This window comes from Vidua macroura, chromosome 6 (genome assembly GCF_024509145.1).
Source record: "Vidua macroura isolate BioBank_ID:100142 chromosome 6, ASM2450914v1, whole genome shotgun sequence".
Lineage (NCBI taxonomy): Eukaryota > Metazoa > Chordata > Aves > Passeriformes > Viduidae > Vidua > Vidua macroura.
The window spans coordinates 49,936,076-50,042,187 of NC_071576.1; the positions used below are offsets into that span (position 1 = coordinate 49,936,076).

A 106,112-nucleotide genomic window follows, 5' to 3' on the forward strand; every position below is an offset into this window, starting at 1 on the left:
GTTAGAATATTTCAAATGTTGAATTCTTACAACTAATTCAGAAATAAAATTGCATTTGCCAAATGGAAGAAGTCTAGTTTCCTATTTGTCTCTGGGTTTGTATATCACAGTAATAGTTAATCTGCTAAAGTACACAGATTTCTGAATTTTTCTTCAATAACAGACCCACTTGCAAGAGATTACCACCCTTGTGGAACTCGTAATTAACTTTACACAGGAGGGAATTTTCCGTTGGCTGAGCTGCAGTAATCTTTTACAGAGGTTTTGGGGGCAAACCTGATCATTTGATACCTGGTAAGCTACCACAGTTGCTACAGTGTATTTTTTTGCTAGGTCTTAGCGTGCATCTACCCCAGCCTGTAGACTTCCTAACCACAAACTAATCTAAATGCTGAATGCATCAAGATCAGCACCAGGAGGAAATTGCAACAGGATGTACTTCTCCTGCTGCTTTTGTTCCCAGTTGCCTACATACTGCAGCCATCTGGACTGTATGACAATGCATCAAAGAGATGAGTGGTGCTATCCAGTGTTCTCCCAAGGGCTGCTCGGATGTTTTGTACCAGCAAATAGACAGCCACAGTAATGCACCAGTAAAGAACTTCAGTGCTTGATTGTGCTAAACACTGTCTCAGCACACTAAGAAACATTACACAACAAAACTTAGAGGTTAGATATTAGAACTATTTATCCTGGTGTTATTTTTTCAGAGACAGAAGGAGCACAGAAGACTGAGCTGGGAAATCTGTGGGAGTACCAGCATTTGAGTTGTAGCCTTGCTTCTTAGACACAGGATTATCTTTCTTCTCCCCATCTATCCTGTTAACTTGATTTGCTTGGATACAGCTTAAAATGCCTGAGAGGCAGTTGAGGAAATAGTTCCTGCTCAGTACTCCAGGTATATTAAGAAAGTGCTGCTTTGAGAGTTTAACCTGTATTGCTTTAGGCAATGTAAATAGGTAGTGTCAGGAGAAAGGAGGCTGTCACTTCTGAAATCTTAAAATTATCTTAAACCATTAGCCAGGTAGTTTTTTACTGTATTTCTGACTTTCAGTGCCCTAGAACTGCATCCCACCTTGGATTTGCCAGCTAGCTCAAGGGGTTGGAAAATGCTACAAGAAAATACATTTTTCAGGAAACTTCTCTTTCAGTTACTTTGATGTGTGTGAGCAGTGTCCCAGGTGTAAGTAATTTAAACAGGAGTACCCATTTTGAGTTGCTACTGCATTGTACTTTGGTGGCTGTCAGTTATTACACGTGCTTGTGCCTCATCCCTGTTCAACAAGGCCAGCTTTGAAAAGATAACAGTAAGAGTAAATGGGACTTTCTCTTGCTCAGCCAATGCTGTTTCCTTTGGGAGTATGGAAACTGTGACCTCATGCACAAAGCATGAAGAAGTCCAAGTACTTCACTGACAGTATCACAAATGCTTCAAACCACTTTTAAGAGAAGATTTTTTTTTGTTTTTCTTTTGCTGTAATCTCAGAGGGAATATGTGTAGTTTCTCAGAGCTGTTTGTTTGGTTAGGACCACCAAACCCCACTATCTCTCTCTATGGGATAATAACCCAGAGGAAGACTTTCTCAGAACTGTTAACAACCATTCTTATTCTCTCAGGAATTTCTTGGCCATGTTGTCTTTAGTAAACCCTCCACAGCTGCTGAACTGGAGCATGAATTACATTAGAGACTTGTGACTTTCACATTGCTCTGTGAGCCTGTGCGTGCCTCTGTGCAGGCAGAAAATGTGAGACCCTATGGATCAGAACCATGGTATGCATTACAGGATAGGAAATACCATGGTTTATTACTCATATGGATATTAGCATAGGGAGGTCTTTGATTTATTTATTAGTGCCATTCTGCTAATTCATAATTTAGCTATTTATCATGTGGCCGGGGCATCTTTTAGAAATTGTGCATACATTTCAGAGAAGCTAGGGTTTTTTTAAAAATGCTCTATTCACAAACAAATGTACAACATAAGGAGGGGTGTATGCATGAATATACACTAGTAAGGTTTTTTAAACTTAACTTGAGGAGCACACATATACAAATAATCTTGGCACTTTACAAAAATGAGACATAACCTCTGAATGTATATAATTTGTTATAATCCCTCTCACCATAAAAAAAAAAAGTGAAAAATTATGGCTTTTTGTCAAAGGGTGCCTATCTGGTTGTAAGCAGCTTGATATGCAATAGTTGATAAATGTCCTCCTGTTTGCTTCAGCTGTATGTTGACCCTGATAAAGCATGGACAGATTTTGGGTAGCTGTTGTGGAATTCTTAGCCATCTTTCACCACAGAAATATCCTCCTGGGATCTCTGTTGATATGAACAGACACCTTTACACCATCTAAGGACCAGGTCTAGTGTAGAAAAGCCAGTGTTTTAAATGTAAGTACGTGACCCTTAGAATTATAAATCAGATGAGTCTCTTGTAATCAAATGATGATAAGCTACTAAGTGCTTGATCCTCATACTGAGTTTGAACTTCAGTGTTCTTGTGCTGTCTGCCAGTTTTGTCATTGTCCTTGATCTCAGGAGGTTTCTGCTTTTCTGACTGATGGAAATTTCTGGAACAGATTTCAAAATTATTTTTCTGCAGGCTTGAGATCTGAGGTGGCTCCAGGTGGGCCATTCACAGGTCATGCAAACTTTTTTTAAGGACACTGACTAGAATGCTTGCTTTCCTTCTTCCTAGGGAAGGCATCTAAAGGTTTGCCTCTGCTGGAATACTGGAGGCCTCTGCTAGAATACTTCTTCCTCTATCACTAGACCCAGATTTGATGTGTTGTTGAAGGACACAGATAACAGCACAACACTTTGGTGAGGCTCAGGGTCTACTTATATATACAACAAGGTAACTTGGGCTACTTTTGATCTCTACTGAAATCATCTAGGATGAAAGAGGATGTAGAGACACATAGGAAAAGCAATCTATAAAATTTCTGTTCTCTAGAAGGGAAGTTTTTGAAATGTGAAGCTTCAGAGGATCACAGCTTATAGTTCTCCAAACTGTGATGATGGATGCAAACCATAATATCAATGATTACTGTAAAAGCCACTGGAAGGAAGTTTTAAGAAATTAATTTTGAATAAGTTGCAGACTAGCAGCTCTTGGATATATAAGTCTGAATGGCTGTTGTTGAACTCAGAATGTTTGTCTACATGTATCGCAGCCTGGAGTTCTGGGGGTCTGTCTGGCCCCCGGGGCAGCAGCTGCCGTAGGTGTCCCGGATAGCGCTGTGCTGATGAGGTGCAGCCTGTCTGGGCCCCCCGGCTAGCTCCAAGCCGCTGGCAACTTTAGCAAGCACTTGTGGAGTGATTTCAGCTCTAGTAATTTCAGCTTTTAGTAATTTCAGCTCTGTGCTCACAAAGTGCCTTGGCAGACGCAGGGATGGAGAGAGGTGAAGGCTGTGTGGAGTTCTGCGGAGATGTCTTTATTGGCAGCTTCTGCAAAGGGTTCCAGTGACAGCTCTTCCACTGAACAGGGCCAAGGTATGGGTTTAAGTAGGCTGTTGAGGGATCGGGAATTGTCCAATGGCTGGGGTCAAGAAGAATACGACCTATAGCCTTACAGAGAGATAACAGGGGTCTGAGTGCGGAAGAGGGGCAGCTCTGGTCCACTCATCATGACTCTGCATTTCTTATCTTAGGCTAGTGACCGCCATGGAGGCCTTGCAGGGCCTCTGACTGCTACATACATGGAAAACATGGAGTCTGATGTCCTGCAGAGAGCTGCTTCATGATTCACAAAACCTGCAGCATGATTAGCAATGGGTATCCCTTGCACACCCGAACTTGATAGATGTTTGCCACTTAGAAAGCAATCATAGACTGAAACAAGTAAAGTGTTTAAGTACATGCTTAAATTTAAGCATATGAGCCAATCCCATTGGCATAGGTTGAGTTCAATAATCCTACTCAGGCTGGATTTTGCTGGATAGAGGCCTGAAGTCAAAATCTGAAGGCAATTGATGCCTTCGTCCTGGACATGCTTAATATGGAAACTTGTTAATGCTCAAGTTCTAGTATTCATACTGAATTTTAGTTCCTCCTCATTTTCTGAAATAATCTTCAAAGGTTATTCCTCCCACCAGCTCCCACTGCCCATTTTCTTGACCTGTCCTCATCTTCTCTTTTCTCACCATTTCTCTTCCAAACATCAGTAAAACTCATTAGTCTTCAATGGCTGTAACAGAGTTTGTTTATATGGTGCTTAGAGTAAAGTTTGGGAGAAGAAGACTGAGATTCTCCCAACATAAACTGAGCAAGATAAAAATCAGACAGCCTTTTTGAGGACAAGGACTTTTCTAAACAGTAAGGAAGTGAGAGGGAAAGTTGCTAATTGTTATTCTTTATGCAAAGCCAAACAGACACACATAAAAGCAAGAGAGTTTCAAACTACTTTTTCTGAAATTTTGTTCTCTTTCCTCTGCCTTTCCCCTAAGCAGTTCTGGGTGCTTTAGCACTGAGACCCCATGTTCATGTTGACAACAGCCTGAGGCTTTTGAGGATTAATGCGACTTAACACAGAGAGCAATGAACACTAGATATAAAACATTTTTAGAAATACTCAAGAGAAAATTAAGCTTTGACAAAAATCTTGTAATAAGTATTTCCCTGGCGGGGTGAAATAACTTTTCAGGGTTATCTTTTGAAACTAAATAGATTATAAGTTTGCAAATATCAGTATTTTTGTTATTCTTTCTCCCCCCCAGTATAAAATGTGGAATTTTCAGAGTGGAGACACCCATTAACAGAATTTAATTAGCAGCAATTCCAACCTTAAGGAAGGACAGAGGGAAAGAAAGAGAAATGCATGTTCCCATTTTGATTATTCACAAAGAATTGTAGTGAAGCAGATCTCTGATCTCTGTTATTAACCTGCTAGGACAGAAGAAATTGCATAGTCTTCCTCAGTGGAAATCAGGCAGCTCCATCTAAATGCAGAAGAGTGACATGCATAGCAAGAATTCAGACTGAGAGGACACATAAGTCTTTTCTCCAACTAATGTATAAATTTCTCATCAGTCATTTCAGAATTTACAGGTGGGTGCAATATAATTTATAATGTTGTTTTTCTTCTTGGAGAATTTGATTGCAACAAATTTCTGTTAACACTCATAGGGCTGATTGAAACAGAGGTGGTTTTTCGTGGTTGCATCATTCACAGGGGAAAGTGAATTGAGTGTATTAAGTTGCCATTAGGTTGTAATGTACTGCTGCAGGAAAGCTGTGTTTGTTTGCTGTCAGCTGTGACAATACTCACATTTATTTGCCTCTAGCCAGACAAATAGATGCAGAGATGGTTTTTTTCTATTATGCTATTGAAGTACATCAGGAATAGTATAACTTCTCAAGGATAAAGTTACCTGGTATTGCCTTTTCTAATGGTGTCTTTAAACCCATGTGTACATGTTTAAACAGATGTTTAAAATACCATAGTAAATAGATAGGGAAAAGTGGCTAGATTTATAAATGACACAAAGGGACAAAATATTTTGTTCCTTCTTTGCACTAGGACAATGCAAGTGCCTTTTATACAAGAGACATCACCATTTTCCTATGAAGTAGATAACACCTGAGTATGAAATCTCAACTATTCTTTCTTTAATAATGATGTGGTCTCTTAACCACAGGACAATGATCACTATAGTCAGCTGTGATCCCAACTATGGAAGAGAGAGGAGCTTTTATCTACTTGTAGGATGATCCTTTCCTTATCTTACAATATCTTGAGCCTTTATTGCCCATACTACAAGCAAATGGGTAAATGGTAAGTGCTTTTTTTATCATGTGGTGAAAAGAACAGTCAATTCAGAACTTAAGTTCACTTTGTTAAAGAAGCCATGGTCAGTTCCAGGACTGGGAATATATAACAAGCAATCTTACTTTTTCTGCCCAATTACTGCAAGCATGTCCTGAAGATTTGTCCCTGGCACACATGAGAGAATGATCCCTCATCAGTGCTCTTCAGCTAGTTGTGGTTGTTCTTGTCTCCACTGCATTGCTGTTATGCTGCAGATGAAAAACAGACAGCTGAGAGTTGCATGTGAGAAACCTCCATGGCTGAGCCTCAGCACTTGACATCGCCCTTCACATTTGGGCTGCCAAAATGCAGACGTGCATAACGTTTCCACTGGCTCATATTGCTGCCTTATCACAGGAGACAAATATAGCCTGGGGAAAGCATGCTGGGAAAGACTACCTACAGCCATGAGAGAAAGAGAGAATTGGGAATAATTCCATATGGCAGGGAAGATCAGAGTGTGGGAATTATGCCCTACATAGATGGTTCTGACACATCCCCTTGTAGTGTAAACAATGTCTCTACCCAAAGAGACTTTGCAAAGTCTCTACTCTAGGCATTTCTATCTACTATGTTTTACAAACTGGTCTCATAGGCTATTTATTTGAAAAACTATAGAACCTGACAGTGTTCATTCGTCTTACCGGTCAATTCTCATTATATCCTCAGTGGGATTTCAGCTCTATCAATCACAGTTGTGTTCACAGTTTTTGCACACTACAAATTGACTGCTGCATTCACTAGTCAGCATTGTTTTCATACCTAATGCTACAGATTCAGACAGTGCAACATATGCTGTTATGAAAAGAAAACATTCAGCTCTGAGAAAATTTTTTTTTTTTTTCAGAAAATCTACAACAAAAGAATATGGCTTCTCTTTTAGGAAGAGATTTACTATATAAAACATTATCTTCAGCCTTGTGGTATCACCAGTCAGGAAAAATTAATACATGTGCTGAGGGGAAAACTACTTCTGAAAGAAACAGGAATTATTCTCTTTATAACCATTATCAGGAATGCAAGGAACTTTTCCAATTTTTTTTTTTTTTGTTACCACAATAGTGTAGATTTTTTTTAATTATATGATTTTTTATAATAGGCACATCATATTCCTACCAATAGCTCATACTTTCTTCAGAGCAGTTCTTATAGAGATATCTGCAGCTGCTTTACATCTGCAGCTGCTTTACATCCCATTGATGTGGGTACCTAGAATTTTTTGCTACCACTTGTATCATGATAATGCATGTAAGTGCCACTCAGCATCAGATTCCTGATATGTCTTAAACATTGTTCCACCTCTAAATATTCTTGTTTTCAGAGAAAGAATAATCCTACATACGAATAAAAGCAGAATCACAGAATTGCTACTTTGGAAAAGATCTCTTAGGTCATCAAGTCCAACCCTTAACTGCCAAGTCCACCACTAAACCATGTCCCTAAGTGCCACATCTAAATGGTTTTTAAATAACTCCAGGGATGCAGACTCAACCACTTCCCTGGACAGCCTGCTCCAGGGCCTGAAAACCCTGTCAGCGAAGAAATGTTTCCTAATATCCTATCTAAACTGTCCCTGACACAACTTTCGGCCATTTTCTGTCATCCTATTACTTGTTACTGGAAGAATATCAACCCTCACCTGGCTGCAGCTCTCCTTCAGGCAGTTGCAGAGAGTGATGAGGTCTTCCCTGAGCCTCCTCTTCTCCAGGCCGAACACCCCCAGCTCCCTCAGCTGCTCCTCACAGGACTTGTGCCCCAGACCCTCCAGCAGCTCCCATTTCCCTTCTCTGGACTCGCTCCAGCCCCTCAATGCCTTTCTTGCAGTGAGGGGCCCAAACCTGGACACGGGAAAGGGATGGAGGAGTGGAAGCGGGGATAGGAGGACAATCACGTGCACTATTTTGATGTGAAAAGGCAGGAAAAGTTGGCAAAGAAAGGCTCAAAATGGCGGATCCCCTCATGGGGCCAGCACCATTTTGACACATACCAGTAGATGGAGAGAAAAGGTAAAGAGGAACAGGAAGGAAGTTTAGGTTAGAGCCCAGGATGGGTTATATGGGCCCATCTTGAGAAGGGGACAGAGGAGAGCAGGATATGGCAGAAGGCCGGTGTCACTCCTGCGCCTTTTAGCAGGTTCCAACTCCTGGTCTCTCCCGAGGGGACAAGGGTCTGGGTACATGAGGAGAGGGATGCAACAATTGGGGTTGGAACTGGGGTGTAGAACTATTAATAACTCCTGAACTTTCCCCCAAGCCTGCAATCCTATCATAAATTGAACAAAAAATAGGGTAAAACTTCCCAACTTTAAAATTCCCCTCTGACTGTAAGATATACAATTTCCTCCTCACCATATCCCAAAAACTAAGTGAAAGAACAGAATCCCGTGTCACATCATTAAAATATTTGAAGACCCAATGCATAAAAGACCTTAAACTCCCCTTCAAAAATTTACCATTCTTATCTGTTAGGGTATTTTTAACTTGGGTCTAAACCTCCTGCTGTGCGAGGGAAAGATTGGAACCCATCTCACACACTCTGCCCCCTGCGAGATTAAAAGAAGAAAAGGAAAAGTGACTGCAACCAAAACAACACTAACAATATCAGTGGGTCAAAGTAAAAAATCTCATAGAGACTCTGCAGAAGCGACTGGTCCTCTGCTTCCTCAGCAACTTACAGGATTGTCAGTCGCCCCCTCTGAAAAGTCTACAGAAAAATGGGAATCTTCTCTGGGGATCTGGAGCACCAAATGTGGTTTGAAAATCCAAGGGCCATGGTCTCTCGGAGACGCTTTTCAGGGACACTGAAGAACGGGTTCCTGTTCTGGGCAGATGGTAGGTTGCTGCAACCTTCCTGAAGTGTCCCCACGAGGAGAGCGCTCCACTGAGCACACAGCATATACCACACTCACACGCAGCAGCTGGTTATCTAAGATGGCAGAGGCAGGAAAGGTCTCTGTAGGTTTCCAGTGGTAGTTCATTTAACATCAAAAGTGTCCAGGGACAAAGACAGGGAGCGGTAGAGGGTCCAGGATTATATACTGGTACAAAGAGGCAGAGCCAACAGCAACAACCAATCACCTGAAGGTGTGAGTGGGAAAAGGATTACAGTGACCAATAGGGAAACACAAGGGTAAACAGAGAGGGGTACAGACCAATGAGACTACAAAGAAACTGCTAGAACCTTGACCATACATGGTTAACAGGCAGTTGAACAGCCAATGGGCCAACAGGGGGAGTGGCACTGGGGTTGACTGACAGCATGTCACAGGAGTCCATGGGAGAAGTTCCAGGGCATAGCCCCAGGAAGTTCCCTAGCTGGCCCACAAGCCTCCACAGATCAACGCTCCCATCTAACCTGGTCTGTCTGCAACATGACTGAGGGTGCCTTGATCCCCTCATCCAGGAAATTGATAAAGATTTTGAACAGGACTGGGCCCAACACCAAGCCCTGGGGAACATGACTGGCACTGGCTGCCAGCTGGATGGAATCCACTCACCCTCAGTCTCTGGGCTCAGCCATCCAGACAGTGTTTTACCCAGTGAAGAGTACACCTGCTCTCTCCATGGGAAGTCAGTTTCTCCAGGAAAATACTGCAGGATATGGTGTCAAAATCTTTCCTAAAGTCCACATAGGAAACATCAACAGCTTTTCCCTCATCTACTAAGCAGGTCATTTTGTCATAAAAGGAGATCAGGTTAGTCAAGTGGGACTCACCTTTCTTGAACCCTGTCTGATCCCCTGGTTGTCCCATTTGTGCCATATGATGACACAAAGCTCTCGTTTCTATTATTTGCTCTTTAAAAAGGCTACTTGCTAATGCACACATTAAAACTACAGAATATCCACTACTCTTACTCACCCATTACTTCAGCCACTTAAGGAATTCAAGTTGTAAGAGTGGAGTATGTTCAAAATACCAGGGCACGATCAGTCCATGAGGTGACTCCTCTGTGAGTCACAGTGTGAAAGACCTGTGGCATTTGCATGAACAGCTGAGACACTCGATGACCCTGAATCCTAATGACAACCTATTTGCTGTCCAGAGGCTGGAAGCCTGGCCTGTCTCAGCAAAGCCTTTTTCCTGTGTGCTAACATGACTGCCATAGTCTTATTTTCTGTTATTTGCTTATGCTCCTTTAGAGAAGGAGTTTAGAATTTTCCCTCTTTTCTTTGGCTAAAAACACTTATTAAATGTGATCCAAACTTGCAAATAGTTTTAGCCCCCTTGACTCTGCATTATTTTGACCAGCTTAAGGGGGTTTTTGAAGGTTTGGTATTCAGTCTTATTTATTATTGTTACAAAATTTTAACTTTCCTATACAAATATATAGACTATATTATAAAAATATTTTCTCTTGCTATAGGGAGTGAAAAATAATGCCAAACTTCAATACTGGAAGGAGCTGTACAACTATCTCTTACTTTTTGCCTTTCTACAAAAGCTACTCGATTCCTCCTAAATACTGACAGTATAAAGAGTATTTACCCAGAGCACAGGATCTCTGGCTGGTTTGAGGTCTGAGGCTGTGGGCATCTGCCCTAAGTGAGGATATTCAGGGATTACTGCTGCCAGGTAAAAGTATCATAGACAATTTAATTTCCTGCAGAGCTTCACACCTAAAAATCCAGGTTCAGCACTTTGCTCTACAAAAACCAACACTATACTACTCCAGGAGATAATGAGCTTCAGGTTAAAATCATCATGAAAATAGGAAGAAGATAGAAAAAAATATTACTGGCTGTAAGTTCAATTACTAAACTATTAAATTAATTTTCTGTATGTTTTTTATGGGTATTGATTGTTTTAACTCCCTTGAGCCTCTGAAAATCCCAAATGTAGTCTGCACATGGGCTGAACTCAAGAGAAATGTCTCCTGAAATAGGCCTTTTAAAATTAATTAGGTATGTGATAAATTGCAACAGGGAATTAGCAGTATTTGCTCTACAGGAGCAAACCTTTTGTGCATACTCACGTTTTGGGTATTTTTATGAATCTGTAATATGATTTTTTGGTCATTATTTTAAGAGATAGAATAAATGCCACATCACAACCTATTAAAAATAAATAGAAGAAAATTCTGAAGTGCAAAACTTCATTAAACTACATTTAACTATTTTTGTTAATTTTCTGCATAATTTTGTCAAATAGTGGTACAAGATAAACACATTCCAAAACCAAGTCTGAACTTACAGCTTTTTTCTCTCTAATTGATGTGTCAATTTTAACCACTGGAGAAATTGAAGGTAGCCTGGAACAATCCCTGGTAGTCAATAAACAAATCAACTAAAACTCTGTATGCCTGAGCAGAAAACTGTTTTATATTCTGAGAAGGAAAGATGATATCTTTGGTTTAACTTCAATAATCTTCAAAAAACAATTCAAATTTTAGTTTTCTTAGTCTAATTTGTGGTTTTTGAAAGGGTTCCAAGAAAGGCTTTTAGCCCTGTTATCTTTTGGAAATTAATGCTTGATATTTGTTATGGATATTTGTTAGTGTGTGTAATTTTTTTAGTATAAACAGACAGAATGATATTTTATATACAAAAGCCCATATACAAGGCAAGCATCATAACAGCACTGAATTGAACCAGTAACTAAAATAATATTTGCTGAAGAATACCACACTGGAGCCAGCACGTGTTGTGCGAGTTGTTTATTGGCAGGGGTTGGTTCACAGCACTCAGTTTATTCCCCTGAGGAAAACACAACACTTGTACTAGAAGTACTACACAGGGAGTACTCAACCCATTAACCATTTAGATACTGGAGATGAAACTAAGGTGTGAGTTGATCAGTGAGATAATGCAGAGATTCTAAAAGTTCATCTCTGCACAAGGATAGTCAGGAGTGAATAGAAAGTTGGTTTAGCATTGTCGTTGCTCTTGTGGAGAATCCTGGAGATTCAGGAGGGCAGGGGAACAGCAGGAATATTCTTAGGTCAGGCTGGTAAGGGAAATACCCTGCAGCCCTTCAGGTGATTCGCCCTGAGTTGTGCAAAGTAGCCCAAAATGCATCAGTGTTTATTTAACACTGCAAAGGAGAGTGAATGAACAGAAAAGTGAGATTTTTTGCCAGGTTTCAGGTGCCAAGTCAGCAGTGCTCTGGCTCTATTGCACCAAGAAGCTACTGTTAAACTGAGGAGCTAGTTCAAGGCAAGATTAATTGGCTGAATGTTATATTGGATGTTGGAGAATGTGCCTCATAAAATGACTTAATGATAGAGGTCACTGATGTGGCTGAAACCACAAGATGTCTGAACACACTTAAAGATAAGCTGTTCTAATCTAAAACACTTGTCTGAGTGTTTGCCTGAAGATGATTGCCCAACCAAGAGTTTGTATTTTGTTCCACTCAAAGATAGATCTGCTTACTCATAAGTTCTTTCTTCATTTTTAATGAGGGACAGTAATTAAAAATTAATAAGGGTTATTTAGAGAAAAACAGCTATTTCTGTGAATCTCTGCACTACTATTAAACTGAAAGAGGGAAGGTTTAGTTTAGCTATCAAGAAGAAATTCTTCACTCTGAAGATGGTGTGGCACTGTCACAGGTTGCCCAGAGAAGCTGTGGATGCCCCATCTCTGGCAGTGTTCAAGGCCAGACCAGCTGTGGATGGACCTTTGGACAACCTGATCTGGTGAAAGGTGTCCTGCTCATAGCAAGGGAGTTTGAACTGGATGATCTTTAAGGTCCCTTCCATCCCCAACATTCTAGGATTCTATGATTATGCTTATTGTATGAATTTTAATAGCAGCACCTTAGACTATTTTTCAAAGATTTTTGTTGTTGTTGTGGGGTTTTTTGTTTGTTTTTTTTTTGTTGTTTTTTTTTTGTTTGTTTGTTTTTTTTGTTTGTTTGTTTTTTGTTAAATTATGTCTTCTATGAAATAACAGAATGGAGTTCTTTGTTCCACAAGACTAAAATAACACTTTCCTCTGGAGGTGATTTTCTCCCATTTTTTCCTTCAGCCTTTCCCAACGTGCTTCAGAAACAGATTGGTGGCTGCCTCCCACACATGTATATTGCTTTTCCTCTCTTATTCCAAGAGCAGAATTAAATAGGAAGCAGAAGTCATAGTTTAGTGCATATTGTTTAGCTAATTCTAAATCACAATGAGAATTTGGTTTGTTAGCATTTTTCCCTAACATTTCCTATTTATAATTGGTCTCATTAATGCCTTTAAAATACACAGGAAAGTGAAATTTTCCTGCATGATGCCTACATTTATATACCTAGCTATCACAACTTTGAACATGGGCTGTGGCTCTTCAGAACTTTCAAAATTTTGGGGGTTTTTCTATCTATGTTTCTAGATGCAAACAAAAGCACAAAGCTGCAGATCTACAGAATCAAACCATGATTTTTAGGAAGAGAGCTCTTCATTGATGAAAAAGAGAGGTCAGTGTGAAGCAGCTGAATAAGAGGAGCGATACAAATGACAAAGGTAGGAAAAAAAAAATGAATGCTCCTGCATGAATGAATATATGTTAAAAACAACTGAATTCTGAAGTGTCAGTGCTTTATTATAAAACCAAAACCTGTCTGCATCCTGTAGACAAAGACAAATTCCAAGGCAAGCATAAAAGGTGTTTTTTCCTTGAGTTAAAAATATTGCCCTTGTCTCTCTGGAAATCAATTTTACATAATCAAAATGCTTTCAAAATATTTCCAGTCACCTGCTGGATGTGCTAGCAGTTGCCAGCATGTAACTTGACGTCTCATTTCTAATAGATACACTGAAATAATGAAGTAGGAAACTGACTTCTTGTTAAATAGAAATAGTGAGGAGTAAGAGAAATAAGATATAAAGGGACTTTAGTAGAAAATCAGGTTGCATTTGAAACATGCAGATAAACATGGCTGTCTACCCATTGGTTTCATATTTTCTTTGCCTTTTCTGTACTTTGAAAAGGAATTTCCTTTCACAAAACTTCATGAAATTACAGTTTTGAGAGAGAAACTATTCCTCTGTGACCTGCTCCAAAGCCCATAGGATCAACAGAGATAGTCTGGGTAAGGAAGTTCAGTCTTTGACACCACAATCACATCTAAGCCTTTCCTAAGAAAAGGATCAAACTATGTCTTAGCATTATTTTGTGAAGGCACAAAATGGCTGTTTCATCATTTGTGAGCAAAAAAAAAAAAATGTTATTTAATGCTTTAGTAAGAAAGACCACTATTTGTTCAGATTACTGACTTGATTTCATTGTAACAGTAGGTACAAAACTGGAACGTTGTTATTGGAAGTGTGAGTTATTTAAAGAGTTTGGGTGTCTGTGTGCGTCCCTGTTTATTTCTATGAATGCTCACCTTGCCAGTTTCAGTTTACCAACTGTTTTGATTTCTGTCAGTCTGGTTTATTTTTTTTTATTATTTCATTAAGTCATTAATTCCCCATTTAATCCACCGTCTTTACGTTCAGGGTGCCGACACATTTCTGACTCAACTTTAGCTCTGTGACTGGTGCAGATCTGCTGTAGGACCTGAACTGAGAACATTAATCTTAAGCCACCACATTAACTATGCAATCCGGTCTGTGTCTGAAAATCATTGGAAAGATAAATTTCAAATTCAAAACCATAGAATTTCCTGATGTTTTGTTGTTTGAGGTACACATTATTTTAAATGTTGTGATTGGCACCTTGTAGTAAAGGAAGATGGTCTAGAGGTTCAGAAAACATGCAGAGGTTGGGCATGTGAACTCAGTTATTGGATTTCTTCAGAGATGTTGGCAAACTTTAATTTCTGTGTTAAATTCTCTGGCCACAGTTATTTCTTCCTCAAATCTTAACCAGGATTTCAGCCTCCAGAGTGTAAACTGCCAAGAGTTCATTGTTGCTCTTTGTCCATGGGTAACACAGAGATCTTGCATCACTTGGGGACTCAGGAAATGCTAAAATATAAATTACTTTTAAATTATCTGCATGTAAACTGCTCATACTGTTTATTAAATAATGATTAGGGTAACAGAACTGAGCTTGACCAGAAGCTAAAATGAATACTGGATTCTATCCAAAACTTAAAATAATTGTAGTCTTTCCCGTGTGGGTGTAACTTTCACATTTGAGAATACATATACACAGGATTTGGCTTGGGGTTTGTCTTTTAATTTTTATTCTTAACCACACTGCTGTAGCTCCAAACGACTATACATAGGAAATAAAGTTCCATGCAGAGAATTGCTTTTTCTTCCCTCCTGTCCAACAGCAAGATCAATAAAAGCAGTGTGACAAAATTAATTTTCAGGTCTATTAGTGAAGTTGTCTGTCCAAGAAATTGCATGTTATGTTGAAGGAAGAAGGAAATGTTTCATTTATCGGTTCATTTCCCTTAGAGGCATTCAGCCAACATGGAGCTTTTGCATTTTGAAGAGTGAAGCCTGGATATATGGACTCTTTTTGTTGAGTATTTCATGGCTACACACCAGAGATATTTGAATCTTGGACATAGATTCAGCCTGTGCTAGAAAGTGTGTGCCAGGTGCAGATTTCTGATGCACATCACATTTTACTTTCCAGTGCTATCCCCCAGCAGAGAGGTATTTGATTGGAGTTTTTGTTTGGCATTGGCTCAGCTGAGCCTCACTTCTACTCAAGAAAAAAAGGAATTGGAAATTTTGATTTGTAGATTATTTTGGTGTACATAAAAATGCTTAGGGAGTGATTTGGAGCCCACTCAAATTAGTGATCTGATTCTCAGAGACTGAGGCAGTCTTGGTGGAGGGGGAAAACAGTTAGGGTTTAACTCATTTTAGGGGTAAAAAAAGGTAAGGCACAAACACAACAGCTGTTCAGGATATAATGTTGAAATCTCCTTTGGGAGGAGGGTATGGCTGAATACATGACTTATTCTAATAATATCTTTATCACAGTTGAGAAACAGCGAAAGCTGACAAGTTTGAAAGAATAGACTTTCCGTAATCTGTAATTCCTCTGTCATCACTAATTTAATGTTGGATATTTAATGTTCTGTCATATTAGCGATGCATAAAACGCTCAATACCGAGTCCCGAGAGCCCTGGAACACGGGGCTGGTGCCCTGGGGTACCGAGGGCTGTCACGGCACGCTCGCATCGGTCCCAGCCGCGTCAGGGAAGGGACGTCTCGTCCCCGTCCCCGCCGACCGCTCCCCCAGCGCCTCGCTCGGGGCTCTTCGGGGGCGGTGCCGGGGCGGGGCAGTGCCGGGGCGGGCACAACGCGGGGCCGGGGCCGCCGCCGCTCCCGGCAGGTGCAGGCAGAGCCGCGGCCGCGCCAGCCCCGCCTGATGTGCGCGGAGGCGGCGCCCGGCTGCGCACAGGGTCCCGCCATGGCCCTGGCGTTCTGCGGCGACGAGGGCAATTCCACCGCCTACAACGTGGACCACGGCGTGCTCAACAACGGCTGCTTCGTGGATGCGCTCAACGTGGTGCCGCACGTCTTCTTGCTCTTCATCACCTTCCCCATTCTCTTCATCGGTGGGTGCTTGCGGCTCTCCCTTCCCCTGTCCGCCTGTGCCTCTCCTATTTCCCCCGCTTTTCCTTCTGCCTCTCTACCCGCGGTGTTGCTTTGCCGTATCCCCCCGGCCAGCTTTGTCTCGCCGTGGGTTTCCCTCCCCCGCGCGTGTGCCGCGTTTCCCCCCGCCTGCCTGGCCTCCCCTTGCCGTGTCCCCCGGCCTGGCCCTGCCCCCGTGCTGCATGGGAGGCTGAGCTGCTGTTGGGATGCGGTGCGAGCTGCTCCGGCGGCCGCCTCTCCCCGGGCAGCGGGGCCCATCTCCGTCTGTCAGGGCAACCCGCGGGGCTCCCCGCAGGTGAAACCCCTTGCGCAGGCAGGGCAGGAACGGGTGATGCTGGAAGAGACCGCAGGATTTGCCCTGCCTATGTAGGGCAAGGAGCAGAAATAAATGTGCAATTAAATCCCAGGAATCCTGACAAGTAAGTGTTGCGTTATGAAATATCACTCCCAGCGATTACTACAGGATCACAGCTGCCTGGCAGCTCCCCCTCATTACAGGTCCTGCCCCGCGGCGGTGGCTTCTGCGGTACCTGAGGTGGATGCGATTTGAGGTCACAAGCCGGGCGAGGCCGGTAGGTGGCCCGGTGGTTCAAGACACGGGGCTGTCACTGCTCCGGATACCCTCGTCCAAAGCCTGGACCAGCCTGCGGAGAGCCACGGCGCGGGTTGGAGTAACACACTCGCTCCTGGGGATGGGAAAAGGTCCGGTGGGGAAATAGCAGCCAGCACAACTGTGAAAACGGGGTCAGCTGCTTAGAGTTCTCTGCGTTTATCTGGAATCTCTCAGTACTGCTAATTTTTAGCGACATAAAGCTTCACCCCTTTTTTTTAACTGTTTAAAAGAATTGAAGGGAAAAGAAGTAGTGCATTTATTATACTGCTTGTGTATATTTGTCAAAACGTTACTTTGTTGTTCATTTAAGCTGTGAATATATTTGAAAAATGTTTAGTTCATGTAATTACTTGTTGGTAAGTTGCTAGAAGTATAGGAATTTAAGGCTGCGTCCTGTCTGAATTATTGATTTTATTCCATATGAAGTGAGATAGTGAGAGCACGGTTGTGATAATATTCAAATGCATGTGTGTTTAACAGCAGAGCTGTGTCAATGTTGGTATGCCAAGTTGTTACATATGTGGTTTGGGTGTTTTGTAAGCAGGATCTTTGTGTGTCACTCTTGTCTATGATTCTCTTTTCTCTTTTAGGATGGGGGAGTCAGAGTTCCAAAGTACATATACACCACAGCACATGGCTTCATTTTCCTGGCCACAATTTACGCTGGATACTGACTTTTATCCTCTTGTTTGTGCTGGTGTGTGAAATTGCAGAGGGTATAGTGTCTGATGGGTAAGTGTTTGTCTGCCTTCTCCTGTTAGCACTGAGCAGTTTAAAGGTTTCAGGGTAGATATTTCCCCCCTAAGTTCTCATCTAAACCATATTCCTTGTGGTTATGTACATATAATCTGTTTTCTTAGTGATTAACCTACCAACCTTGTATCAGAAATTCCACAGACCTTGCCAAGTGATGTACACATGCACAACCAACCTTAATCATTTTTAGTTCAGCTTAATGACACTATCTTTCCAAAGAGTAATCATAGATAAATCCTAATGATTCAAGCAGATGGTGACATTTTCATTATATGTTTTATGTCCGTGGACCCAATCCCACAGTTGTTACTTAGGAGGAACTCCCATGTGCACAGTAGGCTACACTATTCACCCCCAAACTGAGTTCTTTTCATCTAAATAAGAGGAATGAATCTGCTAGGCCTTAAGTCACACCTCACAGAGTTTCTTCTGATGATTGTGCACTATATCTCCTATGTTACCTGCAGCAGAGCAGCTCATATTATGTGAGCATGAACCATCATCTGTTATTCAGCTTAGGATGTCACTAAACAGAAATCTGTGGAAAAAAAATATTCCAAGTGAAACAAGTGATACAGGAGAGTGATTTATTTTGAAAAAAGCTAATTATATAACAATGAATATTATCTCTTCCTATGGAGAGGCATGCTTTTTCATAACGATTATGAATTTGAACCCAAGGATTATGAAATGGAAGCTCCAAATTAAATAGAAAAAAAACTTCCCTGATTAGCTATCTATATAACAAGTATCCACCAACCAGTGTGAAATGCACTGCAGCCTTCTGGTGTAGAAAATGATAACATCATTATTATTTTAACTTATATAAATAGGATGTTTCTCAGTGCCACTTTTTTTTTAAGGAATTTTTCTCTTGCTTATTCAGAGTTATCAGGGTGTGGGATGCTCAGAGCAAAATCTCCTGCTTTGAGTTTTTTTCCTTTATTTTTCTCACTAGCAATGCCTCTCATTATATTTATTTGCTATTTAAGTTGACTCAGAACACTGCTGTTAAGTAATAGGTGTCACCTGATGAGAATCAAAGCTCTGAGCTCTGCTGTGGGAGTGCCAACCCACAGTCGTGCTTCCCAAGCACTCAGTAGGCTGGCGAGGGCTCCAGTGAATAGAAGAGAGTTTTGAGACTCATCAGCTTTCTAAGAACCAAAATGGATCAATGCTGGTGAGTCCTTTTGGCAGCAAGTGGGTGCTAAAGGCTTTGGCATCTCAGCAGTGGAAGTGGCCTATTGGAGGTACAGTTATATAGGGGAATTCCAGCAACTGTGAAATAAATAGATTTTAAAAGCCTCCCACTGCTGCAGTGTTACCTACTGAAGCTTAGGCTGTCTGAAGAAATCTGTTCTTGTTGGTGTTTTTTGTCCTTGCTGAGAATTCAGCTCTGGTGTACAAAACCTCCTGGCATGACTAGGAATTTCAGAGGATCCTTTCTCATTTTGCTATATTGACATCCAGCTATTGTCAGCAAGAGGAATTCAGTGTTTGTGACAGGCTGTGAGCATGGCTCCAGCCAGCTCTACAGAGTTCACCACAATCTTCATTGAGGGAAGGCTCTCCTTTCTAGAGCAGAAATGCAGGAAATGGTTGTCCTGAGCACCTATGGTTCTGCTAGACATTTGGAATGCTCTGCTCTCAGAAATGTGATGTCCTGTGATGATATTTCATCTCCCTCCCAGCACAGCTCTTCTTGTCTCTCCAAACTCCACAAAAGTAGTGTTTGATGAAGCAATAAGAAATCCATTCAGAGGACACAGTGTGAATTTCCCTAAATGTTTGTGTCCTGAAGTCATATTGGTACCTCCTTCTGGTGAAGCTGGCTGGGAGACAGAGAAATTGTAGCCCTTGATAGCATAGGGCATTAAATTCTTTTTTTGAAAGAAAGAAAAGGGGGAGAGGGCAGGAAGAGAAAATGAGTAGGAGGAAAGAGGGGGGGAAAAACATATTTTTGTTAAACACTGCACAAACCAACAACATTGCCCAATAATTCTAGTATTCCCAAAGGGCTGTATTTGGCAGGCCCCCTTCTGCTGCTACCTGAAGCAAAGCATTAGCACAGTTTTGCTTTATAGGACAAAACATAAGAGTGTATGATTCTGTTATAGGGGTTTTTTTTGTTGGCTTGCAGTCACTGAAGACAGACCTCACTGTAAGTAAATCCTGTGCTGTGGTGCTGTTCCTTCTTTAAACTGAAAAAAATGAAACACTTCTACAAAAATGCTTCTGTAGAAAATCTTGAATTGTGCTGTCAGTTGGTCTTATCTACATATTTTGATGGACAGCTCCCAAACTAGTTTAGCTTAAATTAACTTTTCTCATTTTGGAGATGAGCTGCTTGTCCTAATTTAAACAATGTTCCAATTGATTTCAGTAGGAAATAGGAGTACACACCTTTCATTTTCAGCACAGAGGAGGAATTTGAAATCCAACTGTGTGATTTAGAAGCAAAAATTCAATTAAAACTTGGAGGGGTTTGCGCCCATAACTCATTCTAGAAAATCTTACATCAGAACAAGGTACGGTTCATGAATTAAAAGGGAAATATTTAAATAGCTGAGAGGTTTGCCTTTAACAGATTTTTTTGTTGTTGTTTTGAAGGGTTTCTGAATCCCGCCACTTACACCTGTACATGCCGGCTGGAATGGCATTCCTGGCAGCCATCACATCAGTTGTCTATTACCACAATATTGAAACATCTAATTTCCCCAAGCTGTTAATAGGTATGTCGCAAAATATATGCACCTGGAAGTGTGCTGTGGTGCTGTGTGTCTACTTCCTTGGTGGCAGGTCACTGCAGTGTTCTATGACCAAAGCTACCCCTCTATGTGTGCTCAAACATTTCATTCCTTTTAATGCTTTTAACTTCTAATAATAGTCTGTGTAATGTTCTCAGGGATTCAATGAACCAAACTAGGAAGAACTGCTTTTGTGGGAAAAGTAGCATGGGAAATTGTTAACTCTAAATCCAAACCCCCTTGTCAGCCTGTTGTGTAGAAGCGTGATGTAAGAGTGAAGAAATCTTCGTGTGCGTGGTCTGTTGAAATATGCAAGGAGCTAAGGAATGACATCCCTGACTTTCAGTCATGAATATATTACTCTGACTGCTTGCTCTTGCTTCATGTTCCTAAAATTCACTTTGAAAACGGCTTTTGAATGGAAAATACTATGAATGAAAAGAACTACCTAGTCTACTATGTGTTTTGCAAGATTGTGAACAAACTGTAGCTACAGAAGATCCACTGCTGCTGGTGGTCATGCAGTTGTTCATGTGTTCTCATCTGTTTAAGTAGACTGCAGTCTGGGGATGTCTACATGCTTAGTCACATCCTGTTAACTGTTATTTCTTTGGTTCTGGCTCATCAAATTTTGTATCAATAGATCCTTCTAAATTTGTCTTGTGCCATTGTATCTCTGTGTATCAAAGTCTGGTTCTAGTTTTTGTCAGGTGGGGAAAAATCAGTAATAACTAGATTTGAGAAAGCTTTTAAATATTGAAGATTATTTTGATCTACATGTTGGGGTAAGTGAGAGTCCTGTTCTGCAGAAATAGGCTGTAACTCCTGGAAAAGAAAATTCCTCTCCAAAGACTTAGATTTCTGTCCAGGTTGCTAAGCCTTGTGTCTTCTCATTTGGGACTGCTCTTCTTCCTGTACCTTTCTTTTAAGTAGGATCTTTTTTATCCTTTAAGAAAGGTGAGGTCATTTAGTTGCTTTTTAAATAAGTCAACAGAGTATTTTTAATGCTTTCTCACAGGAAGGCATTATGCCTCAGGAAGCATTGCTAGTCTATTACATTTGCCTATAAAGCAAGCAGTGATTTTTGTGGTTTTGTTTTTTAGGTTGTTTTCTTGTTTGGGCTTTTTGTTGTTATTTCAGATGTATAATGCAATGTTAAATAATTTAGTGTCACAGCCACATTCCTGCTGTAAAGTCTTTGAGAAAGTTAGCAAAGTTACAGCTGGTAGTTGATTACCCAATTTTGCATAATTCCTTCTCAGTAGAGATTTCTTTTTTATGATAATACTTTTCAGTGTTTAGAGTGCTGATGCTGGATAAACTCTGGACAATATTTGAATACTAAAAAGTTGTAACAGCGAATACCAGCACTTACTTAAGTATTATAGATGAATTTTAATTTTGCAAGAATTTCCAAGGACTAGACTCCCTCAGAAAACCTGGTCTTAATAGCTCTTAGGCAAAAAAGGAAATCAGATGATCACAGTCTTTGCCACTTAGTTTGTCTGATTTGAATTTTACTCCAAAATCTTCGCAAGCTGATGGTCTTTGATTTTTATTTTATTTTTTTCTTTTGTTTTTCTTTTATTTGTCCTAAGACAGACATTTCTGGAAGTCTCTATCCTTTGTTCTTAACTGCACAAACTGTGAGGATTGTAAATTATCTTTCAATCTTAATTGCAGCTACTCTGTATTGACATCTGGGACTAGGCAAGGAGCACTTTATGCAAATTAACCCAGTATGGATAGTTAAATTGTACATTTACTCATCTGCCAACCCACTAGAGTGCAGTGTGGCCATGAAGCAGCTTTGCTTTAGAGCCTCATTTTATGAGGTAAATGAGAACCAGGAGGGAAAGCTAAAGTTGGTGATAAGCTTTTTGCTGGGTGTATAGGAAACTGGGCTTAGGTAGAAGAGATCTAATGTTGTGCACACACGGAGCAAAGTAGAAGAGCTGATGTGACATCTTGCTGCTTCTGAGCATCAGTGAATTTCCAGCAAACTGCAGGGCATCATCTGCCTCAGCTGCAGGATGAATGCTCACAGCTGCAAGGAGTTGGTAGCTGTTTAAAAGAAAGACTAACAGAGCCTTATCCAAAAACTATTAAATCCAGCAGGGGAACTCACAGTGCAGTGGACCCTTAAAGGTCTGTTCATTAATTCTGAACAGGATAAAATTTTCCAGTCCCATGAAATTTTGAGATCTGTTCTTTTTTAAAGATCCTTTTCACTCTGTACCTTAAAGAAACCAAATTGATTTGTAGCTGTTCATAAACAAGTAAGAGGCAGATACCATGACAGACATGAGGATTAGCATGTCTCCTTGGGTATGCAAAAGGAGGACTCAAAGTTCCTCTACTGATTCTGCTCCTGCCTTTCAGCTTTAGCCCAGGCACCTGGCTATTTTGAAGAAGTCATTCTTAATATTTCTTATCAATAAAAGTTGACAAGGTTCAGAATATTTATTCACTGCAGCTAATGATTGAGTTCATGAATGTGGTTGAGTGACCCAACTATTGGAACACCTTGATCTGGTCTGAATGTGGTTTTTTTTTCTGTATGATTTTTGGTCTATAATTATATTTCAACAAATGTAGCTGTTAGCATGTAGTGCTGTTTACCAGGGCACTCTCGTAACAATGCTAATTTTGATGCTCTTTGTACCACATGGTTGCATACATTTGTACAGTTAAGCATGACTCATTTTAAATAATTTTCATACTGGATTGGAAAATCTGCTTTTTCGATGTTTAAAATACACAACTGAATGGTAGCATCTGATTCCACTATTTTTTAAGTTAGTTTCTTTGTTTTAAAGATAAATAAACCTCAAAAATTGTTAGCAGGAGAAAACGATGAAATAACAACAGGACTTTGAGGTTTTAATGTGAAATGGGTGGTAGCATGGGAACACACAAATTTTTTTTACTTTAGAAAATTGTCCTTTTTTTTAAACCAATATTAATTATATGACTTCCTTACTGTTGCAGTATATGCCACAGCACGTCACATTTGAGAGGGCCACGATACACAGTGTCACCATACAATTTCAGAAAGCTTCAACCCATACAGAGTAACACCAGACCACTTCAGAAGGCTTCAAGTGTCTTTCTTGTTCTTTAGCCCAACCTTTTATACCCCTCATGTTCATGCATTGCACCTGTGTGCCCTCTCTAGCTTTTTGTGATTGGTCAGTGCTCCTGGCCACTCCATGTCCCATAACCTTCACTATTATTCACCTGTCTTGTACAGCTGTAGCCCACTGGGGATGAGGCAGGGCCGCAGTCCCACTCCCAATTAACACAAACTGTGTACCTACACCTTACCACTACAAGACAGGGATCTATTTTTCTGATTCAGAATTTTTGTCCTTTTGCATTGTAGTTGTTTCCCTTGGAACTGGTTTATCCTCTAAGATGGAACATCTTGCATAAAAATATTGCTTATTGCTTAGTACAAAAAAAAATTTCTCCAAACAGGCACAGGTTAATTAATAAATCCTATCCAGTTAAATGTGTGGCTTTTCCAATTGGGCTTAATTCAGTGAAGGTGTAGAAGAGTTTGAGTTATTGAGTTACATTGCCTCATTTTTCACAGATGTGGTCCAGGTGAGAATCTACACCCCGGTGGTATGGGTTGAGGGATCTTACATGGCCCAAGAAAAAGCAAGGTCATTTAGGCATGTAGAACAGGTCTAAAGCAATCCAGTAAATGTAAGTGTGCCTCTGTGGTCTGATCACTTCACAGTTCAGACCAGTGGAAATTCTCAGAGATAATTTCTAAAAACTCTCAGCCAAAATGTACTCACCAGCCAGATGATAAAAACATCATCTATAAAGAACAGAGCCACAATTGTATTTTCTAAGGAGCCTTGAGTGGCCTGTGAGTGTTCTCCAGATCAGATTACATACACTTGTATTCAAAAGCAAAAAGCTAAGTAAATTGTTATGTTTGGCACTTTGTAATACTTCTTAGGTAAAAGATAAATTAACGTTATAACAATAATAATAAAAGGTCATACAGACCCTTATTTAAACCCTAAATAGGAGAATGGCTCTGCTAGTTCTTATTTATAAATCCAAGACACGCATAAACACCTGTTGGCTTAGTTGTTTTTCGGAAGTCCTCCACTGGTTGATATTTTCAGTGTGCAATGTTTAAGTCCCTTTTATTCCAAGAGGGATGTGTTCTCAGCCTGTTGTTGGAAGAATGAAATAAAACAAGGTTTAACAGATAAAGGTGGTTAAGAGTAGAACAGCATGGAATGTAATTCTTGGATGAAGTGAGACTTTATAGTCAGAAGTACTGCAAATAGGAAGGAATAGTGCCTCGAAGGAAGCAGTCTGGAACAGGATGATAAGCAATCTAAGTTGGGAAGATGGTAGGAAGCCTCACATAAAAAAGCTAAGAAAAGAGAGAAAGTTTCTCTTTATAAGAGAAATTTGGTAAGTATATCTTTAAAACCCTCTCTGCAACTGCATCGGCCACTGAAGTACAGTGTGCAAATACCTGACCAGTCAGTGTTTTGCTCTTATGAACTGGCCTCTTAATTTTAGAGGAAGAGAGGTTCCCTTGGCAAATGTCCTAATGCAGTGTTCCTGTACTGTTCGTTCACTGTCATCATTAAAAGGAGAGGTTTTTAACTTGATTTCTGTAGAAGCAGGACTGGCAGTCCCAAACCTCACATGGATTCACTGCATTGAATTTAGCTTTGCTTGGAAAGGGTAGCCCCAGAGTACATCTCCAGAGAGCTTTCTGGTGCCTCAGCATAGCTGAAACACTACCAATTCTTTGAAATTTATGCAACTTCCTGTTTTTAAGTTTCCTGTATTTAAGCTAGACTTAGAGTTGCTAATGCCTTGGTTGAAGTCTTTCTCCGGTAAGACACTTGGAAAGCACATCCAGGCATTTCTTGGCAGTTAGAGCTCATTCCATCTGTTGCACCATGGCAGATACAGCAGCAATGAAAGATGTATTTAAAATATAACCCTGGGAGGCATTTCCTTAAGAATAGGGAACAGGAGCTGACTTATGGTGTGATGAATGGTATGGGCAGTGCTTCCAAGTCACCAGAGCTTATTCCAAGGATTATTTAGCTGTAGCTGATGGTAGCATGAGCACCTTGAGACAAGAGGTTTTATAGAATACTAAAAAGTGAAAGTTGTATTCCATGAATGCCAGAATATGCTTCCTTGATGTGACTGTTTTATCTACATCGTGAATTATGTATATGGAATTTGTGTTGAACGATAGTGTGACAGCAGTTTGGACAAAGTATTTTAATATCTGTTCCTGACACATCCCAGAGATTCACAGGGAATTTTCCTTCAAGCCACATTCATAGCAGTCTTTTAGCATTAACCAAATCTGAAGAACATTATTCACAGCCACCTTCACTTTTGGAGCAACAACCTCCCTTGAGCTGATCATGTGGACATGGGTTTACAGCAGATAAAATTTTCTTCAGCAGACTTCACTTTGTGAAACTTTTGAAATATCACTAAATCTAATAGAAAAGGCATTTTGAATTAACATTATCTTAATATGTTAATGTTTTTGGAATTAAATTAGGCTTCTGTTTGACATGAGAAAGGCCACTTTCTGGTTTAATAAATTTTGTTGAATTCTTCCTTAATTATATTTTATAATACCATTGTATATTTTTGCAACTATAGAGCTGGTTAATTTGTTTGGTTTATTTTTTTTTTTCTCTACAGCATTGCTGTTCTACTGGACTTTAGCTTTCATAACTAAAACCATCAAATTTGTGAAGTTCTGTGATAATGGGGTTGGATTTTCTCAGCTTCGATTTTGCCTCACAGGACTCTTGGTTGTTCTTTACGGAATGCTACTAGCTGTAGAAATCAATGTCATCAGGGTGAGGGTATGTAACTATGCTAGAAGTCTCCTTCTACTAGTTTTTATTGGTTGTTTTTTTGGGTTATTGGTATTTTTTTTAATTCCCTTTTCTAGGTACTTGGTGTAAAATGCAGTACTAAAAGAGGAAGAAAAATCCAGTTAGAAATAGAAATCTATTTGACAATCAAGGGTTAATACTACTTTACTAGGCCAGATGAATCTGTAATTTCAAAAAATGCCAGACTGTTGTTGACAATTTAAGATCAATTTCATCTGTTCGAGTTTGCTGTAAATTTTTAAATTATTCTGTTTCAGTCATGAGAGCCAAGTATTTCTGATGCAAAAGACTGGTAGAAAGGAATTGTCTGCTCTATCAGAGAATATCCTAGACACAGAAAGAGCATCTCTCATTTTCCAGGAGACAATCACAATAAGTGATTTATTTGGGCTACCAGGGTTCCTCCCAGCTACAATTTTTTCCTCTGCAGTGTCTGCACTCATAATCTAAACTGAGACTTTGGAGACTGCTGGATACATAAATTCCAAAGTTCCCTTCAGCTGGCACTCACCAACTGTGCACACAAATTAAATTTAGGAGAGAAAGAAATATTCCCATGTAATTTTTTTTTCTGCAGCACCAGTAGTTCCATGTTCTGAGCTAACAAATGTGAAGCAGTGTGGTGTGGGAGATGAATCCCAGTGATAACCTCAGGGCTGTGTCTTAGCTCCTGTGCCCCATGTTGTGCTGCCTAGAACTCAAAACAATGCTGGGACTGTCCTGTTTAAATAATTGAGGAGGTCAGTCTCTTCTGACGTGTCGCAAGTAAAAGGACAAGAGGAGATGGTTTTAAGTTGCACCATGGAAGTTCAGATTAGTTATTAGAAAAGCTTTTTTTTACTGAAACAGGGGGTAGGCACTGGAATAAGTTGCCCAGGGACATGGTGGAATCACCACATCTGGAAGTATTCCAGAAGTATCTGGAAGTATTCCAGAGGTGTCTGGAGATATGGTGTAGGGGTGATTAGGGTGGTTCTGGTTTGGTGGTTGTACTGGATGATCTTGAAGGTCTCCCAGCCATGATGATTCTGATTCTGTAAGGTGGTTTGGGTTTTTTTATCCTGCAAATATGCAAATTTTTGCACGATAAGCAGAGTCATAGTGAATGATAAGAATTACCTATCTCTAGACTGGATGTCTCTGATTATCCTCAGTACCTGAAGAAACTAGATTGCTGTATTGGTTGTACTTGAATGTCTTTTAAGAAACCAAGACTGATTCATTGATTATCTGCAATGTCCTTATCTAATCTTTGTGCAGTTGTATTTTCTACACATTCACTGTGATTCTGCTGGCATTTTTCTGGATTTCAGAGGTATGTTTTCTTCAAAACCCCTAAAGAAGTTAAACCTCCTGAGGATCTCCAGGATCTTGGTGTTAGATTCTTGCAGCCCTTTGTGAATCTGTTATCCAAAGGAACATACTGGTGGATGAACACATTCATCAAGACTGCCCATAAAAAACCAATAGACTTGAAAACCATAGGCAAGCTTCCCATTGCTATGAGAGCTCTGACCAATTACATTCGCCTTAATGAGGCCTTTGAAGCACAGAAGGTATGCAAAGCATGGAATTATGTCTGTCTGCTTACTCAGAGCTTGTGTTTTTCATTAGTTTTTATCATATAAGCATGACACAAAGAGATATAAACAGATATGATGCAAATGAAGTATTCCTTGGCATAGCAGTCGATATACCAAGAGGCCACATCCTCAGCTGTACTTTGTACAAATAATGAACTTTCTCTAATCAAATGTGTATGTCAAGCACATTACTGGTTAAATGTGTGTGAAATGTGTACAGCCTCTATTTTGATGTGGAAAGTAATCGTGGACTGTGTTCACTGAACACCATTATTCCTCCTAAGACCCTGGAACCACTCAATTACACCATCTGTATTAATTAGGCCTTGCAGGGCTATTTTTTTTTTCTATGTTATTGCAGTTACAGTTTGTCCATAGGAGAGTTCAAGGCTGAAACTATCTCAGCTCAAATTAATTTTCACTCCTCAGTGGGAGCTGAGTGTGTTTTGGGGATTCTAAGAGAACTTGTTTGCATCCTGACAAAGAAGTGTATGCTTCCAGTCTCTGTGTTCACCAGAGAAACCTGTCACCCTGTTTTTTTTTCCTTTCTCAGCAGGCCACAAACAACACACTTACTTGATCCCTATTAAAGGTAGAAAAGAAATCATGGTTCTTTTTGTGGAGAGAAGTGCAAATTATTGCTTTGTTCTGACTCTACAAAAAGAAACAATAGTTGTAGTTCCTCTGCTTTCTACCTGAGAGTTTACAAATGGTTGTCAATGAATTAAAGCAGTGATAAAAATACCAATGACTTATCAGACCTGTGGTTAATGTATAACATAATTCTTACTAATTTTAATTGAATTCTGACCAGAACAAAAGATCATCGTCTCCCCAAGGATCCAGATCCATTTGGTGTGCTCTCTGCTGTGCTTTTGGAAGACCCTTACTTCTCAGCAGCACATTCCGTATTCTGGCTGACTTACTTGGATTCGCTGGGCCACTCTGTATCTCTGGGATTGTTCACAACGTTGGGAAAGGAAATAACACCATCCGCCCACAGGTACTGTCAAAATGTCATCAAAAGAGAGGAGTCAAAAAAGGGATGCTGTGACTCTGTATTGTTTGTCCTCAGTGAGGAAAGTGACTCTGCGCTGTGTTTGTGAGTGTTGGCAGTGCCAGTGTGAATGTACTGCCTGATACCCACTCTTGTACTGTGATGGATGCGTCCAGTGCAGGGCAGCAAAGGTGGTTAAGGGACTGGAGCATCTCTTGCAAGGAGAGGCTGAGGGAGCTGGACCTGTTCAGCCCCGAGAAGTGACTGGGAGGGGACATCATCAATTTATACAAATATCCAAAGGGAGGGTCTCAAGAGGACGGAGCCAGGCTCTGCTTGGTGCTGCCAAGCAATAGGACAAGAGGCAATGGGCAGAAAATGATGCACAGGAAGTTCCACCTGAACATGAGGAAAAACTTCTTTACAGTGTGGGTGACTGAGCACTGGAACAGGTTGCCCAGAGAGGTTGTGGAGTCTCCCATGCTGGAGGTACTCAAGAGCAGCTGGGATGCAATCCTGTGCCATGTGCTCTGAGATGATTCTACTTGAGCAGGGAGGTTGGACTAGATGACCTCCAGTGGTTCCTTCCAACCTGATCCATTCTGTGATTCTTTTGGGGGCAAAATATGTGAGCCACGCATCTAGTCAGCCTTGCATTCTGGAAAATAACCTCATTCAAGAGAACAGTGAAGCATGTCCAGAATCCCATCAATATCATAAGGAATTTAGGTACAGTCTTGAGTAGAGATTGATTCAAGTATGTGACCGAGTGCTTTCCAGAAAGGAAAAGTGTGTTTTTAATAGGCTTGGCTTTTCATTTCTAAAAATAAGGGATATCTAAGAGGATTAAAGCAGAGTTTTGTCATCATCATAAAATGCCAATTTAACTGTGACCAAGCATTCCCTCTAGTACCTTTGGGGATGTTAGTTTGAAAGATCAACTATTTTTAAAGGATGCTATTTAAATGAATGCTCTCCGAAAGGAAGCAGACATATTTCTCGATTAACTAAAAATAAAAATGTAACTCAGGAAAGCATCTTTTCATTACAAGCTGGATTTCTACGAGATAGATCAGTTTATTTCTGCAGCTCACTTAGTGTCTGATATAAGACTGTTTCTAAAGTCTGTTGACACTCATGGAAATATACCCATTCATTTAAGTACACTTTGGATTAGGTCCACTGTAAATATTGAAGTCCATCAGCTGCAGTGCAGAAAATTTAACAAAGGCCTCAGGCTAAAATTAACTGTTTGTCCATTTTGCAACCCTTATACTAATATTTGGAAACTTTATTGTAGCAAGTAGGTTCAATGGAAACCAGTTAAAGCAGGAAATGAGAAAATTAAGACTATAGTACTATGTTGCAGCAAAGTACTGTGAAAGCTCTTGAGCTCTGCTTTTCTGTTTGGGATGCTGTTTCAGCTGAAATTGTGATTTGATATAATTTACAGATTATCCTATTTAATTTTCCTATAAAAGTGTCAGCTAATGCTTCTCTGTGGAAAAGCAAAAGTTCAGGTCTGGTCCTGATAGACCCTAAGCAGAGCTTCATCCAGCCTGGTATCCTCACTCACTAGCTAAGCAGTAACCTCACTGTTGTCATTGACACCAATTTGGGATCGCCTAAGAGCAATAATCACTGATGGTCATAGTCCACAAGTGACACTTAAGAGTCACTTATTTTAACTTTGCTTATGTTTTCCTTATGTTTTGACATTGGTTTTTTTTCTGGCAAGAATCTAACTACATTTAAGTTTGAAAATTGTTTTTGCTGGGTGAGGTGAAATATCTTTCTAATGAAGAGTTTCTATTCAAATTATCAGGAAGCAGACTGGGGTGTTCAGGAGGGCTCCCATGTATGTTCACATACCTAGCCAACTTGGTCTAATTTAGAAAGAAATACACCAGCTCTACTGCTAGGAATGTTATATCCCTGCTTGTAATGAGTCAAAAAAAGAAAACCTTGCCTTATAGTTTGCCCCTGTGAGCTTCACAGGTGTGAGAAAAAAGCTTTTTAAAGTGCTGTCATATGAAGGTAAAGATAAGTGGGGGGGAAACAGTGCTTGATGTGCTGCTGAGTTTGAGGGCACTGGAAAGAGCTGCCACACAGTGAGACAGAATCAGATAAGCAATATAAGTTGTGAGTACAATGGAGGGTGTCTTACCCATGTCTTACCCAGCTACATCTTAAATATTTAGATTGAGATGTTATAATGAGTCAGCTGTATCTTTCAAAGAGAAATTCACTTTGTGAAACTGAAGGCAAAGAGATAGAATAATTGTTCTGCTCTTCAGGTCCTTTGTGGCAGATATAACCCACCATGGAGCTGTAACTCAGATCACATGGCTGTCACAGGCAGTATTAATTGCTCAAGTAGTTAGAGCACAACAGTGTCTTAAATTCTGTCATGCTCTTCATGTTTATTTGTAACTCCAGTATCAATATTTATGGCCACCCCAGAACATTCCTATGTCATGGATTTCTCTGAGCGTTAATCATTTCACACTGAAGAAGAGACTGACAGAATGATAACCTTTATCATTTGCTGGTAGCATCTTCCATGTTGCACCGTTAGGATTAGCAGTTCCAGTATTAGGAGTGGCTGCTGACATTCAGAGATGCAGCAAACTCATTATTTAAAAAGTTCTTGAAGTCATAGGACCCAGTGTAGCAAAAAGCCCAGTATTGACATTAAAACTGTGTGAGTCTAGAGTCTTTATGAATTTAAATAGCAGCTTTTTTGCACAGCCTTTTACTGGTTTAGAGCAACTTTTAAGAATTGGCGTTACCCTGAAGTTTTCAGGAAGGTGGGACACTGAATATTCCCAAAGCCATTTCTGAAAATGAAACACCTAATTATTTCTGTCAACTTCTTGAACAAGATTAGTTGCCTTATATGTGAAAAGTTCAGGAAGTGTTCAGGTATTTGTTTCCTGCAGGCTGACAAGTGTGTGTAGAACCTATTGTAGCTTAAACACAGGTATGCTCAGTAAGCCATAATGGCCTGATAATGCATCTGAGGCTTGGCAAACATCTTGCTATCAGCAAGTGTGTGATCTTTATGTATGTATGTTTGTCCTCTTTTTCTCTCAAGGGTGTATTAGAAGAAAGGATGAGAATATTCATCTCCCTTTCTCTCTTTGTCTATTATATAATATTTTGATGGGAGTCAGTGCTGCACCAGAATCTCATTGCTAGAAAAGCATGATTTGTCAAACATAGTTGTGAGAAAAAAAAGTATTCTTTTACATACAGTAAAAAGTGGTAGCTGCAGAGATTAGCAGTACTGGCCAGATGTGTATGGAGGACAGCACTGAAAAACTGAACTTGTAAGACTAAATAATCTGGAAGAGAAACTAATTTTTAGTGTACTATAGACTATTTGTAGTATAAAATGCTTCTGTAGCCTATTTGAATTGCTACGGGATAAGTAATAAATTAGGGCTTTAAAATCCCCTTAGGGTGCAAATAGGTAAAATAGCAGTTAAATGTCTCTATATGTGAACTATAATTGCTGGCATGTACTGTAATTGTTCAGTTTTGCCCTTAATACAGATTTTAAAATTTTCTTCCCTATTATATTCCTTTTCACCTCTGCTCCTCTTTTCTTCTTTTCTTCTTTTCTTCTTTGCTTTATATCTCTGGCACTGATTGGATACTTCTTTTTTTTTCTGGGCTGATTTTCTTGTCTCAATGATTTGAATTGGCCCAGGAAGAAATCCAGTCAACTCCCCAGCTAGTGCACAGTGAGCAACAGAAGCGTGCAGGTTGGAGCAACCAGGGTGTAAATAAGAGTAAGGAGAAGTTTGTTCCTTTTCCAGCTGGCTCAGGCAAAAGAACAGCTTAAAAACCTAAATTTTGCCTCTGTATGAACTTGCCATATGGGTTTTTTATGAAGTTAATTGCAAGGTGCAGATCAGATCTAATAAAATGTACAGACACTGAGAGTTGTGAAATACAGCTGATTAACTATTATAGCAGTTGTGAAAACTTCAACAGCAAAGAAAATATGTAGGCAAGAAAAAATGTGCTGAGCAAGGGATAGAGCGGGAGTGTAAATGGCAAGAAGCCCTCTGAAAGGGAATAGAGGGAGTCATCTTCCTAATTTTGCCTTTAATGGAAGCCCAATTCAGCAATCAAAGTTTTGAAGGAGCCAAGAGGAGAAAGAGGATTATGGAGACACTTTAGTTACAGAAGGCTTCCCATGGTGAGCCAGCCTCTCAACTTGTTGTGGCACCAAAGTGTCAGCTTGTTAAATATAATCTGAAATGCACTATTTTCCCATTGAGCTGTAGACATGCTTCAAAATGCACTTTGGTGATCTCATGAGCTTGTTAAAAGGTAATGACCATATATGAAAGTGAACAAGATGCTGCATGCCAAAATAATTTGCATGGTTCAAAGAGTTTTGGGTATTTTACAAGTTCTAAAGGTCATTTTTAGTGTTCAGTAACCTGAGGTGTTAAAATAAAGAGTAATTTTTCCCAAAGGATATTAACTGTCCCTTTCTGATGATGGCAGTGCACATTTTTTAATAAATGACCATATGGAGTTACTCAGTGTTCTGGAGTTTTGGAAGGATATCAGATAAGCATCATTTTGCATTTAAATGAAGCTTACTGAGTTGGCATGTTTGAGACTGCTTCTTTGAAGTGATAAACTGTGAGGTTTCAGACAAGGTTGGGAGCACTTTCAAAGTAATAAACTGGGATTATCTCTGCTTCTTAATTATGCAAATTACCATTGCACCTGATTTCTAACTTTCTTTCTTTTTACAGACTAAAATTCTTGGTGTTTTCTTTATTTCATCACAAGAGTTCCTGTCCAATGCTTATGTTTTGGCTGTACTCTTATTTTTTGCCCTTCTATTGCAAAGGACATTTCTGCAAGCATCATACTATGTCGCTATTGAAACAGGAATCAACTTGAGAGGGGCAATACAGGTACCAAATAAATTACTAATTAACATTTTCACACCCTCATCAACATGTAGTTGTAAATATAAATTATATAGTTGTTAAATTCTGAAATGCTTCTCTCCTGAAATGTACTGAATGTACCATTGCTGTTAGAAATTGTGTTAACCCTAAGTTCTGTTTCCTTTGCGTCTTATTTTGATGGTTTTATATAAATGTTTATTTTCAATATCCAATGCTGTATTTCTTCTTACCTTCAAGCAAAAATTTGCTGACAGTAAAACTGAGTGTAACTTTTGAAGTAGTTTAGATGTGAACTGCACCTCTCCCATCTCAAAATCACATCTCATGTGATTTTGGTAGCATCACATCCCATGCAAAAAAAAAAAAATCTTTAAAATGTATTGCAAATATATTTTGGACAGAAGGATAGGTTGTATTCCCAATGCATGAGTAGTGTTTTATTCAAAATCTGCCAGGCACAGTGGAGTCTGTAAGCACTGAACATAAGTCAGATTGCAAAAATGGGGTCTGTATAGCTACAACTGCAGCTCAAACTTTGATGTAGCATACAAAGCTCTGTGCCTGGAAATGAGAGAATTTGGTGTAAGATTACAGTGTGGGATTGCCAAAGGCACTGACTGAAACCTACCCTATGACAGCATGAAATCCAGGCTTAGTGTAACTTATAAGTTACACTATTTATCCCCTGAGTTGCATGGATCCTGTGGGGAGTTTCTGTGATTGATGGATGCTTTCAATACCAGCCTAATTGTTTAATTCTGTTTTGATCTTACACTTGGAAGCACTTGTCAGCAGACAGACTTCTGGTTTCCATCCATTGGTTTTACCTGACTAGAGTGAAGTAGAAAAATTCCAGAGGAATAAAAATTTGACCCAAAAGTACAGAAAAAAAAAATTCATGACTTGTATCAAGTGGAAGAGCTGCATATGAGTGAAAAATACAAGGACCAAAGCAAATGCAATAGGGGAATAGTTGGAAAAGAGTGCTAAATAAATTTTGTTTCAGAAAAGCTTTGTATTCACTGTTCTGGATAATAGAGGTCCAGATAATGCCAGTTGGACTATTCAAATTCGAACATTTTTAGTCAGCACTCTAAGCAGCAGATCAGTGTTAATGGCGGTCTCCCTGCCAGTATACTTATGTGGGTATTCTCAGCTCAGTCAGAGAGAAAGAGAAAGGTTTTCTAACCAGGCAAGAGCCTGGGAAACAGTTGGGAAAGAATGTAAATAATTCTCTAATCTATCTTGTTATTCACATTGTTTATAGATATGTTCTGCTACTGTGCGTCATTCACTGCACACCAATGGTGTGACATGTTTTTACTCTAAGACCAATGAAATTAGTCTTCTCGATGTTCTCTATATATAGAGTGGTACATTTGAAATAAAGAGAGAGCTCATTTTCTTTGCCTTCTGATCTGGAGTTCTCTGTTCCCGTCCTGCTCAACAGCATCATTCTTATACTTTTTTTCCTATGTTTTTTTCTTTAAATATTTTCTCTCCTCCTATCCTATGTAAATCTGCCACTGTTCAGTGTGTCCTATTTGATTTTTACCAAACTAGCTGGTAAAAGTATGCTTTCATTATTTTCTAGTATGTTGTTTTTATACCTGGTGCCTGATTCTGCACTGAGGCAGGTGCTTAATTCAGTACAGAATTGTACCTGAGACATTCACTGTCTGTGAATTAAACTGTGTAATGGAACTGAGTTCTCTAAGCAAAATGCAGCAATGTTCTCAGCCAGGAACATTGTGCTGAGGTTGAATGGGACCTGAGTCAATTGCCTGAAAAAATTAACAAGGATTATAATACATTAAGGATTATATATTGAATCTAATAATATCTTGGTGTTAGTTACAGGAAGGGCACTCTGGAGATGCTGGAGGTATAAATCATAGTTGCTAATGTGGTTCTTGGACATTTTTGGACAGTAAAGGTTTCATTCTCTTATTGATGTACAAGGATGAAAAAAGGTACTTAGACAACCACAATGCAGGTAACAGTGCTGCGCTTTGTGTCAGTGAGGAATAGTAGCTTTAAATTAAGAAATAATGTGAAAGGCCAAACTTTATTCTTGTCACTCAAGTTATTGGAAATATTGTTTGCCCTCAACATGCTGGGCCTGGGTTTTAGATGGAGCCTGAAGTCTCATTTTATTTCTGTATGCTAGTACCTTTTGATCTCTCTTCCAGACAAAAATATACAATAAAATTATGCAGCTTTCAACTTCTAACATGTCTATGGGGGAGATGACAGCAGGCCAGATCTGTAACCTGGTTGCCATAGACACAAATCAGCTGATGTGGTTCTTCTTCCTCTGCCCTAACCTTTGGGCTATGCCAGTACAGGTAAGGTGATTAAATGTGCTTTTGTTCTTCATGCACATCAGTCTGTAGGGGTTCATTGCATGTGAGCTTTATGAAAGTAGGAATATTAAAGAAGTTAAAGAATAACTTGAAATAAAATTTCAAGCTATTAACATCTAGAAATATTGTCTGTAATAGATTACACATCTGTGACTGGACTTTAGGTATTTATGATTGTATTAGGATCTTGGCTGCTGCCAAAAATGCTCTGCATTTTTATCAATTTATAGGGTGCATCAGGTTGCTGTGCATTCATTTATTACATCAGGGAAGTTAACTGGAAGATATTGCAATCATTTGTTTTGTGAATCCCAGCAGAAGCAAGAAAAGTAGCATAAATATGATTACATAGAGATGATCCTCTGGACATCCCTTAAAACTGCTGCTGCTTTTTGGATGACAAACTCCACAGTTTGTCATTGTTTTGGAGGCTATTCTTTTTTGTTATAACATAGTTGTTATAAAAAATGGTTTTGCTGCTTTATCCTCTGGTGTCTTTGGCCTCCTGTAACTAAACAACAGTCTGATCCCTTCAGTCTCCTTTCCAACTTGGATCACCTTATACTTCTATTTAAGAATTTCCTGAAAAAGCTGTCAGTAAAGCATGAAGTTTCATCTGATACTCAGTACCCTGCAAGTCTTCCTGCAGGGTACTGAGCTACTTCCAGCTTCCAGCTACTTGGTGCACTTTTGTTGGGTGTGCTTCAGTGCTAGCACAAACAGAAGAGGCAGTAGAGTTTAAATTCTCTTATTGGTGAATTTGGTATTTTCTAGGCGTATAATTTTGTTTCAAAAACATGATGAAAACTTCATTGTGTTCATGTCACAAAGGCACAGAGAGAAAAATAGAGCACCACACAGAGGCTGATTTTGCTGGTGTGTAAGTCAGAAACCTGCAAGTAATCTCTCCAGCAGCTTTGCATTTTGGGTTGCTTGCCCTTACCCAAAAATTAAATAGTTTTCATGAGACTGTATATAGACACCAACTGTATATAGACTGTATATAGACTATATACAGACACCAACTGGCAGATCATGTTTCCAGGCAGTTTATAATGTGTTTTTAGGGATGTTGCTTAGGAGTTTGTGTCCATCAGCATCTTATACTAGTGATTTTCTCCTTTAAGATGGTAAGCATATAAGAAAATGACATTGAAAAGCTGGGAATGGGAAGAAAAGCCAGCCATTCAGTTAACTAAACTGTATGAATGTCTTTCAAAGAGAGAGGTGTTAGACTACTGGCCATCAGGACTTTTTCTGACAATAAAGATATTTACTAAAATTTAGTGGATTTTGTAATTGTTCCTGTTGAATAGAGGAGATTTTTGTCAAGCTGCTACAGATCATGTGATAAACCAAATTAACTTCCTAACCTGAGGAAAAAAAAAATGCCTGATTTAGCTATTTGCCCTGAATTTTTTCCCCTCACTGAGGAAGATACTTGGGGAGGGGGCAATGTAGGTAATTTTTTATTGTCAGTTATAGTGAGTCTTTGAATTTCATCTTGTATCCTCTTGTGTAGTCTGAGTCTTGGAGTATTCATTCTCTGAAAAAGCAGTAAGTGTCCTCTTGAAATACTCTGAATCTTCACACTCTGGCTACATGTTTGAAACCTGCTGTGTTACCACAGATAGTATCTCTGGTAGTGGGGGTAGATTGCTTCTGAGACTGCAGTAGGATGTGGAGGAAGAAATAAACTGCCTGAATCTCTGATAAAACTCTTGCTGGCTCCATGAGACTTTTGCAAAGCCTCAAATCAGGATAGTGAGCATATTAAGGTGTAAACAATCAGCAGTTTACTGATGACTTCTTTTAACTGTGCTTTCTACACGTGTGAGATGTAGAAAACCATGCCTGTTAAGATACTGAGATTTAAGGTGATTGTGGCCATGTTTAGGTCACAGTGTGGTTGCATACACGCAATATAAATGCATTTTTCTCTTCCAGTGCAGTTACTCCTGCCCAAGAGGTATGGACTAGTTTTTCTGATCTACTGTGGAGGAACTTATATGGCAGTTTAAAACATTTTGCTTTCTAGAATTACGGGAGGGTGATGCATATAGCAGTTATCATCTGGAATTTTTCAGAAAGCAACTTGACTTATTTTTTGGCATGGTTTCCCTGAAATTATGGGTGGGGCTAGAAAAATTTGAACCAGATTATTTTAAAGTGGGGAGTAAAAAAATGATCAAGGAATATATCCTAATATTGATGTCTAAATTACAAAAGAGATTATAATGAAAATTAATTGACGGGAAATATCATATTAGATAAGGTTACATATTGGCAGTTTGTTGGTAATAATTTAGATGTCAGGATATTTTCATTCCTTTTATGGGAAGCACAGTAAGAAGTCAGTGATTGTAGACTGCTAAAATGATATTGCTGAAAAACTATGGAGAGACAAGAAGAGTCCACCCCCTTAAAGATAATGTCTATGTTATCAATTATTATAGACAAACTATGTACAAGCTATCAATTTCATGTACACTTATTTTCTAAGACCTGTCTGGCAGCACAGCGTAGAGAGTGCTTTAGTGCAACTGAGAATTAATCCAATTCCATTGCATATTCTGTAACAACATTTTGCTCTATTGGGCCAGAAGTCACAGACTTGTAAAGCCTTCCTAACAGTCTGCAGAAAATAAAATTATATTTGCATTAGAATTCCCAGTGTGGTGCGCCTTTCCAGATGAGAATGATCAGTGCTGGAGTGTGCTCCTGTTTTGTGGGTTGTGCACTCCTTGCCAAAATCAGTGAGTCACGTTGGCCACAAAGACTTCTTCAGAAGGTTTTTCCATAGTATTCACTCAGTACCTTGTTTTATGAGGCAGTGAAAACAATTACTGGCTGCTTGAAAGGTGGCTAATACTACATTGCACAAACTCCAAACAAAATTATTATTTAAAACAGGTTTTTTTTTTAATTGTTTTGTAGCTCTTAGTCTAGCAATCAACATTTCAGCATCTGCTGTAGATTTTATAATAGCCATTCATGACAAGTTAGGTTCTCTATACAGTCCAGATAATTTGAGCCCCATCCTTGCTCTGGCTGGAGTCAATGGGAGCTTTATCATTGCCTTAAGTTAGTGTTTGAATGTTATTGAAATCCATGAGAAGAGGCCCAAGGATTCCAGTCAGTTGAAAGATGCCCTCAGTAGGTTTGGCTCAAAACCCTGGGAACAAAATGAGGTCTTATAAAGGCCTTCTCCCCATGCCTCCATTTGATAAACACCCTTGTTTGATTTCATTGTGATTATTAAAAAATCCTGTATTCTCGTAACTCTGGCTCCTTGGTAGGGACAGCTTATGCTTGTAATGAAAGGACATTTGTCTCTTTCAAAACTGCCCACAAAGCAATTTCTGGCTGAAAATATTTGCCATCCTCAATAAATAATCAAGACAAAATAACCAAAGCTATTGGCGAGCTTTTTGCTCATGATATTTATCTCTGGCAGAGAAGAGCTTTGGGATTTTGATGAAAGAGAAGCAGTGTTTCATTACACAGACTTTTTTTTAAATATGATTTTTGCCTTCTTAGGAATATTGATGAGAGCCCTCCCATCTGCCAGATACTGTCCCCCAGAGCTTAGATGTTATCTGTCTACTCTTTATTCTTGACTCTGTACTTTGTGATGTCACATAGAATTATGTTCAATAAGATTTCAGCTCTTTTCAGATACAATTCTTCTTTTTTTTTCATACATGCTGAAGGTGAAACAAACTTTAAGAGATTTAGAGATTTTAGAGGAGCTAAGATTTTTAGTTAGAGATAAGCCTTACTAGAGTTAATTAAAATAAATGAGTAGGGCTTGATGAAGTTAAGAGTTAGTAGTTAACTAATAATTGATTGCTTATCAACACAATGTTTAGTTCGCTGGGTTTATAATGAAGAATCTAGAAACTGACAAATAGCTTTTAGGAGCATAAGAAAATTGTGGGCCTCCTCTGTTCTGAAACCAACTGAAGACAAGGAATGGGAGTTCTACCAAGGTCCATTTGTCATGTTTGCATTGAAAAGGTAGAAAGGTCAGAATGAGGAAGACCTCATTTACTTCCTCATTTTGGGACCCCTCCCCATGAAAGGGACCACCGACCCATTTCAAGGAACAAACTACACATGCTTAATAGCTTTTGAAATTATTAGCATACAAAGCGAGGAATGGGATGTACCAAAATGATGAATATGTATTTGTATTTTGGGTATTCAATTCTTGTGTGGATAAAAGTACTCTGTAATCATTTGAAAGGTTTTGTGTGTATTTGGGAGCTATCCCACACGCTGCCCGGTGTCGCAATAAACATACACTTTCTAACTTTAAACTGTTAGAGAGTTTTTGTCTGTCACAGTTGGATATTGGTACTAGATCAATATCCATATTTCTTTAATAAATCACAGGTATTTCAAAAGTTTGTCTGTATTATCACATTATAAAGAAGATGAAAATGGGATAATTTTTAACCTATTGGAAACACGGGATTTTTATTGCAAAGACTGACCCTCTCAGTAGCTAGGATGAGGGTTGGAAAAGCAGCTGTGAGCTAGTAACTCTCTCAGGATCCAGCTGGGATAGCTTTTCTTGCCTATGGGAGAAGCTGATGCTCTCTTTTTAGAACCAGGTGGTCCCATAATGTCCTTGACAATCAACCAGTAGGTTGGGAAAGCAAGAAAACAGGGAGTCAGTGTTCTGCAGTGGCTTCTCACTGTTTAATGCCTTCCTGTATTTTGAGTGCCCACAGCATCTGCCCATGATGAAGCAGTTGGGAGTGGAAAATCTTGATCTGTAAAGACCAAGACCATTTTGTGTTATGGAAGAGAGCTCTGACAGGGGTATCTGGCAGAGGCTTTGTGTGTTCTGTTTGGTTTCAAACACTCATTAATTTCCTGACTTCAGGTGGAAGCAGATTGCTCACTTACTCATCACTGAAAGACTTTTTTTAATTTGCAATTTAACCTTGCCTCTTATTAGATTTGTGGTTCATATACAGTGGGGTTTTGCTTTCATGTCACTGCGTATTTTCTTATTCAATACTGTGACTCATTTTGAGAGTCAGGTCTTAGTTTAATTCAGCTGTAGAGAGGCATCAGAGGGTTCCTAAGAAGAAGAAAAGTCTTTTTTCTCTCTGTGCTTTAAATTGATGGAAATGTGGAAACTACAAATTACCTTTTTTCCTGTAAACAGCTGATTCCTATAAATGTGTGGAAATATGCATATAACCATTGAGCTTTGAAATGATGGAAGACTGTTTCTGTGAAGGTTATGAGAGTGTACAAACATGTCAAAAGTAGTAGATTACACATTAAGGAAATTTCCAATTATTGGGGTTTTTTTAATTAAGGGAAATGATGTATGAAATTAGCTTTTTATCCCTGTGTCTTGTGATAATTAACTTTGGTAGCTTGTATATATTGTTTGTGCTTATTGAACTGCTTACAGTAAGCCCTCTCCATCCAGACTGTGGCTTTCTTCTAGACTCTTACTTATGCAAGGTTTTTTTGGGGTTTTTTTTGGGGTTTTTTTGGGGGTTTTTTTGGGGTTTGTTTGTTTGTTTGTTTGGTTTTTTTTTGGTTTTTTTTTTGGTTTTTTTTTTTTTTTTTTTATTTTGGTTTTTTTTTTTAACACTGTTTCTGTAACCTTTTTCAAAAGTAATAGTCTGTCTGGCACTGTAGATCCTTTAAACAGGTCCTTGCCAGTTTATGTCAGAGATTATCTGAGGTGAATGTTCTCAGTGGCATACTATGTTATTTGAAAGTGTATTTAAATTAAATTTTATTTAATGGTGTTTTTCTAAAATTTATTTACTTTTAAATAAAGTTCTTTTAAATAGTTTTGAGAGTTAAATTACAGAAGATACACAAACCTGTAAAACTTTCTTTTACTGTGCATAATAGGGAGCAATACAGAAACAGAAATACAGAGAATGCCCAGGCTGGGGAGAGGAGCACTGGGTGGGTGTCTGGGTCCCTGAGAGAAGCCCTGACTGATCACATTGGCTATGCCAGCAGTGCTGAACTTGTGACATTTGGGGTGGTTCTAACTGCAGCTGCTGTTGGTTGAACATTGTCCCTTACCCTGAAATTGGTCTTTGTGGTGCATACCTCAAGTGAAGCCAAAATCTTTCCCTCACCTTCTTTTATCCCAACAGATAATTGTAGGAGTTCTTCTGCTCTACTACCTTCTTGGAATCAGTGCCTTAATTGGAGCAGCAGTAATCATAGTCCTTGCACCTGTTCAGTATTTCGTAGCCACAAAACTCTCACAGGCCCAGCGAAGTACATTGGTGAGTGTCTTCAAAATAACTTGTGATCTAAATATCATTTCTGGTAGTTATGCATTGGTCTGTGCTTGGAATTACAAACCTAAGCATAGATGTCGATCCAGAATTGCTTGTCAAATGTTTCATAGTGTTCAAGAATGTCACATTCAAGAATGTGAGATTGTAAGTGTCAGCAGTAAATACATATTTTTTTTGGTTTATATTTTTCAGCAAGTATGGTTCCCTAAGAGCAAAAATAACTTTAAAACCTTCTAACTTACTAATACAGATGATCACTAGTCATTGACTGAAATAGCTCTTGGCAGTGCACAGAGCTGTGAGTTGTGCAGGGCAAGCTGTCCAAAGGGAAAGAAAGTAGGAATCCAAACTCAGACCCCAGATGTGGAAATCTGTCAAACAGATTTATTTAAACAAACTCCATGCAGTCCTAACTCCCATGGTGTGTGCCTCAACTGGGGAGCTTAGAGCTAAGTCACAAGCTATTCCTTGATCCCTCATTTGGCTTGTCTATAATTTGAATCACCTGCATCACTGCTGACAATGTTACCTTGCTTCATTGGCATTCCCATGCCCAGCTGCTCTGAACCTTATTCCCCCTTCCAGTAACTGTTGCACTGCCAAGGAAGCTGCAGGAACTTGTAATGGAGCCAGAGCTAGCTGAAATCTCTTCCACCACAGATCATGGGTAGTGAGGAGAGTTATTTGTGCATCTTTCTGTGTGTAGAAGAATTCCTTCCCATCAACAGTATGCACCCTTCCAGAAATGTGAACAGCATTCATTCTTGCAGCATCCAATCATACAGTCAGTGTCACCTAGAAATTCCTGCAGATGGGAGCAGTGCTGTTTGTGATGGAAATGTCTGCACAGTGCAAGGGGGCTGCTGATAATTTTTGTGTCATCCTTATGCTTAGGGAAGCAGTGTTTTTATTGTACTCTTCAGGTAAATGTGTGTGTAAATGTTGCAGGAGTACTCCAACGAGAGACTGAAGAAGACAAATGAGATGCTGCGGGGCATTAAGCTCCTGAAACTCTATGCTTGGGAGCACATATTTCACAGCAGTGTGGAGGAAACCAGACAGAAAGAAATGACTAGCCTCAAGTCTTTTGCCCTTTACACCTCCATATCCAGTAAGTCTGTTCCTTCACCTTAATCTACTGCTCAGCTAAGTGCTACTGAATTATTAGTTACTAATGAGTTTACCATTTCTCTGTCAAGATTATTTCAGTTGCTCTGGGCTCTGATCTGTACTTCTTACTTTCCATCTAGTCAGACTCTGCATTTAATTTGGTAGAACTTTGCTTGTATGGGAAATATGCCTAAAAGAAAAAATGAGTGCTTCAAAGAATTGACTTTTTCTGGACAAAAGCTTTCAAGGGACAAATGTTTCACAGACTATATTTAGTCAGCAATATTCTCTTCTAGAACACTGCATTCAAGAGGAAGCTGATATTGAAATTTATTTTTTGAGGTTTTTTTTCTGCATTTTGCACAATTCAGAGCATACAAATAATATGTAACAAGCATTGTCTTTGCACTGAAACCCCAACAGGCAATATTTACATGATCTTACTGAAAACTTGGATTTCTTGTTAAAATAAGTGATTCTTAAAGCCATTTCTATATCCTGGAAAGAAAAGCATGAACATTCAGGCAATTTTGTCATTCTGATCAGATTCTTTCATCTCCTGTTATTTTTTAAGCTACTTTAAGACTTTATTGTGTTTTTAAAAAGACCTACAGCAAATTGAACTCTGTGTTTGAGGAGATTATATGCAGTATCTATATAATTCCTATGGTAATATTTTAGAAATAATTAGTAAAGTCGCACTGAAGAATATATAATCTGTGAGATATTAATGAAATGGAAAATTTTAGCAAGATGTTTTTCAGCACTGCTAGGTACCTGTACAAATATCTCTTGGGATAATAAGGAGGCCTAGTTCTTATGATCACGTAAGAAAGATCATGATCCCACTGAATTTAACTGACATTAAATTGAGGTATTCCTTGTCTTCTGAGACCAGAATTTCTCTCTGGCAATCCTAAGCACTGTGGGCTTGGAGAAGAGTTTCTACTTTGACATAAAACAGAATTTAGCTGCAGGCTGTGAGAGCAGAAACTCTGTCTAACACCCAGATCAACATAGATGGGTTCCCTTTGTCTGCAGTGCTTCATGTGGCATTAAAATCTATTTATAGTCAGGGCCAAGGGTTCAGCCATAGGGCTGTGAAGGCTTATTGAATTTTAAATCCTCACAGAGTCATTTGCAACAGCTAGGAAAAGCTGTATTCATCCCAGGGGTACTGATTGTTCTGTGAAGCAATGATATAAGAATCTGTATTATTAGAAAAACTTTTTATTTACTGATGCTTCTTGAAACATTCCAAGTTTGCAATTGCATTCTTATTTTGTGTTATGTGTGATATTTAGGAAGACACAGGAGATAACTTCTCAGCTTGGGGTAAAGCAGTGTAGCTTTATTTGATGGTGCTTATAATTTTGGCTTATAAAGGTTCTTATTGTTTCAGCCTAGGAGTTCCTTACACCTTCAGACTTTAGCAGAAATTACACCTGTCTTTGCAAACTTGCACTTTTGCGACTAAAAAGGGAATATAAATACAGGAGAATTTGCTCTTTTAACTTAAGTATAATTAGAATTATACTTAATGTTTTGGGCATAATCAGCCCAAAACACGTTGGCTAATATTGTAGTGAACACATGATTTAATTTCTTTAGGAAAAAAAAATTAAAAGGCATTAGAGGACCACAATTTTCTGTATTTGTGATCTAGAGGAAGGCAGACAGGTGCTAGAACACTAAGAAAGCAAAAAAGATATTTTTATATATAGTTCTTTTAACAGGGTGTTGAATAGACTCTGGAATTCTTTTCTATGTATGCATGACTATTAACAGAAATTAAGAATGTGGTTGGAGCTATTTTATTCATAAGGAATAGATTTGCATTGGATTACAGAAAATATACCTACAAGTTCCAGGGCAGTGTTGGCTAGACTACAAGTAAATTCTATTTCAAGACCACATGGAAATTGGATCTGGTGTGCCTCACACCTGTGCCAGGATCCTGGCTATATGTATATGGAATTGTTCATGTGTACTAAAAGAGCTACTATAGAAATTACCTCTTTCTGTATTTTAATGAAAGGCCCCCGCCAGAATCAAAGTTGGGTGACATCTTTACAGGATTTAATATACATTAAAATTCAGGAAAGACAGAGAAACAAAGGAGTGGTTTCCTATTTCTATGATTTTTTTGCCTAATCTTCAGAAGCAAAATAACTCCAGGCTTTCTCACAGGAAAATAACAGTGGTTACTGTTACTAAAATATCCAGACCAACTGAACATTTTTCTCAGCTCTTAGTCTACCTTTTTCCAGTAACAAAGTCCTTTTGACTAAAACGAATTAAATGTAATGTCTTAGCTGCAAAATAGAGTTATTTTAGAAAACATTTGATTCTGGACTCTCTCATAGTTGGGGAAAAAAAATTAAAAAAAAAAAAGAAAGCAACCCCCAAATTCCAATGGCTCATGTTTGTTTGGTTGAAAGAAGTTTGAAGTCCTTGTATGTACTGGTGATCTAGTATAACAGCAAAATTCAGCTCAACTTCTTGGGAGCCACCAATAGTTTAGATGACTTAACTGCAGCAAGCTTTGCCAACCCTACAGGATATTTATTCCATCCAGCTTCCTATTTGACAGTTATGATTTTGTACTGTGGACAGGAGTAGAGCAGGATCCATCTCTGAGAAGTTGATCAGCTTTGCTAGATTCTCTCACCAGATTCGTCCCTAAAAGCAAACTTGTGTACTGCAGCAGTCTCAAAAGTACATTGCAAAGGCAAGGATTTAATGGCATTCAGAAGGACAGAGCTGCAGGCAGCAAGCTTCCCTTCTTTACAATTTCTGTGCTTGTAACTACCTTGGGTTGATACAGACTGTGAGAACTGATCAGGAAGTTGAACCATTAAAGAGACATGAGAAGCTGCTTTGTGTTCCATCACAGAAAGAATATTTTTCTCAAAAAATACTTTGGGTTTTTTTTTTCCAGGGGTGAGGCGTAAACTATGCATTTCTAGAGTTTAATACATGTTAGTCTTTCAAAGCTGAAGCTTTTATTTTGTAATTACACACTCTTAACATACTTATATTTTTAAATTCTCCTCTCTGACAAGGAATTAGAGCTATGTGCAATAACTCAGCTATTTTATATAAGCATGAGGATTAGAGGATTCATTAAAGCTCATCTAAACATTGGTAAGAGAAATATCTGACACTGTATAGAGTCCTTCAGGGGTTTATGCCGAGAAAAGGGTGACCAAACAGTCAACCAGAGGAGTCAATGACACTTCACTTCAGATTAAGTAACTGGGGAGAGCTTTTACTGTTTCAACATGGCTATATCTAAGAGAAGAAAAGGACAGGCACATTTTAAACACAAAAGAAGTGTCTAGCCTTTTTCTGTTACACCTGTACTGATGCCTGAGTTCTGTTTTAGCTCTAGAGTCTATATTCTTTCTCTGTGTAGTTTACCTACATGAAATAAAGTTGAGTGAAGGTCAAAATGAAAAGGTGATGATTAAATAATATGCTCAGGTTGTGATAGAGGGGACAGAAATGCAAGGTAAGAACATAGAAAACACCATTGTAAAGCAGTGCTAGTAGCATTTTAGCATTTAGCATGTCTGAATGGAAATTGTTTCTAAATGTTCCTATGTGTTTTCCTTCACAGTCTTTATGAATGCAGCAATACCAATTGCAGCTGTGCTTATAGTAAGTATGAACTTCCTAAACAGTGTTAATTATGAGTGCATTTTCAAGTATAAGTGATGTGGAATTGAGGAAGGAGGAGAACAGGATGCAAACCTGCTACACATTTGCAGTTCCTCTGGGAGAGAATGGAAAATGCCCACTTGCCTTCTGGCACAAGAAGCAGCCCAGAGTGTGCAGCACTCCCCCAAACTGTTAAGAGAGTATGAATTCAGATTCTGTAAATGAAATCCTTGTGAAATATGAAGTCTGTTTCCTTCTTTATGGCAAAGCACTGACGGTGATGTTTGTCTCTTTGTAGACATTTGTTGTCCATGCTCATCTGACAAGAAAGGCTGACTTCTCCCCGTCAGTGGCATTTGCCTCCCTCTCCCTGTTTCATATCCTTGTGTCTCCATTGTTCCTGCTCTCAAGTGTGGTTAGATCCACTGTCAAAGCATTAGTAAGGTGAGAACTGTAAAATTAATATCTACCACCTACCCAGTTTCTGAGAATGTGTCTGTTGCTCATTTTACAACTTCAAGTTTAGAAATAGCATGGTGATTATTTATCTGTTCATGTAAGCTGTTTCCCAACTTTTTTTCCCCTCAATCAAGCATGTAGAAGGGTGAAAGGTAATCACAGAAGGACATGTGTTTCAGATGTATCTCTTGGTTTTGCCTGTTGGAGCAGAGTTAGACAGAAACAAGCAACCAAAAAACCTTAAACATCACTTCTAAGAGTCACAGTAAGTTAATGACTAAATGTTTAATCCAGCCTTGATGAATTTTTACTTTCTGATGAACATGTTAGTTTGAGTGTTCAAAAGCTAACCAAATAACAACCAGTAGAATTGCTGTTTCACTGGGAATTTTAGTATCAACAGATTAGTGTAAAAACCTCCTAATGCTTTTTCTTATGCAGTGTGATAGGGGAAGTAGAGTTTGGGCTTCCTGCTTTATTAGGACAACTTTGACCTCCAATGAAGCTGTCTGATGAGCTTATTTAAGCTATGGGACAGATACTGGCCACCAACCCTTGCGTAATTGCCTTTGTGTTGCTTTGGAGATGGAAGGGAGACTGCAGTACAAGGCTGAGATTGCCTTCAGTGTTTGAAAATTCCCTGACAGTGCAAAGTCACAGCTGTGTCCTCTCTCCTAAGGAGTGCGAAATCTGAGAGCATCAGCAGCTGGCAGGAAATGTTTTGCAGCCACTGTGGTAGTCCCTAGAGCCGCGGCAAATTGTCATGCAAAGATTACAGCCAGCAAAGTGCCTGGGAGCCCACACTGACACTGCCTATTACCAGCAGGCATTTATTTTTGGCTTGTCTAAGGATTTCTTTGCAAATGAATTGTGCCTGTTAATGCTACAGGAACAATTTGAGAGTGATTAGTATCAACCAAGTATTAATTGTTGCTAGCTGGGAGTTCTTCATGGGTTATTCTGGAGACATCTTTTTGTTGGCAGGCTGTTGCCCTGCCGTTTGTGGTGCAGACAAGAATCAAACTCTGTAACAAAGCTGACATCATCCTTGCCTTCCTGGCTGGCTGTATCACCCAGGTAGTGTTCCAGAGCGTGTTGCTCCATAGTGCTGGTGATGCTGCTCTCTCTAGAATACCTCACCCTTCAGAGGAATATTTTGGAAGCATGTGCCAGATATTTTCAAGCCATACAAAGATGTGCTTGCTGAAGCAGTTTAGTAAATGTTAAAAAGCAGACAGTTGAGTTTGCACCAATTGAGCACAGCTATTGTTTTCTTGCTGCAACTGTGTCCTACTGTTACACCTTCCTGCTTACAAGTAGCTGGTCAGGTAAAGGTGACCGAACTTGGCAAATTTGTATTCCAGCTTTTTTAGGCTATGATAGTATGACTGGTTTTAACATGTGTATAAAGACAGCTTCTCCTGGAGTGACAGAATGGGACTAAGTGGTGCAGAAGATGATCCAGCAGTGAAACCAGCATGTAAAGGATAGTAAGAGGGTGTTACTGGCTTTGCTTCCCAGGCACTCCACAAACCCTGCTCTGTTAGTATTGGCTACAGTCTTTGATGACTGATGCTATCAAGGACAATAATATTGATCAATAACCTTGTCAGTATCTTTGTTACACGTTGCCCAATTGCAAAGCATCCCCATGGATGGGCATTGACACACTCAGAACCACTGTGTGACTGAGAGATTTATAGCTTCTGTTTCATGTAGGACCCCTGAAAATATTCCAAGTTATGGGCTTGGGTGTCTGCTTCTGAGAGGAGCAACTGTTTAAAGTCTTTAGGAAGGCGACAAATCTGATACCTCTTTGTACAGTGGTGCCTTGGAGTTTTTTTAGTATGTGGAGTGTTTCTGTCACTGAAAATTAAAACTGAGGAGTCAATGGATGCATTTCTTCAATATGAGTCTTCAGGGACAAAGGGTGCAGTGTACCATTTTCAATCAGCAAAGGTTAAGCAGTAAGAGGGGTATTATGTCTCTTACAGGGTTTAATATCAAACCATCCTTCCAGTCAGCTGTGCAAATAACTGTATTTTAATCAATATGTCCTTTCTGTGGTTTAAAAATAAGTTCCCCTCTGGAGATATTGGAATACTTGAATTGTGCTGTCAGCAAGAGCTCTGCAGAGAACGTCCTTTTTCTATTCTTTAAGAGTGTAGAACAGTCTGACATCCTAAAGTAAGAGCCTCTAACACAAGATTTTCCCACAGCTGTACTGTGTTTCTTCAGTAATTGTCTCAGGAGCAATAATTCCAGAACTGCGGAGTATTGGGAAAGGTTTGCAGAGAGTACAGACACCTGGATACACAACTAGAGAATGAAGTAAAATTGTTGGGCAGCTTAATAGAGACATACTCTTGTTTGGATATGCATGGTCTGAGAATGTTTGCTGTCTTCTCTTCCTACCCCTCTAGACCCTGGAGCAGATACATGGGAGACTTCTCTGTCTGCTCCTTCTTCACAGCAATTCCTCAAATATCAGTGTAATTTTCATGCAGATAATATAGGTGCAGCTGCATATCAAATCTGTATAGGCAGCATCTAAACCATCATTTGGTCCATTTAGAGACATTTGAAATGTTCTTTTAAGTGTCTGGTTTGCTGAACCAAAAGAGTAAGATTCCTAGCCCTGTTTTCCAGAGCTTTGTGCAAATAAATATTAATATCTCTAGCAATGGAGCTTCTAATCACTTCCTTTGAGATAAAAGACCTTCCCATTAAGAGATCAAAAATTGATCCTGAATTAATTATTATTCCTCTTATCGCATCCCAAATATTTTCCCCCTTTTTGTTGTTTAGATTGTAGTACCTGCTCTAGCTAAATTCCCTCCACTGAATCCATTAAGAGATCCACTGATCTCAGTCCCCAGCTGCCATTAGCAATCAGGCAGGTTGACAGAAAACCTCTAGAACCAGTTCTCTCCTAGGGAGGTCCCAGGGTGACTTTGATCTCTGCTTGCAGGACAAGTGTTAGCTGTGCAGGGAGTCTGCCTCAGGCAATGCTGTATTGTCTGGATCCAACAATGTTTTGACATCAGTGGGGGATCTCACTAGGTTCTTAGAAGAAACTAAGTCTCCTTCTAAAGAAGAAATCCCTGGTAGTGAAATGCAAAATAAATCTTGGCAGGTGAATTCTTATTTTATAAGACTGAAATCCTAACAAATCACCACATACCACAATGCTTTAGTTTTTCCTTTTTCTCCCCAGTTAGCCTAAGGCTAAATGTTGAAATCAATTTTTTCAGCTCTTGTCCATAAATTTATTTTTAGGCCTCCTGGCACTTTATAATTTTGAAGACTTATTTCCAGCTAATTGAGCTTCTTTGATGTTGAGTTCATGATTCAATCCAATTCTTTCACAAATTTCATTTGCTGTTCCTGTGAGTAGATTAGACATACATTTTATAAAGTCAGGTACAGAGATAAAATTGATGCCCTGATCTGTTAAATGTCTTAATAAAGGCAAATTATCTCTTAGCTAATTAAATCTTAAAACAGCTAGTGAAAATTTTATGCCTTCTTCTTTGTTGCTGGTTGTCAGGATTCCTTTTATGTCTCATCTGTTGAATACTATTCTGTTAAGGTATATTCCTTTATCTAGTTACCATATGCACATCATATTCCACCAACGCTGGTTGAATTTGGTTCATGGTATACAGCTTTTATAAGACTGTTCAATAGGACTGACTGGGCCAAACTTGATCGGCATAAATGACCATGATTCTACTTGGCTTCAAAACAAGCCACTGTTGTAGCCCTTCTGTGTCCCACCAAATGCCTGAAAAAACCTTTGTGTGAGATCTCTCTGGTGGTGTCAGAAGAGAACACGACTTGAGGAACATCTGCACAAACTGTTAAAATATCACTGTTAATAGGCAACAGGACAGATTTTGAAAGCTTCCTTGAGTAACTTCTCATTGCATGTTTTCATACACCTGTAACAAAATAAGAACAAATAAACTGTGCAGCAGACAGCAGCTGAAGTACAAGAAGGGATACTCTGTAGTAAACATTGCAGTGAACAAAAGTTTTACTTCCAAGGTTGAGGTGTCATTGTGGGGTTTTTTCCCCTTTCAGTGTGCAGAAATTGAGTGAATTCTTGTCAAGTGAAGAAATTGGAGAAGAGCATGATAAATCTTCGGAGCTAAGAAGTGCAGATAATCACAGCAAGTACCAAGCAGTGGTGAGTAAAGCTGTCTCATTGCCAGTGAAGTGGCTGCAGTCGTTTGTACCCAGAATAAATTTTTCATTTTTCCATTTCCTATTGATTATTTCTTGCAATTGCAAAACCTCTCTTCTAATAACCTGAACTGTATCATTCATACTATGGTTGCTAGGGGTTGGGACATTTTGCTGATGCTGCCACCAATTAGTGCTTATTTCTGTCTCTCTGATTTTGCACAGCCACTCAAGGTTGTGAATCGCAAGAGGCCTGCCAGGGAGGACTGGAACAATTACAGCTCTCACATGAGAAGACCCATTAACATCACAGAAGCTGATGATTTTTGTGTAAAGGTGATATGAAGGTCACTCTAATAACACTTATATTAGCTCACTAATAGTCACTTTTGTACTCTGATGGCAGTTTCAAGTTCAAGACCCAGCATTTGGTGTGAACTGTCAGACACTTGTGCACTTGTCAGAGATTAACCTCCACCTTTCTTGTATCTGTCTTCCTTTTTAAGAATTAACTACTAATCTCTAGCTTATAATTAATTGCAGTTATTCCTCTAGATTTCACCCAGCCATTTGCTATTTCAAATGTTTAAGTCATTAGCCCTGTTCTCAGGTCCAAAATTTTTAACTCAGAACAGCCAAGGTTGAAAGGAACCTCAAAAGATCATCTGACCCAACCTTTTATGTATGCCAGACTCTTTCTTCCAGTTCCAGAGTCTATGTAGAATAATAGGATGAAGAAAATAAAAAATAATTTGTTCTAGACATTCCCAAAATAATGTCATCATGGATATTGCCTTCCTATTTTGGAATTCCTAGTAGCCTTTCCCCAGATGAAATTAAAAACTACTCCCAAAGACCTAACTTGTCTAAAGAAAAAAATTATAATTACCCATACCACTTTGAAGACTGATGCTCTTGATTTGTTGTGGAAATGGCCAGAAGCAATAAAAATCTTGATGGTTGTTATAGTGATGAAGCTGTTTATTTAGGGAGTCTGCTAATACATTTGCATTTCCAGCAAAAGAGGATGAATAATTCAGTTTCATGGGACTAAGTAGGACAACTGGCAATGCTTTCAGGGATTTTTTTATACATGCTGAATTGGTGCAGGATCCTTCTTGAACAAACTTCCAGGAAAATAAGAGGAATATTTGAAAGAGGGTTTTGGGGGCAATGTTGGGTCAAAAGACTGCCTGGAGTGACAACAGTGTCACAAAGGAGAGGCCAGTGCAATAACCTGTGTAAGGTTTGAATGGAAAGCCAGGCCCAGGGATAATTTTTGGCTCCATCTGCCGACACCACTGTCACCAATGGCCTCTGGGTCAGGGAATTTGTGCAGGCACTGCCTGTCTGCAGCTCATTGCCCAGGAAGGGACGTTAGTTTAGAGAGGATCCTCTGGCTGCCTTTGGTAATCCAGAGGGAGGAACACCACGCTTGCTTTTGCTCAAGATGGGAGTATCAACTTTTCTCAAGGATGTGATAAAAGTGTCCCTTTCCACTCTTCTTAGATGAAAAATTGTTGTACCTTGCATAGCTGAAAGGCTTTGTGGCTCTGAAGAAGTGAGAGAAGAGGGTCCTGTATAAATGTAGGCATTTTAAAATTGTCTCCCATTCCTTGTTTCTCGTAGTATCCATGGAAATCTCCATTTAAAGTCTGAACAGGCTTTTTTTCCTGGTTTTAGTCTTTTTCAATGAAAGTATTTTTGTGTCTAGTAAAACCTAGATTATCTGAAAATCATGTCAGAAATACAAAGGAAAATGCTGTAATGGGCAGCAATATCCAATTTCATGGAAGGTTCTGCAGGTCTGCTTGGAATTTGGTGGTGTAATTGCTGTGTAACTGCACTGTGTCTCGAGTGACATTCAGGGCTCTGCAGGGTGCAAACTGGGCATGGATGTAATTTGATTGTGTTGTAATCATTTCACTTACTATATGTACCACCTTACAGACAACAGAACAAGAGACACTATAAATGGCAACCTTTTTCCCTCCCGTGAATTCTCAATAATTTTCTAATAGTCTAAGAGTGCTTGTTTGAGTTCAGAGGTTTCTCCCAACAAAGTACAGTCCTTTACAAAGTCAGTCACTTGAAGATCCATTTCCTGCATTGGGCAAAGGCTAACTCTATTCCTGCTCAGTGTAATGAAAAAAATGTCTCTGATGTTGGGGGAAAAAGGTGAGCTCTAAATATGTATTTCTATTTATCTTTTCTCTCCATATTGTTATAGATCACAAATGGATTTTTCACTTGGACACCTGAAGGTCCTCCAGCATTGTCCAATATTGATATCCGAATCCCTCAAGGTACAAAATTACATCAGATACACAGAAGAAGATATTTTTCTATCCTTATTTGGTAAATCATAATCTTATGTATACCTTCTACCCTCACAGGCCAGCTAACAATGATTGTAGGACAGGTGGGCTGTGGTAAGTCATCTCTCTTGCTGGCCATACTTGGTGAGATGCAGAAGATCTCTGGGAACATATCCTGGACCAGGTAGGGGCATTTACTTTAAAATTCTAATTTAATTTAAAAATTCAGCTTGACTAGAGTGGTAATGCAGAAAAAGGCCAAAATCTCTCTTCGGATCTTGTGGAGTTGAGGATTTTCTAGATACATAGTCAAGATAAAAACTTTACCCTAAGAACAGAAAGAATCCCCAGCCAGGATGAAACAATCTGCCTATTCCATTCATAGGAATGGACAACCCTTATTGGGCATTCTGCACTCCAGCAACATAACCTGAGTGAAACTGTATCTAATTTGGAATTAGAATCAATGAGCCTGACGTGTTGTGCAGCTACAGAATGGTGTTTGCACTTTCAGGCCTGAGCTGGTGTCTTTGCAGGGAGCTCTGAAGAGGTACTGGCTCTCTAGGAGCAGCGCCTGGCTCAGATGTGTGCTCCATCCCAGCACCAGGCTAATGCCTGAGAATTTGAAGAGTGTCTTTCAAGTGGCAGTGACCTCAGAGTTGTCCCCAGTGCATCCTGCCTGATCCGACAGGAGTGAGTCAGCCATGTCCTTTCCTCCTTTCCTGGGAATACAGCACCTGGACTCTGATAGCCACTTAGAGATTCCACTCATGTCTAACTTTGGTATTGGCCTTGAAAGGAGGGGAAAAAAATTGTTCTGAATTCTGTTGGGGCTTGTTCTCTTGACTGTCAGGTGAGGTGACAGATGGTGAAATGTATTGCAGCTCCTGTATATGGTTTCCATTAAATTCCTGCCATCTCTAATACACAGTTTGATCAATGTGTGTGAACATTTTTGGCCTGACTTCCTACCTATACAGTCCGCACTTTGCCCTTTGGGCTATGATTATTTATAGGTAAAGCTCAACAAATTGCAGAAGTACCTAGAGAAACAATTAATTTTATTTCTAATTGATTGGGAATGAAGGAAAACGAGGCTACCTATAAATCAAATCTACACACTCTGATGGACAGAGGGTCATTGTTATGTAATGGATTCTGCAGCAATCTTGTGAAAGAGTTCTCTAAATTCCTTGAGTGTTTGTCAGGAGATATGATTTATATCCAGCCTTCATGTCACACTACTCAGAATTGCACGTGCTTTTATAGCAATAGTGTGAGGAAGGAAGGTTGTCTATTTTATAGGTGGGGGAAATGAAACATAAGGAGATGACCCTTTCAGCTATTGAGGGTATCATGAACACAAGCCAAAGTTCCAGAATGTGGTGATCTGTCCATGAGAATATACTTCTATAAGCAGAAAATCAGACTGTGGTGAAGAACCATATAGAATCCCTGCAGCCTTATTAGGTGAACTAATTCCATTTCAGCAAGGCTGTAATAACATGATTAAGAAGTGTAATTTGAATGTCTGATGCTAAACTAAAGCAGATGACATGTTTCTGATCAGAAACTGTGCTGTGTTTTTAAATAGCACTTGTTTAGAAGTATGTTCTTCAGAAGAGTGGAAAGGTCAGAACTGGTTTTCATGTCTTCTATATGTGCCAAAGTATCACAAGATGCAATTCAGTTGTTATCACATTTGCTGTGCTATCTGTTAGATATGTAGAAAGGGACTCGTGGCTGAAACAATCTGAGCACTGTAAGTGCTGGCTGCACTGGGACAGATTAGGTGTTGTCTCATCTTTCAGAGCTGCTGCCATGTGCACTGGTCTATTCAGGGTGATGGATGCAGCCAGTGTGGGCTGCATACCTGTGTTGTAAAGCTATCAGATGAAAGCTCCATTAATTTGATAAGAAAATACTAATGCCTGACCAGGAACATGCAGCCTTATCCAAGGTTAAAGGAGAGTAGTCTTAACAAGTAATCACCAGGGCTCATAGCCTTAGCTCAGGCAATTAAAAGTGTCACCAGAATCACTTAATTTCCTTGTTACAGCTCTTTCTTTAGGAAAGAAAGTCATTCATGTTACAGAATAGACCTGAATTAGTTCATCCAAATTTCCTTCCCCTTCCCTTCCTCCAAGGTCATAGCTATGAAGATGAAGGATGTATCCTGCTGACATGTCACTCAGTGCTCAGGAAATCTGGATGCTATTCCTGGCCCTTCCCTTGATCTAATGGATAACAAGTTATTTCCGTACTCTTTGCCTCCATGCTTTAGGAATAAAACAGGATTAACTGTGTGTCATTTTTGCTTGTTTCTTACAAAAATTCTTTCAAAACCTCAAAAAGTAATTTAGTTTATTCCTGGGCTAGGAGGGAGATAATCAGAGGTGAACCATGGCTCATTTGTGATATTTTTGTTGTTTTGCAGCGTGTGTTCAGAAGATTCAGCTCAAATTAATTCCTCTTGTCCAAAGCAGCCTGAGAGCATCTCAGTATAAATATTTTATAATATGGTTAGGAATTTAATAAAAATAGAGAAATTATTTACCTTTTGTGCAGGTGGTAAATGGTAATGATTTGACCTGTTATTGAGTAAATAATTATGGTATATGCCATGCTAATTTCTTCTGGGCAGTATCTCACTTTTAATAGTCCCAATTCAAGTCTTGTTGGAGTAAAGAATACCAGAAAACTGACCTAATGTTGCTCAAACAAATGTGTTGCTCAAACATAATTATGTAATTTGTTTTAAACAGGACATACATTCTTACATGTGAATCTTGAGTTCTTATAATGTGAAGGAAGATAGAGATTTAAGGTTGTTAACAGTAGGTTTTCATCTTAGTGTGGAGTTGACTGGTTTCATCTAATTAAAAAAATTAAAGTTCTTTTTATGCCTACAAAGTAATTTTTTTAAAAATACATGTTTACAGGAGTTTTTAGAAATACCCAAGTACTTAATTTTATTTAAGTGAGAAATCAAAATCTGAAGGCTTGAAAATCTCAGTAGGCTTATTTTGGCATCATTAGACATCTAAAATACCTTGACAAATTAGATCTAGACCTCATTATCAAACATATGTTACTTTGGCATTTCAGCCCTGGTAGGAGATCAAGGCATCCTTAATTGCTAAGAATATGCAGGAAAAGGGGGAAAGAAGGGATAGAACAAGTGTGGAAAAGTTGGTTGAGAAATTTGAGCTAAAACTCCAAATGGAGAATAAGTGTTTTCCTGCTACAGAGCAGAAACAGAGATCAAGGAATTGATATACAATTGGTTCAGGGTCTTTGTGTTGTGCAGGGAAGGGCTGGAAAAGGTATTTTCTATTTCAGCCTATCACTAGTTCTTGTAAAGAATGTGTTTCTAGTTAATGATATGCAACAGGCTCATGAGTTTTTGAAGACTGGACCACTGAGTTCACATGGTCACTAAAGACCAGCAGAGTGTGAGTTTACTGTGGAAAAGCTTTGTTCAGTACACAGACCTTTAGAGTAAAGATACTAGTGGCTGGCTGGTGCTCTCAAATTGTACAGTAATTTGATTTAGATTTGGTCATTGCTTATTATGCATAAATTTTATGGAAGTGTCTCAAACCAACTTTTTAATCTGCAGGTATAGTTATCTCTCCTGGATATCTATATTTGTGCTGGCACAAAGTTAATGAGACTGTCCTCTTTAAAGCATCAAAGACTTTGTTCCTCCTTGATTTTTGATTTGACACACAGATTTTTCACTCTTTTGAATGGAACTGAATTTAGCCTCAGTAATATGTATGCCCAGTCATCCTGTCAAAACAACTCTTAACATCTTTGTGCACGTTCAAAAATAGCAAAACCAAAACCTGTCTGTTCTTTGGACCTGCCTACATTTACACAAGCACTTCACCCCAAGGATAGGGCTGATGCAGGACGCAGTATGTGGCAACTGAAGGTGGGATTCACAGTAACTGTAAAGATGCAGTTACTGCCATGGAAAAAAAAACCCAGTATCACAAATTATCATTTTGTTTTCCCAGAAAATGAACTTTTTATAATGGAACTGCATTCTTGTCACAGCAGGACTTCTCAGTTCTGCTAGCACCTCCAGGACAGGGTGGAGGTGATTTTATTTGAGTCAAATTAATGTTTATAAGGTAAAAAAGGGTCACCAAATGTTTTTGCCTGATGAAATCAAGTCTGTTTGTGTAGAAGGAACAGATGCTGCACTGCAGCCCTGTGATAAGTAATGTTTGCAGCCTGTGCACTAAGTGGAATTTAATAGTTTTTCTTTCTGGGGCAGATTGCTTGTGCTCACTTAAGTAAACAGTCTTTGCTTTCTATTTGTGATGCAGCTGCACTTCTGACAGTGAGATGGGGGAATATTTCAGGTATGGTATTGTATGCAATTATTGCTTTTCCTGCTAAATTGATTGCAGTAGAAAAAAACAAAGGTTTCTAAAATCTGTGCTTAAGATATAGAGTCAGAATTCTTAAAATCAGTGAAATTTTAACTGCGTTATCTCAGGATACAATTTTTGAAAGCACTTATGCAAGTTATGAAAATAAGAGTTGGATTTCTGTTATGAAAGCATTGCCATTTGGAGATTTTGAAAATTGTATCCTGATATGTCTTTGAAAATCTTTCTCTAAAGATCTGAACCACACTTTGAAAAATGGTATTAAGTATTTAAAGGTCTCATTTATTAAAGCAAATTCTCCCCATTACCCTTCTCTTCATTTTTTCACATCCTGTCATAAGTTTGTTTTCTCACCTACCATTCTTCAGGCACTCACAGAGAAGTGTAGAGAGTAAGAGATTAGTCCATCTGTTGGCACAGAAATTATTTTTCCCTGATTAACATAGCTCCCAGATTTTGGGAATATCTACCAAATCAACTAAGAGCAAAGCTTTCTGACTTTGGGGCACAGACCTCCAGAATGGTAAACTTTGTAAAAGTCCAGTTCCTGCTGGACCCAGTGAAAACTTTGTTGTTGAAATCAGCAGTGTCATATGGCCTCCCTTACCTGGACTTAGGCTAAATTTTGTGGTTTTTACTGACCAGAATATGTTCTTGGTTCTGTGATTCCTCAACTATTCCCCTGCCTTTTCTTTAGATTTGCCAGCTTCTTCTCTCCCATTTACTTTATTTCTCAGACTAGTTGCCTGGTTGTCAGACTGAGTCCTGCAAAACTGGTGCTCCCATCTGTGTGTAGTGTAAGAGGAACATTCATTTACCTCATGCCTAAGCCTCGTGGTAAAGGATACTTGAAATCTTACAGTCCTTTCTGTGTGCAGAGACTGAAGTTTCTGGGCCAAGTTGAAGGGAAACCATTTGAACCCATTAAGATAGAAGAGAAGTATGATCAGAATCAGTCTCATGTTTGAAACTGGTATGGAACTGGAAGGGGACGAGTGAGATAACATGCACAACAGTATGGCAAGAGTATTAAAAAGTAGGAAAGAATATTAGACTGGATGAAACAATTACCTACATTATCATGTGTTCTGAGAATCCTAGTTGGTTAAGTGCTGTAAGAATACCTCTTGTGGTTTTGTTGCACTAACATCCTGTAGAACATTTTTGGTGTTCTTAGAAGAGTATTTTGGGTCAAAGTCTTTTGAGGTCTTGAGCATACTCATAGGTGTTGAAGGCTTTCTACAAGGTTGTTTAGCACTTCTCCAAACTGAATCTTTAACTATACCCTTTTTAGGTCAATATCATGTAGCACAGAATTTTAGCATAAAAAGATCTTTATCTCTGTTATGCAGTCATTTTGCTGTATTTTTAATTATAGCATATTGATATTACTTTGTGGTGTTATTTGCACTGTCTGAAATAATTAAAAAAAAAAAAAAAAACTTGTGTTTGTTTTCTACAGCCCAGAGAAAGAGTCTCCTGTTGACATGGAAGTCAGGTACAACATTTTAAAAACTAATGGGAAGCTCCAGAGGTCTCTTCCAACCTCAGCCATTCTGTGATTTGGTTAACATTGTTCAGCAGTCTCTGCACTTAATGAGTTTAATATTCCCCCTCAGAAGACAAAAGGGATGTCTCTGTATGCAGCAACTGCAAGATCTAAAACAAAAACAAACAGGTGAACCTTGATACTTAATAATGGCAGAAAATTTCTTCCTGAATGCTCAGGACTGGCAATACCAGAATGCTCCAATACTTTCCATCAGGCTGAAGATGCAAGAAGCATATTTTTTGCATGTGCAGTTACAGTACAGAGCAGTACACATTTCTCTCATATCTGAAGAACATTTGAATTTGTGTTGACTGATAGTAGAGTTAATGAATTTTGCAAAATAATCAAGACAAAACTGTAGTCAGGAATCCCAAAACACACTGGAAAGGCTTTGCAATATATTATTTCTTCCATCATCATAATCCTAACTCCATTTCATTTTAAGTGCATCTATTTTCTTTTAAAAATTGCCAGCATCTGATTTTGTAGGTTTATTAAGGCACTGAGATACATATATGAGTGTCCCTTAACTAGTTGTGTTTGATCTTGAAGATCTACTGCACCTCCTGTACTTAACAAAATGAAATGTGAAAGTAGACATAGATTAATGAGTTTAAGCAAACAATCTTCACAACAGAATGACTGAAAGAGTAAGGTTGAAGGGACCACAGAGGTTCATCTGGTCCAATATCCCTGCTCAAGCAGGGCCATCCCAGAGCACATGGCAGAAGGATTGTGTCCAGATGGTTCTTGAGTATCTCCACTGAGGGAGACTCCACACCCTCTCTGGACAATCTGTTCAAGGGCTCAGTCACCCACACTGTAAAGAAGTGAATATTGTTCCTTTTAACAGTGTTGTTTCTGAAGAATTAATCTGATTCATAATTAGTAAACAGGCTTGATTCTATATTAGACAAAGCTCATAATTTCCAGGGAGCTCGGGGAAGTTTTTCCCTATTTATTGCAAGGCTGAATTTTTCTGTCTGCACCTCTGTGATAATTAAGAGGCTATGGTTAGTCTGTTGTGTTATCAGAGGGGAAAAAAAACACACTGCATTGCTGAAAACACATGGTTATTTATGCAGTCTGGGGACAGGAAGCAATCACATCCACCCACAGAATAATCCCTCGAAAGTATTTGTCTCCTAAATTGTTGGTTTGCATTCAGTCCTAAAACTGTGAAACCTTATGGATGTTCAAGGCAGACTTTCAGAGCAAGTCTTGCATACTCCACTGCAGAATATTTTGTTCTCTGGATTTTCAGCCATGTGTTTCTCACAGTTTCATTAACAGTTGATTGTCTCTATGGTAAGCAGCACTGTGGACATGAAGTAGATTTCATATATGTGAAAAAGAAGCTTGCAAGCTTTTGCAGGCTTTTTGTTTATGTCAAAATATGATCAGTCCTGATAAGCCATCCTAGTGTCAGTTTGCAATTAGGATTAATTTAGAGGAACTTAGTGAATCCTCAGTTCATGATCAGCTTTGGCAAGCTCATTGCCTGTTGCCAAGTTCCTTGCAGTAATGAATCCTCCCTGATGTCCTAAAGGCAGAATGTAATCCAAATGTGAGTGATATTCCCAGACTTTGTGCTGGTTCTCAGCATAGAGTGCATCACACTGACAGGGCCCATATCTTCACTCAACCAAAGAACACTTTCTGCAAAAGTTGTAAAATATTTTTCCTCACAACTTAGCTGATATTTTTTAAAAAGTAAATTATCAGTAACTTTTTGATCGCATTGAGAATTAAGAGCCGCAAAGTCACAGTTTCAAGCAATGAAAAGGAGGGGAAGGGAATACATCTTCATCTTGAAATGCTCAGAGCAATTTTTTCTCAATTATTGGGATGAAAATTTCGTACAAATTGAAAAAAGTGCTGCTTTCTTGAGGCAGACCTGAATGCTCTTTGAATTAGATTTTGGGGCTGCAGGCTGGGCTGCCTAGGGCTTATTTTATGTCTTTTTTTTTTTCTTTTGTTTAGCTATTTCTGTTTTATTTTCCAGTAAATAAAATGCATAAAGCTTAATGAAATTCTAGTGAACCATCATAAATTTCAACTTGGAAGCATGTTAGCAGAATAGTGGAATTGTGTGTTCTTTCAGGTCATCAGCAAAAATTGGATCCTATCTTGGTTTCTAAACAAGCTTGGTAAAAGCCTGAAAAAAATGAGCAGGGCAAGTGACCTTAACTTATAAAGAGAAATACAATGTAATTTGTCAAGTCAGGGTTTGAATTGCTTTCACATCCAACTAGAAATGGGCTGCCATAATGGCTGTCTAGCAGACAAAGGCCACATTTGGGTGAGATGTCCTATCTTTTTATTGGTTTAGCTGATAGAGCTAGGAAGAAAACAGATATGCTTTTAGGCATATAATCCTTCTTTTGGCCCTTTTCTGTACGAAGGTTGATATGCCAATGAGTTTTCCAAAAGTATCAGTTGCTATGATAAAAGATGTTGCCTTTCTCCCAGCTCTGCCTTACTGGGATCCTTAATGCATTACAGACAACAAAAGCACAAATTCTCTAGCAGGCAGACACTTTCCTTTTATAATAATAATAAGATTATGGTGATGATTTCTGTGAAATAATATGTGCATGTTGAGTAAGATCCTGCTGACTGTACCTGGCAAATTGTCCCTTCTGATGATACATTATGAGGGCCATTTCACTGGGGGAAATTTAGCAAATATTTTTTTGTCTCTTTGTCTTTTGTCTCTTTTCTGTGTTCTCTTTTCTTGCCTTTATAGGCATAGAAATGACTTACTCATTTACTTTCTAATTCTAGTTCTCTTCTAAGAATGAGGGAAATAATGGCAGAGTGAACTGCCTTTGTGCATGTGTGGAGTTGTTTGGATATTTTTCAAACACTTTCTAGAATGTCCCTCCTGAAATGTGCTGCCTAACTAGTGATCTGCTACTCATTTAAATTTTTTTATTAATCTATCCAAACAGAGCTGGGATTCAGTCTTTGATAATTTTGCTCCTGCCATCCACTCTGCTCCAGCTTTATTGAGCTGGACTCTCCAAATCCCACCTCATAGTAGGAGAAGAGGGAACAAAGTGAAATTCAGTTGGGTAAACAATTCCAGTATCCTGTTGGAAATTTATCATCTTATGTATTTTCTTGATGGAAAAGCTATTGATTGTCCTAAGGAAAGAAAGGAAAGCATTTTTAAAGACCAATTACTAGTTTCTTCATTTACAAGAAAATGGCTTCCAAAAGCAGCAATTGCACTGGTAAGCTGGGAAGTCTTGTGTTTGTTTTTTTCCCAGGAAAAGAGGTGCAGTAGCTTATGCATCCCAGAAGCCTTGGCTGCTCAATGCCACAGTGGAAGAGAATATCACGTTTGAAAGCTCTTTTAACAAACAGAGGTAACAGGTTCCAGCACTGTTGTGTTTTACTCCCATGTTTTTTTCCATAAATATTGGAGTTGTGTGGGTCACACATGGAGCCCCATTTCTCTGTAGGAACAAACCTACTGCACCTGCCTGAATGTGACAATCTCCCCATTTGACCACATTTTTCCTGAGTGACACAAGGGACAGGATTTGTCTCACTTGAACTCAGGTGTACAAATGTTTCCATTTCCAAGGACCATGTTTGTTTAGCATGCAGTGTTCTCTCACCTGATTGACTAGTTTGCCTCTCCTGGAAGGACATCACCTGTTTCGGAATGGGAATATTGTTTGTAAAGAATTAGTGGGCTGCCTTTTTATTCAGTATAAATGCCCACCAGACATTGTAAAATATATAGAAATCAGTTGCTGGTATTCCATTCCCCCACCCTTAAAAGAAGTGGTTGATTATGTATTTGCATCCTACACTCATTTTTTTTTCTGTCATCCTTGGATATTGAAACAAAAAACACAGGCCCTGTCACCCTTGGATATTGAAACAAAAACAACTGCTAAAAATAGCAATATACCTTGGAAGAAGTTATGTTTGTTTTTCCTAGGTTTAACTATTTAACATTTTTGTTTGTGAAGCTGACATATGATCCTTTTTCTGAGCTGAAATATTACTTACTTGCCTGTGATTGAAAGAGATCCCATTAGAACAATTAGTGGCTAACAAATACGTTTTCCACTGTGTGATTTTTTCCAGCTGGTTAATTTTTGTTCCCCTGCAGGTAGGAAATGTGCTTCTCCAGCAGTATCTGTGTGGATTTTGTTGCCTTTTTTGTTTCCACAGGTACAAAGCAGTAATTGATGCTTGTTCCCTCCAGCCTGATATTGACATTCTGCCTCACGGAGACCAAACCCAGATTGGAGAGAGGGTCAGTAAACAGCTACAGGTTTCTATTTTTGGTTTAAATATGTAGAGGGGGGTTTATTATTTTGTTGATTCTTAAAATCTTACAGGTTATTTGGCAACAAAGGTAATCTTTTAGTTAAGTGTATGTTTGGGTCATTAGTCTGAAAGTTCATTGCTCAGTGAACATGGAAACACTGTCATTTATGTGAGATGCAATGATTTAAATATGCTGCTATCAGAATGTTTGACTATTCTGCAGCTGCTATTGCAGATATCCTGATTTAACAGGATATTTTTTTGTTTCTTTAGAAGTAGCAGAAAAATAAATAATAATACTTAGATTTCTTTTTAGAGCCCTTTCATTTATAGAAGGGCATGTGTTTAATCAATGGCTTTATCACATCAGGGAAGATTAGGGAGTGATGAGAAAGGAAACAGAAGCCAGAGATTTGTAAACAATTTACTCTAGCATATAATGGCACAAACAAAAGAACCCCAAAAATGCCCCCTAAAACACCACGAGGATACATTACAGGCCCACACATTGGAAAAATTTCTCATGTTTCTCTGCCCAGAAAAGTCTTCTATGGATAATCCAATCAAAATAAGGAATATGAATATTCAGCTGATGTTTTCTTTAACTGTCTGTTTCTCTCCTGCTTATCTCCAGGGTATTAATCTGTCTGGAGGGCAGCGCCAGCGGATCAGTGTGGCACGAGCTCTTTACCAGCAGACGAATGTTGTGTTTCTGGTGAGTAGAAACCTTCTGTTTATGCTCCATGCAGAAAAAGGAGCTGCTTTTTATTTAGAGTATTTCATGGGTCACATGCTGAACATTGTGTTTCGCTGAGCCGAGCCAAGTGTGCACTGTGTGTTTTAAATCTCTTGTCAGCTTGCCTGCAGGTAGGAAGCATTTTGTAAATGCTGCAGACACACAGGTAGGTATTGCAATTGAAATGCTGATGCTTGTCCTCTCAGTCTGTTGAAAATTCAATTTGACCGTTGCTTCTATCTTTGGGTCTTAGAAATGAAATAGTTTCAACTGTATTCATGAAATTCCTAAACTGTCTCAGGCCTAAAATTAATGTTGCCTCATGTCTGGGGTGTTTCCTTTCTGCAGCAAACTAAGCTGCTTTTGCACCTTGAACTGCCTGTTGTATATCCTGTCCCAGCTTCAGCTATGGAAAGAGAGTGACAGCAGGTTCTAACACCTTCACAGGTGGGAAAACAGATGCATCCTACACACTCATTTGTAGTGAGCTGACTGGGTTTTCAGTTTAGGACTTCCTTCTTGAGCTCAGTTTTCTAGAAGGTTTGAATCCAGCTGTTATGACAGTGAGACATAAATCACGTAGGATTAGAAAAGCTGTGCACATTAGATGTCATCCCTAAAAGAAAGGGAGGTTGTTTAGACCTTTCCCTGTAATTAGGCTGATCAGTTTGTGCTTGCTTCATGTGTAGGGCTTTTCCTGGCAATGATCAGAGTGCAGGAGAGTAGGGAGCAGTTGGGTCAGGTTCTGCAAATCAGCAGATCCACTAGTGGTCTGAACTTGGTTTTGCCTTTTTTGTCCTTCTATGAAGGACACTCAATAACCTCCTAATAGCAGCAGGCTCCCTTATGGTTTGACAGTGAAAAAACACCTACAATTACACTTTATTTCCAGTATTAATATTTAGAAAATAACCAGGAAACCTATATGTTAGTATTGGCAAACACTCAGTTCTTTTAAGGCTGGTTTTGTAAAGAAATACCTGTGAAACTTCACTCTCACTCTCACAAATATCATATGGCTGATGTTTAGATCTGTGCCAGGTCAGAAGAGTGCAGCAGCAGAGCTGACAACATCCTTGGTCAGCAAGCACATTGCAAACACAAATTCTGGATCATGAAGTTACTGTGTTTCAAAAGCACTTCCTAGGTGCTTTATATTGTGCTACTCTGGTTTATTAGAATCTAAATGGTCATATTTATCTTGCTGCTAATTTCAGATATTTTTGATTTCTAATGAAGCCTGGGTTTAGTGTAATATTATAGTATGAAATAGTAACACTAAGTAAATCCTACAGCCAGTATTGCTATTGCAAGCAGAAATACCAAATCAAATCACAAGGTTTGTGATTCCATATAAATAGGATTAGGTAAACAAGTTTCCCAAAAGATGGTACAGATTAATTTATGCCTAAATGAATTGCATATAATTGATTGATTCAATAAGATAATGTAGCTCTCAAATCAAACATCTGAGCTGAGTCAGCAAAATGATCAATATTGCTTCCTCTGTGATTTTTTTTTTTTTTTTTTGTGATTCTTTGTTAATAGAGTATTGATTTATGGGAAAAAAAAACCAAACCAACAACTGAAGGCAGTGATGTTCAAGGGAAACAGAAATACGCTCATTGTTCCTCTGCCTGGAGCAGTAATGCAATATCTGCCACAGACCCACACTGGGACATTTTCTGGAGCCTGACAGAAGCCATGCTCTCCAGCTGTGTGGGCCATGAGCCCATCTGGAGAGAGGAGTAGGTCCCAGAAAACCCCACAGAATTGTAGAATTGACACAGCTGGCTTTACTCAGTGCTCTCTGCAAAACACAGTTCAGGGTTTGGTGTTCTGTAAATTAAGGAAACTGTTCCTCACAATTTTGGTCTGATGGCTCTTTTGTGTGTCTGTGTTGATCTACCTGGCTTTACTGGTATTCAAACCTGTCAGTTTCCTTGGATCCTGCAAGTTCTGGCTCCAAAACCTAACCCCGTATCCTCATGACAGGATGATCCTTTTTCTGCCCTGGATATCCACCTGAGTGACCATCTCATGCAAGAAGGGATCCTGAAGATGCTGCGGGAGGACAAGCGGACCATTGTGCTGGTGACTCACAAGCTGCAGTACTTGCCCCACGCTGACTGGGTAAGGAACCTCTTCTCAATTTTTCTGTGGAGGAAAAAACATGGCAGGAACATGTCTTGCTGCAAACAGTGCTTTCACTTCATCTCTCCACCAAGTAATAGTTCAGTGAGAAGATATGTAATAAAGATCTTTTGAAAATCAGCCATATAGGGGAGCCATAATTTTGAGATTCCCATCTTGGAACACCTAAATACATTGGATTTTCATAGAGCTGCTAGTTAATACTCTTATGAAAGCAGGTTACATTTAAAATATATTGAGTATCCCAAAACATTAGTTATATTGGAAATTTTTGGCTTATTTTTTGATCTCAAAAGAGTGAAATATTTGAGTAAGATCTTTGCCTCTGCTGGGATGTTACTAGGAATTTGTGCTATCTCAGGAAAAGGTGCATTTATGCAAGGTGGATATTGAGAGGTATGGAAATATAAGGGAAAAAACCAGTGCTTCCTTGTGGTTAGTACTAGTATATAATGTATTAAGAACCTCTTTGCCCTTTGTGTGGACTTAAGATTTTAAGAAATGCATAGTATTTGATTGTTCTCTTAGGTTTCTTTTTTATATCTTCTACTTAAAAGGAAAAAAAATGCAGGTGTGCTTTCTATACCAGTTTGTAATTGGAAGTGTCAAAGATGAAGAGGGAATTTTCAGGGGTTTGGATTTTTTAAATTTTTTTTTTTTTAATTCATTGGTTCCCATTGGCCTTGCACTTATTCCTGCAGTTTTCCAGCCTCCCAGATCTCCTGGCCCATGTTGATTGATGACTGCAGTTATACCTCCTAGCAGGACTTTTCTCTTTCACATCTTGCACAAGCTATAGCAGCAGTTTCCTGGTCTCAAGAAATAATCATATTGCAGCTGCTTCCTGAGCTTCATGTTGGCTCAGATAGAGTTGCAGATAGACATTCATCTTATTCTGACTGGGTTTTTGGTGAGCAGCAATTGTTACTTGTAGTCTCTGCTGTGACTTTGTCCCTCAGTTAGTTGTTTACTTTTAGAGTTACCACTGTTCTCAACACAGTCCTGGTTTTCAAACTAGTGTCTTTTGGGATACCGGAATTTTCTACCTTCTTCCCCTCCCTATGAGTCCATCTTAATTTCTTTTTTATTGTTATATATCTGCAATTTTTTTAAAGGCTATGAAGGCTTTGGCAGTTCATCAGTGTAATTGTTTTAATTTTCTTTGTGAATGTCAGACCCATTTCTAGATGTTGGTGCTTTAGGAGATGTTGTATGAAAATTGCTTTATTTTTATTATCTTCTAGATGTGTGATTTTTTATGAAATAGACTGTTTCAAACAGTAGCACAGGAAGGATTTGTATGAACTTTATAATAAAAAGTATTTATTACAGAATAGTTCATGTTTCTTCCCTAAATGTAGGTTTCATTAATCCTTAGCAATTCTTACCCAATGGAGTGAAGAGGTATTCTTCATTTTATTAAGACATTTTAAATAAAAATATAATTTGAAGTGGATGTCCTCTAAAACTTTTCAACAAAACCCTCAGAAGAATTCAAGATCCAGCCTAGTTGCAGATTTCCTGAATAAAGTGATCACAAAAAGATCCTTATTTTCTTTATTTTTTACCTTCTCTGGTGTAAATTCATAGCAATGATTGAAAGTAAATTCTTAGCAATAAATGAAATAGTTTATTTCCCCACTCCCTTCCCATGGAAATTTCTGAGTTTCCAGGGAGAGAGAAAAGTAAATAGTGTATTAACTCTTTTGTAATGATGGGGATTTGCAATCTGCGTGCCTCATTTTCCAGTTGTCCCAGTCAGACCGAGTGGTGGTAGTTACATTGTATGTATAACATAGTTACACTGACACAAGCTGGAAACGGCTCCCTGCAGACTTCGTCTTGCACAGATATTTTTCTTTTCCAAACTGTGTCCACTATTTTATGCTTTTAAAGCTTCAGGGATTCAAATTGCCTAGCTCTTCCTTATCAGTCCGTGGTATCAGAGAAGAAGCCAGCATGCTCATATCTAATTGCCTGAATGAGGGCAAAACCTCCTGCACTCAGTGTCTTGCTAAAAGCTTTTTCCTTTTAGGAGGTAAGAGAACTCTAAAATCTTATCTTGCTAATGACTTGTATTTAGGAAGAGATCTGCTGACAAGGATCCCATTCTTCTTTCTTAAAAGCAGCCTTTTCTGAAACCATGGAGTGCAGGAAGTTTCTGGGTTTTCAGCATCTTGAAAGAAGGGGATGGAGCCAAGAGATAATGTCACTGTCTTTTTAGAAGACAGATTTGTTTGTGGAAATATTATTTATTTAAGAAAAGAGAAAATCCTGTCAAAGCGCAGACACATAGCTTTAAAATAAATACACATACCGGGCTATTTATCTCACCAGTTGTATTTCTGATTTTTTAGATAATTGCAATGAAAGATGGTAACATCCAGAGAGAAGGAACACTCAAGGACATTCAGAAATCAGAGACTGAGCTCTTTGAACACTGGAAGACATTAATGAATCGACAAGACCAAGAGCTGGAGAAGGTTTTTGATGAGCAGGGCAATCAATATATGCAAGAAAATGTTGTCTATTTTTTTTTTTTTTTGCCTTAATTTGAAAGATTTAACAAGAGTTGACATGCTGTGTGTGATGTCTAACTTAAAATGAATGTAGTATTAGTGCTACCATTATTATTTATCTCTTAAGATAAATTCCTTCATCTGGACATGTCATGTTTCTTTGATACTGTTCTAATCCATTCTTGACAGGAAGCCCTAACAAAATATTGTCACCTAAGGAATATAAATATAGCCATTTTAGGAAAAGCTTTGCTAATATTGACAGCTGGTTTTATAGATATGCGTGAATTTACTCATTGCCTTGGGTGGAAACTTTTCAGATATGCCTAAATCAAATTCCTTAGATGATGAAGATGTTTTGTCTTTCACACTTATAACACAAGAAGAATGAGATATTAATCTTAATTCTTATTAATTCGGGATAACTGTCCAAGTTAAGATTCCAGGAGGGTTGGGATTGACAACCTGGAATGAATGTTAGATATCTAATTTTTGTCCTTTGGTTTTACACAGACCTAGAAAATCAATCACGGCTGCCTGCTGTGAGATTCTCACTTCTATTTTTAATTGAGTGGAAACAGTTTCATCACAAGTAGCAATTTTTTGGTATTAAATCTCTGGTTGAAAACACATGAGCTTGTCCCTTTTTCAGGAAACAACTATTGAGGAAAACCCTGTTTTGGAAAGAACGAATCTCCGGAGGACGATGTATTCCCGGGAAGCGTTGCTGAAAGATGATGAAGAGGATGAAGGTAAAGGGCAAGCACCCTTTGAGCCCACTTCCAGTACATTACTGTTTCACAGTTAAATTATATTAGAATGAATTAACACCATTCAAACTGGTAAGAGAACAAAATGTTTTTCATGTGGGTTCTGATTTATAGGAGTGCTTGTTTCCATTGCTATGACCTCTGGACTAGAGTGATTATAAGTATTCATAAATCATTGCTTCCTCCAGACTTTTGAGGTTTTTTCTTATATGCGAATATGATTTAATAATGAATGAAGAATAGTATTAAACAATATGCTGGGTGAACTTCACCTGTCAATAGCAAAACATATTTGCTTAAGGTTTTACAAAGGAAAAAGACTGCAATTGATTTTTATCCAGCGAGTGCTTTCACATTGCAAAAACATGGTTGAAGAAATTGATTGCCAGGTGCTAAGGGTTTTTGCATCTTTTTTGTATGCATTACTATTAAGTTTAGCAGGTTAATACATGCAGACCTGAGCAGGTGCTTTGACCTTAAAGCCACCCTTTATCCTGGATGGGAAGACCTGGTTTGTAGCTACCACTTGCCAGTCCCTTTGTTATGTATGTCAGCATGGCTGTCCTTTTTTCTTGCACCTTGCAGAAGAAGTAACAGAGAGTGATGACGAAGACAACCTGTCTTCAGTGCTGCATCAGAGAGCCAAGATGCCCTGGAGAGCCTGTGGCAAGTACCTGAGTGCAGCAGGGATCCTCCTGCTGCCCCTGCTCCTCCTGTCCCAGCTGCTGAAGCACACAGTGATGGTGGCCATTGACTACTGCCTAGCACTCTGGACTGAGCATGCCATTTCTATCAATATAGAGCCCGAGACAAAAAACTGCTCCCAGTGCATGGTAGGAACTGCCTTGTTCACCTTCCTCTTATGATTTAACAGGGGGTGTTCTCCTGCTGTCAACCTCTGCTCCAAGATTTGTATGCAGTGTGCTCTTTTTCTATTAAAGAGCCACTCCAAAGTGTTTTGCAGCTCAATGCATTTTTGCATACACAGTGCAGTAAAATGAAGTTAAGTTTGGTGGGTTGTTGTCCTTTTGCTAGATTTATTGTATTTTAGTCACCAAGCTGATATACCTAAACCTGGGTTTCTAAAGTAATTTTGATATCAGAGTTCTCTTTAGTTTTCCCTGCACTGTTGCATTCTCACAGCAATTTGAGCTTTTTATGGTGTTCCTTGATTTTAAATTTCTGATTTATCGCTTATTTTCTTGCAAACATTTCCCTCTCCAAAGGATAATAAATTATGATTTAAGATGGGTCAAAATCATGGACAGTTTAATTCAGGGAGCAAAAAGGATATACTCTCACATTTTTTCACTTTTGTACTTGTGTGTTTGCCATAATATTTTAATTGTAATTTAAAGCGAATATTTGTGTTCCTCTTTGTTTCTTAGGAATTTGACCATTCTCCATATTCAAAAGTTTTCAGCATACTTTGCTGCCTTGGCATCGTATTATGTCTTGTCACATCAATAGCAGTGGAGTGGACTGGCTTGAAAGTCACCAAAAAGCTACACTCTTCTTTACTAAATAAAATTATTTTGGCTCCAATGAGGTATTTCTTTGATTGTAGTAGAAGTTTTATTATAGTAATTTTGTCTTCTTTACTTCAACACAGTCTCCTAAGTGCAGTTTTTACTAAGAAATGATTGCGCATCACATATTTTTTAAGATATCCATGAAAAATCACCAAGTGTCAAATTTCTGCGTAGTTTTTGAAAATGGTAGCCAGGCTGCTTGAGTTCCTAGACACAAGTCAAATGCCTCTCCTGCCCAACTGTGACTTCAGAGATTTTCTTCCTTGCATGTTTAATTTCTCTTGGCAGTTTTTAACTAGGGAGAAAACACAATTGTTGATCAATATGTGGTGCAGATAATTCATAGTATGCTTCATCATCTTAATCACTGGAAATATTTACTGTCAGGCAGTGATTGTGCAAGTCTAGGAAAGGTAATGAGCTTAGACAAGTGTCATTACAGGCATCATTAGAGTATACTGGGATGTACTTTGTTCCAGCAGAAGCCTTGGTTATCCTCCATAAGTTTTTTTTCCTGTGCACGAAAGCAAACGTGTAGCTTGATTCAAACTTGCAGCTCTAGGAAAAAAAAAACTTCTTATTTTTAAGCTAACTATATTTGATCCAAAAATCATGGAAAAATCACATACATGAAAAACCTCAGACTTTTTTTTAGATTTTTTTTCCAGAATAAAATTAGACTTGAAGTTCCACGTGAGTTATGGAACAGCTAATAGTTGCAGAACAATAATATAGTGCGCATTTTGCATATCCAAATGTCATTTATTATATTATTCCAACAGTAGTTATTCTTGTTACAATTTTCTCTTCCCAGAAATATGCAAGACTTTGCAATTTAACTTCTTTTGATTTTTTCCTGAATTGAAGTGGCTTCAAACTAAAATCTGAAGGAATTTTTTCAAGTGTAATCATGTGATATCCATGGCTTAGGCAGTAGAGGGAGCTGAGGACATGCTTGCAGTTGTAGGATTCTAAGTGGTTGTAAGTTCATGCTTGTGGTTGTAAATTCAAGACTTTTCCATTTAATTGGAAAGCCATAGGTACCTGGGCAAAATGAGAAATTTTCCTATGGCTGTCAATTTATTTGCTTGTTTCTGTGATATGGTACCTACCTTAGGTAAGACAAAATAATAACATAATAAGTTCTAATATCAGTATTGTAAACTTTGCCATTCCTTTTACCATTTTAGGTTTTTTGAAACAACACCTCTGGGAAGTATATTGAACAGATTTTCAGCTGACTGCAATACCATTGACCAGGTACTGATTAAATATTTTCGAGCTCTCAAGTTATCCTATCTTAATCTGAAAAAATGGGGTTTCATTTATTACAGACTTATCTAGATGAAGCTTATGGATGAACTATGATTTTGACTGTATCAGTTTGCATCATTATTTTCTCAGTTCTGAATGAGCTCCTCATCTTACATGCACATTGAAAAAACATTTATTTTGCTAAGATGTCCCGTATAGAAAAGGGAAGCAAAATAAGATCAATAGTGACATCCCTAAATTAGAGAGTATCTACTTTGTGAGTAAACACATTCATTTGAGGAAAGGGAATGAGGAAAAAGCAAATGCTATTGCCCAGAATAGAAATGACTGAAATTCAAGTTACTATTACTTACCCCAGACTGCACTGCCAGGATTTATGCAGATGCTAAAATCATCTACTGCATCCCATCTGTAATCCTCTGACATGAGGACTGTGCTCCACAATGCAGAAGGAAGCAGCCCCACAGAAATCCCTTCAGAAGTCCCCAAAACCAACCCAGTGGTAAATTCAAGAGCAGACCTGTATGCTTAAAATGCTCAAAATACACAAGGAATACAATTTTTGAGGAAGCAGAAGAAAGGAAAAGGAAGTAGTGTTTTCAGCTTGGCATGTAATGGAAGATGCTGTGTGCTTTTTTTTCTTCTCTGCACAGCACATTCCAGCTACCCTGGAGTGCTTGAGCCGTTCCACCTTGCTGTGCGTGTCTGCCCTTGCTGTGATCTCCTACGTCACGCCCATGTTCCTCATTGCCCTGGTGCCCCTGGCAATCATGTGCTACTTCATCCAGAAGTACTTCCGAGTCGCCTCCCGGTAAGGGCACAGGCCATCACCACCCTGGCAGTGGGGACAGTTCCTGCAGTGCAGGAGTGAATTGCGGTGCAGGGGAGCTTCGTGTTTAAATTTGGTCCTGTCAAGGCTGTGGCGCTGTCTGCAAGTGGGATAAATCCACTGCAGAGGAAATGTGTCATTTTGCAAGGGCCTTTGTCGGCAGCTCTTCAAGCAGAACTTCTGGCATGAAGCAGACTCTGCATGAGCAGGGTCTTTGTGTGTGATCAAAAGTTTTTGGAGTTCACAGGACACAAAAAAAACCAACTGGTTTTTGTCCTTCCTTAAGGGCTGTTTCCTGGGTGCATGCAAGAAAATGTGGACAGGGAAACTGAAGTCTGCCTGTGCAGGTGAAAGTGGAAATATGTTAAGTCAAGGAGAGGCTGCAGAATGCAGCATAACCATGGTGGTACTGCTAGCCATTAAGGATCCAGTGTGCACAAACCCCCTCTCCTGTACTAGGTGCCTTCCAGTTTTTAAAAATATGAACATTTTACTTGTATCTGAGACCTTACTCCTTCTAGTTTCCCTCTTCTGAAATGTTTGCAGCAATGCAAAAATATACATATCCACTCATATATGCACAGATTGAGAGGGAATCTGCAACCAATTTACTTCCTGCTGGAAGAAATTGAGACTATATAGATTTTGCCCTACATGTGCTTTTACCAATATGAGGACTAAATACGACATTGAGAAATGCAACTTAATAATGAGTGCAGACTCTCCTTTACTGAGTTTATGAGATGCAGTTGGCTCAGTAGTTATGCTGTTATCTGGGGATGCACTTTGTCTTCTGCTAAACTTGAGCTCCTATTTGCAGCATTCCATTAAATTGATGTTCAGTACAGAGGCAGAATGGTGTTTAAAGGAATAAAAAATTGAGTACAAGGAAAAGGAATGTAGGAGAAAGGAGGGAAGGCAGTGAAGGGAAAAGACCCATTCAGAATTCCAGCTAGTTAAATGTTAAAAGAAATATTCTGCTGGGGAAGTCATTCCCCTGCAGCACTGCTTTGCAGTTTGTCTGAACCTTATGTATATGACTGTGGTGATGTTATTCCTTTTCACTCCCTGGGCCTGAGTCAAGAGAATAACTGCCCAACAAAACTGTTTTTTTACAAAATTATTTTCATAACCCTCTCCAGGGACCTGCAGCAGCTGGATGACAGCACTCAGCTACCATTACTCTCCCATTTTTCAGAGACTGTTGAAGGTCTTACCACCATCCGAGCCTTCAGGTATAGTTTTTTTTTTTAAGAAACAAAGATATTCAAAAGTGAGGTTATGTCTTAAACTGTTCTGCCTGGAAAATCCAGAGTCATCACAACATGGGCAAGGGGGGATATCAAACATTGAAGAATTTTAAGTATTTTGTATGTAGAGGAGTCACTGTAAAAAGAACAAGCAGATGTGGGTCATCTGCCCTTTGGTTGCTGTCCAAACACTTGCATGCAGCCTGAAAAAAGATCTTGAGGGCAATTGTGATTTAGGAAGCTAAATTAGCCTCCAATTACCACAGTGTGTGGTGTTGCAGATGATGGGCTTGGACAGTTTCCATGGCAGAAGTTATATGCACCAACTTGGTACAGACTAATCTGTGTCCATGTCCTGGGCAGATAAACTGTGCATGCTGCTGACTTCAGAGGCTACAGTAGAGCCCTGCATTGTTTGTCAGGTTGCTAGCTGAAAATGTGGGTGTTTACACTGATTTTGGAAATACACAAGCTGGAGACAAAGTGTTTCCTTGCCTGTTTTGGTTTGTTTTTCCGTCCACATAAGCTCCCAGGAGGGCAGTCCAGGAATACCTGATAATGTGCCTGGATTCTGTATATGTGCTAGAAAACTGGCAGTCGTGCTTGATACCTCAGAGGTACCAATAAAAAAACCACTGCTGAGCTTACCAGCTGCTTTCCCTGAACTAGGGCTATTCTTGTCTTTTCCCAAGTGACTCAAACACGGTCAACTTTTCCACTAGATTCCCATCTAGATGAAGTCTACATAGTTTGTCAGTTAATTACTGTTACCCTTCTATCCTTGAAGCAGTAGGATTTATTTATTCCTCCTAACCTATAACTGTAATTTTGTAATAGAAATAATGCACAAAGGTAACTTAAACAATTTTAAATAGGTTATAAATAGATCAAGAAGAACAAAATTAAGAGTTTGTTACTTTTGGACTGAAGGTAGCTTACCCAAGAGTGGTAGAGCAGCTTAATGTTTTCCATTAATTACTGTTATTGAATATTTAATTCATTAAGTGCCAACAATGTTCTATGGTTTGTAGTTATGTCCACATTCAATTTTCAGGAAAATCAATTTTTCTTTTAATTGTTGTTTTTCTCATTCCTATATCCTTTTAGGGTATCTTTGAATTACTATGGCTGTATATTTTCTGGTGTTGATACAGAAAGCAATATTCAATGCCATCTAGCTAATATTTTCAGTCTGGCAGAGCATTCCCTCTTGATTCTTCCTGTCACCTTGGAATTAATTCCTCTGTCAAAGAATTGTGTTTGGTACCTCCTTTTTCTTAAATTCTGCAGTAAGTGACGTGTCTCTGACCCAGCCAGCCATATGTGTTCAGTGAGCTCTGTGTTCCATCTGTCTGCCAGCCTCCTGCCTCAGCTGCTAACCCAGTTATTTTTAGGGCTGTGTAGCTTTTCAGCTGCCTAACATATTAGTGGAGTTTAGACTTGCTAGTGTGAGCATCCCTAAAAATAACACTAACTCAGGAATTCATTCTGTTAGGAGGTGCCAGTTGTTCCTGAAGTGCCTTTACCCTTGGTTACTTCCCATCCTGGATTTATTCAGAATGCACATGGAAAGAAATGTACAAAAAAATCTGGGGGAGTTCAGAAAGACAGCTACTGCTGCACCTACAAAAACACCTTCAGCAGATGCCCTGGCCTGATTTATAGTTTATTTTGATACTTCAGATAGCATTTGTGTTAAACAATCAACAAACTGTAAATACGAAGGAGTCTGCAAAGACTTGACTTCTTTTTAAGAATATCTTAAAAACCTGGTAATCTGGAGACACTTTCTGAAGAGATTCTGATATTTTTGCATCAATACAGCAACTGTGGTAACTTTGTATCCCTGTTCTGCGTGCATGTGCATGACTGACTCATGATGCATACCTCACATTCTCTGAGTATCTGCATCACACAATTCCTCATGGTATGGAGACAGGGATGTTAAATGTGGCTGAATTGGTTGCAGAGGCAGCACAGCCACGTCTGTGTGCTGAGGCTCTGAAGGCAGTGAGCCCTGAGGAAAGGAAGGGCTCCCTAGCCATGACATGGTGACACTAATGCCTGATTTAGAAACAACCATTCTGCTGTGCACACACACCAGCGTGCTCAGAGCCAGCCCAGATCCTGGGCTGCATCCAGAGCCCTGTGGGCAGCAGGGCAGGGATGGGGTTCTGCCCCTCTGCTCTGCTCCAGTGAGAGCCCACCTGCACAGCTGCATCAGCTCTGGGCTCCCAGCACAGGAAGGACAGGGACCTCTTGGGGTGAGTCCAGAGGAGGCCACAAAGATGATTAGAGATGAAGCACCTCTCCTTTGTGCAAAAGCTGAGAGCTGGGTTTGTTCAGCCTGGAAAAGAGAAGGCTTTGGGGTGACCTAATTGTGGCCTTCCAGTACCCAAAGAGAAACTGTGAGAAAGATGAGAGAGGGCATGTAAAGACAGGACAAGGGGAATGGCTTCAGACTGAGAGTAGATTTAGATTAGATGTTAGGGAAAAATTCTTTATTGTGAGGGTGGTGAGGCACTGGTACAGGTTGCCCAGAGAAACTGTGGATGTCCCATCCCTGAAAGTGTTCAAGGCCAGGTTGGATGGGGCTCTGAGCAACCTGGTCTGGTGACAGGTGTTGGAGTGAGATGATATGTAATGTCTCTTCCAATCCAAGCCATTCCATTATTCCCTACTGCACATAGCAGACATGTCTCTTATGTCTTAGCACATGGCTAAGTTGTGGGCAGCTGAATTATTTATTTTCCTCAAAATCATAAACTTTTTATGTAAAGTCATTACTGTGCTCAGAAGAAGGATTTAGTTGCTCTGCAGTGAACAAGTTTGAAAGCTTCTATAAGCCGTGTACTTCTATATCAGTATTAGGAGAGCTGAGTTTATAAATAATCAATGCTTGTCACAGCCATAATAGCTAAAGGATAAGGTAAAGTTTCAAAGGGGGAGATCAAGTGTATTAAATTTTATAATGTAATAAAAGGGGGGAAAAGGCAAGATTTGGGTGCTTAAACTAAATCTTCAGGCATTTGAGCTTTATATCGCTACCCTGGAAAAAACTTTTGTGCCAGGCTTGTGCATTATTAGCTGTAATTGTTGATACACTTGATTATTGACATTACTTTAATTTACAACTGTGCAATTAAAGATGCCCAGCTAAAAGGGGTAACTGGCTGACTTGAACACTTGCCAAGACCCCAGCAGGGAATTACCTCCCATACCTGCTGAATTCATGGCAGATTTCATTGGCACAGCTATTCAGATGAGTAGGTGCAAATTCACTATAACAAACTGTAAACAGGCTTATTTGTGATTAATCCTGTTTTGTGTACTGTGCACTAATTCCTTGAGGGAAGGGAAACAGTTCTTTCCAAGCGAATAATTTTTTTTGTGCCATGTTCTTGACTTCCATTTTCTAGAGTGCCCCATTTGCTTAATGATAAGGACAAATATATTTGTTTAATATGGGTGCTACTATAACGGGAAGTTCTTCGAGTTTATACTTTTAAAATTGTTACCATGGCACTAGGTAATCTAAATTTTAGGCACTATGGTGATATAAATTTCTAGGCACTATGGTAATATAAATTTTAAAACCTGAGCTTATATGATTGAGAAAAACTGAATTCTGCAGCATTAATGCTTCTTTTCACAAGTACATGCATGCATTATTTTTCTCATACATATTTTAAATATTTTAGTTTTAGATTTGTCTCTCTCTCTCAATTATCATGTCACAAAATAGGTTTATAAAATGCCTAGTGGGATCTGGAAGTCCCAGAGAATTTCAATACAATAATCAATGCAATAATATCCATAAATTACTGCTCAAGATACTGCACAAATACACTTTGTCTGTGTCTAATACAAAACTACAAATGATGTTACTCTGAACTGTGAATAGGCTGATTTATACCCTTGTGCCAAGCTGTCCATAAGAACATACCTCAGAAATTAAATTTGACTTTGTATTTTTCTGACACCCCAAGGCCTGACTCCTTTTTTTTTCTCATTTCCTCTCTGTTTTTCCTCTTGCTTTCCTGCTTTCTTCCTTTTTTTTTTTTTTTTTTTTTTTTTCCTTTTTTTAGGTATGAAGCCAAATTCCGACAAAAACTTCTTGAATACACAGATTCCAACAACATTGCCTCCCTTTTCCTCACAGCGGCCAATCGCTGGCTGGAAGTTCGTATGGTAAGTACATCATCATTATTATTGTGTATACACAAGGAATTTTTGACTTTGTTCCAAATAATCTGATGAGGCATCCAGCAGTTTTTCAGCCTCATCTCAAAGCTATACCTTTGCCCTCTATGTCTCTCTGACTGTAATGAGCATATGCCCAACCCATCCTGGACACTGAATAGGGTATGAATTTTCCCCATAGCCTGCAGCTGTTTTTCCAAGACAGGAATAGTTTTCATGGGTCACATTGGCTCCTCTGTGTGTGAAGAGTGATCAGAGCTAGTTGAGCTGTGCCACCAGCCAGCATGTCATTGTGGGACCGTGTCAGTCAGTGGCAGCAGCTTCTGCCTTGTGGCTTCCTAGAAATGTTTCAGTATCTTGGAAGCTCTTCGAATGAGCAGAAGGATGTAGATAAGTCTGAGTCTGTTTCATGGTCATCTGAGCAACACCAAAGATATTCAGTGGCCTGTTTTCTGCTCAGTGAAGTGGCCTGGCATGAGAAATAGTTTATTAAAAATAATTCTCTAGGAAGCAAGTCAAGGAATTTTATGTTGTGGAATGTTATATCATGATTTTAAATGCAGGTGTACTAATGCTGTTCTGGTAACATGGGCTTCTTTTAGATGTGCTAAATGTATGTTAATTAATTTTTCATGTCATACTCTATAGCCTCATTTTGGACTCTTTCTTAACTGGTACTTTTTGCAAATTTAATTCAGTATTGGGTATGACTTGAATACAATATCCTATATTATTATCCTATTTTATGTTCAGGACTAGACCACCTGAAGTCCCTAATTCTGATCAATCAGAACTAAACAGTTCAAACACGGACAAATGACAGTTACCCTCCTGCAGCGTTTGTTTTCTAGTCTGTTACACAATTTTACTCAAAGAATTGTCTGTGGGAAGTCAAATCACCAATGATTTAAATTAAAGCAGAAAAAGGCCCTTATGGTAGTAAGTGAGTGCTGTGCAAGACAGGCTTGTTTGAACAGTTGTGGATGGTAGGAGCTTAGCAGCAGCAACAGAGCCTCCCAGCAGTTCATCATCAGCCACAGAGATGGGATGCATGAGCATTTCCCTCCTATCCCAGGTAACATCAGCTGCATGATTTCAGCCACCTCCATTACATGCTTAAGGTATCTGTGTTGACTTCCCCAGCACAGCCCTGCTAAAAGCAGTAAGAACGGGTTCCTGGTAGAGTCTGGATGGAGTTCCATGGGGTTTTCTGCCTGTGTTTGGAATTTGTGCAATGGGTTTGTTATTTGGTGTGCAAAATTATGAGAACATTTTGATCCTTTGTAGACTTATAATGATGGAGCTTATTCATATTCCTTCAGGAGTACATTGGAGCATGTGTGGTACTCATAGCAGCTGTCACTTCTATTACCAGTTGCCTGTATAATAAAATCACTTCAGGACTTGTAGGCTTGGGACTAACCTATGCTCTTATGGTAAGAATCTCAGGATCCTTTCTGTCTCTCCCAAACATTTTTTTGTAATTCCTCAGGGCACAAAGATGAACAGGAAGATTGAAGGTGTCTGTACATCTATAGTGGGTACTGTAACATCATGGAAACCATGTGTTTACTTCAGTTCACATGTGATGGTTGACATATTTGAGTGTATGCTTTCTTCAGCTTTGAGATCAAATCTCATCAAGGTGTTAGTTCAAATATGTCAACAAGACATGAACAAGTTGCATCATAATTTTTTATATCATCTTGCATTGTGAAGAATACATTTTCAGTGCTTCAGTTGTAATTATTCCCTGGTATGTCATTCTAGATTGTCCAAATTTAAGTTACCAAAACTGTCTTTTCACCTGTCTTTATTGTTCCCCCCCCCCCACCCTCTTTTCTATTGGTGTAGATCAGATCTCCACAGTACCAAAGTATCTGTGCACTGCAGTTAGGAAATGTAACCTTTAGTCGTTGTTGCCTCCCTCTTGGTGTTGTACCATCAAGTGCATTCACAACTTCCACTTACTGAGGCATTCCTGTGTAGGAATATAAACTGCATGCTGGTCAAATTATGCAAACTACTAAAAATCTGGAATTCAGTCTTGTATTTGCTTTACATCAGGTGTCTAACTATCTGAATTGGATGGTTCGTAACCTGGCTGACATGGAGATCCAGCTGGGGGCGGTGAAAAGAATCAATGGCCTTCTCAAAACAGAAGCTGAAAATTACGAAGGGCTCCTTTGTAAGTGCAGTTTTGTGCAGCGTGCAGAAAGAGCTTGCTGAAATTTTAATGACTTTGCAGTGTATTGCCATGAAAAATGTAGTAAATCACCTAATGAACCAGCTAATTTATTATAAGAGGGTTGATGTTGGGTTTTTTTCCCCTTGTGCTCATGGTACAGCTTCCTCACAGATTCCCCAGAACTGGCCAGACAGAGGGGAGATCCAAATCCAGAACCTCAGTGTCCGATATGACAGCAACCTGAAGCCAGTGCTAAAACATGTCAATGCCCACATCTCACCAGGACAAAAGGTAAAGAACTGCAGTGGTCCTCAGAAGCTCTGTAGACCAGCACATCACATAAATCAGAGTTAAAACATACCACAGAATGCTTTGATGACTAAATTACAGATGATTTTTTTTTCCTCTCAAAGAATGTAGTGCACTGGAAAGGAGTCTGGGGGATTCTTAGCTTGGTGTATTGAGGCAAACACCTTCCCTCTCAGCATACCAGTGCCCTCCAGTCAGCACACAGTGCCAAAAGAAGTGAAAGTGAGCTCTTACAGTGCTAGACCTACTTTTCATCCTTCTCATATGACTCTCTTGTCTTTATTCCCATCATTTCCATTCTACTAATGTACCTGTTATAGGACTGGCCTTGATTTATCCTTAAATGCTCAGACCCCTTAAAGACAAAAAGTGAACACAGCAATTCTGTAATGGCTGGTTCAGTTTGACTGCTCTGTCAGGAGAAGAGGATCATGTGAATCAGAACAGCTCGTCCACCCTCTCATCTGAAGTGTCAAGTACAGAAGTTATCCATTTCCTGTATTTTCATTGCCTGATGTTCATCTGCTTTCTGTGTCACAGATTGGGATCTGCGGCCGAACAGGCAGTGGAAAATCCTCCTTCTCTCTTGCATTTTTCAGAATGGTTGACACCTTTGAGGGTAAGATAACACTTTTGTGTGTCACTCAAGCTTAGCTCCTGAAGGTTCTTTGGTGGTCTTTAACAGCAGCAGCTCTGAAGTGTGATTTTCAAATCTGCAGGACACGCTCTCTGGCCCTGTTTAGAGCTGATATCATCTGTCACCTAACAGCTGTGCCATTTTTAAGCCAGATCAATAAATATTCTGCTTGATAGAAGCAAAAGTCCAAGAGTGACAGATGACAGCCTTTTGTGCAGTCAAATCACAACAGTAGGAGCAAAGCATAAAAGGGCAAGGTGTTCAAGTATAATGAAGGATCTGTGCTCAAGGCACAGCTGGGATCCAGTAGGCCCAAAAAACTCAGCACTTGGGGGTTGCAGCTTGGCCTGCTGCTTGGAATTTCCTGTCATATTTCCTGCTCTGTGTGCCATGTCCATATGCCTCACAGGGTGCATCTCAAAAAGATGTCAGCCTGTTTCCCAGCCACATCACCCACAGAGCCCCTATGCAGAGACAGACAGTTGTACTCAGAGATAAGATTTCTTAGTGATCAATAGTAATTTGGCTTTCTGAAAGACTTGTTGCCCCTGGTAATTAATCCCTGATTGTAGTAATGTCTGACCCTGTTGTTTGATAGATGTATACTGGTTAGGGAGTTAAGCAGTGTATCTAATCATTCCTAAGGTCCTTCAGGTCCAATCTGCATGCTTTCCAGCTGAGCTTAGTCTCAAGAAGGCTGTGCTGGGTTTTTAGTCAAAGCATGTTTCTTTAGTGAAGAAGGGGCTATGTGATACAAGGCCTGTTCCTGCTGTACTGCCTTTCAGCCTGGAAGTGAGCCATGTCTTTGCCAGCAGCTGTGTGGCACAATGAACACACTGTCCTTTCTTTTGAATAGGGAGGATTATCATTGATGGTATAGATATTGCAAAGCTGCCCTTACAGACACTGAGATCCAGGCTGTCAATCATCCTCCAAGATCCTATTTTATTCAGTGGAACAATCCGGTAAGTATTAAGCACCAGCAATAAATAAAAACCATGTAATTGCTTCTATGTCATACAATATAAATTATATGTTATAATTGTACTATATTATGACTTTTATACCAAGCTGCTCAATTCCAGTCTCCTCAGCTGGAATAGGGAGGATCATTGCCTTCAATGTGCTTTTAACTAACCCCTGCCAGACTAACCTTTCCCCGTGCCTGAGCCTGGACAGGATACTATTGGCAGAAGACATCCCATGCCTGGTAAGCAGGGAAAGCCAATATTTGTTCCTCCAGGATCCAGTAATCAGTTTAGCTCACTGATCAAATACCCATAACAACCCAGCATTTCTTGAAACCTTTTTTCTCCTACATCTGTATTCATCTGTCTACCTTAAAATATGAGACGTAAAAAATTGCTGTAGACAAAGAGAAAGGAAAAGAGCAATATGAGAAGTACTGGGAGACTGGGCTGTTTTATCCTGGAGCCTCTATCTGTGTTTCTTCTGAACCATTTCATCTGCAGCACCAAATACCTTAGCTCTTTCATTTTTGGTTTGTTGGGGTTTTTTTTTTGCTTCTTTTTTGCTGTTCTCTTCCTACTTCTCTGAGAAGATGATGCTGTAGAAACAATGGCCAGAAGTTCCAGTTTCCAACAAATGCCCTTCTCTGTGTCTGTGCCATTTACCTTAGGAAGAAACAGTACAATCCTCAGAGCACAGTTACATCACCTGCAGTTTTAGTTTCTACATAAGTGATTAGAGTTCACTGAAAAGGATATAGGCTTCAGGACATGCCTGAATAGACCATGATTCATTCACATCAGAAGATGATGTGATTGTATGCCTTTGTTTTATGAATTAATCTATTTAAAAATGCTTTTAGGCCAGCATTGATCCTTCATGACTCATACAGCAGGAGTAAAACATAAAAATAGTGTCATGCACCATTTAATCTTTTATTGTCATTCTATATGCTAATGTAATATGATGTGAGATTCACATTTGTTGCTGTCACTTCTGGGCCACAGCAAGCTAAAACAATGTTCGTCTGTTCATAAATCCAAGATTTTTTGAATTGCAGCAAAGAGTTGAATTTTATAATGCACTATGAAGCTTGATTATTCTGTTACCATTTCTGTAGCAGTGAAGAACAAAGAGACATTGTATTTAAAAGGAGGGAGGGTAAAATTTTGGCCTTTGTTACAATTTAATGCTAATTTAGACTAAGTAGTCACAGCTTTTTCTAGTAAAACGTGAGATTTATTTAGTTTATACAGAACAAAATAAATTCCAAAACCATAAAGATAGCCACAAAATAGGAAGCTTTTCTCTTTCTGCTCAACTGACAGTCAAATTTTCATCTTAATCACATTGGCATAAACATTGATCAAATCTGGGAAATTCAGTGGATTTATACCAATGATAGATCAGAATCCGGCCCAGACCTTCAGTGTATGATTCTGATTATCTGCAGGTTTGTTCCTAACACACTAAAAGAAGTAATCCATTGCAGCAGTTTCTGTTGGCTGATGTTCTCGTATTACCCATGCTGCAGGTTTAACTTGGACCCTGAGAAGAAGTGCACTGACAGCATGCTCTGGGAAGCACTGGAAATAGCACAGCTCAAGCATGTGGTGAAGGCACTACCTGGAGGCCTAGGTAATGAGACTTCTTTTTGAGAATATTGTTTCCAGCATTCACAATATTCCTGTTTCACATTTATTTATTAGAAGGGTAGTTGAAAAGAAAGAGCTTTTAAAGGTTGTGGAAGGTGACAAAAAGTGCCTGCAGGCAAATGTCCTATATCTATATAACTCCTTTACCAACAGTACCTGAGGGGAAGAATCCTCTTTCTTTTCAAGTCAATGGTAAAATTATTTTATTTCAGTATGTCTTTGTTATGAAGCACTGAGGCTTATGGGTCTTGTGAGTTCAAATAAGCTGTCAACAAATCAGGTGTTACCTAGAACATGTTCTTTTGTATTTTCCAATAGTCATGTCCAAGGACGAAGATTTCTAAAGCTTCAAGGTGTGAATCATTTGGCCATGCAGAAAAAAAAACCAAAGCAAAAAACCCCACCAAACACCTAACAAAAAACAAAGAAAAACCACCAATAAATCCCCTTAAAATGGGAAGTTATACAGCCCTAGGGTAAAGAAATTATGGATGCTGGTTTGACTGGGGGTCCAGTGTCGTAGACTGCACATGTTTCAGTGAAACTCGCTCTTGAACTTCCTCAGCAGCTTTGATGTCTGACAGATACAGGGAATATAGTGAGACAAAAGTACTGGTTGTGTTGAACACTGGAAATAAGCAGGCAAAAATGTGTCATCATCAGCTGCAAACCTAGGAAATACTACTTCACACTGAAAGTGAGACTCTGTTTTCCAAGCATATGCTCTGTTCTGATCTGACCTTACTGATTTTGCTGTATCACTTCCAGATGCAATAGTCACAGAAGGGGGTGAAAACTTCAGCCAGGGCCAAAGGCAGCTGTTCTGCCTGGCAAGGGCTTTTGTGAGGAAGACAAGCATCTTCATCATGGATGAAGCCACAGCATCTATTGACATGGCAACAGTGAGTTTGAAGTGCTTCTGATTTCTTTACTTGATATGTGAAGTAAAAGGTGGAAAGCAATTCTGTCTATTCTGTAATATGCTTACACCATATTTAGTTGCAGACATATTTATAAGCCCAGGTAGTTCTGAGTCACTGCTAACAAATCTAAAGAGCTTTCAAACTATTTTACTAGGGATTCAATAGTTGTTCCAGAGCTGATTGCATTAGGAAAACGAAGCATGTTATTTTAATTGGCAGTGGGAGTTTTTAGAGTAAACAAAGCTGGGGAAGGTCATCTGGGATGGTCAGTGAATTGTGAATTGGCAAGTGACAAGTTTTGCCAGCATGCCTGGCAGGACAAGTTAGGAAGTTAGAAGGCTTGAAAGTAGAGACAAGGAAATAAACACAGACACAGAAAAGACATACTGGATTATTGCATTAATTGCCTGGAATTTCTAGGCAGATGCTTAAGCACTCAGTAATAGTGCAGTGGCTGGGTTTTAGCCAAATAGAATAGTACATTTTTTTCATCTGTTATGTTGTTACAGGAAATATTTCAGTTTTCTTTTTGCTGTAAGTAAAGAACATAATTGGAGGGGTTTGTTAGAACAGCTACAATTTTTAGTTCAGTAAAATGTTAGTGTTTGAGCTTCAGCAAGGGAACCATAGTGCACACGGCCCAGTTAAAACACATTTTGATTTTGATGCACTGAGGATAAAGTCCCTCCTTTGAAATACCTCTCTGAAGAGCAGCTAATAACAAACAAAGGTATCTGTGCTCGTGACACTTCCAGATAGTTTGGAATGCAACGACTGTCTCCTAAATAGCAAAGGATGAGTACTTGTTGAGTGAGAGCTATGTATGTTAAGGCCATCTTAAATATCATCTCCACTGTTAAATATGCCAGGTACAGCACAATCCCTTGCTTGTCCCTGCCACCCCTTGGTGTTAGATGTCCCCATTGTGCTGGAACATTCCTGGGCTTGCAGTGGGGTGAAGGACACACCACAGAGGTGCCGGCATAAGCAGCCTGGCAGCACCCAAAATCCACCTTGGATTTCCTCAGTGTCAAACTGAGCCCAGGACAGCAGGAGTTTGGGGCCAGAGCACAGCTCTGGTGTCTGCTGAGCCCCAGAGGCAATGGTAGGAGACTCCAGGCTCTGGCTTAGTTCGGACACGTAGCTAATTTTTCATTTCTGCAATGGATGATAAATAACAGCATGGAATAGTCAGTGGTTACTTACTGAAGCCTTCCTAGTGTCTGTGTCTATCATGCAACTTCTGTTGTTTGAAAAGCACCAAATGTTTTTCCTTCCCTAGGAGAACATTCTCCAGAAGGTGGTCATGACTGCGTTTGCTGACCGGACTGTGGTTACAATAGCTGTAAGTACAGTCCCTGCTGCCATCCTAATGCAAACAAGGATCTGCAATGCCCCATTAGTCACTTCTTGTCAGTGTTAATAAATGTGTTAATTAGGTCAGTCATCTTTTTCTTTTTTTAAGTGGTGTTTAAATGTAAGCTTTCTTTTCCATTTTAAAATTTCTTACTTAAATTCATAAGAGTGGCTTCTTAAATGTGTTGCATGATGCTAAGTCAAATTACCTGTAAAGGTACACAATCTAAGTATACTCTCTATCTTCTGTTTCCCATTTTAAGCTAATTTAAAATGCCATATACTTTACTGCAAAATATAAATTTCATCAAGCTAAAATAATCATTTAACTAAGGACAAGTACACATTACAGGGAGGTGAAATGAAATCAGTATGCTTCTTAACATTTGAAAATTCAACATAAGAAGTCTGTGCCCAGGAATCTCTGAGCATCATTTATTTTCACCTAGCAAATGTATAATAGAGGACTTGATTTATCTTATGGTATCCATCCAGCGTGTCATTATAAAAAAGCAAAGGAATCATAATAATGACATTTCCTGATTTCTTTACATGAAAATTCAGGTTTGCAGTGTATTCTGCATTTATGTATCTTTTTCAGTTTGTTTGGGGACAGGCTGAAAAAGCTTTATTATTCTTTTACTCTCTTAGTGAGTTTTAAACTGCATAGTTCAAACAAACAACATCTTGGAATAAACTTACTTTGAATGTTTTTTATTTACTTCCAATTGTAAATGAGGTTTACAGCAGGTGGGTTTGTATTCAAAACATTATGTAGTAGAAACATAACACAGGAGGTTTGTGGGATGGGTAGTGGTTTTGGGGGTGTGGGCTTTTTTTTGGTTTTTTGGGGTTTTTTTTGTTTTGTTTTGGTTTGGTTTTTTTTTGTGTGTGTGTGTGGTGTTGATTTTCAGGTGTGGTTTTGTTTTTTCTTGGTTTTGGTGGTTTTTTTTTTCCCCAGAAAAAAGCCATATATTCCTAATTTCTGTTTAGGAAGAATAGGAATAGTAGGAGTTATAGTACTGTCTCTATTATCTTCTGTGTTACTCACAATTACCAGAGTGGCAGCACTGATTGTGTTACATTGAAAGAGACCAGACAAGGGCAGCAAATTCAACTGGAATGTGATATTTCAGTCCCCTTCCCCTGCCTGTGGACTGGATAAACGTCAGAGAAACTGCAGAAGATATGAGATTTGTAGATGCCATCAGTGATTATTTTATGGAAAATCTGGCTAGGAAAGCCAGAGAAGGAAATGCAAGAGTTGTTTTGATACTGAGGATGCCCAAAACTTGATTAGGGACCATATGGGTGAAGAGCAACTGTGTAACAGCAACCATCATATTCTGAGATTAAATATCCCTGCAGGAGTGATGCAGATCCAAAAAATCCCATGCAGTTACAGTTAACATGAAAAAAGTGGAATTCTGTCAATATGAAGAGGCTTGCAAAAAACTAAACCCAAAAATAAATGGTAGGGGAAAAAAAAAGCTAAAAGCAACAGCAAAGGAGATTGAATCTGACAGGGATTATGGAAATTACGGAAGCATTTTATTTTAAAAGAAGATGGAAATAATGCATGCTATTTATTTAAGTAATGCTTGAGTTAGGATAGAAAAATGTGTTATGGATAAAGAAATAAAAAAGATTATTAGAAACAAGAAGGCTGAACTCCAAGTCCATAGTTCACATATACCTTGAATACTGTGTGCAGTTCCAGTCTCCTTATGCCCAGAACAACGCATTACAACTGAAAAATGCTGAGAAGCACAGGATGATTTTGGAGGTGTTGGATTTGCTCCTGGAAGGGAGCAGCTGAGCAGGCTGGGGCTCTTCTGTGTGGACGAAGGACAATGTAAGGACATGTGAGAGAGGTCTGCAAAGTCACAGGCAAGGGGCACCAGGTGGAACTCTGAGCAACATGGCTCAGAGCACACAGAAGAGGGAGTACTTGTTCATATAGTGGGGAGGAAGTATGGAAAAGTCTTTTCCAAAGGATATGGATGCAAAATTATTGTCAAAGCTCAAGAGAAGACACGGCCCAAGTTTTGCAAAACTGACTAGATCAGCTTTCTAAATAGACAAACCACACCAAGCTCAGGAACCACTCCAGACCCAGATACAATCTAGGACTGGGAGAATTCCCAACTTCCCACAGGCAGTTCCACACTCAGTTGCCCAGTTCCTACTCAGCCTGGCTGCCTTCTTTTGGCTGCACTTGGGAGCAGGACTCTGGGCTGGGGACATTCTAAAGTGAACTTGTTGGACTCACACTCAAGTACCTGTGTATTTTTAGGTACTTGAGTATCCACCTGGCTCTTGGTCTATATATTTATCTGCAGTATTTACACAGAAATTAGGATGAAAAGTAGGATAAGTAGCCTTAATCACACTTGAACTTGATAGGAAAATTAATTTGTGGAAGTCTGTCTTATCCTGGAATATATTAAATAGAGAGATGCACTGACCTGGCATTTTGTTCGTTTGTTTTTCAGCACCGTGTGCACACGATCCTCAATTCAGATTTGGTTATTGTAATGAAGAGAGGGGTTATTTTGGAATATGACAAGCCTGAGGTCCTACTAGAACAAGAAGACAGTGTCTTTGCTTCTTTTGTACAAGCAGATAAGTAATAAAAATAAATAAAGCATTTTAGAATACAATTTTATTATTTTCTAAAAATGTAAAATGCCTGTAAATAAATATTATTTCATAATAAATTGAGCTATTCCTTTTTTAATAAAATGAGCCATTTTTTTCCATCCAAAGCATTAATGAATTATTTGTGTACTTTACTTTTTGGTATACTACTACTTTGCTTTTTATTTGCTGCCAAAGAATCAGGAAATATAATTGAAAAAAACTACATGAGTGAACTACAACAGGATATACATCAAACAAACATAACCAGCATGGAGTTTTTATGTAACTCTCAACCCCCCCATCATTTACTAACATGTTATTTTTTCTGTTATGTTATGTTATTACTATTATTATTATTATTACTATTATTATTTTTATGTTATGTTTTTATGTTATTTTACAGCCCTACTGTAGATAATGTTCATGACTGACTAAATGCAGAAAGAAAAGTTATATACCAAAGGTATCTCTCAAAATCTTGTAACTCTTTCAATCAAATGACTCTGTAAAGCTTTAATATCTAAATATAAAATCTATACAACATTTTTTATTCTGTGGTTTATTGATAGTGCCTGAGTTGTGCCTTAGACTCTCCTTTAATACTGTCTAGAAATGAATCATAATCTGAATCTTTCTGCCCACTGAATACTATTACACTGCTTCCAAGCAGGATGGAGGCAGATCCCTCCCAAACTGTGAAGAAGCTGAGAGGAGGCAGAATGTGATAAAGTGTACATAAAACAGTGTTTAATGTACACTGTTTCCAGACCAGTGCAGATGTACCAATTCATCTGGAAATTATCCCTCCAAGTCTGGTAAATAAACAGCATTAAACCTTTCACTGCAGCTCAGGGCCATGAGAGCTTGACTCATCATCTCCTAGTTTCACATATTTCACCCACTGTCATGCTGTCTCTAGATTTACTGTGACCCTTACCAATAAATTCTGTATACTTCAGACAACTTTTAACCACTGAAATTATCCTAATTCGGCTAGACAGCTACTTATCCCTGCCCTGTGACAGTCATTCCAGGACTTTTTCATTAATAGAGGGTTAGAATGTCAATAACCCAATGGAAGGCTACAATGAGTTTTTAATTTATTCTTTTTACAGCAAGTTTACATTTACATCCATTTTTTGTTTTGTTACTTCCCCCTATTTGAAGGACTTCTTGTGCTTAGGAGAGCTCTTTATCTTTTTAGGTTTTTGTTTTCTATCTCTTTAGCCTGCTCAATTAGTTTGGAACCTGTTTTTAAAAGTTTTATTTTCTAGAAAAAGACACCTCAGTGTTCTCATGGGCTATGTGATATTTTAAGGCATTACTTCTACTGCAGCAGCGAGCCAGGGAAAATGAAGAACTGTTGTTGCCATTTGTGTTACCTGTTCCAGAACAGAGTATTTGCAGCATATCCCTGCTGTTATTTGGGCAATAATGAAGGGCAGGTAAGTTGCACCAGAGGAGTGTAGAATGAACAGTGGTAAAAGTCAGGAGGAAGGATGTGGTTATGCAGATGAAAGGCATGAGCTCTGTCACTGCCTACTACCCTTTGAGAGAGAAAAAGGGCAGTTGGCAGCTTTCTCCTCCAAGGAATTGTTGGCTGGGCAGTGTCCAGGAAAGAATGGCTGCAGAAGTATTGGTGTGTTTTCACCCTGGAATACCAGGCTTCCATTAGGGCTGAGAGAGGAGAAGTGGGAGCAGAAAGGCACAGAGCAGGTTTCTGCCACAGCTCCTGGGCATGCTGTCTCCTGGCTTCCCATTACTGGTCTAAGGCAGAATCTCATCCTGCAAAGGCTTAGGAAAGCACCACTGTTCAGGACTCCTCAAACTCACACTGCAGAGGCTCTACAGCCATCTGTGGAAGCTCTTAGAGATTCTAATGGCATGGGGAGAGATGCAGAGAAGTGAGGTTTCATGTGCTTTTAATGAAGTGTCTGGGATTTGACACTACAATTTGGGCTTACTCCTATTCCACAAGCTTCTGATAGCCTCACCCAGAAGGGAATTGCAGGGAGGAAAGAACAGCATATTGCTGAGGAGGCTGTACTTTATCCTGCAGCATTAAGAAATTAGAACTCAAAAGTGCAAGCATCATAAATTTCCATTTTAAATGGGGCTTGTATTTCCCAAAGTAGCGTTGCAGGAGAGTAGGGTGAGTTCATTCATATCCAACAATTACCAATTTCTAATGGTACCACACTGCTGAGTTGGTGTCTGTGAACAGGGAGGCTCTTGGCTGCCACTGGGGCAGGATATTTCCTCAGCACTTTTCAGCTGGTCTTGTTTATGTAGGGCCAGGGAGTTCCTGCTCCTAACTCCAAAGGATTAAGAGTCTCACCAGTGACCAGAAGCAGTTCCCAAGAACATTATTCTGTGGTGTGAGGCTCACTGACATTACCTGAGTCAATAGACCTTGTTGCCACGAGCTAGGCAGCCCAGGAGTCACTGTTAACCAGGCTCACAAATGTGTTTGTATGGCAGTGAGGCATCACTAAGCAAAGGGCTGGACTGCAATGGTTGCAAGACAGTACAAGCCAAGGCTAGGTTTCAGTTTTCCTGAGGGATAGGACTTGTCTCAGTCTCAAAGGTGTTAGGGGATAGGCTGCCCAGGGAGCTGCAACCAGAGGGTTTTTTGTTGCTTTGTATAAATGCTTCCACTATACAAAAAACTTTATAGTGGTTTATTCCCTTGTCCTAGAGTGGCCAGGAAACACAGCATGGCTGCTTCATCAGTCCTCTTCTCAGCTCTGCTCATGCCTCCTCTTGTGGCTTTGCATAACCAACTCTGATATCTTTTCTTCTGCCTCCCTACTCATACTGCAAGGTGATTTACAAGGCTTAATTTTTGTCAGACTAACACTGTGTAGCCTCTGAAGCTTTACTCAACTTCTAAATGCAGAGTAATAATATGGTAAAAACTAAATTTTAATTTGACAGTTATCATAAGATCTTGTTTGATAGACATTAAAATTAGAATAAATGGGGGGGGGAGTTTTGAAGTGTAAAACCTATTTTGTGGGTGGAAAAACTTAGCCCTCATGATTCAATACTACAGAGTGGGATTGTTCATTCCTGTGAGCCCAATTTTTTTCAGCAGCTCTTAACACAAATATGCTGGCTCACTCAGATGATCTGTTACTTTTTTCTTTTAAGTATCTGCCACTTAATCCATAAAGACAGCTCTAGAAATTCTTCAGCAGAAACCACTTGCTTTGCTATCCCATCTCAGCCCCTAAGTGCTCAGAGATGAAGAAAAAGAAGTGGCAAATGACAGTCCCATTGCAGAAGTGGAAACAGGGAAGCACTGCTCTAGAGAGTTCAGGATTCCTAAAAGCAGCGTGGTGAGTGTGTTCATAAATCACCCCTCCCTGGGTCGTTCCTAGCACCAGGCCATGCATCAATTCACTCATTCTCTAAAACTCTCTCCCCCGACACAGGTTTTTATCCATTCCACATTTATGGAGGTACCGCCCTCTGGAGGAAAACGTACAGAATAAAGACCACGCTTAGAAAAGAGTCAGGAAAAACGGTACAAAAGTCAGGACTGCCTCTTGAATCCCTATGTCCGTGTCTGCAGGGGAGTAAAATGCTGCCCATGGGTTGCCTGGTATTGCACAGCCTGTTAATGCTCACTGCAAAATTCTGGAAGTAGGACCTGCCATCAGCTGCAGAATTACACATCTGACAAATAAAACTTCAACTTACTTCATCCTTTTGAATTATGGGTTTTCTTCTTTTTTTCATATTTAGAAAGAAAAATGTTGTTAAAAAAAAACCTCCACACTTCTTTAAAAATTACATTGTCGTATAAATCATGTAGTTAACAAACTAAAAGTGTAGGTGCAGGTGACAGTCACACCAAGGACACAAAAAGAGTCTAGGAGATGACTAGATGAAGGGATGTAGAGAAAGGGGGAACACCCTTGGCTAAGCTCAGTGGCCTGGCAGCCACATGCCAGGGCACCTTGTTGCTATTCTAGCTTTATTTATCAAAGCAGCAAGAAAGATGAACCAGACTGGGAAACTGACCCCTCCAAAAGGAATCGATGTGTGCAAGGACATGCCACCATTCATACCTAAAAATACAAACAGTCCAAAGTAATAATAAACAATTAATTACAAGGCCTATAACGACTGCTCGGAGAGCTCAGGACGATTACTTCAAACTGCTATTCCAAAATCCCTAGGTGGGCTGCTTCAAGTAGCTGTAGGTGGTGAAAGTTAATTTCAACCCCAACTGGCTGATTCCCAGACATCAACTGACAAGTGCCTAGGGAATCAGTGCAAAGAGTTGTTTACAGTGTGTACCAAAGCACTTAGAGCCAAAACTAAAGGGAAAGTCCATGGACACGTATCTTGCAACTGGAAAAGAAATAATCACAAATCCATTGGTACTAAAGAAAAAAACTCTTATCCAGAATATCCTGGGATGCTGTAGAAACTCCACAATGTTGGTATCTAAACTGAAATAGAAACAAAATATTGAAACCAGAGGAAATAAACACATCAATGAGTATATTGCTGTTTATACAGCAGCAAAGCCACATCAGAATGTTTTTATATAATGCATCTTGTCAGTAGGACACATCCTTACAGGCATGCCCATGTATGCATTTATACTCACAGAGACATCCCAGTGTCCCAAACAGGTTCTAGCTTCCTGGCTCCATTTTTTGCCTCTTCCAAGGATTTTGATGCCTGTCTGGAAGTTTATGTCACTGGGGGTTAATCCTTTGTGGACAGATTTTTTTTGCTCCTGTTTGGACTGTAGACATTTTCCTGAGAAGCCACAGCTCACATCATTTCATGGTCTCCTCTCTGCAGAAAAAAAAAAAATAAACCAAAACCCCTTGTTTATTTTAAATAACTCTGCTGAAATTTTCAGTGGGATTGAGCCCCTTTAGTTCTAGGTCTCTATCTAGCCATTACATCCTTGGATTCAGCTTCTTCAAACCACTACCACTGTCTGGTGATTTATCAGATGAATACTTTCCTCCTACTGACTGGAAGACATGCAGGTGAATTTCAGTATATATATATATATTAATATTATTGTTGTTGTTTGTTATTATAGTTTGTGATTATTGTCATTTCAGTATTATATTACTATATTATTATTATTATTATTATTATTATTATTATTATTATTATTATTATTATTATTATTATTATTATTATTACAAATCCCTTTTTTAAAATTGGCCAGTACCTTTTTTCCCCCCGCCCCCATCTCACGGAGTAATCACCCGACATGAAGCTACGGCATCCCACAAAGGAGCCCCTGTTAATGGAAGGCAGCAAATTCGTTCTGTATCAAATGTTTACGTACAAACCGCGGTCCGAAACCCTTCCTCCGGAGGAAAGGAAAAGGAAAAGGAAAAGGAAAAGGAAAAGGAAAAGGAAAAGGAAAAGGAAAAGGAAAAGGAAAAGGAAAAGGAAAAGGAAAAGGAAAAAAACGCCCCCAGCTCCGGCGGGGAGCGCTCCCGGGCCAGCTGCGGCGGCCGGGGCTGCGGCGCCGCTCCCCGCTCGGCGGCGGGCGCGGCCGCGCCCCCGTGCCCGCGGCGCTCACACGGCCGCGGGCGGCAGCGCACACGGGCGCGCACAGCCCCACTGAGCTCGCACGGCCCCTCCGCCCGCCCCCGTCTGCCCGGGGCGGTGCGCGGCAGCGGCGGAGCCATGCTCTCGAGGAAGGGGATCATCCCCGAGGAGTACGTGCTGACCCGGCTGGCCGAGGATGTGCCGGATCACGCCCGGTACCGCGCGCGGGAGAGGCGGGCGCGCTTTGTGGGCAAGAACGGCACCTGCAATGTGGCCCATAAGAACATCCGTGAGCAGGGGCGCTTCCTGCAGGATGTCTTCACCACCCTGGTGGACCTGAAGTGGCCGCACACGCTGCTCATCTTCACCATGTCCTTCCTGTGCAGCTGGCTGCTCTTCGGCATGGTCTGGTGGCTCATCGCCTTCGCCCACGGGGACCTGGACCACAGCACCCGGCTGCAGCGGGACCCCGTGGAGGGGGCGGCGGGCTCTGCAGCCGGCTTTGTGCCCTGCGTGACCAGCATCCACTCCTTCACCTCCGCCTTCCTCTTCTCCATCGAGGTGCAGGTGACCATCGGCTTCGGGGGGCGCATGGTGACGGAGGAGTGCCCGGCCGCCATCCTGGTGCTGATCGTGCAGAACATCGTGGGGCTGGTGATCAACGCCATCATGCTGGGCTGCATCTTCATGAAGACGTCGCAGGCCCACCGCCGGGCCGAGACCCTCATCTTCAGCAAGCACGCGGTCATCGCCCTGCGGGAGGGCCGGCTCTGCTTCATGCTGCGCGTAGGCGACCTCCGCAAGAGCATGATCATCAGTGCCACCATCCGCATGCAGGTGGTGAAGAAGACCGCCAGCCTGGAGGGCGAGGTGGTACCCCTCAACCAGATCGACATCCAGATGGAAAACCCCGTGGGGGGCAACAGCATCTTCCTCGTCTCCCCACTCATCATCTACCACGTGATAGACAAGAACAGCCCCCTCTACGACATCTCCCCCATGAACCTTCACCACCACGAGGACCTGGAGATCATCGTCATCCTGGAAGGGGTGGTGGAGACCACCGGCATCACCACCCAGGCCAGGACCTCCTACCTGGCGGATGAAATCCTCTGGGGCCAAAGGTTTGTGCCCATCGTGGCAGAGGAAGATGGGCGATACTCGGTGGACTACTCTAAATTTGGCAACACGGTGAAAGTGCCCACCCCCTCATGCACTGCCAGGCAGCTGGAGGAGGACGAGAGCATTATGGACACCATGCCACTGTCCCCGAAAGGCACAATAAGGAAAAGGTCTGTCAAGCTAAAGCCCAAGTTTACCATAAGCGAAGAGCTTTCCTGATGCCTTCTGACTGGGAAACTCTGTTAGGGCTTTGTGTCTGAAAGATCTCATGAACTCAAAACACTGAGGTGGCCTCTTACTTTTTTTTAAAATTCAGGTTGGTAGCACAAGGTATGTTCTGGTGTTATTTATTGCGGGGAAATCTAAAGCTAATTATATTTTTTTAAAGGTGTGAGATATTTCAAGCAGAACTGGGAGTAGGGAAAATCATGGTCTGCAGCTTTAAATTTCAATTTAGACTATTTAATCGCACGATCATTCTGTGTTGATTCAACTGCAGGTAATGACACATTTTCTCAAAAAATAAATGTATATTTATCCTCAGAGATTGCAGTTCTTTTAGGGTCTTGCAGTGTTTGCAAGTCAGTAGTTTTTATCTGGTGTTTTTTTTTCCTAACTTGAACAATCAATATAGCAAAATAAAATATTAATAATTAATAAAGTAGGCTGGATTTAAATGATAAAAAAAAGGGTCAGGCAATTACACAAGACCAGATTTGGAAGTGTCTCTATATTATACTGTATGTCTCAAAGAAATTAACTGCTGGATTTGCATCATCCATATGGTGTTGTATGGAGCCACTCCTACCACATGCAGTATGAAATGTATTTGAATATTTGCTTTTGTTTATTTTAAAAGCCTTTACACTTCCAAAATAAAACATTCAGGAATACCTTTTTGTACTGTACATTTCTGAGAGTAAGCAATACTTTGCCTTTAAAAGGAGTAGCAGATAATATACAGTTGAAATCAATTATAAAGAGGAAAATTCTGCATTTTAATTTCAAAATTAAGAGAAGCAACATTCCCTCTCTCCAAGCCACATGGCAATAGGATATTCAGTACAAAAATTAATCTCTCCCTTGGGTCACGGTGAATTCTGCTAGATAATCAGGGAATAAAAATAGAATTACATATTTTGAATGTAAGGACAGTGCTGAATGCTGAAAATATATCTGCATGCAGTAGGGAAAACCTTTTACTTCCTTCCCTTTTGTAAAAGAAACCAAGGCTTTTTGTGCTGAGGGGAAGGAAGGGTGCATAAAGACAGCGTGTTCACTTCTGGGATGCTGTGTCAAAAACATTACTGCTGCTGAGGAAGCAATTCCCATTCCAGTCTCATCCTGACCCCCCTGTGCAGCTGGTGCCTGCCTTGGTTTTTAGCTGGATCCAAGAGCTGTCATTTGCCAGCAAATGTGAAGGAGCCATTTCACTCTCTCAGTCCCACAGTGACAACAGGAACAATTCCCCTTCGCCCACTCCTGCAAATCCACTCTCTGGAGCTCCTGGTAACAACAGCAGTTTTATTTCTACACAGGGTTATTAGGACATGACACCAGTATTAGCTACAGGGCCACCCAGGTAAAAAAACATATAACATCCAAATAAAACCTAAAGAAATATCACAGAACTGATCCCACACCTGGTTATACAGGCTGTGGAGAGAGGCACCAACTTATTTTAAACATAATTATTCAAGGAGGATCTGGTATCAAGACTTGTGTGTTCTGTAGTTCACAAGAGATGCCTAAAATTGTTTGTGTTGGCAATAATTTGGCAAATTTCTGATGCCCTGGCAGTGTAACTATTTGACAAACTCATTCAAAAGGCTAAGAAAACTTCCATAGTGACTATGGAATATTTTCAGGCAACTATAATCAATGTTTGGGTGAAATCAAGTATTGGGTTAAAATGAAAAAAATATTTGTTATGCTTTTGGTGTTTATGTATTTTGGGTTTATGAAGCATTACCAGATTGCCAGTTACAGGAATAAATGCCTGCTCAGTTTCCAAATCCCCAATACAACTATATTATTCTGTGAACAGCTCTGAAAATGTGAAATGAATTTCACAACAAAATGACAGTAAAATTAACATTAGCAAGTAGTCAGCAAAGAGAATTTGGAAAGGCACAATTTATAATCATACCCCTCCCCCTGCTTTTTTTAAAATAGGGCATGATTAAATGCCTTACATGATTAAATTTCTTCTATAAGACCGAGTTGATTTGTCACTTTATTTTCTGGCTTTCCCTTTTTTACTGCCCCTGTCTCCCACTGCCTGTCAGAGGGCACTCACAGTAGAGCTCCCTGCATTTCCCAGGCACCTTTGTTCCTCTGAAAGTTCATTGTTCTTTATCACTTGCCACAAAATCACTGCTCTGTTCTCACAAGAACCATACACAAAATATTAGTTGGCTTTCCAGTGACTTGGAATCTTTGGCCTGTCCATAAATCTCCTAAGTGCCTTTTTTCAGTGTGTAAGATGCACCTTAAGGTACTTTCATAAAACCACTTCAGCTCTGGTTGCAGATCTTCTCAAGATTTGACCTAAATGTGAAGCAGTTTCAGCAGCAATACCATGCACCTATTTTCAGGAACTGATGCAAGCTTCTTTTTGCCTCGGAGAAATCTGTGAATCTGAGAGGTGGAAAATTCTCTTTGTTCCCTGTGAGATGGGAGGGGAAGGATGGGAAGAAACAGCTTCTGTTCACTGGGCTGCTGTAAGGACCATCTTTTATATAATTTCTTTTTAAAAATATGACTATTTTTTCTGAAGTCTTGCAAACAAAAAAGGATCATAGTAATATGAGGAAGGCAGGATTTGTGCTGTTAAAATCACCATAGTGAATTGTTTGAATCAAAGTGCTGGTGATTTTGACTCTCAGGATTATTGTGATGTAAAATCCTTCTGTTCTTTCACCATTTAAAATATTCAGAAGAATTTTGGGGGCAGAGCAAGGAAGGATGAGCATATTTATTTTGCACTAAGGATATTACTTCTTTTTGGGAATCCTTTCAATTTGTCATTTATGAAGTATTTGGGAACACAGGTATCTGAAATTGCGCTTTGAGTTCTCCTTCTGCTGCCCACCCCCATTCTCCGTGGGAAGGCTCTGAAGAAGGCATCAGTGCTATGATTTTTACACAGAAAAGTCTTCCTTCTTAGCAGTGAGCAAATACTGTGTTTTCCATAGTTGAACTCAGACGTGATTGGGCTTTTGAACTTTCTTTCTCAGCCTACGTCTGCTTTTCGGGAGGTGGTGTCACAGTTTGGATCCTGCTGAGCAGTGGGAGAGCTGTGGCTCCCACGTGTCCCCAGCACAGAAGAGGGTATGAGGGAAGCTGGGGGCTGCCTCGCCTGCTCAGGGCTTGCCCTGGCTGAGGTGTGAACATGGATACAAACAGGAAGTCCAGTGATGAGTTTTGGCTGTGGCAGAACCAACTTGAGTGCGTGGAGGCGCCTTTTGTGCTTCAGAAGACCATTGTCAGTTTGTACTCGCAGGGTCACACTGTTCAATGCTTTCAAACTGGAGTTTGTGGAGCTGCTTGGATGGGGAGAAGGATCACAGAGATGGTTAATCAGTAAGGGAGACTGCAGTACACTTATATGTCACTGTTTTTCAAATACTTGTAGTGACTGCTGGTGAGCCACTGGGCATCTCAGTTCATGTTGCATTTCCTAATGAAATCCAAACATATATATACAAAATTATATTATAACATTTCTCTTTGTCCCTCAGGGCACATGATAAGTACAGTGTTATAGCAGAGTACTTCGGTGGGACATGTCCCTATAAAATAGATAAAAGCCAGAAGTGAACTGAAGAGATGGCATTATAAGGGAAAAGAGAGTCAGGGATACAAAGTAAATACCTTTAAAATCCAAAAGTTACACAGTGTGAAAACAATGGCAAGCAGTAATAAGCAATTTTATTTTGAAGCACCAGCAAAAGTGTGACAATGCTGAGATGAGACATCAGAGCCCTAAAAAGCAGATATGAGAGGCTGAAATCAGAGTCTTTAACAAGGCCAAGGTCTGCATGCTAGCACAGATTAGCAGCAGAGTCAATGTCAAAATTCAGGCTGCCCTGAAAAGCCAGACTGGGGCTGGGCATGGCCAGCATTGCTCAACCCAGTGGGTAAATATTGCTGCTTGTTGAGCAAGGTACGAGCCACAACAGAGCCCTGCTGGAAGCAGTGCTAGGAGGACTTTTAGGGGTCTGACCCTTGTGGTTAGTTATGTATTAATAGTTAACAACATCAAACTAATGAGTAATTAACAGCTCTTGGAAAACTGAATTTGTTTCTCTGTTTTTTCCTTCCTTTTCCACTCTTTGTACCTCAGTCACCCCTGAAGGTAATTATTGTAGATGTGCTAGCACAGATTGTTTTGATTTGGGACAAACACAAGCATGTTTTGGGGAGTAAAATACAAACTTAAAATAGATATTAGAAACCCAAAAACTTCTGTGAAGTTGCCCAGCTTGCAACTTTCATAGTGATTACTTGTACAAAGCATGGAAATACCTATTCTCAGGAACAGGATATTGATAAACCACCATGGGTTTTGCTCCCTGTTGTTAATTTTGCAGGTCTGAGTGGAAGGGGAAGTGGTTTAGCTCTTCAAAATAGGGTTAAGGAGAAGAGATTAAGGTTCAAAATCACTGCATTTAAGGCTCCTTGGTTAAAGCTTTTCCCTCTCCTCAATGTCTGCTCAATGTCATACTGCCATTCCCACTAAAAATGGGCAGGATAAGTGCTCTTTGCAGGGCATGCTCCCATGTGGAACTTCATTCATCCAGGGCCAGCTGCCCCATTCCAAGGTGGACATCTCCAACCTGACAGCCCTGATCCAAACATCCTGGAAGGCTGCAGAAAAATTCTCAGCCATTTCAGTGTATTTTTGGATCCACAGAGATAATCTGCCAAGCTGCTGGAAGCACATGCTGCAGCAGGGAGAGGGATTTTCTCTTCCCTGCAGCCCTTCCTGGAGCAGAAGTGCTGCTGGAGGTGAGAAGGAGGCCTGGGGGAGCTGGGGGACACGTGCTCAGCATGGCCAGGGACTGCCTGTAACCAGTGACTCAGTGCACTATTTTTGATTCAGCAAGAGGAGAAAGATACGTGATACAAACCTCCACACCCCACTAAGGAGAACTATTAAAAGAGCAGAAGACATTCTTGAGAGGCTGCAGAGGCTGCTCTCTCCTGCTCTGAGCACTGCGGGGTGTTTGCAGAATATGCTGCATGTTCTTCTGGCTTACACTCCTGTTTTAATTTATAGAATGACTTTAATGAGCTATCACAGGGCAATGACTCAGGTCGAGCAGAATTTTCAAAAATCAGAACCTGCAGCCCCTCTCTGCCACTTGCCCCTGTTGAACTTTGTGCCTGCCTTACTAAGGAGGTGAAATGCAGATGACACCATCCCATGAGGTTTCCTAAGCAGCTCCCTCCCTGCAGGGCTGAGCAGTATTAAATGGCAATCCCATCAAAACTGGAGGGGGTCTAGGGGTGCCTCATGGCAGTGGCCCCACACAGAAATTGTCCCCTCTTTCCTTCCCTCACTGGGAGTGGGGCTGCCACCTTTTTCCTCCTCTAGCTGTCCCTTGTTCATTCAAGTGGCCAATACTTACTTATAAGTTTTGCCTTTGCTCTCTGCACGGGAGAGAGGAGGCACAGGATGTAAATACCATTATTGTTGTTATATTCACTATAATGTTATTCCTGAGTGGAGCTGAAGCACTGAAATTGACAGTGAGCATCAGTGCCAGAAACAGGAACCCTTAACTTCAATGAATTTCAACTCCAGCTCCCATTTTAAATCCTGGGCCTTCAAATCCAAGAAAGATTGCTAGGGAGTTCATTAGCACCAGGATTTCCCTCTTAGGGCTGGGCACTATTAGGTTAATGGGGTGGCCAGCTGACAAATGGCCTCTGATGGGACCTTTGCTGCAGCAGTGATGTTGTTTCTCAGCTTCAGCATCTCCTGGGAACTTGTTCTTCTGCCCTTTGAGTAAAAATGTTGCTTTATTTCCTTTTCTCAAGCTTGAGAGAATACGGCCTTTGTGCATATTTTATAATCCTTTTTGCTAAGGCATTGACTTTGTTGGATGTTTACGTCATGGTCTTGCCACGTGCATCAAAGGTGCTTGTAGTGAGATGAGTGTTGGTCTTTTTTCCAAGTAGCAAGGGACAGAACAAGAGAAATGGGCTCAAGTTATGCCAGGGGAGGTTTAGGTTGGATATTAGGGAAAAATTCTTCCTTGAAAGGGTGCTCAGGCATTTGAACAGGCTGCCCAGGGAAGTATATAAGAGCTGTGTGGATGTGTTGCTGACTGACCTGGTTTAGTGTTGGAGTTGGCAGTGCTGGGCTAACCATTGGACTTGCTGATCTTGAGGTTCTTTTCCAGTCTAAACTCTTCTTTGAGTATAATTTCTCGCTCTCTCCTGGTGCTTATAGTAATGGACTCAATAAAGTTGTTAGTTCTACTTTGGCTTTACAACCTGAGGAATAAAAACTAGCAATGTGATGTTTCTTTCATGGGATAGGTGGAGAAAAGAAGCAGTGAGATGAGCAGGAAGATCAGAGTGATGTTCTTACAAGTTGCATGGATTTTAGTGGAGCAGAGTGCACAGAGAGCAGCTTCTTTGTGTAAAATTATGGCAAATTCTTATCTAAATTATAAGCAGTAAACAAATATTTTTCCAAAGTCAGTATCTGTCATTAGAAGTGAATTTGTAGGAAGTAGCTGTTACTTTCTCACAGATTTTCTTCTATCAGGTGTTACCTGGATATTCTACATTTAGAAGCCACCTACTTTACTAAATGGATGCTTTTGACAGTGATATTTAATTATTTGGTTTGAAAGGTTGTTCTTTCATGTTTCCTTTTTTAAATTACACCCAAATAATTGCTATTAATTTAATTGACTCTTTTTCCTGCTTTCTTTGCTCATTATTGTATGTAGCCTGAAAACCGTGTCACTTCTGTTGTGCTCTTGTTTAAGGGGAAAAATAGAATTAAAAGTTCTCCAGCATGCCATAGCCCTATGATCCATGGTCAGAACTCTTGAATTACAATACCACTACTCAGGGTATTTCAATGGTATCACAAGTGTTTCTACTCTTATGTGGAACTCTGTGTTCACTGAGGCATCCATTTTCTCTTCTAAGTGGAGCTAAGCCAAATGTTAACATTTGTGTCTCCTCAAAAGTCTCATCTTCAGTAGAAACTCACATCTGAACCTGCATTCTTCACTCTATTTTCTTTTTGCAAGTTATGTAGGAGATTAAACCAGACCTATCCCTATCCAGTCCTTATTTTCTTATTCAAAGGGGAATAAGAAATTGGGGAATAGTCCCTTAAAGGGACTCAAAGGGGAATAGTCCCTTAAAGTGGACAACTAAACTCACCCATTTTCTATTCCTTCCACACACCCAGAACTGAAGTGTTTGTCACAGTAGCCTTTGGATGTGCAGCAATGCACTTTTATCACCAAAGTGGGAGCTGCTTCTTGGCTGGATGGACCAGGACTGTTTATTTTCTTTTTTTCAGAGGGAAGTGAATAAATGTTTTGGCAGCAAAGCCACTCCATAAATGTGTCACGTTATGGATGAGTGGTTTCTGTTTTACTATTAAAACTGCAATTTCTACATTTCACTTATGTCCTATAATGTTAAATAATTACTTGAAGAGACAACTCTAAATATAAGACTCTGCTACCTTGTTCCTATTGTTTGGAGTTGGCCTTGAGCAGGCCCAGTGTGAAACCTGTGTGCTCAAAACCTTTCTCTTTATCTCTGCACTTCTCTGGACTGCCAGATATCCCTTACCTTCAGCTGACCTCCATATGAATTAAAAAAAAAAAAAAAACAGCTTGGTTTAAGAACTATTATGTTAACCTGGAGACAACTTGTGGTGGTGATGGATAATACAGATTCTGCCCCTTTCTTCCTGTTCCACATGCATGTTGTTGGTCCCAAACCTGGAGTTCTGTAGCCAATACAGGGCCAAGCAGCTGCTGAATCCTCTCACTTCTCATATGTTCCAGATGTTTGCCTGCTGAGGTGAGGATCATGCTCAGGGGTGATATTATCAGAATGGCCTTTACAGTTTTGTTCTGTTCTAAAACTATAAAGACTTTATGTGCCCTTGGTTTTGCTGTGTAGTAGATGCAGTTTATTAGCAGCCCTGTTAGCTTCTTCTACAAAGCAGGCAGGAATTAAGTTTATAGTAATAGCGATGTTCTTATACTGACCTGTTGTAAGGGGAGTTTGTATAGCCATAGAAAAATACACAATCTCACATTTAAAAGTATTTCCCAATTTACACCAGTCCACAAAGATTTTTTAGCAATATTGTTCTCACTACTCAGTATCCAGTGCTCACTGCTTTTCACATTGACTCTCAGGGAAGCTGCTCCAAAGTGTGCTAAATTCAACAGGTGTCATCTCACTGGCTCAAAAAAGGCTGGATGTGGTTCAGAGCGTGCCTGGCTAAAATGGTGTGCTGGTGCTCACATTTGATTCATTTTCCTGAAACAGTTTAAATAAATGAAAAAGTACTGAGCAGCAATTGTTGGGAGGTTTCACTTGATCCTTAGTGAGCTAGAGGTGGAGAGTTTTGTTAGTTTGTTTTTGGAGTTTACTTTGTAGCTACAGCTCATTCATTGATGCAGGGGTGGGGGTGGAATATTTTGAAAATTTCCACAATTTTCTGACATACAGAAATACTTGTTTAAAGACATGATGTCCTTTAGGTAAGACCCCAATACCTTTAATAACTTTGTGAGGTCTCTTATTCCTTTATCAAGCCACACTAAAAGAAGCTTGAGTGTTTGCAAAACTAGTACCCAAATTTAAACTAACTTCTAAGAGGTAACAAATAATTATGAAATAATACAGTTTTCCTGCAAGAGTGAGTTGATAGGCTTGTCCTAATCATGCTTGATGTTATCAGGTACAAAGTTTGATGTGGAAAGTGTA

At 39.6% G+C, this 106,112-nt stretch overlaps 2 protein-coding genes across 2 annotated transcripts; both read left to right on the forward strand.

Moving 5' to 3' along the window:
- The first annotated feature begins 16,123 nt into the window (after nucleotides 1-16,123).
- On the forward strand, nucleotides 16,124-93,607 carry ABCC8 (ATP binding cassette subfamily C member 8). The gene is made up of 39 exons (XM_053980673.1): nucleotides 16,124-16,271; nucleotides 17,512-17,653; nucleotides 20,288-20,409; nucleotides 26,143-26,309; nucleotides 27,656-27,898; nucleotides 28,740-28,928; nucleotides 33,704-33,868; nucleotides 36,058-36,213; nucleotides 42,378-42,512; nucleotides 43,476-43,638; nucleotides 47,260-47,300; nucleotides 47,599-47,744; nucleotides 51,846-51,951; nucleotides 52,173-52,283; nucleotides 54,178-54,253; nucleotides 54,344-54,449; nucleotides 58,606-58,641; nucleotides 60,134-60,169; nucleotides 63,499-63,597; nucleotides 64,418-64,502; nucleotides 65,151-65,231; nucleotides 67,248-67,385; nucleotides 69,764-69,889; nucleotides 70,578-70,677; nucleotides 71,281-71,528; nucleotides 72,084-72,244; nucleotides 73,418-73,487; nucleotides 74,156-74,313; nucleotides 75,474-75,566; nucleotides 79,670-79,772; nucleotides 81,107-81,220; nucleotides 81,852-81,972; nucleotides 82,133-82,263; nucleotides 82,822-82,900; nucleotides 83,775-83,883; nucleotides 85,422-85,525; nucleotides 86,311-86,444; nucleotides 87,748-87,810; nucleotides 90,317-93,607. The coding sequence occupies exons 1-39, from the start codon at nucleotides 16,124-16,126 to the stop codon at nucleotides 90,452-90,454; spliced, it is 4,743 nt and encodes a 1,580-aa protein (XP_053836648.1). The 3' UTR covers nucleotides 90,455-93,607.
- Nucleotides 93,608-96,038: 2,431 nt separating this feature from the next.
- Nucleotides 96,039-98,032, forward strand: KCNJ11 (potassium inwardly rectifying channel subfamily J member 11). Its single transcript, XM_053981455.1, has one exon. It carries the CDS (start codon nucleotides 96,141-96,143, stop codon nucleotides 97,341-97,343), a length of 1,203 nt encoding a protein of 400 aa, XP_053837430.1. The 5' UTR covers nucleotides 96,039-96,140; the 3' UTR covers nucleotides 97,344-98,032.
- The last annotated feature ends 8,080 nt before the right edge of the window (nucleotides 98,033-106,112 follow it).

What these genes read in the sequence shown, in the direction of transcription:
- ABCC8 (XM_053980673.1), top strand. Translation starts at nt 16,124, where the DNA reads ATGGCCCTGGCGTTCTGCGGCGACGAGGGCAATTCCACCGCCTACAAC. An exon ending in AAATTACGAAGGGCTCCTTT is followed by an intron (nt 81,973 to 82,132) that starts GTAAGTGCAGTT and finishes CTCATGGTACAG; the next exon opens with CTTCCTCACAGATTCCCCAG. An exon ending in AATGGTTGACACCTTTGAGG is followed by an intron (nt 82,901 to 83,774) that starts GTAAGATAACAC and finishes TCTTTTGAATAG; the next exon opens with GGAGGATTATCATTGATGGT.
- KCNJ11 (XM_053981455.1), top strand. Translation starts at nt 96,141, where the DNA reads ATGCTCTCGAGGAAGGGGATCATCCCCGAGGAGTACGTGCTGACCCGG.